Raw genomic sequence first — 102,020 nt, 5'->3', positions numbered from 1 at the left:
TTAATATGTACATATATATTCGTATGCGATTATTTGATACGGTACAATTATTTTCGTTTTTATTTAAGCCTCTAAGGAGCTTGAAACTATGACTAACAACTTTATCATTAGTAGGGATTAACATAATTATTATACAAGCTCATCGTTTTATCTGAGTGACGCTACAAACGTAAAGTAAAGTTCAAGATGTATTGTGCATTTCCATGTTTTTTGTATTATCGGTCTGAGACAACAACGCATAAGTAGTAATGAAAAACAAGGGAGGTAAAGTTTAATTAACTCTTAATCATTATCGAATTGATAATCAATTATAATGTTTTATATAAATACTAGGCAATTAAAAAATACGGCACAAACCGTTTTCTTAAGAAACATACAAACATGTTTACCAAATTAGCTATTAACTCAAACTCAAACTCAAATTCCTTTATTCAATATAGAAGTATTACACTTTCTTATTGATTGTCAAGTTAAACACTACCACCGGTTCGGAAAAAGAAAACACCCTGACCTGAGAAGAACCGGCGAAAGAAACTCAGCGGGACTTTTTTTTTTTTTTTACGTCAAATTAATTATATACATAATTATATATGAGTAGAAACAGCCAGGAGGCGATCGTTTCATTCCCAAGGTGTGCTATCAAACATAAACTCACTAATTGTATAGTAACCTTTCGCACACAAGCGTTCCTTAACAATTTTTTTAAATTTCGCAACAGAAGCATTTTGAACGCTTTCTGGGATCCTGTTGTAGAAGCGTATACATTGCCCCACAAAAGAGTTACTGACTCTATGCAGTCGAGTAACAGGAGTAACAAGATTGTGTTTGTTCCTTGTACCAACGTTATGAGAATCACATTTTCTCATAAAAACATTAATATTTTTCCGTACATACAAAACATTACAGAATATATATTGAGAAGCAACAGTCAAAATCTTAATTTCTTTAAATTTATACCTTAAAGATTCCTTGGCTCCCAGGTTATAGATTGCGCGAATAGCCCTCTTCTGCAGCACAAATATAGTATGGATAGCGGCTGCGTTACCCCAAAGCATAATACCGTACGACATTATACTGTGAAAGTAACTGAAATAAACTAGGCGAGCCGTATTACTTTTGTGATACTTTTCCAAGCTACGAGTGGTAAATGCTTTACAAAAATATATATTTGTTTAGTATTTATATATGTATAAAAAGAATTATTGTTTTAAATATATGTTAATACAAATTTCAGGACATCCTCTTGAATCAGCGCAGCCTCAGTATAATGTTAAAAAAATTTTGACATCTCGTATAGTGGGCGGGCAAGACGCCCCCGAAGGTTACGGGAAGTACATGGTAGCGCTCGTGACTGGATATTACGTGAAGGCATTAATGTGCGGCGGATCCATCATCAGTACACGATATGTATTGAGCGCTGCTCACTGTATTGAACCCTTTGTTATCTGGGGAGAGTTGTTGCCGTGAGTATTGTCAAATTGTTAGTTATTGGCAAACAACGCTTGTAAAAAATGTATAGCACAGCATCTTAGGTAATATTCATTGCTGCAATTTGTATTTTACAGACAATTCAGGGGAGTAATCGGTTCGCACCACTGGAATTCGTCACAATACATAAAGTTTTCTGATTATGATATCCATCCCCATTGGGACTGGGGTACCCTGAAAAATGACATTGGCGTCCTTAAAACTACTGAGAAGATCGTGTACAGCGAGCGCGTCGGTCCCATAGCTCTGAATTTCGAATGGATAAGTGGTGGCGTTAAGAGCTTTGTTACAGGGTGGGGCCGTGTTGAGGTAAGAGTACAGTTTCCTTCTCGGCAGGGATACATTATCCCAGATTATTTTCGCTTAGTTTAATGTGTAAGGAATTGTTTCTACTTTATTCAATTGGTGAGGATGACCAGTTACCATCAGACAACCCATTTTCTATTATATTATTATTATATTCAATTCGATTAATATATCTATTTTGGTTTAAGGCCTGGGGTGATATCCCGTATCATCTGCAAATGTTACACGTGAACACGATCTCTGGTCCACAATGTATCAAGGATTGGAAGAAGGCCTCCATCATTGTCGGCTCGACACCTCCGGTCCACCCCGAGGTTGAGATTTGTACGCTGCACTCCGTTGGACATGGCATGTGCAATGTGAGATATGCAACTTTTTCGGTTTATTTATTTGTATTATGTATATATTGTCTTTCGGTAACACCTAATGCCTACTTCTGTCTTTAGGGTGACTCTGGCAGCCCCCTGGTGACGTTAGATTTGCGACAAGTGGGTATCGTATCATGGGGTTTGGCCTGCGCGCATGGAGTTCCAGACGTATTCGTTCGGATAAGTGCCTACAAATACTACCTAGCGAAGTACCTTTGAAAACAACTTGAAGAATAGCACGATATTACTGTTGAGTGAACTGTGACCGGATTAGTGTTAACAACTACAAGATTTGAGAAATCGTTCAAAAACCAATGTAACTTGAATTATTGTTGTTTGTTGTTTTTATTGTTTGTATGTTATTATTTAATATCATTTAAAAATAAAATAATATTTTTATTATAAAAATTTATGTTGATTTTTACTCCCGTAATGTTCACTAATAATAATGTGCAGTGGATCGCACTTAGTCGAGACCGACAAAATATTTGATAGGTTTTACAAATTTGCTTTAATGCTTTAAATTTAAGATCTATAGATAGGATTAAAACTACTTGGGACATTATAAGTTCAGAAACTACAGAGACAGAAATATAATTTGATGCAGGATACTTAAGTGCCCGAAAAATATAACTCACTATTAATAATTAAGAACTTTTTATCATTACTTCATTAAAATACCCGCAATATTTGAAAATTAGTCAAGTAATATTATTATGAACCTAATTGGCGATTTGGCTCCTTATTTAGCTGTTGTTATTTTCAATAAATGTGAACAATTTGATACTTTTTTTGACCTATAAGTATTTAAAACGGGATATTTACCATGTTTTTTATTTTTATTTGGTGGAGTTCGATAGTTCGACATTATTTACGAATAATAATAGTAATAAAAATAACCATGTTAATTTAAATTTTTTTTAGACATTTTGAAATTAAGTAATGTGATTACATTATTTTAGTCCGGTGATAAAAATTACTCCGACAACTGTAGAACAACCTCAGTTTCATTTATTTGTATTAAGTAAAATATGTAAAAAAAATCATGTTTAAGCAATTACTAATAGATTTTAACTTGAAGAGACTATAAAGTTCAACAGTTTGATTTAACTTAGGGTCGTTCTACTGCGGATGAGGGTGTATTCTTTATCGAACACGTTTCTCATTCGTTCAGAGTTCACAAAATGCTAGTTTTTGGTGACCTATCAAAAGCTTTCGATTGTGACAAGCATGATATTATTTTAGAAAAACTTAAAGAGTATGGAATCAAAGGGCCTTCATTAAAATTTAATTCCTTCGTTAATTAAATAGTTTTGAATATTGGTTAACGGGACAGAACCAAATGGCTTTCGGCTACAAATGGGTGTATCACAGGGTTCAATTTTAGGACCTCTGCGGTTTTTAATTGAACGATTTACCTTGATATTATATTGTTTGTAGATGATACATCTCTTATTTTTAAACTTGACAAACATATAAACTACGATGACGTTGGGAACAATGCTCAGTCACAGGTTCGTGGTTGGCTTGACATAAATAATTTAGTCCGAAATGAAAAAAAGACTAAATCCATGTTATTATCCCAATGAAATGGCTAAATTATTCAATAAATCTTACTATTACTATATACTACGCTGGTAGAGTTGAAATGTTGACGATTCAAAAATGCTTCATTCTAAAGTTTACTTTAATAAAATCCATTGGATTTGATTTTAAAAAGGTCGCATTAAATCTTTCAGATTGACGCCAAAACATAACAGGGTACACAATTTTAGTGTGGTTATCAGTAGAATATGGTGCGTTAAAAGTAAATTTAAGTACTCACTACTACAGGGTGTGTCTAATATTTAGTAAGCTAATTGTCTAAGACCCATAATTATATACATATATTTATCATAGTATTTGTACATTGATATGATGTTCTGTGATAAGTTTGATCATCTGCATAGAATCAAAGGAAAAATCGAAGGGCTATCGCGAGTCTAACTAACTATTTATATCTGTTCACTCACGAAGTAATTGTCGACATGCTTTTCGCATATAAGATTTTTTTTTGTGCCGTATTGTTTCTTACATTATTCATCTCACACACACTAAGACATCTTTTAAGTACGAATATCACTCAACAATTGCTCGCCGATAATTTGACATGTAATGCCGATAATTTGGAATGAACAGATCAATGTACCTACATGGAAAATGGTTAAAAAAAATAAAAAAAATATATCCCGCTGAGTTTCTTTCGCCGGTTCTTCTCAGGTCCGAGGTGGTAAATTCCGAACCGGTGGTAGATTTTTGACAATCAATAAGCAAGTGCAAACACTTCTATATTGAATAAAGATTTTTGACTTTGACTTTGACTTTGAATAGGATCATTATACGTACAGACACCAATCGATCAGCCTTAAGTTATACTTTCTGTTAATAAAAATTCGCGAATACATGCAACTATTGCAACATCATTGACTCACTCGTCGAAATTAGTAATTGTATTATTTGTTTTGTAATGAAGTTTAAAAAAAATACATGGTTTGGTATAAAATTTGTCAAATCTTGTTTTCCACGAGGCTGCGTATCACCCACTCTGTTTCTTCTATATAACAATTACATGTTGTAAATAAGTAACATCTACAGATTGAAGATTGTATTACCGAAGGCATCTTACACACCGGCTGCTATATTATTTCCCGGGAACACGTCGACGCTGAATGGAACCAACTATTTTTTGAAATATTAAATACAATAATAAAGGCGGCTAAACATAGTAAAATTTGACCCCAAAAAGACACAATTAAGCGCGTTGATCGCTGAAGTGACTATTTGTCCCATCTTTTTAATTTGAGAACATTACCACAATGCCACAGTTAGTATCGAAATATTTGGTGTTATCGATTCGATCATTGATCAGTTCCGCGAACAATTGGAAGGTAAAGGTAAACTGACGCCTTACTGCTCAGTAAGGCGAGACAGTACTATATATCGGCTCATCGACTTTAATGTTACAAGGTGAAAATTGAAAATTCGACCCCACATTGAGTAGAGCTCACATGTCTCGAGGGGAACTTCCAGATCCCAGCGGCTCGAATTTTACCTGCCTTCTTGATCTTTTAGGTCTACATATAGAAGTTGATAATTCTGTATTGTATACCGCATCCTTAGCAAGAGAAAGTTTTGAGAAATTTTTTGGATTCATTTCGGCCGTTGAATTTCAAAATCGGTATAATGGTAACTTCTAAAATTTTAAATTCTACCTACACTACGGTGAATGATTATCCAGAACAGATATAATTCACATGTTATATAAAAAATGAAGCCTATTCATTCTTGAAATACCGGCAATACAGCTAAAAATCCGTATTGCAGATATCCCTGTTTGCCCCTTGATTATTATATGATTAGTTCATCCGGCATATTCATATAGGTAAGTACAGATGCTCATTAGTAATTCAATAAAGACATATGGTAAATATTTTTAAATGAAGGCTTAAGAAACCTGGAACTGTAATATTCAACTATATAATTTGTTTGGATTTAAATAATTATTAAACAAGCTCATTGTTTTATCTGAGTGACGATACAAACGCAAGGTTGTAAAGTTCAAGATGTAATGTGCATTTCCATGTTTTTTGTATTATCGGTCTGAGACAACAACGCATAAGTAGTAATGAAAGACAAGGGAGGTAAAGTTTAATTAACTCTTAATCATTATCGAATTGATAATCAATTATAATGTTTTATATAAATACTAGGCAATTGAAAAATACGGCACAAACCGTTTTCTATTGAAACATACAAACATGTTTACCAAATTAGCTTTTACTTTTGTGATCCTTTTCCAAGCCATAAGTGGTAAATGATTTACAAAAAAAATGTTTTTTTTTTTTTTTGTGTAAAAGAATAATTGTATTAAATATTTGTAAATACAAATTTCAGGACATCCTCTTGAGTCAGCGCAGCCTCAGTATGATGTTAAAAACTTTTTGACATCTCGTATAGTGGGCGGGCAAGACGCTCCCGAAGGATACGGGAAGTACATGGTAGCGCTCGTGACCGGATATTACGTGAAGGCATTAGTGTGCGGCGGATCCATCATCAGTACACGATATGTATTGAGCGCTGCCCACTGTATCGAACCCTTTGTTATTTGGGGAGAATTATTGCCGTGAGTATTGTCAAATTTATAGTTCAAATAACGCCTGTAAGAATAGTTTAGCATAGCATCTTAGGTAATATTCATTGCTGCAATTTTTATTTTACAGACAATTCAGGGGAGTAATCGGTTCGCACCACTGGAATTCGTCACAATATATAAAGTTTTCTGATTATGACATTCATCCCCATTGGGACTGGGGTACCCTGAAAAATGACATTGGCGTCCTTAAAACTACTGAGAAGATCGTGTACAGCGACCGCGTCGGTCTCATAGCTCTGAATTTCGGATGGATAAATGATGGGGTAAAGAGCCGTGTCTTGGGGTGGGGCCGTGTTGAGGTAAGGATAAAATTAATACCACATAGTAGTAACGGCCTTCAAGGCAACAACATCTTAGATGATTTGTCGCTTATTGACGGTGTATGGAATGTCCAATTCAAACAAACGGTGCTACCGGTTGTTTGAATTATAGGTTCTCATTTCTCATTATCAAGAAAACTTTTATGAGCAATAGATGTCACTGATATATATATTTTATTTTAAGGTCTGGGGTGATATCCCTTACCAGCTGCAAATGTTACACGTGAACACAATCTCTGGTAAACAATGTATCGAGGCTTGGAATCAAGTCGCGGGCTCGACACCTCCGATCCAACCCGAGGTCGAGATATGTACGCTTCACTCGGTTGGACATGGCATGTGTAATGTGAGTTATCTTAAAATATCACCCATAAAATCAAAATGTCGTTAAATATTTTCTCTTTACTGTCTTGTCTTATTATTGTCACTTGTCTTGCTTTACGAAGCCAAGGATTCTTCTGAACTTCGCTCTTATTTATAATTTAAGCTATGTTTTATTTCATACATAAAAATATACATCCACTCAAATATTTCATCAGATGTTATACCAACTTTTTATTAACATTGTAATCTACAAAAGATACAAACTTAAGATAAAAACTTATTGGTTTTAAAGTAGTGTCATAAGAGGAGGTGAATTATAATATTTATAAAGACAATTTATTCCGGACTAGGCTCATATAGGTTAGACGAGTAATCTGAATTATCAAGTTTGGAATTGGCACTATTAACCTTTTTGCACAAATGTGTGAGCAAACAGCGCGGGAAAGTGCAACACAGCAAAGTGCAAGACAATACCAAAACTAATTTTATCTCATATAAGTTAGGTCTTAGAATTTCTCAACAGAAACGAAAAACAAAAATCAATTATTGTTTCATATCTTTAGGTAATATCTTGTGCCCATTACTGTTTACAGGGTGACTCTGGCAGCGCCCTGGTGACGATACACGACGTTAAACAAGTGGGCATCGTGTCATGGGGACTCGCTTGCGCACAAGGAATTCCAGACGTGTACACTAGGATAAGTGCCTATATCCACTACCTGGCGAAATATCTTTAAAATCGGATTAGTCTTAATAGAAATAAGATCAACTTAAATATAGTTATATGCATTCAAATAAAAATAATTGTATGTTTTCTGTACAAAGTAATGATGACTTTTGTTTCATTTTGCTTATGATACTTATGGTGATGAAAAATGAAAAATTCGCATACGTCATTGATTTCACGGCAAATTCAAGGTGACCAAAGAGGCAATGGACCAGCTTTATATGATTATCGAGGCACGAGGAGCTTAACTTTAACTTCAGACCGAGTACCTTAGATTGCCTGTAGTAACCATTGTTAGTATAGACTATCATTTTCTTGTCGTTATTACCACCGGCTAGATTGGCGCTGTAAGAAATATTCACCAATCATTACATCATAAATGCGCAGCCAACCTTGGGAAGTATGATATGATGTCCCTTGAGCCTAGAGAGACAAACTTAAGTAAACAAACTTATTAAGATTCAACATTTAGAAAAGGATAGCATAGAAAAAAACAAAAAACTATAACATAAAATAACACTTTATTACAAATTAACATACGACATTACAACGAAGATCGGCAAATGTAGAGAAAACGTGGAACTCTATCACAGTTTCAAATCCAACTAACCGTTGAGTTCTCACGTAATTAGTTGTTGTTTATAATTCATTTCATGCTCGGCAGCGATCGGAAATATTTCGACGACAGCAGTATCAATTACATGAAATTTTGTATCATTTATATTATTTTTTTGGCCAATCAAAATCAGAGCAGCATGGTGGAAGTTCAAAGCTCCTTAACAGTGCTTAAGGTCTTGCTAATTGTACCTACATGAGTGGGAATGTGACATTCGGGAGTTGTATATAAATTTATCGAGATAATACGCAGCCTAGTCTAAAGCACGACAACCACCCGGGTGCAATCAGTCTTCGGGCGATCTAAAAAAGTTTGTTAAGAGGCATTTGGGAGGCCAATGGTTGAAGGTGAACATCATCGATCAGGCACCCGCAACACACGGCGTCCGACTTTTTTGGACCCCCTTTAATATGGTTTAAGACCGTTCTGATAATGCGTTTTCAATCCAGCCTTTGTATGCGCTAAGCCTCACATATACATCGGGAACTCCTCGTGCACACATGTATCCCCAAGACACAATTCCGATTTGCTCGTTGTTGTTTTTTCGAACAAGAGCACTGCCGGAGTCTCCCTGTAAACAATTAATGTAAATTGACATAATTATTGAATTCAATATTGTCATAATGCATTATTGGCTCATTAATTTTAAAGTTAGAAAATGACACAGGAGTCGGTTATTACCTTTCATGAAGGTATTAATTGTCTCCTATGTTTAATCTATTTTATGAATATCATATTATGTACAGTGTAATATATTGTAATAGAGAAATGACTAAATAAAAAGGTTTTTAACAAAATATATATATATATTACAGTATAGTATAAATATTACAGTAGCCTATAGCAATAATATAGCAGCAATCACGATTTGCTTGCATTGCATTTATTGGAGAGCTCCCTTGGCTGACTCCGAAACTCTTCGTCAGATCTTTATGGGAATATCTTCATGTTATGTGGTGTAGTTATTACCGAACATACATACAAATATATATTAAAATTCCTCCTTTTTTAAAGTAACTTAAGAAACATGTAGCAATGACTGCATTCATGGTTCTGTTACCAATGGAGACTAAAATCAGTTACATTTTTCGATGATGTAAACGACTCTGTGCCTGTTTGCTCTCACTCAGTCAGGATCAGGATATTTGGTTACTACTCAAAGGAGTTTAACAATCTTCTATAACCTTATACAGCCATAAAGTTGTTTTCGAAAATGTATATATACAACATTTAATTGCAAGTAATCTCTAACCTAACAAAGCTTTTGGTTTTTTTTTTTAATTTAAATACTCTTACATTACACACTCCTTCTCCGCGAGTACTGAAAGCACACAGCTCTAATTCCGGATCGTATTTGGCAAATTGTTCAGCGACACTTATATTGTAGTTGAGAGCCTTCGAGCACTCGTCTCCGTTGACGGTCGTAACGAACAGCACCAACAAACGATTAGACAAAGGACCACCTACCTGAAAAATTAATTACATTTTATGAGTCTGCTCATATGTTTTTTCTAGAGCATTTCGGAATCCGATTAGAGATTAGTAAATAAATAAAAGATATTAAATAATCTTTGCATAAAAAAAATATTGGATATTCAAATTTTCTGTTGAAAATGATATCATTTTAATTTTAATAAATCTGGACCCACCAAACTCGTTTTAGTGGTGAAAAGGTAAATTATTGCAGAAATATTGTTAAAAAAGTTAAAATTTAAATATTCTCCTACTTACTACCGTTCTACCCCATCCAGCTACCCGTGAAGCGATATCACCAATAATGTAATCGAAGTTCAAGGACACCGGCTGTATCCTGTCAGTTAAAGGCATAATATCGCCTGTGACCAAGATGCCGATATCGTTCTTGACAGTAAACGAGTCCCAATTCTCGTGGGTAATGTTTCTGACCACGCTATAAGACCTACCGCCAATATTCCATCGATTTGTACCAACAGCGACTCGCAAGGAACTGTAAGTTCAAACGAATACAATTTAAAAATTCTGAGTTTTTATAAGCATAGAATTCCACGTATGAGACCACATTTCAACAAATACCAGTAATTACATAGTTCAAAGTATTTTTTTGTTGTCCTGGATTTACTAATGATTATTATTATTCAAAAGATTCATTATATAATTAATAGTTCAATCATCTTAGTAGTTTCGATCATTAATTACATTGCTAAGTATTTGACGTAGGATTAAGGGTAAAGCATATTTATTTTTTACGGTATGCATTCTACTAGTTTCCAAATATTTAGAATTTAATCTATGTACTTTTTGTTTTATGTCTGTAATATATGTACTCAATATTTATCCAAGCATTTTAAAATAACAAAAATATTTTTTTTTTCTTCATGGACGATTCGTTTTTTTTTTTAATTCAATATAAAATTACTTACATGGAAAGACTACCTCTTCTATAAACAGAGTCGATACAGTGAGCAGCTGTCAGCACATGCCTTGTGGTGATAATTGATCCTCCACATATGAGAAATCTGATAAAGATGCCAGTTCTCAAGGCCACCATATAAGGAATGCTTCCCTCAGCCGCTACTGATCCTCCAACGACTCGATTTTTTGCATCCAATTGCGAACTTTGAGATGGAGCAGCTAAACGAAAATTTATAGTACTTTACACTTACTGTTTACTGATACTTAAATTTAGCCTTTCAAAGTGTCATTATTTAAAAATTTAAAATTCCTGTCAATTACGGTGTTTATTTCCAAAAAGCAGTGCCTTATTTTTGTCGACAATGACTAAGGAACAAACTTAAAAAATGTAAATGGAAATCTTCTAAAACAAATGGTACCATCCAATAACTTGGCGATTTTTTTTCCAAAAAATATTCCATTTCAAATAAATTATTCAGCCGAACTGATAAAATTAGACGACTTATTTGAATTTTAGTCAATTAATATGAAAATGTAAATTTTCTTACCATTGCTACTAACGAGACAAACTAAAAAGATCAAATATTTCAAGTACATTTTCGTTAACTTTTAACGTAACTATTTAAACGGTAATCAACTGTTGAAAGCGGTATTTGCTTATTTATATTCTTAAAAATATCAAGTGCGAGTCGGACTCGGACAGCGAATGTTCTTTATAATAGTTATTTGTCTATTAAAACGTGTCTAATCAGTTTATCCCGGTTCTCTGCCTTCCGCATACAATCAGATCACGTCGCCTTCTTTAGATATCGGTACACCTGGCTGGAGGGCGGCCGCCGCTGTGTTTGCCGATCCATGGTCTCCACGCTAGAACTCGTACGTTCCAACGGCCATTTGATTAGTAAATACGCCAATTATATACAAAAAACGTAAATTATCAATTAGATGCCCATAAATATTCTTATTTTTTGCGTGTTCCATGTTCTTCGTTGCGTACCAATTGTGACCGGAATTATTGATATTTTAACATATGATAAACTGATTTTCATTATTTTTTTCTTAAATAGATTGTAGACCCAGTGGTCCTATATAAGTTAAAAGGTAAAATTCCCTCCGTAGGAATTGTAATTAATAAGGGATAAGGGTGAAAATATCTACATCTATATATTTTGAATTTACGTATCTCTAAAAAGAAAAATAACGCAATTTCGTAACATTTTATCAGTTGCATTATTTAAAGTTGATTAATCCGTGCAATAGATTAAATAGACAGTGATTTGAGTAATTCGATAAATTTTGGCTGGTTTATTTAGCTGTAAGATAAGACGTTTTCTATGTGTACATAATTTAAATACATTTTTATTATTCTAGTTAGAGCCTGAACGTTATTAACTTCAAAGAGTTTAAAGTTTATCAATTATTTTAAGTAATTACTATATTATTTTTTATAAATAATATTATACCGGTTTCAGATTCGGTTACGGACACAAAATTATGTCGGCTTATCCGTTTGTTTCGGATAGTTTAAACGGATATTAGATTATTTAGATACAAAGATAGATTTACAAGGTAAGAATTTGTCTTCATTTGTAGTTTATTACTTGGTAATCGTTACAATCACACAGCTACTCTTTTCAAGATATCACTATACAAACAAAAATTTATAATCAACATCCGATCATCCAATGATTTTCGCTACGTTTACGAGGCTCCGTAATATCTCTGATTTATATTTGGTATTTGCCTTAAATATTTAAAAATAATTAACTATTGTAACTTTATCGAAGTGCGTTTAGACATCTAAAGTCTACACAATTATGAATATTTTTAATGATATTAATGCTTCTGAGATAGTTACTAATTGCTATCTTGACTTTATCTCATTTATTCCCAGTTGACACTTCTTGCAGTATCTGCACATTGCAAGAACAAGAATTTATTTAATACATGACAAGGGAGAGGAGGCCTTTATCCCAGCAGTGGGACATTTACGGGCTGCTAATGCTAAAAAAAATGACACCGAGGCTAATATGTGAGTGATGATTTCCGGCGACTGCCTGCGTTAAGTGCTGACTTCTGAAACATGCGCTTACACAAAATTTACACAAAAAAAAATATGGAACGAGATAGGGTCAATACCCCAATATAGGAATACTACATTAATTATTATTTTGTAGACATAATTAAATATTGCTAGCACTTGCTTGATTATCAGTTAAATGGTATTGAAAAGTTGGGAGCGGATGTTTCGTATCTGTACGTAATTAATTGTGAAATCTTATCGCAAAGATCGTTTTAGTAATTACGCAAATACATTTGTACACATAGATAACTTAGTTTTGTATGGATTAGCTATCGAAATGTTATCAATATGTCAATGAATCTTCAACAAGCCACGAATTGTATTTAAAGTAAAATATTTATATTAGGATATGACAAATAAAATCAACTATTAGTGATTATTTATATTGAAAGTTCTACGATCTGTAACATTCATATATATGTAAATACACACATATATTATTTATTTAAAGGCGAGAGTTCACCTTTGTTAGGATTAGCCATGATTTATGACTTCTAGATGCAATTGGATAACAAGATAAAACGTCAAAATCAATTGTATAATCAATTTACTTCTTCAAATAAAATTAAAATCAGTGTTTAGTTCAAAAATCTAATTAACAGTATTAATGATCAATACCAAAAATGAATCGAAATTAACAAAAACTATCGTAGATTACACGGAACAAAAGCGATTCGTCGTATTTTGTGGTGCATTTACGATGACGGTTTCTCTTCCCAGTGGAATACCGCCATTATGTCTGCGCTAAACATCCACAGGACGACGCTCCTAGATTTTGACAGTGACGAGTAGTTGTCAAATCTAGTTCCGACGTAATTCAACATATGGCGTTACGCATGCGCAGTCATATTAATATTATAAATATGATCACAAATCTGTATGTCTGTTAAAATTTCACGACACCGACCAATGTAACCGACACCACACGATGTCTAGGAATCACTTTTAACTCAAAACTTCAGTGGAATAATAATATGTACCTTGTTTAAACATAAGGTAGGTATTTTATTGCTTATCTTTAAACAAGAATATTTAATACCCATCTTAAATGTATTTATTAATTTCTAATCGAGTTCCGAAATGTTCTAAAAATTTTCTAGTTCTAGTAGCAGGGATTCTTCGATCAACAACATCACTGTTGTCACCACTTATATACCAATGTGGTATTGTTGATCGAAGCAGGAAATACGTAAATAAATAATAGTAAATGAATAATATCTTAATTATATATTTTAAACAAAACGATTTATAAAAACATATGAAAGATATTTGATTCGCTAAAATAAATGATGACTTTTTTTTTAATCTTAGTATTTTGATATAATGTTGAATGTAATTTTGCTTGGTAATTAATTAAATATTGGTGAAACTAGTTTGGTACTTCACAATATATAGTGTAATAAAGGATTGTACGGGAAATCAAATGGCGAAGGTATAGATCACGCCCGGCACCTCAGTATTTACACTTTGCAAAGAGGAGTCAATAGAAAACTTCGAGGGAGATTCTTTCTGGCGTTTCTCTGCTTCTGCAGACTTACAGGGGGACTTTGTGCGGGTAAGGTGTCCCCTTATTAATATTTTTCCGTATTCCGTCCCGCTTTTATTCGGAGAAGGCTAGCGGCTTCTGCGTTACTGATATGCAAGTTTTCTTTTATACAAGTAAAAATGGTTCTCGTCATTGTTTCAAATAATCATCCTCATTATTTTATCATAAATAGATTTTATCTACGACAGGTATGGTTCAAATAAAAAGAGTTGTAAATATTTTTTATTTATTAATATTTAGGGACTAATATTTCAACTGATCCCATTTCCAAATTGTACTAGAACTTAATTACAATACTAATATTATAAATATGGAAGTAACTCTGTCTGTCTGTCTGTCGCTCTTACGCTACCAAATCAATGAACCGAATTTGATGAAATTTTATATATATATGTATATGTATCATGTGTTATTAAAAGTAAATGACGACTTACGATTGTTAAGCAAGTGATTTATAATGATATCATATCTCATTATCAATGTTTTGATTAAATGTATTTTTGTAACCAGTTTGAATGACTTCACTGCGTAATCTGGTCGAATCAATATACCAAATTGATCCTAATAAAACATAAACATAAATCATGGTGTGCTTGAAAGAATTAAACATCGTAGGAGAAGAGCCCTTAGGAGTGCAATGCTCTGATTCAAATTTTCAGAATAAATATATCTTACAACGCAACACCTATAAGAACAATGATACGAAACCAATGAATTTATTTTAACGTTCCTTGTTGTTTGAAGTACTGTTTTATTAATTTCATTTTCTACTCAGTAGGCAAACAATGGTTTTTTGGCACAAGATATTTAGCTAATAAATTCGATTCAATTCATTGAATCTTTACAGGGCCCTCCTCGTTAAGGGTCTTCTGTAAAGCTCCAATTACTTTTTTTGAAATGTTACCGGCGGTGCCGCGCTAAAGGTAGGGACCTAAGGGCAGCAGGTTCACCAGAGCCTCATGAAAAAAACATGATTATAATAATACACAATTAATGTTGAGTCGTATTTAATGTGGGCGTTACATGTTGTCAATATATTTTTATCGGGTGTTCTGCTGAATCCAATTGCGGTAGGCGCTAATCCTCACGAACATGTCTGGAGCGCCGCGCGCGCACGGCAGTCCCCACGACACCACTCCGATTTGCTGTTGGCGATCAGCGCGCATCAGCGGACTGCCAGAGTCACCCTGAGGGAACACATAACACAATTATCATGACGAAAAAGTAGGCAGTGTTGATAAACGGACGCAATATAATGTAACATAAATTGTGTCTATCACATAAATATTTAAAACATTCATTGTTTATTGACAAATGACTATCCAAATATAAATTCTCATTAGTTAAATATATTGCCACTTAATAGATTTCACTATTTCATACCAATAATCATCTAGTTAGTCGTAACAACCATTTTACCAAAATATATATATTAAAAGGGTAGAAATATTTCTCACGTTGCATGTTCCACGTCCGGTGGAGTGGAAGGTACAAATTTCGATGTGTGGTTGAACAGCTGGAGCTCTGATGTTGAGCTGCGATGCGCGATTCCTTACTTCGGTGACGCAACGGTTACCATCGATTACGGTGGCACCGACCTGCAAGAGGACTTGCGAAAGAGATCCTCCCGTCTGAAACAAATGAATTCTTTTAAAATATAAACAAGAATAAATCTGACAATGAATATCAAATTATTTGCGCTAAAGTTGCGTAGCTTTTTTCTATATTAGAGTTTTATAACAATTTAAAATCAAATCAAATCCAAAATATACTTTATTCGAGTAGGCTTTTACGAGCATTTTTAAGAATATAATATAATATTAAACGTGAATGTACCACCAGTTCGGAAGGTTCTAACGAGAAGAACTGGCAATAAACACAGTAATTCCCTTTTAAAAACCTTAAATACAAATTTATGCAAATTAAATGCAATTTAATATTTGTATGATATATCCTGCCTGAAAACCAACAGGTTAGCTTCACGTTTTTTTAATCATCTATAGATATAATTTTTTGCGGAATAATATGCCTTATTTATTAATGAGAATATGGGCTATTTTCTTTTGGATGAAGAAATTTGTGCTACCTATATCACCTCGCCTGCACGGGTGACAGGAGGAGGGCTGGTTTAATTTTTGCCCTGAAGATCGAATTGCGATTCAACGCGGATATGCTGCCACCATTCCACGCGGTCGTAATTTATACAGTAACCATTTTTACTCATTTGTATATACCCAATGCTTTAATGTTAATAATTCTTATCATATAACTACTTACTGAAGTTCTTCCCCATCCGGTAACAGTGGTCGCAACGCCAGCACCAACGAAGTCGTAGTTCACATTTACTGGAGCTACTGTGTTTGACATTGCCACATTGGTTCTGGTGACCAGTATACCGATATCATTCTTGATTATATTATGTACGTAGTTGGGGTGAGTGATGTTGCGGGCAAACTGATATTGAAAACCACCGGTGTTCCAGCGGTTGGTGCCAACGGTTCCACGGAGAGAGCTGCATGTATAAAATATTATAAATGAGATAATTTATGTGTATAATTAATTATTTTATTATAACACTATATTCAATACTGTTTTAAGATTATTTTATATATATATTAAATTCTCATAGCTTAAGAATATTTGTCTAATTCAGTTCACGACAATTTGACTTAAAACTTGAAGACAGATTCCATAAAAACTTTGGTTTTATTGAAATATGTACTTGTGGCAAATAAAATCACGGTCGGAAATACCTAAGCATGATGTAATCATTTAGTTCAAAATGAAATCTACCTTTTTAATTATTTCAATGATAAGAAATCATACCCGAGCAAATTTCCACCGGCGAAAACTGCTTGGATGCAGTGAGCTGCGGTCAAGACGTGTCTGTTCGTGACAAGAGAGCCTCCACAGACGAAGCCTCGGACCGTTAAACCAGAACTCAGAGCCACCATGTATGGTACGCGTCCAGCGGTAGTACCTCCGACAATACGGGCTGAAGGGTCCGTGTGGTCGAAGAAGATGGACATATCCTGCTCTTGAGCTGGGAATGCTAAAAAGTGAGCTGATATTAATGATAATGATGATTAAGAAATAGCGAAGATCTATGTGTTTTCTCCAACTTTATGAGGTATCGGTAATGAGCCATTGTTCATATTTTTCTTACAGCCTTTGATCAGGCAGTGTTAGAAAACAAACCGAACATACTATGTACCGAGCCGAGTAATTTTTATAATTGATATGATTTAAATAAATCAGTTCAGATTTGCGATAACTAAATACCATTTTACTTGTTCAATATTAGATTTGTTATTTGGATTAGAATATTGAGTAGATTTTTTTCGTTGTACATGTGATAAAAAAAGTTACAGTCCGTGAATGTTCCACTGCAGATTCTACTAAAATGATTCTTGTTTTGTACAGAAGCAATTGTTTCAACATTTTTCATTGCGGATTGGTTTCCTTTCACAACTGCCTCCTTGTTCCTACAGTTACATAAGGGTTAAAGCATATGAAGCCATTGTTCTTGTGCCTGACCTCTTTTCCATCGTATTGAATATATGTCTCATCGGATTAACTAGGGATTAGAGATTGCCCCTATTCCCATGATTGTATGCTTTGTCTCTGATGAGATTGGTTTCGTGGACAAAATCGGTCAGAAGGCCATCGTAAGTAACGATTATAGTAAATTTTACAGGCAGGGTCATCTTGGCGTGCGATAATGTCTATAATAAAATTTAATATTATATAAGAAATAAAATAATATATCTTACCATGGCTCCCAATAAAGAGAGTTATTAATAAAAATCCGGCTTTAAGCGACATGTTTCGGTCCGAAGTGAGGAATAAAAAAAGAATGCACTCTTATAAAATCTGAAAATTGATAAAAAGCTAATTAACTGAGATAATATCTATTTATCAAACGGTGCGATAATTTTTTTTTATATAAGCACCGTGCCTGAATGTGTACAGGGTGTCATTATTTAAGTGGTTAATATTAATTTTAGTGCATCGGTTGTCTTAGGCAGCTTGGTAGTGGTAGTGTTAGTGTAGGTAGTGTTTGCAAGTAGTGACCGGATCCTTTAGTTGATAAAGCTCAAGATACGAAACAGCAGACCAGAAATTGTGACGTACATTCTGTTAACACTAGGAACAAGAATAAACTTGTTACTCCAAGTACCCGATTACACAGGGTTAGTAACTCTTTTTTGGGGCAATGTATACGTTTTTACAACAGGATCCCAGAAAACGTTCAAAATTATTCAATTATAAAATTCAAAAGAGTCGTTAAAGAGCGTTTGTGTGCTAAAGGATATTACAACACTAATGACTTTTTAGTTGACTGCACACCTTGGGAATGAAATGATCGCCTCCAGGCTGTTTCAAATAACTAAAATATAATTATCATTGTACATGGAAAATGGTTAAAAAAAATAAAAAAATATATCCCGCTGAGTTTCTTTCGCCGGTTCTTCTCAGGTCTGAGGTGCTAAATTCCGAACCGGTGGTAGATTTTTGACAATCAATAAGCAAGTGCAAACACTTGCTAGATTTTTGTTTTGACTTTGACTTTGAGCTCTGTCACTTGTTGTAAATTTAAACATACACCAATAGTGTAACCAAAGATTTTGTTTGGTAGACTAGTTGGTATGTAATTTTTGTTTGAAACTGTCCAAAACATTATTTTAATCTTATTGAGTTTAGATTTAATGTATAATTTTGAACAATTTGAAAAGGGTTGATTGAACAATTTCATACTCTATTTTTAGTGGATAATTTGCTTGCAAAAACAAGAATTTGAAAAATATATTGATACAGTTTCATCCAACGTTAGTAGTAGTTACAAAATTTCAAGTTAAATCATCTCAATTTCTGAGAAACCGAGAATTAAATTTTTTTAGGATTTGTTTTCAAAATTTTTTTCAAGATTTTTTAATTTTATTTTTTATGATATAGGTAGGCCCATTTGACAATGGGCCACTTAATGGTAAATGTTTACCACCAATTATAGACATTGATACCGTAAGAAATATTAACCATTCCTTACATCACCACTGCGTCACCAACATTGGGCTGTTAAGTCCCTTGTGACTGTAGTTACATTGGCTCACTAATCCTTCAAACTGGCTCCTACTCAGACGGGCTTGCACAAATAATAAAGTCCTACCACCAAGGAAGGTCGCAGATTCTGAGGTTCATGGATCAAATCCCAGATCGAGCTGACAGAAATTAATTGGGGTTTCGGTCGATCAAAAACACTCAACAGCAGCCCGGTGTGAAAGATGGAAGTCTACCTGCGCCTTAACTATTTCCAGTCGTGCTGGATTTGTCGTCCCATCGGATTATGAGAGTAAGAGAATAGAGATTGCACCTGGGCTTGTACACAATATCTTGTAATATAATATAATACGTCCTGCGTAGATGGTTTATTTCAAATATCAAACATGCATGTCAAACATGATTTGGTTTTTTTAGCTCCTGATGAAGAAAGGCTTAGCAGCGGTCAACAGTATAGACACGAAATTTTAATCTACCAGACGTAAAAGCTAGTTTTTATACACAACTATTTAATTTATTTAGATTTAAAATAAGTCTAAATATTAACAGCATTCCTGATCATCAGCTTCAGGATATTGTTGTTATATGCAGGTTATGCACCAGAAATCTTATCTACTAAATATCTTACGTTTTTGCGAAATGTTAATGCATGTAATATAATTAATAGAATTAATAACGTGCATTGAATAAGATTCATCGACTTTAATAATAGACACACATAGCCTAATTAAGAGAGTCCTTTTTTATTGTTATATTTATGTCTCCACGCAAGGTTAATGTAACAATTGTATTCTGACTAGCGTAAATATATCACATATCGTTGATGCAATGTCGAAAGCTTAAATAGGTGTCTGTTCTTGAGTTTTGACTGCGATTAGCATGGCCTCGAGAACGTATTCACAGGACTCTCTAAGGGAAGAGAAATATTACTATAAGCAGGAACAGAATGCGTGGCTTTAACCTTGACTCATTCACTACACAAAAGTAATGCCGATTCACAATACAAATGTCATAAACAAAATAAAAAGCAATATCAACAACAAAATATATTTCAGTGGCATTTCTCATAAACGCTCCTAAGTTTTGAAGACTCAATGGTATTCATAGATAGTATTCATCTGATGCTTTGCTCGATCCAGGAACGGTAAGCACTAATTCGTACAAACATGTCTGGAGCACCGCGTGCACACGACAGACCCCAAGATACCAAACCGATCTGTTGTTGGCGGTCGGATTGGATCAGCGGACTGCCGGAATCACCCTGAGGAAATTATGGTGTTGATTATATTCGAGAAAACAGGACAAGCGAAAAAATATGTCACTTAACTTTAAATAGTTTACTTAAATACAACAAAAGTATATGTTAATATACTAACGTTGCACGTGCCGCGTCCAGAAGCCAGGAAAGTACAGATTTCGATGTGTGGTTGGACAGCCGAAACTCTCATGTTGAGTTGTGAGGCGCGATCGGCTACTTCTTTTACGCATTGATTGCCATCGATAACGGTGGCTGAGAGCTGCAGCAGATTTCGGGATATCGAACCATTGGTCTGTAATAATTACATTCCGAGTAGAATGGATTTGTTTATAATACTGCGGACCTCGACTACGGAGTATCGGTTATAAAGAATTACGAAATTTAAGTTCAATTCGAGGTTTTGAATTAAAAACTATTATACGTATATATTAATTATTAATATATTAAGAATAGTCCATGGTAATCATTGAGATGCTTGCCGATTCTTCTTGGTAGAATCTACATTCTGGATCGGTGTTGCTTCGAAGTTTAATCCAATTCCATAACATGGCGATTCAAAATTGTTTGAATAAATAATAATACTTGAAAGAAGTATATTATGATTTTGATTTAGGGGATGACACTAAGACCCTTTTTGCTGAGGTAATGAAAATCAATATTATTTTAAAATACTCACACTAGTTCTCCCCCATCCAATAACAGTGGTTGCGACGCCAGCGCCAACAAAGTCATAGTTCAGAACAACAGGCTGAACTGCCGTTGACATTACTACTTTTTCAGCGGTGATGAGAAATCCAATGTCGTTTTTAATGATGCTGTGTACGTAGTTAGGGTGAGTGATGTTACTGGCGATACGGTAAATAGTACCACCGCTGTTCCAACGGTTGGTGCCGACGGTCGCACGGAGAGAACTGCGTGTTAAAATATTATGGGTAAAATGATGAGCATGACACTAATACATATATATGTATAATTGAGTCATTTAAATATTGTTATCAAATGTAATATATATTTGAAAATGACTAGCTAACTGTCCCGACTGCGTCTGAGTTTATGAGAATTTTATTTACTTCCTCACCATAGTAGCACAGTAGAGTCCAATCTGAACTTTACAGGGACTCACTCAAATAAACCTCAAAATTTTCATCGAATTCGACCACCTTAGAAGGAGTTGGGTACGTAGACACGTACAATAGATTTTATATATAACAGTAAAGTTTAAAGAACTGAGACAAATATAGACATTATATTTTCATTAACTTGACCAAAACTCAGCCAAGAGCTTGTGAAAAATGCATTATTTTTTTTTTAAGGATTTGACATGATCACTAATCTTGGGACTGCATATTTATTATTTATGAACTAAGTATATACTTAAGGCGTATGTGCTCAAAGCCATATGCCCGTGTGGAAAGAATGTGGACTCTTTCGGTTTACATGGTCTCTCTTGTGCAAGGAGTTCAAGTAGGCTTGTCTGCCATGTTCTTTTTAATGAAACAATGCTCTTGTCCCCATTGACATTCTTGCTCTTACTTAGCCTCGTGGAATTAGCCGTGATGATGGTAAGAGACCTGATAGACTGACATTGGTTCCCTGGGAACGAGGACGGGCCCTTGGAGTACTAGTGCAAAAAGCTTCATTAATAGTATAACACCTCGCCTTATTGCCTCCACTGGTGACAGGAGGGCTGGTTCGTTTTTAGCCCAGAGGATCGGACTTTTGAATTGAAATTTTATATTTGAATATTCAAGGGCTTAATTTTAATAATTCTCATGTTAATAAATAAATTATTTCTTAGTATATAATTATTCATTAATTATTGTTTTTACTTGAGCAAACGTTCTCCATTGAACACTGCTTGGATGCAGTGGGCAGCAGTCATGACGTATCTGTCGGTGATTAGAGAGCCTCCGCAGACAAAGTTTCTGATATATACTCCAGTACTTAGAGCTACAATGAATGGCACGCGTCTAGCGGTGGTACCTCCGACGATACGAACTAATGGCTCCGTATGGTTGAAGAACATCGATTTATTCTGCTCTTGCGCTGGGAATGCTGAAAAATCCAATAATTGATCTACGTTAACTAACAATATACATATACCGACTGTCTTCGATGAAGCAACAGTAATCCCGCTGAGTTTCTTTCGTAGGTTCTAGGACCCAGGTCGAGTAATTTTCTTTTCTAAACGGTAGTAGTTTATAATTTGACAATCAATAAATAAATTCAATGCTTTTATATTGGAAAAAAGGATTTTTATTTGATTTGATAATTTTATCTTCGCCATATTGGCACAGCGAGATCTCTAAGCGGCTTCTTACATCGATATTATAGCCTTGGGATCTACGATGTTAAGTCCCATTGGATTTAAATACCCCAAAAACTTGAACATAGTAATAGCTTATTAGTAAATTAATGTTTGGCGAAACATTCATTGATAAGGGGGTTATGTCACCAGACAGGCCTGCATAAAGTCTACTATCCATACACCTTCAGGTCGTTATACTTAATGGTATGTAATTCTTCCGAACCATTTAGGTTTTCTTAAGTTATTTTCTTTTGCGGATTTTATATTTCAATCGAATTAGGCACATTCAATATTCAATCATTTTCATTTTAACCTGTCTTTTGTTTTAACAAAGTAAGGCTTATTTACAAATGATTGTATAAAAAATAAAACAAATCCATCTTACCATAGCTTCCAACGAGGAGCGTTACGAATAACAATCCAACTTGGAGCGACATGTTTTCGATCCGGAATAACATTTGAAAAGTGCTTGCACTTATGTATAATCAAACTCGATAAATGGAATTATTATCTGAGATAATATGAATAACTATTTGATGTGATTAAATTGTGTATTTATAACCACATATAACATTATACTAGGAAACAAACCCTGTTGCTGCATTGCCGTCGTAATTTTCTAAATATGTTTGCCTCTAATGTGTGTGCGTTTATGGATGTACGAGTATGTAAGTATAGATAAAGAGTTTGCCTCGCCGATCTCAGAAAGACAGTACGATATCGATTCCATAGTAAATTTAACCACAGCCTAATAATATCATAGTGGATTATCAGATTTGAAAATAAAGTAACGAGGATATCGCAAATAACAAGCACTCCTACATGTTACATAACTATCGAAGAGACTATTACCTAGTTCCGACTCCCATCTATATTCCACTCATGGCATTCTAATTAATGTTACCAAATTATTAAGAATGCGGACAGCGCGGCAGAGGGCGGTGGATCACCACACCCGGCGTGACGGACACGCTAACATGTGGAGCGGGTCGCAGGGCCTTCGCGATGGTTGACATTGTGTGGTTTATACAGCACAAAGTCTCCTCCTGCGACAAGGACCTCATATCATATCACTGCTATAGTGCTGGTTAGTACATGCATTATTGAACACAAAGGATCGGCGTTGCTTTTGGTTCTTCCAAGTTTGAGTGATCAGAATCAAAATATATCGATGTTTTACAAACGCCTTTGAATCCTAATTTTATAGTATCGTCCGATGCTGATTCTATGACAATGATTTAAGTATTAAGATGGCTTATTTTGTATTGTACCAAATTGAAAATAAAGAGTTATTTATTGAAATAACTGTTACATTACTATACATTGTTAGTCAGTATTTTATTCATAAGTCACGTAAGAAAATTTTGTCAATATTTGATGATGTTTCATACACAACATATGCCAATCAGTTTTATAACCTTATATATTAGGTTCATCACATCATACAATATATATTATAAAATTCATAGATCCACACTCAGACCAAGAAGATGGATCAAGACCTGGACAAATTGCAACAAGCAACTCGAGTGGGAGAAGACCATCACTCCTCACAGCAAGACGACCGCCAAGTAGCAGGGTTCATACCCCACCTTTGGCAAGCCCTTCAATTGCACCACCTGATCTACTTGAAGATGGCGGTGCATCAAGTACACCAAAACGATTAATAGATTATACGTATTAAACACGACATTCAAAATGTCTGCTTAACAAAATATATTTTTATTGCCAAATATAGGTACCATGCCATATTTGAATTCGCGACCACCTTATTACAAATTTTTGCCAGATTATTATGAATCGCAATTATCATCTTAGTTTTACAAGCTTTTTATTCAAGTTACATTTGTGTGTATAAAAAAGTGTTCATGTTAATTTGAAAAAGGTCTTATCAGTTCGCGAAAATATCAGTACACACTAATAAACTATTAAATATCAACGTAATTAAATTTAATATAATTTAAATGAGGCCAATGTTTATTTTTCGACGTAAATAGAATGTAGTGAATGTAGGCGTACAAAAGTGAATTATTTGCTCTTCATTCATTCAGGGATCTCTGGGATGGTACCCGCTACAAAGACGGAATTTTCCCCAGCGTATAGGACGCGTTCAGCGAAGTTAAAATAATATTAGTACCGCGTAAAAAGTCTAGATGGCTAGAATGTAGAGTTTTGATCTTGATGAAATTATGTAGGTACTAAGCACATTTTTAAAGTCTTGTTTAGGATTTGATCAGGGGAATGCGGACGCATTTGGGGGCTCCTCCAAGACTGAAGGCCCGGGGCGAGCCATCCCTTCTGCCCCTCTGTTAGTCCGCCACTGTCTGGACACCGGACACTGGACCGTCGATGAAATCGACGATGTTGACCATCGATGATGATGAGTCGAATTTACAAAGTCAAAATTATACGTATTATATTTTTCATTTATATTTTTTATTTATGGAAGAAAGTAACACCTCGAGAGCAATAAATAAAATTTAAATTACAAGCTACTTATAATGATTACCTAGTCGTTATTATTAGTATAAATCTTACGAACGCTATATAATAATACTTAAAAACTATACGCATAATATAATTTTTTGTATACGTGGCGTAATATGTGGCAAACGGTCTTTTTCACAAAAAATGTGTGTCATGTGTCATGATAGAAAGTGATTGCCACCGCCTATGGACATATGCAACACCTCGGAACTTGCAGGTACGTTGCCGGCCTTTAAAAAATATCGCTTAGGAAATGCCTTAAAAATCGCGCTTGTTGTGGATTTTCGGACACCTGAGTGGTACGGTTGGTACATTATATTTATGTCTCCACACAATCTTAATGTTACAATTGTATTCTGACTAGCGTAAATATATCGCATGTCGTTGATACAATGTCGAAAGTTTAAATAGGTGTCTGTTCTTGAGTTATGACTGCGATTAGCATGGCCTCGAGAACGTATTCACAGGACTCTCTAAAGGGAATAGAAATATTACTATAAGCAGGAACAGGATGCGTGGCTTCAACCTGAGTCATTCACTACACAAAAGTCAAAAGTCATAAACAAAATAAATAGCAATATCAACAACAAAATTTATTTCAGTGGCATTCTTCATAAACGCTCCTAAGTTTTGAAGATTCAGTGCCATAGTATTCATCTGGTGCTCTGCTCGATCCAGGAACGGTAAGCACTAATTCGTACAAACATGTCTGGAGCACCGCGCGCACACGGCAGACCCCAAGATACCACACCGATCTGTTGTTGGCGGTCTGAACGGATCAGCGGACTGCCAGAATCACCCTGAGAAAATCAAGGCGTTGATTATCTTTAAGTAAACAGATCAAGCGAAAAAAAATGCCACTTTACTAACGTTGCACGTGCCGCGTCCAGTAGCCAGAAAAGTACAGATTTCGATGTGTGGTTGGACAGCCGGAACTCTCATATTGAGTTGTGGGGCGCGATTGGCTACTTCGTTTACGCATCGATTGCCATCGATAACGAAGGTTGAGAGCTGCATTAGATTTCGGGATATCGAACCACCGGTCTGAAATAATTACATTCTGAGTAGAATGGATTTGCAACCCTTTTTTAACACTACAGACTTCGACTATGGAGTATCGGTTATAAATAATTACAAAATTTAAGTCCAATTCGAGGTTTCGAATTAAAAACACATTAAATAACAACCTAATGAAAATCTCAGGAAAACCAGAATAGTCCTTAGTAACCATTGAGATCCTTGCCGGATCTTCTTGGTAGAATCAACATTCTAAATCCGTGGTTGCTTCAAGTTTAATACAATTATTTAAAATCGCTATTTAATAGTGCTTGAGTTAATTTAAACTAAGGGAATGAAACTAAGACACCTTTTTCTGGGGTAATAAAAATAATATTATTACAAATACTCACAATTGTTCTTCCCCATCCTGTAACAGTGGTTGCGACGCCGGCGCCAACAAAGTCATAGTTCAGAACAACAGGCTGAACTGCCATTGACATTACTATGTTTTCAGCGGTGATGAGAATTCCAATGTCGTTTTTAATGATGCTGTGTACGTAGTTAGGGTGAGTGATGTTACTGGCGATGCGGTAATTAGTACCACCGCTGTTCCAACGGTTGGTGCCGACGGTCGCACGGAGAGAACTGCGGTTAAAATATTTTGAGTAAAATTACAAGCATAACAAAAATAGAGATAATTTATTTATTTAAATATAGTTTTGTGAGTTTCCAAATATAATGTATTTGAGAATTACTAGCTGACTGCCCCGACTATGTCCGAGATATTAAGAATTGTATTTACTCCCCGATCGCAGTAGCATCTACCGGGTCCAATCTGAACCTTCTAGAGAGTCACTTAAAACAATAATTTTCATAGAAACCGGTCCCAACGTTTAGGAAGAGTTTAGTGTCATACACATATAGTTTGAAGGACTTAAACCAATATAGACATTATATTTTCATTAACTTCAAGAAAACTCAGCCAAGATATTGCTCAAAAATACTTGGAATACTTCTTAGATATTGGACGCAATCACTTAGGACTGTATATTTACTATTTATGAACTAAGTATATAATTATTAATCATTTTTACTTCAGTAAATGTTCCCCATTGAACACTGCTTGGATGCAGTGGGCAGCAGTCATGACGTGTCTGTTGGTGATCAGAGAGCCTCCGCATACTAAGTTCCTGACATACACTCCAGTACTAAGGGCCACCATGAATGGCACGCGTCCAGCGGTGGTACCTCCGACGATACGAGCTGATGAATCCGTATGATCGAAGAAGATCGACATATCCTGCTCATGCGCTGGGAATGCTGAAAAATTGATTAATATTTCATAATGAGTTTGCCATAATTGACCGACGTTAACTAACAATATACCGACCGTATTCGATGAGTATCAGACATTTCCTGTTGTCGGGGTGATATCATTTTGAATCTAATTTAAACATTGTGTTTATGTAATCCGTATAAAACATTTGAAATACATGTTCTAATTTTTTATGTTAAATCTAATGTATGTTATCTAAGTGTGAGATGGCAATCGCAACTGAGACTGAAGTGAAAAATTGCGAATTATCAGAATTTATATAACAACACATAATAAATCCTAAAATAGTAGTAGTAGGTCAAAGTCCTATTCTGACATCTTTAAATTATTTATATTGCCACATTCACAAATGGCTTTTTTCTTGATGGCAACAAAAGAACTCCCGCTGAGTTTTTTTCGTAGATTCTTCTCAGGTCAAGGCATTTTATTTTCCATACGGTTGTAGTTTATAATTTGACAATCAAAAAATATTTCAAAGCTTTTATATTGGAATAAAGGTATTTTTATTTGATTTGATAATTTTATCTTCGCCATATCGGCACTGCGAGATTTCTTACATCGATATTGTACCGCCAGCCATGGGATCTACGATGTTTTGTCCCACTGGATTTTAAGACCCCAAGAACTTGAACTTAGTAATAGCTTAGTAGTAAAATAATGTTTGGCGAAACATTCATTGATAAGGGGGTTATGTAACCAGACAGGCTTGCATGAAATCTACTATCCAGAAACCTTTAGGTCTAATGGTATCCAAATTTCTTCCGTTTCAGTTTTTCTCAAGTTATTATCTTTTGCGGATTTTATATTTTAATCGACTTTGGCACATGAAATATTCAATGAATTTTTTTTAACCTGTCTTTAGATTTGAAAGTAAATTAAGGCTTATTTATAAAATATTACAAAAAAAAAACAAATTCATCTCACCATAGCTTCCAATGAGGAGCGTTGCGAATAAAAATCCAGCTTTGAGCGACATGTCTTCGACCCGGAATAATGAAAGAACAGTACTTGCACTTATATATAATCAAACTTGATAAATGAAATAATTATCTAAGATAATATTAATAATTAATTGATGTGATCATTTAAGATAATACTAATAATTAATAACTCTCTTCGGGATGTTTTTAACAAAGTAGGAATACTCAATGTTGCGTCACAATATATTTACAACAACATTTTGTATATTCACAGTAACATTGATAAAATCAGTGATAATCATTGTACGTGCACAAGAAGTAAGGATAAGCTTATTACGCCGAGTTTCCGACTCTGCAAAGTCAATAAATCTTTCTTGGGGCAAGGGATTTACATCTAAAATAAAATTCCGCAGACATTTTTAACTTTGCAGTTTTATAGACTCAAGTCATTTTTAAAAAATTCATTGGTAAAGAAGGCATATTATTCGATACAAGATTATATTAATTATAAAAAATCGTGGAGTTAATGCTTCTTGACTTCCAGGCAGTATACATAACATACATATGTATATAATTGTATATAACTAACATGACTGTATTTTTAAATGTTGGAAATGTAATGACAATACCGAGTTTCTTGCCAGTTTTTCTCCTTAGAATATACATTCCGAAGCGGTGGTAGCTTCTCTTAAAATAGTTTGTTAAATGACGATTCAAAAGTGCTCCTAAAAGCCTACTCGAATAAAGTATATTTTGATTTGTGATTAAAATGTGTATATATAATATAACCACAAAAAAATATATTATAGAAGCAAACAAACTTTGCTGCGGCTTTGCCGTCGAAATTTTCTGAATATGTGTGTCTTCATATGTACATATATGTATGTGAGTATGTATGAAGAGTTTGCCTCGTCAATCTCAGAAAAAATTAACAAAAGCGTAATATTATATTTGATCATCATATCATATTTTAAAATACTAATATTAATTTCATTCGTGGCTGGAAATAAGAGGGATTGTCCACCACAATCGCTGATGTTACTCTTCTGAAGCAATGAAACCAAATTCTGCACAATCATCATATTTCAGGGGGAGGGGAGGGTAAGAAAAATCAGGCCTCCGGGACTCACACAGCATGGCACTACAACTAGGAAATTATATTAGTAGTAGTAGTAGTAGTAGTAGTAGTAGTAGTAGTAGTGGTGGTAGTAGTGGTAGTAGTAGTAGTAGTATTAGTAGTAGTAGTAGTATCAAGTACTGTAGGAAATGGAGTTAAGAAAAATGAAAACAAATTTAGCGTGCGTTTGAAAATTAATCTCTAAACAATTAAAAAAAAGGATTCTATAGCATGACCAAATAAAAAAAAAAATCATACAAACAGGGTCTAGTCCTGTACTAAGTATAAACCTTCCTACTGCTAGGGATACGACCACCCCGAGAGTTACGGAAAAATAAATTAAAAAATAGACAGATTAAAATTTCGATCACACATTTATGTAGAGTAGGTACATATATTATAAAAAATAAAGGAATAATCGGAACGAAGGATGAGAATAATGCAAACAAAATCTATATAATGCAGGAATTCGTTTATTATTTATCGTATCCCGCATACATTGTCTGTGTAAGAAATACATTAATCACGAAAAGTTTATCTGATGCTCTGCCGAATCCAATCGGCGAAGGCGCTAACGCGCACGAACATATCTGGAGCGCCGCGTGCGCACGGCAGTCCCCACGACACCACACCGATTTGCTGTTGGCGATCAGAGCGCATCAGCGGACTGCCAGAGTCACCCTGGGGAAACACGCAAAAAATAATCAACATTAATAAGTAGGCTAATATTATATTTTAATTCATTCATAATTCTCGAAAGTAAAATAGGCCCAAAAGTAGGGGTATAATATATATGAGACAATTGTGTAACAATTGTGCACTTGTGAAATTACTTACGTTGCATGTTCCATGTCCGGTGGAGTGGAAAGTACAAATTTCGAGGTGTGGTTCGACAGGTGGAACATTTCTTATGTTGAGCTGCACTGCACGTTCCCTTACCTCGCTGACGCAGCGATTACCATCGATTACGACGGCGGAGAGCTGCAGTAGGTTTTGGGATATGGCACCACCAGCCTGGAATAATAGCATTTTTGGCAATCTATATCTTCAGATGAACACAATATTACGGACACGAAATGTTTTATTGTAAATTGTCAAGTCAAAAAACCATTAAATCAAAATTACCTTTTACCTAGAGTTACCTGATTTTTGACGTATGACTATGTTACATCGAGTGACGAAAATAGGTATTATTCAAATGAGTTACTTACGACAATTCTACCCCATCCAGTAACACTAGTTGGGATACCAGCTCCAACGAAATCATAGTTCAAAACTGCAGGTTTGACTGCGTCTGAAAATGCCATCTTTGTTGAGGTGACGAGAATTCCTATGTCGTTCTTGATGGTGCTTCGCACGTAGTGGGGGTGAGTGATGTTTCTTGCGAAGCTATACAGAGTACCACCGCTGTTCCAACGGTTGGTGCCGACGGTTCCACGGAGAGAACTGCGTTTTAAATTTGTTATGTTGAAAATAGTACGAGTATGCAAGATAAAAGTAAAGATAAATGATTTGCAGGGTTCAGGTTCGTTTCTAAATATCATAAATTATTATTATCAATCGCTTAAAATAATAGAAAATATTTGTTTCATTTTTTTGTTAATAATAAGACATGACATGACCTCAACTTGGACATCTATAATTGTACAGAAATGTGTGCAGAAATGTACCAACCCACCAGCACAAACACAAGTTGTTAAGGTTAAGAAGACAAATCTCTCTGCGGTGTGAATTGTTATATTTCTACACAAAACGGTCCAACTAAGAAAGTTATATTGTTTTTTTTTAAATATTATTTAATTGTTTTTACTTAATCAAACTTCCTCCGGAGAACACTGCTTCAATGCAGTGGGCAGCGGTCATGATGTGTCTGTCGGTGATCACTGAGCCTCCGCACACTAAGCCTCTGACCAACACGCCGGAACTAAGGACGACCATGTAGGGCACTCTGCCAGCAATGGTACCTCCGACGATACGGGCTTGAGCGTCCGTATGGTCGAAGAAAATGGACATATCCTGCTCCTGAGCTGGGAATGCTGAAAAATTGGTTGTAATTAAAAACATAATATAATATAACCATAATTATTAAACTTAAAGTAAATCTCTTACCATAGCTCCCAATGAGGAGCGTTACGAATAAAAATCCAGCTTTGAGCGACATGGTTTGTCCCGGAATAACCCAAAAAAATGATGTGTGCGTTTATATATAAACGAATTTGATAATGAACTTTTTATCTAAGATAGTATTTATTAATCAGTCTGATTAAATTTAATTAAATTGTAATCCAAAATTGTTTTGATAGGCGATAGATACGAAGTATAATAACTAATTACAAACTATTTAATCTATATTAATATTCTAAACACAAAAGTTACTCTGTTTGTCTATTTATTACTCTTCCACGGCTTCGATCCAATTTCAATCGATTTTAAAGAAATTTGGTACGAAGGAAGCTCGAACCACAAGGGTAATATTTTCATCATGAAACTCTGGTCAGGAAAATTTATCACTACCGAATTAGAGAATGTGCGCTCGACCTTCTGACTTCTTATATTTTACAATAGAACTGAGAGGGTGGACATTAAAGAAAATAGGTCTCCTGGCGTCTCAGTTGGTATGAAGGTCGGTAGATTACTTACCGATGTTGATACGGCTCGCTTAGTATATTTCAGTTATTTTCACAGTGTAATGACTTACTCTAAAATGCTTTGCGCTAACGCAGCCGTCCATACTATATTTCCAGCTATCCATACTATATTTCTGATGCAAAAAGGGCTATTTGCGCATTCTATAACCTATGAGCTGAAGAATCATTGAAGTATAAATTTAAAGAAATCAAGATATTGACTGTTGCTTCTCAATATATATTCTGTAATATTATATATGTATGAAAACAATATTAATATTTTTATGAGAAAATGTAAAATGATACTCATAGCATTGGTACAAGGAACAAACACAAACTTGTTATTCCTGTTACTCGACTGTATAGAGTCAATAACTATTTAGTGGGGCAATGTATACGGTTCTAGAACAGGATTCCCGAAATCGTTCAAAATGCTTCTGTTGGCCAAATATAAAAAAAAAATGACAAAGAACGTTTGGTTATCATATAATAAGAGAGCTTATGATTGATGATATCGGCATGATGATCTCGGGAATGAAACGATCGCCTCCTGGCTATTCCTTTTCATATTGAATATTTCTAATTAAAAAATTGATAAAAAAGGATCCGCTGAGTTTCTTCCGCCGATTCTTCACAGGTCAGAGTATTTTCTTTGCCTAACCGGTGGCAGTGTTTATTTGTATTTAAGTGTAATGCTTCTATATTGAATAAAAAAAATTGAGTTTGAGTTTACCCTTTAAGAGGGATAATATTACGGGTGATCGCTTCTATACAAGTTCTTGAACCGCGGGTGCATCAAGACTATAAAATAAATGCCAACTTCAAAAAAACATATTTAGTACCATCTGGGATAGTAAACGCATATAGACATAATAGTTACTTAGCTGTTGTAATATAATTTATATAGTATAAAAATTATATTATCATAAATACCTATATTGTGAAGCAGCCGTTAATACACCTGTTTCTTCAAATTTTTCGCGTAATTATGTCCTAGAATTTATGTTGTAAATAGTAATAGGAGAAAAAATCAGAGAATAATATTGGAGTATTGTGTGATTTGTCTAAGGCATTTGATTGGGTAAAACATGAAACGCTTCTTTATAAGCTCAAATACTGCGGTATTAAAAGTGAAGCTCTTGATCGCATTGCTTCATACTTAAATACGCTGTTTGAGGTCGATTTACCGACATCAGTGGGCTCCACGCTGACCTATTGTTGTCCACCATCGTCTTGAGACAGGACGGCCAGCAAAGATGGTGTGTGCTTGAGCTGCTTGGAGGACCCCCCCCTTCTCCATGATTGTGGTACGTGTGGACTTGGTTCGTCAAAGTCAAGTTTACGTGTACATCTACAGATCCCACAACAATGGTGACATGGAGACAAGCCGACTATTAGTCCGTCATAGACGAGTGGCAGAGGTTGCGCAAAATATACTTTATTCTAGCACACTTTTAAATCGTCATTTTAATAGCTATATTAAGTGAAGCTATCACTGTTTCGGAATGTAGATTCTACCGAGAAGAAATGGCAAGAAATTTAGTAGTTACTAACTACTTTTTTAAAAAACATCCTGAAGGGAGTCTTTAGCTCCAAGAATATAAATAGACTGGACTGCTTTCTTTTGTAAAATAAAAACAGATTCAATTCAGTAATGCAGCGTTACCCCAAAGTAATATCCTATATGACATATTACTATGAAAATTACCAAAATATACTAGACGAGCGGTATCAATTGCTGTCATTTGTTGAACTTTTTTAACCATTTAGGCTGCGGAGCTGATTCTGTCAGCGACGATTAATGAGGACTCCACTGAAGTTGAGAATCCAATGCTATTTCTAAAAACGCCGTAGTATCGGCTACATCAACAAAGCCACCGTTTAATGATATATTATAATTTTGGTTTCTAACATTTGGTAGTGTAAGAACCACACATTTTGTTTTTTGAGCATTCAAAACTAAAATATTTACTGTAAACCAATCGTGTATTAGTGAAAATGCACTGCTTACATCGTTATAGTCAGATTTTTTCCTGTCGACCTTAAAAATCAGTGAAGTATCGTCAGCAAACAAGACTACTTTTCAAAATACTTTTAACATAGAAAGGGCAAAAGATCATTTATAAATACTAGAAAAGAAAAAGGACCCAAAATTGTTCTCGTGGAACACCCATTTTTAACGTAGATCCAGTAGACTTTTCCATTAATTAATTTTTTTTGGACTCTTTGACTTAAGCAAATAAGTACGACGAATGTAAAAACTTATCCAGTCACTCTATTGAAGTATTTAATGCTTATTTACTAATTTACATTTCAGTAGTCGTGTAAGCTATTTTATTAAAATATTATTCTAGTAAAATTATATTATACTAGAATCAATCAGAAATAGAAGAGAAATCGAAACGAAAGATGAGCGTAATGCAATAAAAAGCGATATATTACATCGTTTATTGTTTGTTGTATCCCGCATACATTGTTGATGAAACAAAGGCATTATATTTCGAAAAGTTTATCTGATGCTCTGCTGAATCCAATCGGCGAAGGCGCTAATCCTCACGAACATGTCTGGAGCGCCGCGCGCGCACGGCAGTCCCCACGACACCACTCCGATTTGCTGTTGGCGATCAGCGCGCATCAGCGGACTGCCAGAGTCACCCTGAGGAAGTACGCGTGAAAGTAGTCATCAATACTAAAAAGTAGACAAATATTGTTTTTTCAAACATATAATGTTTGTAAAATAAACGTATTTTATTTAAAAAGTTTAGTTATTGATAAGCTTGGATCCCAGCCTTTGGTATACTGGCAAATGGGCTAGCGAATGGTAAGTAGTCAAAACCGCGCATAGACATTAAAAAGAAGAAGAAAAAAATATTAACCATCCTTGCAACGTCAATGAGCCACCAGATTGCCAGATTGCCATCTAAGATGTTATGTTCATGTTGTGTTTATGCTTGCAGTTACTTACTCAGCCTTCAAACCGGAACACAATAGTACCAAGTATTGCTGCTTAGTGGTAGAAATGACGAATGGGTGGTACATACCCAAAGAGATACTTGCACAGATACCACCAAGTACTACTAGTTGTATAAAATAAAGAATATACAAGGCGAATATCTTGAGCACAAAATGTGCAGTACAAAGAAATATGTATATTCACCATAATATAGATCTTTTTGAAAGAAATGGTGACAATCATTGTATCCCATCAAAAACATAAATGTAAAAATGAGAGCCAAGTTAAATATTATGATATATACCTTGGTTGTTGACTTCAACGACAAAAGAAGTGAGATCTAAATTTTTGCCAAGTTAAATAGCCCTTCTGAAATTTATTTATAACTACATAAAATAGCATTTCTTCTTATAACTTGGGATAATATATTGTTGCCTAAGGTCTGACTTGGCTAGTTCTCATATAAGAATTATATTATAGCCTTCGTAAGTTCTAAGCCTTTACAAATGAATTATAAACACAAATTAAGCACGCAAATATTCAATGGTACTTGTCTGGATATGAACTCGCAATATCTGGTTAAGATTCATATTTTCTAGAGACTGAACCATCGCAGCTCTTAATGTACGTATACTAACTAAGCAATACTGACCTGTCCTCCATTCTTCTTAGATGTTCTGAGTTATAATTTGTTATTCTAAACACAAACTACAATTTGTGTTTATAAACATATAAGAACTAGCCAAGTCAGACCTTAGGCAACAATATATTATCCCAAGTTATAAGAAGAAATGCTATTTTATGTAGTTATAAATAAATTTCAGAAGGGCTATTTAACTTGGCAAAAATTTAGATCTCACTTCTTTTGTCGTTGAAGTCAACAACCAAGGTATATATCATAATATTTAACTTGGCTCTCATTTTTACATTTATGTTTTTGATGGGATATCACTACTTTTTGTATATAAATTATTAATAGGTACTTATTAATAACAAAATTAATACCAAATGGTTTTTGTTAAGCTATTCTATTTTCCTACGTTTACGGGGTGTAATTGTCTTTTTTTTGATACGTTCTTATTTTTCTTGTAGGTACCTCTGAAATGTTCGAGTGAATTGTCCATTCAGTGTCAGGATTTTTTTTACGCGTTTTCTGTTTATACTTAATTTGGCCAAGTAGGGGTGGTATAACGTGCGCAGACGGTTGTACTCTACAATAGAGCTCTCTTGTGTCTTGATTTGAATTGGACCTAAATTGATAAGATGTACTCCATCTAAGGTTTTAACTCTAGAGAGGCCAACGTAAGCCTGCTCTTTACTTAATATAGAGGAGCTTATGTCGAAAAGAGCACCGTCAAGGCGAAGGCCTTGTAATTTGTGTATAATAGTAGAATATGCTAAGCAAATAGAGAATTATTTCCTTTGAACATATATGTACATTACTTAATATCTGTAACTTGGTTTTGACTTCTAGTTCGCAAATTAAATTATGTTTAAATTGAATTGTTATTTTACGTGCGCTATTGCTGTTATCGACGTCCCCAATGTACCTTCTCTATTTTTCCATTGGACCCATTCATCAGTCCTTTGCTGACATCAGCATGCTTGCTCGATACTGTTCTTCCAAGCAATAAGGATCCCCGTTTGTAGCGCTAGAGTACAAACTTAAATCATTCCAGTTACGATATACATACTCTACTACAATCTCACGAAACCTATTTTATTGTTGTATACTAGTATACTCAAACAAAAAATATGCAGTCGAATAGACTAGGCAGTTTCCATCGGAAGGTATTGAAATAATTCTTATGAGCGCGGTTGCCACTCGCTCAGACACGTCCGCGGTAAGGTTTAATCGCAACGCTCCTAACCCGCTGCTCCGGCGTCGCGTCGCGCGCCGTGTACCGAAATGCCTATTATTATTATTTTTTTAAGTATAATTATTTAGCACCATTGATGTGCGCTAAATGCTAGTTAATAACGTAATAAATACGAAAGTCCCCTATACTCATATAAGTACTAAAACGGAAATATTTGGATTTAAAAAACTTAAGGGTGGTATTCAACTTGTTATATATTCACGTGAAGACCTTAAAATTCACATGAAGACCGGCTGTCATAAGTTTTGATTGCTGGTTCTTACATAATTTTTTTATTATTACAGTTATTACAGGAACTAAGTATATAAGTGTTCCTATAGACCCAATAAAATGAAAAATTATAATAAAATGATAAAAAATTACCAGTTTCAGATTTTTTCCTTTATATTGGCCTAATTATCTACCTGCATGCCAAATTTGAACTTTCTAGGTCACCTGGAAGTAGGATATAGTTTTGATCTATAGGTCAGTCAGTGATAAAAATGACGATTTTTAGACGTTAATATCTAAATAACCATTTGAGATGCGTTTATGAAATTTGGAACACATATGTATCTCGCGAGTCTCAATATATGAGCCAAATTTGACACATCTATGTCAAATAGTTTTTGAGTTATGAGGAGGTCAAAAGTGGCTCCAAATGGTTCGTGTAATATTACACACGGTGCTACTAGCCAGTTCTGTTACTAGAACTTGGCTGACACGCTACCGCGTGTCTAGATAGACGTCGAGGCGGAAAGGTAAACTAATAATACCTAGTTTCCGACTTCACAAGGTTTATACATCCTTTCTGGAGCACTGTATTCGTTTCTATAATATGATTCCAGTTATTTTTAGCTTGGCCTATTAAAACGTTTAAAGCTCATGTCAAAAACACTTTGATAAATAAGGTATACTACTCAATACAAGATTATACTGAAGATAAAAAACGTGGTCTTAGTGCTTGTTGATTTCTAGGCAGGATATATATTAGTTTATTTGTAATTTACTGATATACTCTGTAATTTAAGTGCTGGAAAAGTCAGTACTGAGTTTCTTGTACGTTCTCCTCGGTAGAATCCACTTTCTAGACCACAGGTTCCATTTAATTCGACACTGTAGCATGACGATTCAAAAGTGTTTTTATGAACCTTGAATTAAGAAAATTTTGATTTTATGAACTCCTTCAATTTATCATTTAGAGGAAGATGGCAATTACGAGGAGGCTTGAAGAGAGTTGGGAAGATCTACATAACTATGAAGAGCAGAGCGTGGAGCTAATACTTGTTGACTTCCAGGCAGGTTATAAATACATATATAATTGTATTTAATTAACTTGACTTTGTATTTTTAAATGTTGAAAAAGAGTAACTACTGTTTTTCTTGCCGATTCTTCTCGGTAGAATCCGCATTCCGAACCGGTGGTAGCTTCACTTAATATAGTTTGTTAAATGACGATTCAACAGTGCTTGTAAAAGTCTACTTGAATAAAGTATATTATTTATTTTGATTTTGATTAAAATCTAAGAAGATGTAAGCAAGTAAGTAAGTATGCGATGTAAGTAAGTTAAATGCCGAGATGGCCCAGTGGTTAGAACGCGTGCATCTTAACCGATGATTTCGGGTTCAAACCCAGGCAGGCACCACTGAATTTTCAAGTGCTTAATTTGTGTTTATAATTCATCTCGTGCTCGGCGGTGAAGGAAAACATCGTGAGGAAACCTGCATGTGTCTAATTTCAACGAGATTCTGCCACATGTGTATTCCGCCAACCCGCATTAGAGCAGCGTGGTGGAATATGCTCCAAACCTTCTCCTCAAAGGGAGAGGAGGCCTTTAGCCCAGCAGTCGGAAAATTTACAGGCTGCTAATACTAAAAAATGCTAAAGTTAAATGACTTACGTTGCATGTTCCATGCCCGGTAGAGTGGAAGGTGCAGATTTCGATGTGTGGTTCGACATGTAGAAAATTTGTGATGTTGAAATCCAAGGCGCGTTTCCTTACATCGGTGACGCAGCGTTCACCATCGATTACGACGGAGGAGAGCTGCAGCAGGTCTTGGGATATGGGTCCAGCCTGAAATAATAAAATTTTTGGCAATCTTTATCTTTAGACGGTGATAATTTAATTGATTATAATAAAACTTAGCTAGAGACATCCAAACAATTTTTTTTTGTGTAATACATCCGTATATTTGAAGAGAAAAGACTAGTACTATAACTTCACTAACCGTAAAACAAAAAATTAGCCAAAAATAGGCCCATATTGTACGCGTGTGAAACCAGTACGGGTAGCTAGTAATATAATATATTGTATATAGATTTTTTTTTTCTTATTAAGTAATAATGCATCTTTTAATTGTATATACTCCACTTCACTTCATAACTTCTTTAAGAGCGGTGACGAAAATAGGATTTACTTACGGTAGTTCTACCCCATCCAGTAACAATGGTTGAAACACCAGCACCAACGAAATCATAGCTCAAAGCTGCAGGTTGGACTGCGCTTGAAAATTTGATGGCTGTTGTGGTGACGAGAATTCCAAGGTCGTTCTTGAGGGTGTTTCGCACGAAGTGAGGATGAGTGATGTTACTTGAGAACCTATACTGAGTACCTCCGCTGTTCCAACGGTTGGTGCCGACGGTTCCACGGAGAGAACTGCGTGATAAATTTGTTACGTTTGATATAACACCTAATAAGTGTAATGCAATGTTGAATGAATCGGGCTTACCCAGAATATGATTATTTACTTTGTCTCGAAAAATAGCCAATTTGTATTGTTTAGGAAACACAAATACCGGAGGAGCGTTCCAAGCCTTGGGTGTTCTCATAAAAAGGTATAGTAGTAGCAAAGCGCTTCGTGATTATTTTGAGATGGATGTTTAAACTTACTATAGAATATCATAAATTATGTAAAGACTTTTTTTTAAATAATAAGACTCAATGAACACTCAACTAGAATATCTATAATAGTACCAGAAATGTACCAACCCGCACCAGCACACAGCAACACAAGTTGTTAAGATTTAGGAGATAAGGCTTCCTGTGGTGTTGTTTGGTATATTTCTGCACAAAACGGTCCAATTGAGAAAATATATAAAAAAATATTTAATTGTTTGTACTTAATCAAACTTCCTCCGGAGAACACTGCTTCGATGCAGTGGGCAGCGGTCATGACGTGTCTGTTGGTGATCACTGAGCCTCCGCATAACAAGTTTCTGACCAACACGCCGGAACTAAGGACCACCATGTAGGGCACGCTGCCAGCGATGGTACCTCCGATGATACGGGCTTCAGCTTCCGTGTGGTCGAAGAAAATGGACATATCCTGCTCCTGAGCTGGGAATGCTAAAAAATGGGTAGTAATTGAAAAAAATAATTTAATATAGTATAACCATAATTATTAAACTTAAAACTTAAAGTAAATCTCTTACCATAGCTCCCAATGAGGAGCGTGACGAATAAAAATCCAGCTTTGAGCGACATGGTTTGTTCCGAAATAACCCAAAAAAGATGCTTGCGCTTATATTATCTATACGAATTGAGATAATATTTATTAATCAGTTTGATTAAATTTAAATAATTACAACACAACTGAAAATAAATTTTGATCTAATATCGTTGTAATCCAAAATTGTTTTGATAGCCGTTATACGAAATGTAATTTATATTTAATCTGTAACAATATTATAACTCTGTCTGTTTGTCTGTTACGTTTTATTAAGTATCACTATCGAGTTTTAATCTCGTTTAGTAGCTATTTACTTTTTCTTAAGTTAAGTTGTGTTGTGTGGGGATGATATGTGTTTTTCTCGTTTGTTGAATGAATTTTATATTGTTCGGTAATATTTTTTATGTGTCTTTGCAATTGAGAGCCGAGATGGCCCAGTGGTTAGAACGCGTGCATCTTAACCGATGATTTCGGGTTCAAACCCAGGTAGGCACCACTGAAATTTCATGTGCTTAATTTGTGTTTATAATTCATCTCGTGCTCGGCGGTGAAGGAAAACATCGTGAGGAAACCTGCATATGTCTAATTTCAACGAAATTCCGCAACATGTGTATTACGCCAACCCGCATTGGAGCAGCGCGGTGGAATATGCTCTAAAACCTTCTCCTCAAATGGAGAGGAGGCCTTTATCCCAGCAGTGGAACATTTACGGGCTGCTAATGCTAATGTTGCAATTTATGATTTATATTTCCATTTATGTATAGTGTGAGTCTTGATATTTTATCCCTGAGGTCTCCTACTCTCTTTTCAAGTCTTACTTGCCAGTTTGGTTCACTAGGTTATTTCTTATTCGATTTTCACTTGTTTGTGACATACTTAAAATAGAGCCGTTCAGTTTGGAAGCTGTCCAAGCAGCGCAGTAGATGATAAGCATTTGATCGTACACAGTTTCATTGTTTAAGTGTTTCGGTAATATTGATTCGTTAATATAGTATATTAGTTTTATTAACTTCTTTGAAGAATTATCTTTAGGATTAATAATATATTAAACTGTTTGTGAGTTTTGTTTCTTTGTAGAACTCTAACTCTATATCCTTCTTTTCCGTCTTTTCTATCCTTTTAAAATAATAAGCTTCACAATTTACATTATTTTACGTTGGTGGTTTGAAAATCTTTTCGGATTTATAGTTTTTGATATTGCTGCAGTCTTTTCCTGCTATTAACGGAGTTGGATGTAAGGTGGGTTCGTTTTTACCACCAGCATTTTTATTCAAAACCTCTTGACTATTTTTATATTTTGTTTGTAATTCTCATTTTACTTCATCTTTTATAACTTTCAGGATATTAAAGTCAATGTAATTGTTTAATATACATATAGATAACTGCAACACCGGAGGGCTTGCAGGTGCGTTGACGTCCTTTAAGAAATGTATATGCTCTTTTGTTGAAATTCGTATCGGTTCAGAAAAACCGCCGGCAAAAGGTGGTTCCACAGAGTGGTTGTGCGAGGCAAAAAATGCCTTAAAAAACGTACTTGGAATTTTGACGCGATGTTCGAAGGTGAAATTTAGCACCCGGGATTAATCCAAGCAATTCCTTGAAACTTTGTACGTGAAAAAATACGATAGAAGATGCAGAGTGATCCAACATGTCTACGCAAAACCAAAGGATCAAGCGGGTCGGAAAGGTCTTGATCATCGATATTTCGAGCCGCTCTGCTTTGAATATTAAGCCCCATTTGTTAGGATAACAGCTGGCATTAGGCCAGTAGGCTACACCTGGTGTTCATCCTGGCTCCAGGCGTGGTACGCTTACAACCGGATTCGCCTCCCATCCTCGACACGGCAGACCTCGGATTGACGGATGTTTGGGACTGTTGGCTTAGGAAGGGTAAAAAGTTCATAGTTGCTTTTTTTGTATCTCCCATAACAGGGGTGAGCCACGTTTTGTACGGCCTTTCTTATATTTTATATGCCCCTTAACCACGACAAGGTGATTACACCTTTGAAGTCGTTATTATTATTACTATTTTCGTTTCAATTTTGCACATCTCGGCGTACACCAGTAATGATCGCGGACCAAAGTTAAGTGAGCATCATCTGGGTAATAATCTAAAATTTTAATTATTATTATGGTCTACCAATATAATACTATCTTTATCTGACTGTATTGTAGCTTTCTGAAAATTAATAAATTGCACGTGAAGGTAAGGAAAGAGCTATAAGTGAAGTAGTAGAAAGAACTATCAGTACTAAAGGTACTTTTTGTAGATGCAAATTTATTAATTATTTCATCTTGTATCTTTTATTTCTGTGTATTTAGCTAATTTCTCAGATATGATATTTTGTAAATTGTGAATATTTGGTACCTATTGCAATTTCTATAATATATTTATTTTTTATTTAAAATAATAGTTATGTCGGGTCTATTGTAAGGTATTGTTTTGTCGGTTAAATCAGCTCTGTCATAGTTCTGTTTTCTAAAAATATTTATAGTAAGTTGAACGATTCTTGGAATCTATAAGTTTAAATTTTAAAGCTAGATTTTGGTGTATTTTATATGCAACCTGCTCATGATTATGTCTGTAGTCAGTTTGAACTAGTTTTTTACATGAATACAATATGTTGTATAGTTTCAGAGCTGTTGCCAATATATGTTTGGAGTTTTTTTAATATTGATCAAGGATGGATTTTATGACGCATTCGTTAACTTTCTACTTCTATTTCATGAAAGAATAATGGAAACGAAAGATGAGAATAATTTAATAGACAGCGATATATTCGAGTAATGTATTAATGTCGCATCCCGGATCCGTTTTAGGTGTAAGAAAGACATCTCGAAAAGATTAACTGATGATCTGCAGAATCCAATCGGCGCGCTAATGCGCGTGAACACGTCTGGAGCGCCGCGCGCGCACGGCAGTCCCCAGGACACAATTCCGATTTGCTGTTGGCGATCAGAGCGAATCAGCGGGCTGCCTGAGTCACCCTGGGGAAACATAACGATTCAATGTTTGATTGAAGTTGATTCTATGAATTCCTTCAAATTATCATTAAGAGGAAGGTGTCAATCAGGCGGGAAAGTGAAGACGGTTTGGGAACATCCAAATTTCTATTAAGAGCAGAAGTAGCGTTAGTTAAAAAACAATCCAAGTTAGTTAAAAAAATCCAAGAAGTGATGAAATGTACACAAGACAACTGTATAAGCAAATAAGTTAAAAGACGTACGTTGCATGTTCCATGTCCGGTGGAGTGGAAAGTACAGATTTCGATGTGTGGTTCGACAGGTGGAACATTTATGATGTTGAACTCCAAGGCGCGATCCCTCATCTCGGTGACACAGCGCTCACCATCGATTACGACGGCAGAGAGCTGTAGTAGGTTTTGGGATAGGGGTCCACCAGCCTGAAATTATAGCGTAATTGGAAATGTGTATCTTTAGATAGTTATTATATAACTGTCAAGATACAAACTGTCATCTTGCGGATAGGCGAATTGTATTCCAGTCAAAAAAATCATCTTTATCGAAGTTCGATTCACCTGATTGAAATAAAACTTAGCTTGAGACACCCAAAAATTGTTTTTATTCTTACAGTAAGGGGTAAAACTTAACATCGCCAAGAATTACGATTTCTGCAGATGGGATGTGCTGCAGCACGGAATATGCTAGTTGAACGTGCTCTGGTTGAGTCGGTCGGTTACGGCATTACCGCTGTGGGACTTGGAGAGGCATAGATTCGCGGATAGTCATCGCAGTCTATACGCAGCCAGATAATGGATAGGCTTAATCATCTCTGACGTCAACGCTGATCCCAGTCCGTGGTACCGTAATTAATTATTAATTTTATTTTAAGTGGTGGTCTTATGATGTTTGCTTCGCTTGCCCCGAACAGTGATTTGCGCAAAATTGTCTGGTGCAGGTAGAGTAAGCTCTGAGCATGGATGCCCAGAAAAGGATTCTCCACCTCAATCGGTGATGAACGCAATCCTGGGGTAATATATCTATCTAACTAAATTCTGCACAACCATCATGTTTTAAGGAGGGATCAGAATCGGGCCAACGGGACTCTCACATACTGGACGAAACAACTTTGGTTTTTTTTAATGATATGCTTAGATGTGTACTTCTGATTTTCCGTAACACAAGTGCTTTAGCTACTGACATTGGAATCAGAGTAATGTATGTACCTCAAAGTGGCGTACCCATGAAAACCGGTGTACACATAACTCGACCACGGAGGTCGTCAAAGTTGGTGTTTTTATAGCTTTAACTATGTTAAGTGTGGTGACGAAATATATATATTATTTAAATTAGTAACTTACGGCAGTGCTACCCCATCCAGTAACAGTGGTTGAAACACCAGCATCAACGAATTCATCGCTCAAAACTACAGTTTGAACTGCGTTCGAAAATGTGATCTCTGTTGTAGTGATGAGAATTCCAAGGTCGTTCTTGAGGGTTCTTTGTACGTAATGGGGGTGAGTGATGTTACTTGCGAACTTGTATTGAGTACCACCGCTGTTCCAACGGTTGGTGCCGACGGTTCCACGGAGAGAACTGCGTAATAACATTTGTTATGTTTGAAATAACACCTGATAAGTGTAATGCGATCTAGAATGAATTGGAAAATATCGGAATATTTCTCGACAATAAGCCAGTTTTTTTTATTGTTACGAAAACACACACGCTGGAGGAGCGTTCTAATTTTTAGCTGTTTTATTATTGCACAGCACGGTTCAATTAGTAAAGTTATATTGCTTTTTTTTTTAAATTATTTAATTATTTGTACTTAAGCAATCTTCCTCCGGAGAACAATGCTTCGATGCAGTGGGCAGCGGTAATGACGTGTCTGTTAGTGATCACTGAGCCTCCGCATACGAAGCTTCTGACCAACACGCCGGAACTAAGGACCACCATGTAGGGCACACTGTCAGCGATGGTACCCCCGACGATACGGGCTTGAGCGTTCGTATGCTCGAAGAAAATGGACATATCCTGGTCTTGAGCTGGGATTGTTAAAAATAAGTTTGTTATTTAAAAAAAATATAATATAACTATAATTATAACACTAAAAATAAAAAAAATAATCTTTACCAAAGCTCCCAATGAGAAGCGTTACGAATAGTAATCCAGTTTTGAGTGACATGGCTTGTTCCGGAATAACCCAAAAACAGATCCTGGCACTTAAATATTAACGAAATATTTATTAACCAGTCTGATTAAATTTACTTAATGGGATGTGTTCTGAAAATACATTTTGATCAACTTTGATTGTAATGCAAAAATTGTATTTTGAATGTTATTAAAATGTAATTTATATTTTAAATATTATAAACTCTGTCTGTTTTTCTTTTAAGTTTTATTAAGTAAGTGATACTTATTATTTTATTGAGTTATTAAACTTATATAGTTACTATTTAGACTATATGTAAGCAAAGACCGTGAGATTTAGACTACAACCATTTTAATACTTTTTACTAATTTATTATATCATGGGCCATCACAATTTCATTGGTATTGGTCTATTATAAATTCTTAGAAGGAACCATACGACTATACTTAACATTATAAGGGATAGTAATCTAGACACAATAGCTAAGTAACTGTTGTGACGTCTATAAGCCTTTACTTAACAGCTGTACTGTTGCTTGACTGCATAGAGTCAGTAACTCTTTTGTGGGACAATGTATGCGGCCGACAATAGGATCTCAGAAAGAGTTCAAAATGCTGTCAAATAAAAAATAATAATTAAATAATGCTTGTCTGCAAAGGTTAGGTATACAAGTAGTGAGTTCTGCTTGATTGTACACCTTGGGAATGTAACTATCATGTGTGTGAAGTGTTGACGAGTGTCAAATAGAACATAAAAAATCGATCAACAGCGATGGAAATCGGAGGTAGTATTGATTATTGAAGAAAACTGGCAAGTTGGTTAAACTGCAACACAATTTTTGCCTTTTCCGCTACTTAGAAGGACAGAACACTAGAACTCTCGACCGTGATATTTAAGTTCGTGCGAAAACGACGAGAACTACCAATGTTATTGTCTTAAATCGACGACGCACCAATTTTTGCGCCATCAAGGCTGTCATTTAGCAAAAATATGGATCGAATGTATCCACTCACAGGTTAGGAAGAATTAGCATTAAAAAAACACAAACTGAAAATTGTAGAGTGGTTATTTTTAAACCTGAAATTATCAGTGATTTATATTTTTTTATGTTCGGCTGTCTTCTTCTAAATTGGAGAAACCAGCGGGAATCATTGATGACCAGCGCCCTTCTCACGAGGTATTACTTCGAGGAGTTAAAGGACCAAGACAAGATAAGGGCGGCTCTCAAATAGCTTAAAAACACCAAAGCACCGAAAATTGACGGAACCATAACGGGAGTGAGGTGGTACTATGTTTCAAAAGAGAAACACAACAGACTTATCTCTCTTCTGTGTCAAGTTTATACGTTTTTTTCAAAAATTCTACCAACGAGTTCTAGCCATCAGCGCAAGACGGTTTTCAATCAGCTTACAGCACAGTCGACCCAAATACACCAATACTTTATGGCAGATTGTTCAGAAAACCAAACATTACAATCAACCTGACTTTTGTGTACATCAAACAATCCTTGTTTAATTCGTATATATGTAATTTACCCAACGTAAAAACATTAAGATATTATTGGACACTGATTATAAGAAACGAGGTTAAATTTCGAGTTGCAGCTAAACTTAAAATAGGGATTCTGAATCGAATTAGCTTAGACTTAAACCGATATTGTAACTACTTATATTCACTAAACTACATAACGTTTTATAAAACATAAGTCACAAGCTATAATTTATACAATATCAACAGCGTATTGGTATTATCGAGACGTACTTTCACAAAATTTACCATCGAAACTAGCAACCCAATGCCTCAGCATAAATATATATTCATTGTAAATGTATGATAGACAATTATGTATTCAATAATTATATTAAACACTAATTTAAATGCGATAAAATTTATCGCATCGGTATTTATAAAAAATAGTTCGAATTCTACTTAAATTGAAATGATAAGACTTCACTAAGACGGCTGAAATGAGGCCAGTCACGATACCACCACCACCACCTACCTAGCTATCATTTATTTTACCGCTAAATAGTAAATAAAAAAAAATTAACAACAATATGAACCAAGATGTTATCTCGCCACTATGATAAGGCAGGTGGGTACCTGCCTTAAATTCAATAATAATTTATCAATAATTAACTTCAATAATAAAACGTATAGATCCGGCTGGAAGGACCATGTGCTGATTTTCTTAAGTAATAAAAAAACAAAAAATTGGTTGAACAGTTGAATCTTTATTTTAAGCAATAAAAGAATCGAACAGTGGGTGTTATAAATGAAAGTCGTCATAACTTTTGTAAAAATTTATTTCTATATTACATTTACTTATACTTAAAAAGCACTGATCGACTGCGCTGGGAATATACCAGTGCACAAGTGTGTGTGCAAACAGTGTTGTGCACTTACTTTCCTGTTCTCACAGTTCGAAAAATTCGACACGACCAGAGACCAGACGTAGGACGAACGTCTTTACGAGTATTCAAAGAAACTACAACATATTTGACAACATGATTGCTTATTGAGAATTATCTTTGACAAAGACGCAATAACTTTAATTTGACCGATCCGGGAATATAAGTAACAACTCGAGTACAAAATTTTATATCTATGATAGGTGTAATTTCTGTTTTCACTAATTTGCCTCATTAATCTTCATTTCTAGAACTCACACCACTGAAATGCCACGTTAAACTCAATTATGTTGGTGACATTAATTATGGGTGGATCACAAAGGAACATCCAGTCGAACTAGCGATCTACGTATATCTTAAACTGGATAAAAGTTCTATTAGGTTCTATACGGTACTATTAATATTTTATTAAACTTATTTTTTATATATGGTGTAGAGAGATGGACATGCTTTTCTATATGTGCAAGGAACAAGCATGGCATTAAAACTGGTCATTATGTCAAGATTCTAATAGAGGTCAACGAGTAGCCATATATTATAAAGTATTGCGAATATTCATACGATAAAAATGTTCATGTAACATTTGATAATATTTTAGTTTAGTTTGACTATGAAATTTAATACACCAATTTGATTACACATATTCAATTAGCCTACTATCACGTCATTTAAAAAAACACTCAGAAATAAATTTACAAATGTGAATGTACAAATGAACACAAAAGTAGATACTCTCAGCGACCACATTAGCTCTCTCGTCACTGCGGTCCGTCAAAGTTTAGACATCACCGCCAGAGGCGTCAGACGCGGGCGCGGCTAGCACCAGTCGTGCACGCAGTCCCCGCGGCAGGCCGACCGAGTGACGTATCTGCCGGCCAGCCCCGCGGATCACCGCAGCAGCGCGAGCGCCAGCGCGCGGGCGGCGGGCTCGAGGGGCGCGGCGGGCGCGGGGGGCGCGGGGGGCGCGAGCGCGGGCGGCGGCGCGCCGGGCGCGGCGGCGGCGTGCAGGGCGCCGCGCGGCAGGTCGTGGCGCACGAGGAAGGCGGCGAGGATGCGGCGCGTGTCGTCGTCGCCGGCGGCGGCCGAGCGGCCGCTGGGCAGGCCGAGGTGCTTGCGCAGGTAGGGCGTGATGCGCGGCTCCCAGCGGTCGAAGATGGCGGCGACCCGCTGGCGGACGGCGGACGTGAACTCGGTCGAGATGAGCGGGTCGTTCTGCGCGTCGAGGCCGTCGATCGTCATCTCGCTGGCGGTCCGCTCGTTGTGGCCGTCGATCAGCGACAGCAGCAGCTTTATTTGCCAGACGTGGTAGGTGGTCGGTTCGGTCTTCATCGTTTTGATTATCTGTAATAGAGATATTTTTCTCGAGTATGTCTAGGTTGTAGATGTTAAATAAGATACTTCCATTTAAAACTAAAAGTCACAAGATAAATGACTCATTCTGAGAGCCTTATTATCTTATGATAATCTATTATGACATATGAGCCTTATAATTTTATGACCCGCTCTTTCCTGAAATGTATTCAGAGATGCAAAAGAAATAGCACGACGCTGCCTATACCTTCATGAAGGTGGTCCAGATGGGCAGTGCGCACATGATGTCCTTGACGACGCACTCGTAGACCAGCATGGCGAGCCCCTGCAAGTACTCCCGCTCGTCCCGCGTGTACTTCCGGCACAGGCACTGGCGTGGCAGTTGTGCGTCGCTCTTGACTCCCTTGCGCTTCCTGTGCAGCAGCAGGCAGTCGCCGCACAGATCGGAGCCGTTCACGTTCTTGTTCAAATAGTGCTTCACGAAGTTCTTCACTTTTTCGTCATTCGTGAACAGTTCTATATTCTCCGGTGTCACGGACCAGATGTTGGACTTGTCCAAAGTGAGAGTTTGGGCTAGGATCGTCAGAAAACCGTCAGGATCGTCGAGATATGAGAGGCAACCGGCGCGTTGCTTGATATCGACACACCATGTATATTCTAGGAACGTTCTGAAACATTTTTTAAAATAATTATTAATAAAGTAAAAAATAAATAGTATACAACATTACTTAACAAAACTAATAAAAATTTACACAAAAAAAAAACTATTAATTAATTATTCAAGAAATAAGAATTTTAATTGATAATAAAAAGTAGAATAATTATATCAACTGTGTATCTTTAAAGAAATTCAATAATTGAACTTTAAAAATAGGTAAACTATCAAAAATAATGTCAAGGTCAGAAAACTTCGAGTTCGGATCACTCGGTCGGACTGATGGAGAATTATTTTCTAAATTAGACCTGTTTCACACTTCATAGAATAGGGCGCATAGTTTTCTTAGTGGAACATTAAATACAATAAATATTTTTTATATAGAAGATTGTGTAGGAGCGATGGTTCTACGCGACTAAAGTGATTTAAAGCTACATTTCTCCAACTCTTTTAAAGATTTACGCAAGATGACGTAGCAGTCGCTTTTATAAACGATTCTAGTACAATTTCTGTGAAGAGGGTTACCAAATGTTACTGCAGTATTCAAATTTACTCCTCACTAGATAATTGTAAAGTTTGATGGTAGAAAAGGTCCGACGGAATTATTTGGAATTTCATAATACAAAACTCTGTAACTTCGTTGATGATTATACTTTCGATGTGATTGGTCGAATCTTAATTTGTAGTCTAGTGTAACGCTTAAATCACGCATCGCTCGTATGTCGGTTAGTTTTTCAGTCCCTATATAATACTGACGCTGGTATAATATTTTTTCTAGTAAAACTAATTAAATAACATTTCTTGCTATTGGGAAGCATTTGGTTGTTGTTACATCATGATCAGATGTTTGACTACCCCAGCAACACTTCAAAATCAGTGGCAATCAATTAGGCTTTCGAGTGCTGAAAATTTTAAATAATAACATTTATGAAGATATTGAAAAAAGTAGGTCCTAAGATTTTAAGCAATGCTGCTTTATTCTTCCAAATATCAAATCACTGATGAGAGAAAGAGACAAATTAATGTTTCATTAAACAAAAAAACGTATGGGCGGTAAAACTTTTACTCACTTTAGTTGATCCCAGTTATGGTCTCTGTGGAAGGTAATCGGCCAATACCGAGGATCATTTATTTTGACCTCTCTAAGAGTGTTTAGCTCTGGTATTATACAGGGGGCTTTCATTTCTTTAACAACCCCTTCGAGATTTATTACCTGAAAATAAAAAAGCATATTTCAATAATTACTTAAGATAAGCATCCTTTTAGTTTGTTTTAAAGATTTAAGTATTTAAAACAAATTCGACCTATCTCTTTTATAAAACTACTTATTATAATCATTTTGTATTTAAGTTTCAATCCAGCACTGATAGATGGCGTTAACTGAATTACGAAAGCAAGTATCGATTCTGGTTAATTACAGTGTGCTATCGAGACTACCTAAGGTAAGTATTTTTTATATAACCTAAAATTTTATAGATAATCCAAAAATCATAGAAACATTTCCTGTTACCTAAATCAAACATCATCTAAGATTATACATTTTTCAAAGGTGACTTTTGTGGTATCATTAATTGTAGCAATAAAATTATTTGCTTAAGAAACTTTGTTGAAGGAAAAATATAGCTCTTGCTTGAGCCACAAAATTAATATCTATTATTTCTATTGACTTGGCTCTCTACCATTGAAGAGTATTTACAATTGATAAGGCCACAATTTGGCATTGTATGTTTTAAAGTCATGACTTGTCTGCTTTTAAACAAAAAAACAAAAACATCTATTACAACGTCGAGTTTATAGCAAAACACTGCTGGTGTTTAAATGACATTTCAAAATTATAAAAATAAAATATTATCTAAATCATTCTTAGTTGATTTTCATGTTTCTAAGACTTTCATACCAAGTTACCCCTTCCATTTCAGCCTACATAGATGAAATTTCCAAAAAATATTTCTTATTGGACGCTTACTTTGAAAATTAATCTTTGAGCCCAATTTCAGTTTTCTAACTCGGTATTGGGTGTACGTTGAAAGTAAACAAATCAAATAAAATATCAAGTAAACTTTACAATAAAGCGTTTTTGAATTGTCAATATTTAAACACTACCACCGTTTCGGAAAGCAGCCTCTTGCAAGAAGAAACAGCAAAGAAACTCGCATAGTTGCTTTTTTTCAAATAAACAAATTTACAATGTTGTTAATCAAAATGATTGCTCAATCAGTCCTGTGATGGAACCCGAGCATAAATCAGGCGTTTTTTATTTATAAATTAATTTAATCTTAATAAACTTATTAAATTTAAATTGTACCTTATTATTTATACCATTGCTCAAAAACGACCTCTTTACCATATGCAGGCGGAAAGTAGGGATAACAGTTTATTTTTATTTCTTGTATTAATATTATGTAGTGATCAGATTTTATGGAATATTTTTGTATATTCTTCTGTATAAACATTATATTATCATAAACATATTGTGAAGCAGCCGTTAATACACCTATTTCTTTAAATTTTTTGCATAATTATGTCCTATAACTAATATTGTGAATAGTTCAGAGAGCTCTTATCTGCAGAAAAATACAGATTTAATATCTGCGGCATTACCCCATAACAACATTCCATATAACATAAGACTAAAAAAAATACTAAAATAGACTAGTCTAGCAGTACATATGTCTGTGATCCTATGAAACCTTTAGAAGATTTCTTCAATATAATAAATTCAAGTTAAGTTCGCTTTGAATTATCTTTGTATATAGCTGATTTATTTTTGTTATACCCTCTGTTTCAACAGCGCAGCTACAAAACTTAATTGAAATGTACCTACTTAATTTTCCTTAGTCAATTTTATTGTGATAATTTCAATACCGAAGCTCTCAAACCTCAAAAGATGTATGTACATATATAAGTAAAAAAGATATAATTCTTATGACAATCTCATTAATTTGTCCTTTACCTAGTTACCATTGTAACTAGGTAAAGGACAAATTAGAGTTAGCTGATCATATTGTTTTGTTAAATCTGAATCACAGGACAGTCATTTGTTATACATAATATAACAAATGACTAGGTTTTTTATTAATTATCCATTAATCTATAGGAAAATTTACTGGAAACATAATATAATCTTAGTTAGCGGCTTCGCTTACATTGGAATTTTGCTCAATATCTACCGAAAAAAATCTTTATGGATTGGGTATTTTATTTATTGAAAAAGGTAAAAGAATTTATAAGATCTTGCTACGACTCAAGCGAGTTAAGACTTCACTTTTGTTGAGGCTTGTAAATAAATAAAGAATCAGTCGTTGTTGGCAATTACGTGAAGGTTTCTAGCAGTACTCTGTCAGAAACTCTGTCAGAAAACAGAAATGGATGGACTACCATCAATGTACAAACAGGTGGCGCGCGTAACAAATCGTATAACATATTTACCTTTGATAGTAATTATTTTAAATTAAAAAATACTATAAAATTTAATCTTTAGTTGTATCTGTGAATGTATGCGTTCGTGGGAGCGTAAGTTTGCGTGCGTGCATGGCATATACGTGCGACCAAATTCTAAATTACAGAATAAATTTATTTCATAAACTTTCATCTAACCGCTCAAAGTAACTTCATTTAAGAAAACAAACTCAATTATAAATTTTTAAAAAAGTATTGTTTTGATTCACATTTCATTAAAGACTAGTTGACGCCTAGAGGCTCGCTTGTGTTTAAGACTTTGGTAGGTGTAAAGTGTGAAAAATTGCCTATGTATTTCCATGGGATTCAAGTTTGCTTTATAACAAATTTATTTTAGTGGTTCTATCGTAACAAACAGACAGAGGGACAGAGTAACATTCGCATTTATAACATTAGTGTAGTTAGTACAGATTACTTATGTAGATATTATCGATAAGCTCATACAAATATCAGATAAGGAACACATTGAAATCATCGACGAATCGTCCGTAACATCTCGTGATAAATAAATGAAGATATTGTTATACGATTACGATCACTATAACCGTCTTTGTATTCTTGCGGCTTTTACCAATATCAATGAAAAAAGCAATCGATCAAGTGATTAATTTAAAAAGTCTTATGTTTTAGTGCTGGTAAACAGACAGTTTCCTGTTGGGTATTCTCCAAGTCCATTCTGTAAGTCATACCGTGTTTTGTGTACATTTGTTTTTTGTTTTATTTTCAACTTTATCATTTAAACAATAAGGCTGACACCGTTCGAGCAAAAACAAATTTATAGGTTCGAATGTTAAAGCACGTAACACGACGTACGGATCGATTGAGGACGATCGAATATAGCTAACTCCACGAAACGAGGTGTAAAGATAAATGTCCTTGTGTGCACTACAGAAAATAGGGCGCGCGCATCGAACAATGAGGTGCGAGTCATTTGTTCCCCGTGCGAACTGGTGAATAAAATGCGTTCATAGATGGTGTTGCACCTCAAAGAGCCAGCTGTGACGCGTATCATTAATATTACCTAAAATAGGCTATAAAAGATCTTATACAAAAGCTTTTAAGTCTAGCTCCTCTACTCAAACCTGTTCTGAATAAAGATTCTCGTAAAAAATATTTGATGTTAATTTAACGCATTCCGTTTGAGTTTAATCCGATCAATTCTTATGTTGTTAACTGTAACCACGACAGCTCTCTAGCCCTACATAATAAAAACGAATTCATACTTGTATGTGAGCGTAGCAGAGCTTCCCCGTGTCGAGGTCGCGAGGCAGGATGAGGCGAGGCTCCACGGCCAGCACGTACAGGTGCCGGAAGGCTTGCAGGTGATATCTACGAAATAAACGACTTGTATTCAATTCGAATTCGATATATTATGAATATTTGTTATAAACGTTTTGCATTCGCATCACCACACAATACAGACACATTTTAAAGGGACAGAAAAAAAAAAAACATTTGAAAGGAGTCCTTCTATAATTGGCTTAAATCTATAATTTGACAAATGACCAAGCATGAAAAAAGTAAATAAAAAAAGGGGAATTATAATATTGTAGCGAATAGTGCGCACCTGTTGTCTTCGCTGTGCGTGGGGAACTTGGGGAAGAAGGCCGTGATCAGGGCGGCCACCGCCTCCGGGGAACTGGACAGCGTGCAGCGGCCGCCGCCCAGGAACAGCAGACCGATGGTGTTGTGGACCGCCATCTGGTGCAGGAACCGAAACAATAAATTGAATGTTTTAAGTCGATTGTGGGTTGAATGGTAAATAAATATAAATTACACATCGATATTCGGTCACTCGAAGTCAAGCATTTCTATCTGCACCTCAGTTATTGCACATAGACAGCGATATTTTTGTTTTCTCTGTGAAATGGCTCACCGCTAGTGTAATTACTCACACGGGAGATGAAATACTCGGCGAAGGAACGCTCAGGTAGCAAATAACTTACAACTTTTAACAATACCACTCCCAACGTACAACGGTGCAACATACGATCAAGGAACAGTTTGTTGTCTATCGTACTTCGAATGACGGCGTGTGCGTGTGCGTGCGCGTGCGCGTGTGCGTGTGCGTTACCTGCGCGCCGTGCGTGAGCGGCGCGGGCGCGGGCGGCGCGGCGCGCGGCGCCACGGGCACGCGCGCGCGCAGGCGCCGACACACGCGCAGCACGCTCACGTCGCCGCGCCCCGACATTATCTGGGGACGACAGGTCGTACATATCGGTGATCATTCGAGTGAGACTCGGAATGTGACCGAGCACGGTCCGAGAGGTCTCGACGTCGGCGTTACCATCCCGGCGGCCAGCAGGCACACGCAGGTGCAGGCCTCGAGCGTGGAGCCGCCCGCCAGGTCGGCCAGCGGGCGCGCGGCGAGGCGCAGGAACAGCGCCGTGTAGTGCAGCGCCGCGTCGCGCGCCGCCTCGCAGCCCGAGCCCGCGAAGCGCAGCCCCAGCGCGAAGCACGCGCCCGCGATGATGTTGCAGTACGCCTGGCTGCGGGCGCCGGGGTTAGCGTGCGAGGAGGCGGCTGCGCGCCTCGATAGGGGGTGAGCTCACAAACTTCGACTACTTTACGGGACTTTTTTTACATTTATGTCTGATTATATTATATTAATCAACGAAAGAATAAATTCGTTTTTTAATCTGATGTTAATTTGGTTTTACCAATGAAACCGATTACCATACTAATACTACTTTACCATACAATAACAGCTAATAACAATTATCAGACACGTTTATTAACTGATACTATGCTAAGTAAATATGACTATCAAAATGGTAAAAAAATTTGACGACTAACTTCATCGCCTCGTAGTCGATATTATCCTCCGTCGGTTTCACGAAGCAGTAGGGCTTGATAGTGGACGGCACCTGGCTCTCCACCCACTCCTCGCTCGCCTCGATGTCGTCCCACATCACCAACCCTGCACAGAGACACGATCGTTGACTGGCACGTCGGCGGGCGTACGTGCGGATGCGTGTGCCTGCGTGTGAGCGGGCCTCACCGCGGGCGATGACCCTGAGCATGAGCAGGTCGGGGCGCACGAAGTCGAGCAGGTAAGCGGTGCGCGGCGGCGCCAGCCACGCGGCCACGGCGGCGCTGCGCGTGCGCAGGAACAGCAGGCCCAGCGCCAGCGTGGCGCCCGGTGACGTCACGTCCAGGTTCAGCGAGCCGCCCTTGCGCTCCTTGCACGTCCCTGGCGGAGCCGACGCTTGATTACTACATTGTCGATGTGAGGCATTATTATCACGAGATAGATTAGTGTGAGCTACTATTTCGCACGCCGATGATGTAGAATGGAGACCCACGGTGGGGGCGGACTGACCGTTGGGCTTGCTATCCCCCCCCAGCATGTAGGTGCGGAGGCGGGGCGCGATGTGCGCCAGGTGCGGCGCGGAGCCCCCGCTGCGCAGACACACGAGGCCGAGCGCCAGCCCCGCCGCCAGCGCGTACCCCTCGCGCTCCACGCAGTTCTCCAGCTCGGGGCCCGGCGGCTTGCCTGCGCGCGACACATTCATTGTTCGTTTCGATTATTTGTGGTGGGTGCAGTTGAGTGTATGTGCATGTGAGTAAATATAAAAATTGCGTTAGATAACTTGGCAAAAAAGGAATTATTTATTTACATAAGCCTCTCTCGTAAATTAATCAGACTACTATTAAATACTACGGAATAAAAATCATCACTCAAAAAAAAAGTAAAAACAAACGATGCGGAAGTAAATGAAGTCATTGAGTTACGTATACGCACCGATCTCGTTCAGCAGCACCTGCGCGTAGTGCGCGTGCGCGGTGCCGCGGTACAGCAGTCCCACGCCCAGCAGCGCCGCCACGAGGATGCCTTGCTGGATGTCCAGCTCGATGGAGGTGGTCGGCAGCAGCGGCTCCAGGTGGATGCTCATCATTTTCGTGGCTTGTACGTCCATCGTGCCTACGGTTTAAGATAACACGACATCGTTATTTTAATATTTATTTTAATGTCAAAATCAGACTTCAAATGAATTGAATGAAAAATATTAACGCTTAAATTATAGGCCAGTGAGTAAATTATCAACAATTTTACACTATGGCGTTTGAAATATGTATAAGTACATATTATACAATTTATTTCGCCTCACCTCTGTAGGTGGCGGCCAAGCCGAGCAGCAGCCCGATGCTGATCATCTCGTGACATTTCACCAGGTACTCGTACATATTCATGAAGGGCATGTCCCGGAGGTGTCCGTTGAGGCCCAGTGCCAGCAGGAACCCGGCGTGCTCGGCGGACATGTCCTGCGTGCCCTGCGGGGGGGGGGAGCAGACGGCGTTAGTGGAACGGACTGATGTGGGGCGGGGAGGGGAGGTGAGCCAGTCGCGCCTCACCCGCGGCTTGTTGTAGATGATCCAGCTGGCGTGGATGCTGGCGCCGGTGACGGGCACGAGCGCCAGGCCGGCGGCGGCGCCGTTGTGGAAGCTGGGCCACAGCAGGCAGTGCGGGGGGGTGTCGCCGCCGCCCAGCGCCACGGCCGAGCAGCGCGGGGGGGGGCCGCGCCCCGACACGCACAGGCGCGGCGGCGACAGCGGCACCGTGGGCCGCACGGGCAGGCTGCGCAGCGACAGCATGCCTCTGGGGGTGAAACGTGCATGTGGTGAAAAAGTTACGGCTTTTTTTGTTAAATAGTAAAAAAGTGTTTACTTATTTTTTACTTCCTATAAAATCTTTCAAGCTGTGTGTTCGAGGTGTGGGTTCGAATATTATAACAGATAATTAGGAGGTACAAAGTACACTCCAAAGAATGAACACCAGTGTATGAATACAAAACTACTAACTAAGATGATTGTACCTTGCCACGGGTAACGCCATAGTCCTGGTACTGATAGCGTACAGGTGTTTCTCTTGCTCCTCGATGAAGTCGTGATCGGAGACCTCGGGCCTCTGGGTGAGGTTGATTGTCACTGGGATTGAGGACTGGAGTAAGTTGAATACTTCCGTCATTCTGAAAAAGGTTTTCCTATATTAAATATTTTTGCAATAATGTTTACATGTGTTTTTATGTGTTTAATTATAAGAAATGCTGGTTTTTAATTTCCAATCAAATCAAAATACTCTGTTTATTTATTATGACGGCCTTAACGGAACTTTTGGGTAAGAATTTTACAAAAATCTTGAAACATTATGCTACAAATATAAAGTTTTCACCAAATAAATCAGTCAGATACAAATTCAGTAATAAGCCATTCAAGTTTTGGGACATTCTGTATATACAATTGTTATTTGAAAGTATTATTTATTGTTTTTAATTTATTTATGTATATTGGTGAAGTAACATCACAGATTACCTGTGGTCTCTTGGATACAGTAAATTTAAGAGCTTGGTGTTTAAGTGTTCCATGCCGGTGCTCTCTTCTTCGTTCTTGTTCACCGTCTCTGTTGACACTTGTGCCAGTTGAGTGTACGCTGTGTCCTTCTCTAACACTTCCAGAGCCAATGCTGTGGGAAAGAGACAATATAAATATATATATAGGCGATTAGTGTTCGCCCGCAGTCTGTTGGGAGAGTGGGGTCAACAGGAGATCTCAGTTGTCCATTAGTAGTTATAAAAGTATCCTATGTCTTTACTTGGGGTTCATAAAATTTGAATGTAGCAAACATTCAAATTTTATGTAATTCGGTTAAGTGGTTTTGCCATGAAAGTGACACAGACCGACAAGAGTTACTTTCGCATATATAATATAAGTATAGATGTTGTATTTACACTCCATATATTCATCAGTAGACTTGATAGTATCCGCTATCTCTGCTTGCAACGCGAGGTCTTCTCTCATGACCAAGTTGTAAGCCTCTCCGGGCCAGTCTGCAGGAGGGTCGCTCTTACATCGACTGAATATGGTCACCAGCAAAAGTGCTATCGCTGGTGGCAAGTTGTCTATATCTCGAGGAGTTATACCTGAAAATAATATAAATTTAGCTTATTAATACTTGAAATATTTCGTCGTTCTGAACTAGGCAAGTGTTTTTTCAAACTTTTAAGTGTCACAGGATACAGGTTAAAGAAAAAGAGTGAGTATTCGTGGGTCCTATAATGGACTAAAATATATAATTTGTGGTAAGGAACTTAATTATATCTGTTTTTTTTTTATAATAATTTATCTTAAACCCATGTCAGAAACTTTTTTGAACAGTTAAGTTAGATTTTTCTTTTAAATAGCGATTACAAGTAAACCCTGCCAAAATATCTTCTTAACTATCAGTACAGGTCTCAATAGGAAAAAAATAAATACGCGGTGTTTAAAACCATTGACATTATCATATAGCCTTGGGCGTCAGAATTTTCAGACTCGAAAGGGGATTGCCTCATCGAGAAGTTTGAAAAACACTAAACTAGATCAACAACGCCGGAATCTCGATAACAACAGATGACTCGAGCTCGGCCCGCGGCGGCGCTCACCGCGGTCGCGCGCGAGCAGCACGGCGGCGGCGGGCGCGGCGGCGCGCGCGCAGGCCTCGCGCGCGCGCGGCGTGCTGCTCGCGCCCACGGCCTCGCGCGCGCTCAGCGCCTGCACGCCCGCGCTCGCGCCGTACCCCACCGTCGCCAGGATCTGTTCATTAGGTGTCCATCAGATTATTGGTGATGTCCGCTGTGTTGATTATAAAAAATCCTCTCGAGTAGCTTGTATACTGATCTATATATAAATGGCTAATGGTAATTGAGATTAATAAACTTCGATATAGTAGAACCATGCAAGTTCGGGTTTCTTATATTCTAGATCGTTCTGACTCCTCGCTCGTTGTGGCTGCAGCACAAGGATTTCAGTAACTTTAAATTATTCGGTACGTATTTCGGTACGGTACGGTAAGACACATAGAACATAGGTTTTTCTGGGATAATTTATACGTGATCATTTACACCTGGGATGTTATGGACACGTAGTTTCGAATCTGGATATAGAGACGGATATGTGAATAAAATTTTACCAGTATTAGATTTCGGTGATTCTTAAGGAATTGTTAGAGAGGAAACCACAAGGTAATGGTTTGACATTATTAATAGGCTGTTATTTGGTATTAGGTATAGTCACAGAAAAAGCTAATAAATAGCCTTTAAAAAAGAATATAGTGTAGAGAAAAACAAACACAGCTCCAAATAAAAGGGATAAGGGTAATTATCCCGTTTATTTGGGACTATTACAATGATATTGAATATAAATTTGGACACTGACCTCGATTATATCCCTGGACATATTATTCACATCCGGCATAAACGGATAGTATCCGACGTCCATTTCCTTTAACATTGAATTTATATAATGAAATATATTGGGTGGCTCGGTGTTAAAATAGTTCGGCTGGGTCAATTTCTTCAGAACCGCCTCGGACATCTGCGAGTCGTTTTGATCGTATTCGTAGTTATATTCCGTTGGGAAATCTAACCAGTAATGATTAACGTAGTTGTCCAAGCCCAGATCTTTCGATATTTGGTAAAGAAAAGTGGACAGGGGGCTCAGATCGCTCGCCAGGAGCGTGTTCAATTTAATATCTTCGTACGCCAAATGGAAAGCGTAGAAAACTTGTACCGTGTATGGGAAAAGTAGGGAGTTGGTGTTAAATTGTGAAGGTTTTTCATTTTCCTCGTCTCGTTTTTTGTTCGATCGCGAATGTCTCGTTTCCGCTTGTATTTGGTGCAAGTTCAGCATATTGGCGAGGGAGTTTCCCATCGTTTTGTGCATTTTGGAATTGAGCATGTATTCCCAATCGTCTTGAGTTCCATCGCTCGAAGTTCTCTGCTTCTTCGTGACCACTTCGACGTGTTCCTCGTCATTATGTCGACTCTGAGATAGTTTCTCTACGTCATAGCCGATTAATGATAAAAGGAGATTGGAAAACATGACCCATTCTTGCTCGGGTGTTAGATCTTGCGTTCCTGGAGCGTTTCGTACGCCGTACCATTTTATGATGACCTATAAATGCAATTAATTCAGTTCTGGTACCTATTTAGGAGCATTAAATGAATGAAAACGTTTTACATAGCTGAATACTTAGAAGAATGTATAATATTTATGTGATCATCTCACTAATACTAGAGATGGGATAGTTTGAATGCTTACTCAAGCACGCTAGAACGGTCGAATGGATTTGAATGAAATTTGGCACAAAGATACATTCTTTTCGGTTTTCTTTATCGCGGAAAAATGTACCTAAAGTTGGCAATACTATTTAATAAATTCGCTATCAGCGAATGTCGCTATTTTAGGTCAAGTTCGGGCACCTGCATGGTGACGTCGGCGGGCAGCGCGTGCGCGAGCGCGGCGCAGCAGCGCGCCACGAGCGGCGAGCAGGCGCGCTCGGGCAGCGCGATGCGGTACAGCTGCCCCGCCTCCGACCACACGCTCACGCGCGCGCCCGCCGCGTCGCACAGCCGCCGCACGCCTGCAGCAGCCACACTTCACTTACATTTAAAATACTCAAATAGGGATACTTGCGATTTTGTTTACCTTCTAAATATATGTTTTTTTTTTCTTTTTTGTTAATTCAATTTTATTTTTATAAACAAAAATTGTCTTTAGTGAGAATATAAATAATCGGATATATTGACGGCATCAACCTCACCTAAGTTTTCCTTTTGCTCCAATCTCGATGCCGATGAGTGCGGCACGGGCGACAGGAGATGTAACGCGGAATCGTCGAACGTGTTCGTTTCGCACCGAGTCGGCAGCAAGCTGCTCCGCCTCGGAAACGGCGACTGGAATGTGTTTCGCTTGGTGTACGGGGAGTCTATCAATCTCGCCAAAATACCACCCACGTGTACCTGAAACGGACAGAATTATACACACCCAGTACAGACGAGTAGAAAGCTGAAATCGTGTCCAACTCATACCTTGCCGACGAAGCTGTTCCCCGACTGTAAAATGATATTTCCAGACTCGTCGATCAAGGCTATCATTTTCAAATGTTCCAAAACGACCGCGTCTTTCGCCAAAATAGAAGATATCGATCCGACGATGATATTCGTCTTAGACATTTGCCCGTGCGAATGAGATTTCTGCAACCTAACTATTTGCAGTCTCGTCACCCCGGTGACCTTTACCATGAAACATAAATAGTTATGCCCAACAAGATCAGTGTGTAAGAATGCTTTTATATCATTTGGACTTTCGACTGGATCTCGTCTGATTACTTGGCTGTCTGTCCATATGTGGTCTAAACAAATGTCTGGGTACAGAGGCAGAGACGGCGGTGTCTGATTTATGGTGTTGGCCATCATGGACGTAGAGCTAGCTTGGCCAATAGACGCATGTGGCGACAAGCCTTGTTGATGGAAAACGTTAGCCATTGGACTGTTTTGCCTAGAACGAGAAGGTGTGGAAGGACCTTTTTTGGAATGAAATGGACTTCCTGCCGTCCAGCTTGTAGTATTCCGCATGCTGTGCATGGGACTCCCAACGAAATCACAAGATTGACTAAAAGCAGTCGAAGAATTCATATTCGGACACATCGCTAGACATTCGTCTCGAACAGCTTTCCGGATCTTCCATAGAGAGTGCGTTTGTAACTTCCAATCATATAAGAGTATTATACTTGGATGCGTGCTAACGAATATAATTTGTAAATCTCCATCGTTATAGTATTGCAAGCCCTGAGCTGATGATTTCATAAGAATCGGCGTGACTTCGTCCAGCGGATGTGACAAGGAGAAGCAAGTTGGTAAAGGGTAATCTTGGTCGTAGCCAGAGATGGACTCGGCTCTCAATCTGGCGCTCATATTGAAGGGAAATGTCCGGGATTTGGAAAATGAGCTATTGTGAGATTCATTTAATTTTAGAAAAGATGTAGGCAACATTGAATTATGCAAAACTGGTGTCGCATCCTTCTCAAGCAGAACACCATATTTCATCGGCCAGATCTTTTTAACTTGAAACGGAATACTTGTAATGTATTCTCTGCCATCAATGGCATACACCCTCATACATTTACTGTCTATAAGTACTATAGATGGCATGATCTTTTTCTTGATATGTTCCGTTGTATCTTCGATTTTAATGTTCTTTTTGACGTCGCCAATTTGAGAGTTCAGTGCGTCAATTAACATGGTGTTGTTGATGTCTATATGAAAGTCAGCGAAGGCAGCATGTTTAATAGGATTTTCGATGGTGTAACAAGCTATTGTTTCACGGTGCTCGGGTCCAGATAATTTTTTTGCTGGTGTCGAGATCAAACCTGTTAATATATATAAAGTAATGATTAGATATAAGCATTACGAGTTTTTAAAATTAGATATTTTAAACCTTACATAATTAGCATATAATTTTAAATTAACTTGTAATTGGAAATTTATAATATAAAAAAAATATATAGCATACTGATGCTATATTTTTTTTTAATTAACATGAAGGCACACTTCTTGGTTCAATGTTAATACATGCAGATTTCTTAAACTAGAGGAAATATTTTATTTGTCATTATACATTCTCATCAATATAACATTACATATTATATGACATACAGATTATTCAAATATATGACAACATGACATAAATTATTCACATATAATGTACCTACAATACAAAGATTCATAAACAGTTTGAAATCATTTATAAAACATACAAATGTCTTTTAGAGAAAATCATGTAGATTAGTAGTGTTTTTATACATATAATCAATCGCACTATAACTTTGTTTAAAACAACACCATGATATTAATATATAATATAGTTTGATATGTTTATGCTCACTCATTTGGGTAACTTTTAATCATACGAGAATTAAATTAGTATTGAGAGAGGTAAATTAGTATTATGATAAAAGTTAAATATGTCATGGATTTTATTATATAATGGTATTTAATCCTGATAACATATACTATTCATTTTTTTTAGCATTAGCAGCCCGTAAATGTCCCACTGCTGGGATAAAGGCCTCCTCTCCCTTTGAAGAGAAGGTTTGGAGCATATTCCACCACGCTGCTCCAATGCGGGTTGGCGGAATACAAATGTGGCAGAATTTCGTTGAAATTAGACACATGCAGGTTTCCTCACAATGTTTTCCTTCACCGCCAAGCACGAGATGAATTATAAACACAAATTAAGCACATGAAATTTCAGTAGTGCCTGCCTGGGTTTGAACCCGAAATCATCGGTTAAGATGCACGCGTTCTAACCACTAGGCCATCTCGGCTCTATATAATATATACTATTCATAACTTATTAAAATTATATCTAATTTAAAAAGGAACAACTAACCTTTGGACCAAACTGCTGTGCATCCTTTGACATACAATTCTTCTTCATAAAAACAATCAGTTTTAGGATTTAGAGGCCTTTTTCTGGGTCGTTTATTTTGAGCACAGTGTAAATTGAATTTTTTCGATAAATTACTGGAACTATTAGCACTGCCACCTCTAGAAGTTCCGGCAGAGGCTATATCATCTTTTCTTAACCCACTCAGAAGCTCTGACTTTATTGAAATATTAAAGTCATTCTTTATACGACTCGGTGGTCGAAAAGAATCTAAGTAATCAAATCTCTGTTCCTTCTGTGTGTTTTCTGTGTCATCTGTATCATCTGAAATTGATTATATGATAAATTTGATATGAGGATTAATTGTCTGTCTTATGGTCAAGTGAGTGTTCTGTTTGTTTTTATTGGACAGTATAGCCTATTCCAACCACAAGAGGACAAATTAAATTGAATCAATGGTCAAGAGCTTGAATAATCTAAAATATTTAATGAGCTGTTATCGGAAGTTTGCAAGTTAACTTCAAGTGTACATAATTGAGTGGAATTATGCTATATTATAAATTAAAAAGCAAAATAAGATGGCAGGGAATATGTTAATGTAATGTTTGTTTGTCTCAATACATTATTTGAATGGAATAGGCAGTAGTAAATAAATTTAAATGTATATTTGTTTATTTACAGTTTGATTGATTGATATGAGTTTCTTACACTGACTTAGCATGGAAACAGTTTATAATTTTACAAAATTATATGAAAGTTTCAAATGGCTGGCACAACTCAGAACTTTGAATTAGTTTATTAATTATACAAAGATTAAATTGAAGTTTAAAGCTTGAAGGTAATTTAAGTATCTACTTGCCATCGACTCTGTAGAACACTTCTCGGATACACCACCACTCTTGATCCTCCTCCTTAGCCTCCAATAGACTTTCATCTTTAATTCCGAAGTTTGTTAATTTGTAAAGTAGAGAATTTTCTGATAACGACACATTGTGTCCCCTACTGTATATCTGACAAGGATGCTTAGCTATTACTGTCCTACCATGAGGAACAAACTCCTAAAAACACAAATAAATAAGTCTATAACAGTCCAGAATTAATCGTATAAACAAAAATAACGTTTAAGTATAGTTACCAGGGGTTCAGAAGCCGCAATCATTGTTTTGTCATCCAGATTTGAAATAATATAATTTTGGTACTTGCACGTGAGCGTAAAATCTTTTAAAATAAATTATATTTGTGTTTGTCTCGTTTGCAATTTGCTTAGAATCGCATCGAAATGCCGATCATGTAAACGACAATTAATGTCAATGTGACATTGAGTGTTGACAATTGACATTGACTATTATATGTCAAAGGTATAGTTTTGCGCACAATTCGGTTTCATATACAAATTCTTTGTTACTCAAATAACAGTTAGTCGTAGTTTTTAATATTATTGTAGAATCATTAAAAAATTTAGTATTCATACAAATTATGATAGTAAATTTGTAACCAAGTTCTCGGCTCCACAAATCAATTAATTTTTCCATGGGCAAAGAGTTCGCTTCTATAGTAAAATTTCAGAAATACATATATTATTTTTTAAATAAACGATAGTTGTTGTCTATAAACTCTATAAGACTAAAAGTATGTAGATAGTATCCGCTGATTTTCACATAGTTTAAATCATTTATTTCAATTGTAAACTATGACTACTGAGTTTATTGGCTATTCTTTTCGGTAGAATCTACAATATAGATTCTACATTCAAAGCCATTATTAACTTTAAATTTAATTACTTAAATCATAAAATAAAATTAATTTGTATCAAAACTTTAGTATTGATACAAATGATGTCATTACAATAAGAACCGGATCACTGAATAATTACTTTTCAATTTTATGCATTATTTTACTATAAAAAAAAATATCTACTGAATTCTATTTAATTCACATGAATAAAAAAATTAGGTTTAACTAAGTTAAAGCTCATACAAATATTGATGACAAACAAAATATACAATATTTCAAACGGCAATCGATATTTTTTCATTGGAGACTAATAGAAATCCAATCCATTTTAAAATGTGTGTCCAACTAGTGTTTCTTTTGTCGTTTTTATGTAGGTTTTTAATGGGTTAATTGAGATTAGAAAATGGGTCACCTGAAGGTAGGTGGTCACAGTCGCTCATAGATATTAGCAGTGTATGAGATATTAAGTATCCCTTAAATCGCCAATTCGATACTAACCTTGGGAACGAAGATGTAATTCCTTTTGTAACTGTAGTTACACTGGCTTACTCACCTTTCACATCGGAACAAAACAATACAATTTGTTGTTTTTTGATAGAATGTGATATGTAGGAAGGTGATTTTACTATATGGGTATATACCGACAAAGCACAAAGCCCTACCACATGGAGTAGAAATCACGTTAAGCGATATTGTATAATTTAAAATTGTAGGAGTTCTTCCATTATATTTATAGCCATTGTTTTTATTATGTAATGTTTTAAGGTTCTTAAAATATGGAAAAATCTATATTATAATATTATTATAATTGTGTCATTGTATTAACTTAACCATGCATTGCTTGTGTTGTGTAAGATAAAAAAAAAAGACTTAAAATAATTTTAGAATATTTTCTATCATAAGTAAAATTCAAGCCATATTACATATAAAATATATTTCATCAAATTTAAATGGGTTAAAAACCGGGAGTCCAAGCAAAAAATAAAATTTCAAATAGTTTTATAAGTGTTCTGAGCTTACATTGACAACCTCCTGCCTTCAAGTCAATTAAAAAATATTGACTTGCTTCTTAATTATAACAGCCTTAAAAAGCACCCCCACAAATGTGGGTTAAGGCCTCCTCTCGTTTTGAGAAGGTTTGGCTTCTTCTTCCATCATGTTGCTTCGATACCGGTTGGTAGGCACATGTGGCAGATTTCCTACATAGACATATTTTCAGGTTTCCTCACGATGTTGGTTATGATTCATGTGTTCTAACCACTTGGATGCCATTGTTTTTATTACAAACAAATCAATACAGAGCAGTCTTAGTATTTCTTGGTGCGTTAATTATAACAGCCCGAAATATCATTATAAATATAAGGGTTGGAATGAAACAATTGAATTGTTAATATGAATAAACTTTATTACTACATAAAGGGATATATATTTAACCGCATTGGCGTGTAACAAAACATTCAACAAACACTTTGGAACCAACTTAACACTTTGGGTGCCGACTTATTATGCCCTACAACAAATAAAGACCAGTGTTTCTCAAACCAATTAAAACATTAAATATCTACAAAAAATATTCTCAATTCAAATCGAACTAGTTCGTTTTTTTAAATTCATTATATATAATAAACTTAGTTATGATAGTTCGATATAATATTGATAAAAAAAATATTGTTGCAAGTTATTGTGCTGTGTATGAAGTCTTTGTTTTATTTACAACACAATTACATTTGCAACTATTTAGTTTTACATCTTAAAAAGTAATTTGACTATAATCTCTAACCCTCGCCGTAGGACGCTACAAAATGAAGAACATTCCTTAAATTAATGCAGATCTGCCAGCACCAATATTTTATACCACTCCACAGGTTTTATGTTTACGAGAATTAAAATGTAAGCTCTAATATTTTTTGTTTAAAAAATGTATATATATACATATTCAAAATTTATTTATACGTATTTGATTATCCTTCCGCGTATGGCCCCTTCGTAATATATATCTTAACCCTACTATTTTAAAATAAGGCTCTGATTTCAACAAGGCAAAAATTATATTCATAAGATGATTGGTATAAATGTTTATTTTAATATCCGAACCCCATACAGTTCAGCGATAAATCTCATTAAGGAACCATCAGAAGCTCGCCACTTTTACCGAGAACGCAACAATAAATAGAACTATATTATAAAATAATAATAAAAAATCAACAATAGATTTAAGCTTCCCGAAGAAGAAATAACAAAAATTCAAACTTATTTATATACTTAAAAAAAAGAGGATAAAATCTGTAATTTCGGAATGCCAAATCATTTAACTTGTAATACAAGTACTAGATACAATTAAAATACTATATCTTTATATACTAATTATTTTTTACATGTATGGTAATCCTACAGCCTAGCTTGTCTATACTAAATACATTTGGTCTTTGGGTGAGCATGTCACGTTATGGCTTATGTCATCGTTTGTAACTTTAAATAATATAAGTGCACTTTTCGAATTTAGTACTTGATTATTTCTTTAAAATACTATTCTAGACTAGACCATCGACAAACGCTTCGCACCATTAACATTCTGTTTATAAATTTCTATGTAATGTTTAGAATCACAGAAGCCTTAAATAAATTCATCAAAATAAAAATAAAAAACATGAACAAAATTTGAGAAACACTGTTCCACAAAAAAATTAATAACTAAACTACGAACGGTGTAAAATTAAAGATTATTAAAAATAGCTTAAATAAAAAAAGATGCAATGATTTTTCTTATAAGTGAAATTCATGAAAATTTTCGACAAACTTCAGGTACCTAATTGGGGACATTACTTTCTTACGTAGCGTCGAAAATAGATCAGAGTGTAGTTAGAGGATAATTTGACACATTAACGAGTGATCGAGGAACGATAAATTAAAATGAAAAATATGTTTTTTCTGCTAAAACTACTCGAAAGTTATCACAAGGGATATATTGGGGGTTTGACCCTCAATAATATGACGCGTAGCCTTTAGAGCGACCCACGTCTGTAGTTTGATTATTAATTTTATACCACACATAATATCAATATCGATATAAGGTTAAAACTAATGATCATATTTATGCTTTTTTTAGTTGAAATCACATTAGTGAAAATGTCTCTAATATATTAGGTATACAATAATATACAATTGCACATAGCAATCATATAAACATAACAGTTAATCACCTCCAAAATGCAATGCAGTCTATGCACGTGGTGTCTTAGTTATTGATCTATGTTCTAATGTATTAAGGCGATTTCATAACCTAACTTTATACATAATGAGGTTAAAAAATATTCAATTTATATGTATGACTTATTTTTTGGCATTTTTAAAAATTATATTGTGATGAATGGCTAGAATACAGTATATTCTTTTTATTAACAAATTTTCATTAATTGACAATTTGGTAAAGAAGAACGCTGTAAACCGCATCGAGTTAATAATCTTATTATTTTTATTTTTGTTTCAAAATTACACGTAAATAGATTATGCTTTTTTATTTCTGTGATAATTTGTAACATTAAATATATATCCTATCTATCACCATGTTTTATTTCTAAAAAGCAGTTTTTAGCAGCCTAAACGTCAAATTCAACCTAAGTATACATATAGTTCTCTATTTTACCATTAATATAAATAAATTCTATCTCTAATTTATAAAAACTACAATTAAAGTGTACAATCATATTAATCTTTATGCGTACAATGTAAAAGTAGATCTATATATAAATATTATCTGATTATAAAGTAAATAATTTTTGGAATATCTCATTAAGGCTAGTTGTGATGGTATTTTATACCTGGGAAGCGTTGTCACCGTTCGCTTTGGCGTTGATATCCGTGTCCTCTATCTTGGAGGTGTTGGACGCGACCTCGGCCAGCGTGGCGAGCGCGAACAGGTCCACGTTGCTGGGCGTCTGGTTGCAAATCTCCATGCTGTGAACGACGGTGCAAGGAGCCTCGGTGGCTATTTTGATCTCTGGACTAATTTTATTGCCACCGTTCATGCCCATGCTCGAGACCAAGCTGTTGATCTCGAGCCTTGTAATACTTATTTTCCTTGGTTTACGCTTCTGGCTTCCTATGACGGTTTCCCGCCAATTCTCGGCCGTGTCGCGTCTTTCTTCCAATACTGGACGCAGAACGGAGTTTATTATCTGTGACGATTCGAGCGCTTTTGGCTTCAGATTTATCGTCTTTTTTTTGCGCTTGTTGTCGCGTTTCTTCTGCTGAAACTTTTCTAAGCTAAGGGAGGGTAGCGCTCTAATTTTAGCGTCTAAGTCGAAGTCAGCAGCCTTGAATGTTTTGTTTGCATTATTGTCGGGATCGGGCGTGTCGTTTTGTTCCTCTTTAAGTTCGATATCGACGGACACATCGTTTAGGGAGCTGTTTTGCATATCTTCAGTTACTTTCGATTCCTCAAGTGACGATCCAGGATCGCAACTACTAGAAGCATTGTAGTCCTCGTCTGGATTACTGTCATTGCCATCTCTCCTCTGCCTCTTGTTCATTAGTCCCCCAACAGCCATAAACTCTTGATACCTCTTCCCCTTACACGATCTGCCGGATTTCGAATTCTTTTCGTCGTCCTCTGACAAGCTTTTCTGACATCCTTCTTCCTCTTTAGAATATCGTTTATCAACTATTTGGTCAATAACGTCTTGGTTGGTTAATGGCTCGTTAGCTGCAGTACAGCGGTACAGCTTTTCTTTCCCTTCAAAGTCTTCTTCAAACATTTTAGTGGTTTCAGTGAGAGCATTCTGTAATTCCCGTATACTGTCTTCCCTGTTGGATTTCGTACGGTCTACAGTGTTTTGAGATCTGTATTCGATTGGAGTTGAGATCGCGTTATATTTATAAGAAGGGGGTGAGTAGTAGGGGTTGGGAGTTTGAACTTCAGTCTTAGTAGCTAGGAGGCTACTGAGTCCTCCCATTTGAGCTTCGTCCGCTAACTTGCCAGGCGTGAACATCGACAGCGGTTTTGTTTCAATCTCAGAGACATTATCACTTGATTTTTTGTTGTAGTCGTATTTAGTAGAATTGTTATTTGTTTTTTCCAATTCATTTTCTTGGTATTCATTGTTGAGGGACTCTATAGGTTTTTCAGTGGATTCTCGAGGACGCGAGGAAAGAGTGCGTAGAGGCGGTGCGGGCAACTTGTACCATTTGAAGTCTGGATTGGCGCTGAAGAATGCGTCTTTGTACTGGAAATAAGATTAGCATAATTAGTTTCTCGTCTCAAAGCTATATTAATTATACAAGATATTCAAATGACATACCTGTTTAGCAAGACCTGTGTAGCAAGCTTTCTCTTCTTTGTCCAAATTGGCCCACCACTCGCCGAGAATTTTTGTGATAGATCTGAAAGTGTGTTTATTGAAAATTAATTACATACCAGAGCAAAAGAAAAAACTATGTACCAAATTATTTCAAACTGAACTTATAATTATCAAATATTTTGAAACACTGGTGTATTTTGTTTTCTACAAATTTTCATAGTATGTTCATACACATTTCATACACTGTTGAGGTGTGAATGCAAAGCCCAAATACGCTTTTCGTGACATATAATTATTGTTTACCTGTTCTCCAAGTTCGGGTATTTGTCGCGCACGACGCTCCGGTGTCGTTTGCAGAATATAAGGAAGGCGTTCATGGGCCGACGCGCGTGGTGCGCCGGCTCACCATCGACGTCCTGTTCTTGCATGTTGTATTATCTGAAAATAAAGACATTTCATATTAAAGTTTTAAAATGTACATAAATCGCTATCAATATTGATCGCCCTTATAACTAAAGAAAAGAAGGGCGAAGTTGGTGACTACATTGTATGGCAAAATATCGTTCGACAGGAGGACGAGGTGAAATGTAGATGAACATGAAACTTAACTTCAACTTATGTGTGAAATGTAAAAGTTGAAATAAAATTCAATTTCACTCCTTAAGAGAGGATAAATCCATCAGTTAATTTTCACGCCGATATTGTCATCTGTAGCAGTCTATACAACCTTTTTTTAATTCTTAAAAATATCTCTGATAGAAATCTACATTATTCCTGACTGCTATAGGGAATTATTATATGTATCTATTTATATTTTCTTTATTATTACATTACACAGGTGCGAAGCCGGAGCCGGTAGTAAAGTATAACTTGTAAAATAAATCCAAATGAATGATATCCTACGCTATGACATATCACACACAAATAGCTCCAACAATCTATGTATAAATTATGACTAATATGATGTATCAGTATTGCACAAGAGTTATTAATATCTAAAGACAATAATAAACTTCTGCTTTTAATAGCTTCCTGATAAAAACTGAAATACATTGCTTGCTTATTTCGACACAACATTCAACTTATCTTAACAGCACACACAGTACCTAACTTATATATAAGTATAAAATTGTGACACTTTTAGAAATATTTTGTTAAAGCAAGAAGTCTATATTGTAGTAAATAATAATTTTCCAATTGCGTAACAGACATTAACAATCAAAGATCATTAGATCATTAACAGCAGACATTATAGAGCAAGTGTTTCAGAACCTCATGTAAGGCATTTCAGATTTCAGAAAACAGGACATTGGTTCACCTATCCTTCATAATTTTAAATTATCTGCAACTCCACAATATACTACTAGCTGGCTAAAAATCAGGCGGGACAAATTTTCTAGGCTGCAACGTCTAAATTCTAAACAGAAAAAACTCAAAAACTTTTTAGTGGCCCGGAGTTTTCACTCAGAACCTCGGATCGATCAAATTTTGAGGAATAGTCAATGATCTACTTGATGATAAGAATGGTGACCAAATTTTCCCTAAAATACCGACTAAAACCCGTTTCTTGTCACATCCCATAAGTATGTTTATAGTTGTTCACTCGCCCTTCAAACCGCACCACATCAATCGATAGGAACAAGTACATATGTACATAACCTTCGTCTTGTTCATATCAGTTTCTTTATTGTATTTATTATTTTCCATGCAATAATACAAAGACACAAAATACTCTAATTATTTTTTATTTCATTATATATATAATTCAGATCAAGAGGGGGCAAAATATTATTAGACAAGATTTCAAGTAAGGCTACGGATGTCGTGTACCTACCGGTGGGATTAATACTATTTAAATTAAAATATACGATATGCATGTAGGTACTATACATAATATGATAAACACGAAAAGAAATACCAGTCGAAGTTCTAGTTTAGTATAACGTTTATGAACAGCCGATACAAATCCCATAGTTGAACAAAAGCTTTGTTCTTAAGAGTTGTATTTGTAAACCAAATATGAACGTATACTATATCCTAATCGAAAAATCCTGAGATAAAGATATTCCATGTATTTGCTAATATCTCTGTTATGTTATGCACTACAAACAGTGATTAATAATAATTAATTAATTAAATATATAATGATAATAATAAATATTGGACAACATCACATACATTACTCTGATCCCAATGTCAGTAGCCAAAGCACTTGTGTTATGGAAAATCAGAAGTAACGACGGTATCACAAACACCCAGACCCAAGGCAACATAGAAAATCAATGAACTTTTCTACATCGACTCGGCCGGGAATCGAACCCGGGACCTCGTACACATGAAAACCGGTGTACACACTACTCGAGCTCGGAGGTAGTCATTAAATATATAAATATTAATTAATCACTGTGGTGTAGTTGTAATTTTATTCATATCGACTTTAATTTCACATTCAAAGTTCCGATAACAAATCCGCCGAAGAATATCATAGATTATTATTCAAGATCTCGACCAATGATATCCCGTCAATTCAACGTCAAAGTTGTTTATATGCCTCTACTCCTCCTGTGGTTGGAATAGTCAAAGTCAAAGTCAAAGTGAAAAATCTTTATTCAATATAGAAGTGTTTACACTTGCTTATTGATAATCAAAAATCTACCACCGGTTCGGAATTTAGCAGCTCGGACCTGAGAAGAACCGGCGAAAGAAACTAAGCTAAAGGCTATAAATATAAATAGGCTATAGGAATTTATATTATTGAACCTGCAATCTATGCCTCGTGTCATTGACCCCACGTTTGATCACGTGATGAAATTTGTTCATGGCAAAGAAAATATAATCACTGTGATAGCGATAACACGCTGATAACATTACAAACAATGACAATAAAAAAACCGCAAATAATGTTTTGTTTTTATGCTTTTTACTTTGTTATTTAAATTACTATTTATATTAAACCCAAATTTGTATATGCGATAAGTTAATTCATTGTCGCCTTTTTTAAATGTAAAATCAATATATGTCTTTGTGGTAGGGGTTGTGGAAGTCCGTCTGAATAGGTATGTACTGCCCATTTATTATATATTCGACTGCCAAACGGTAATACTTATTGTTCCTGTTTGATTGCTATTATGAGCTTTGAACGTGATGGAAAGTGGGGGGGGGGACGCCCCGGAGCCCTCGACGCCGAGTGCACCCAGGTACCCACTAAAAAACCAGCGGTACCCTCTCCGTCTTTCGGCGGGCGCCACGGGATCGCTAACGCTACCGCTACCGTGACTCTCTGACGGTCGGCCCGCCTATGCGGGCCTCCAACACCTAGATGCGGTTCTCGGGGTATGAGTGTGCCTATGCAACAGGCACAAGGGAGATAACACAGCTCCCAAGGTAGGTGGCGCATTGACCATGTAAGGAATGGTTAATATTTATCACGAAGATAATATTTATGGGCAGCATCTAACTGAACTACTGAACCGATGTTATATCAGATAATATTACCAAATTTATTTCTTTATATACAGAACTTCAAAATATCGCAATAAGCATATTAACAAATTATCGAGTAAACTTAGGAAGCAAGGCATTTTACAATACTAAACACTACACTCCTACGTAAGTAATATATAAATATTAAAAAAAAAAAACCAGAAACATAACAACACTATAAAATAATATAAGCTAATACATATTGAATAGAAATAAAAACAAAAAAAAAAAAAACTTATAAATTATTAAGCAAAGAGGTTAACAATTTTGACGAGTTCACTATTGATTGAAATTTTAGCAATGGAGTATATTGATTGTATAATTCGAAATTAACCTTTAATAAAATTGATCAATAATTTTATTCCAAATCCTAACCTTACTAATATTAAAAATGTGTAAATGAGTTTGTTTTCTTGTTTGTTACGCTCTCACGTCACGATTATTCAACCGAACATCATGAGATCCTCTTATGGTACTAACTCCCTCTTATATGTGGCCCAAACCACGGAAACCAGTTATATAAATTGTTTGTTGATTTTGAGTAATTTCCAGGTTTATATTGAACTAGCTCAAGACGATATTTAACGTCAAATTTAAATCATCTTTCTCTGTATAGTACTGTAGTATGTGATACTTGTAGTAAATAAAAACAACGAACGAGTAGTCGCATATGACGTGTCTCATCTGACATCTCACCTTGGTATAAACACAATATAAGCAATATAAACGTATTGTATTGTCTTAGAAAATGGGTTTGGTACCATCTGACAGCTAACTACATATATAACCGCGCGAGATCATTGGTCAAATCAAATATCGCGTGCTTCCCCGGCTTCCTTTTAGACACTATGTTCCTTTACACCAAATCACTCCCACAGATTGCGGAAAAGAGAAGAAATATGGTACACTTCTATAGCGTTTCTTTCTTTCTTTTATTGAAATTACAGGACATAGCTATTTTATATTTTTGGGTTTTTATGTGTAAAAGTTGTAACTTGTACATATGCCATAAGTCCAGACACTAGTCCTATTTAACGTATCAAGCAACGCAAGTATCAACCGGTCCCGTCGTAAGGTGCGTCCCGCTGCGCGTGCGCTGTTTTCACTTTCGAGGGCCGATGGCCCGCGCCTCGACACACTTCGCTTTTTGGTCAAGGTCGCGACGAACTCTTAACGAGGTGAAAAATGAAACGTATGCCTGTTATGACTGAATTTTAGTTTCTTCACAGTCTTCTCATCTGAGTTTGGGTTTTTTTCTGATATACAGTATGTTTTTTGTAACTGATACCTTATGGTGAGATAATAAGTTATAGAAGAACATTATAACTGTCTTATCCCATCTTATTCTTGTTTGGTTTGGTATTTGTTCTACTACGCCAACTTTTCTTCTAAAAGCCTTAGCAGCAGTTTAATATGTGCATTAGAATTTAATTCGACGCAACATACAGGTTTTCTCGCGATGTTTTCCGAAACTGCCGAGCACGAAATAAATTATAAATAAAAATGTAGCCCGAAAAAACTCTCGATATTTCCTCCAACGCCAAGCACGACTTCAATTATAAACACGAATTAAGTACACGTGTTCATTTGGTTCAGATTCACGTGTTATTACGTCATATAAAATTGTCGAACTATTGATGAAAATCGACTCGGTTTTATTTTAATCATTTGTCTATGTCAACGTTATAATTGAATACACAATAGGAAAAATATGCAAGAGTCTTTTCTCATTGAAAAGTTTTGGGTATACAAATTTTTTGGTTGACGGGACATTTGTTTAAAAATACAATCAAACACCAAAAAATAACTGTAATAACAAGTGACCTTTAAAGTTAAAAAAATCATTATTTACTTCCTCATATCATAGCTCAGGAAATTAAAACATATTATCTTTGAAATTGTCGCTGCAATTTGATCGGCATTAGAAAATTATAACGACCTTGCCATTGCGCTGAATTGCATTACAATGTATACTGTGCGCATGGACTTTAGACATGCAGATACAACTTTTTGACACTGTCATCAGTTAAGACATTATTGAAAATGTACATTTTTAAAACTCAAACTTTACTTTGCTTTTAAGTCAGATTAAGTAAGGTGATGTGAACGTATGTCCAGATAGTTGATGATGATGGGCTTTGTGGCACGTCCAGATAGTTGATGCTGTCGTCCAGGCCGATTTTAGACACGGCAACCAATTTCAAGGGAGACCAGCGAAATACGCACAACATATTATAGAGCACAAGTGTGTGTGCAAATATTGGTCTACTCTCTACTCCCCTTAGGGTTAGATATTAAACTAAAGAGGCAATAAAACTGGATAGGTACCACCGACTCATCACATATTCACATAGCCAAACAGCTATATCAAGTACTTATTATTGTCTTCTGGTTTGCTCGGTGAGTGATCCGGTTTAACTACAGGCATAAGGGACATAACATCTTAGTCCCCTATGTTGGCAGCTCAATAGCAGGTGGTGACCAATTTGTCAGACTACCAAATTTTACTAAAAAAGGTTACCGGAAAGAATTATTAAGAAACTCTGTCGACAACTACTCCTTAAGAGGAATCTCCGTACATATAATAAAATATTTTATAGAATAATATACTTCATTCAAGGATCTAGACTAAATACTATAACAAAACAATTTCATTAAAAAAAGGTATTTCAAATAAATTTCATTATTATGCGTATATGATCAAGAGTTTTGGGATAGATTTTTGATAGTGTTGGGATAATAGCTAACGCTGTTGTAAGTTTCGTTCTATCTCCTTCCAGCGCGTGGGTAGCAAAAAGGATAGCAAGTTTCAAATAAGTATCTACTTATAACGGAATCAATGCGATTGTACATCGATGACGATTAGAATTTTATCAGGTATAAATCAATTATATCAAGATTTTAATATTTAGATACCGATGTGCAATTACAAAAGTATTGGCATTTGGCTCCAAATACCCTTAGAAAGATTTTATTGACAATTGAAATTGAAATTGTGCCTACATGGAAAATGGTTAAAAAAAAATAAAAAATATATATCCCGCTGAGTTTCTTTCGCCGGTTCTTCTCAGGTCCGAGGTGCTAAATTCCGAACCGGTGGTAGATTTTTGACAATCAATAAGCAAGTGCAAACACTTCTATATTGAATAAAGATTTTTGACTTTGACTTTTGACTTTGAAGGCAGAAACAAAGTGGTACGTTATGTATTTTTTCATATTTCTATGTAATATTCTAGGTAGCATAAGTCATATGTGACTCACGGGACAGAAAAATGGTAAAACCCTTTTTGCGCGCACGGATGAGCGTGAAATTTGGCAAAGTTAAATTAAATATGGAGAAAATAAAAAAGTATATATTATGTCCATAAAAATATGTAATAAACCGAGATGGCCCAGTGGTTAGACAGCGTGCATCTTGACCGATGATTCAAGCCCAGGCGAACACCACTTAATTTTCATGTGCTTAATTTGTGTTTGTAATTCCTGGTTGGCGGTGAAGGTTGTACTTCGTGATCGTGAGGAAATCTGTATGAGTCGAATTTTAATGAAATTCTGTCACATATATATCCACCAAGCCGCATTGAAGCAGCATGATGGAATAATCTCCAAGCCCTCTCCTCAAAAGGGAGAGCAGTATAGTATAGTATAGTAGTATATTTATAGGCTGCTACCACTTTATGTAATATGTTAAAAAAATACATTATGTTAAATGATATAAAACTTTCATTGTTTTCATTCATACTGCCAACGACAACACACGTTACTTGAAAATCAATAGCACGTTGTTTTAAAGTTCCGTTGTTTTTTTTTTTTATTTGTAATGATGAAAACCTTTCAGTTGAGACTCATTTATTTACCTTTCGAATGAATGTATATTAAATTTTATTCGAATTGAATTACGGTCGATTTTCGAACAGTAGTTATTATTATTGTTTTAGGTTAAATTTAATAAATTGTAAGCTAGAAAGAGAAAATAAATCAAATGTACACTTACACGGGTCAGGTAGCATTCGTAACGTATCAGATTCAAACAGTCAAATTGTTAGAACATTGATGTTAAGAAATAGGTCAAGTATCATACCTTCGCCCATAGATACTATCGAAAAAGATAATTAGTTCCAAAATAATATATCTCATGTAACAGTTACATGGAATACTCACTTAGAATCGTAACACAATACAAAGTACTGAAAATGATTTAACTCCTTAATGTGGGATAATTCGGTTCTCACCCAGCAGCTGCTCAAATTAATACCAGCAAACTCAAATCGATATTTAAAGGCAAGTTTAAGAGGACAAGGTCAAAGCTAAATTATGACGAAGCACTTTTATATTATCCTTGTATATAAAACCATTTATTTTCCCTATGGATATTATTATCTATACGAATATAATAAAGCTGAGTGCGTTTGTTTTTTGTTTAAGCGTTCTCGTCACAAATCCCAAAAATTCCAAATGAGTTTTTGTGATTTGAAAATTTCTTTATGATAGGCCAATTTTTGTGGTAGGTTATAGGACATATAATCACGTCTCGGCATGTCTTCGTACGAGTAAAATTCATGGAAAGACACCGCTTCCATTTCCGCCCTTAAATTTGAATTTTCCAAAAATACTTGATTGACTCTACTCTCTATGTCGCGAAAGAAGTAACTCAATCGGACTTGAAGTTTCAGAGATCTCGCGATGAGTGACTTCGGCCGCCGTGGTCAAGAGCACATAATTATTATTAACTAACGACCCGCCCCGGCTTCGCACGTTTACAACGTTCACAGTTTTTCAGTCATTAGACAATACAAACCGCTATGTCCCTGCATTTTGAATCTGTAATATTTATATAAATTCATTATATTATATGCTGTAGAGAGCTATATTGATCTTTATTAAATGCACAATGAAAATACATTAAATTAGGTACTTTATTAAGGATTATTGCCATTATTTCTTGTAAAAAGTAAAGGATAAAAAATGGTTATTGTGGGTTGTCCCTAAGAGATAGACATATGTCATATACCATCCCGGACTTTTTTAAAGATCTTTTTAAGGTGTACAATACTGTAGTATATTATTTTGATATTTCTCGTAGGATTCAGCCAGCGTTTACAATGTAAGCGCGAAAAAATGTGTTTATTTACGACATCGCATTAGAAATCTCTAAAATGATCAGTGTTTCTCTACTATATTCTGCATGTTTTATACATATAAACCTTCCTTTTGAATCACTCTACCTATTAAAAAAACCGCATCAAAATCCGTTGTGTAATTTTAAAGATCTAAGCATACACAGGGACAGACAGACAGCGGGAAGCGACTTTGTTTTGAAACTATGTAATTATTACTATTGCTTATTACATCGTCTGATGAAATTGCAACATTTTATCCACCAGTCCAAATTGGACTTCCAATACACTGTAACAATCTCCGAATCTCATTCATGAGAATGAGTCATTAAATTCATTTTTTTTTTAATTATAACAGTCTAAAGTTATCGAAAGAAATTTAAAATATGGCAAGTTAAAGTAAATCTTTAATTTAATATCTTAATTGTATATCTTTAAAAATATACAAATATATAACACGTATATATATAGTTTTCTACGAAAGGTAAATAGAACTTGATAATAGAAATAGTTAATGTGAATAACAATAATTTAAATATTTTAAAAACATCTGGTGCTGTTCTACTTTTAAAATGTCATAACACAAATTAAATTGATACGCTATATTGGAACTTATTATCATAATTATATCAAATAGAAGAGGTCACAAAGTTTATTGGTCTTGCAATAAAACACCTAACTGACTGCGTAGCAAATTTGCTAGAGAAATGAGGAAAAAAGAGAGTAGTCTTTCCGTATCGACTATTGTTTTATTCACTTGTACATTTTTTTTTCTTTTTTTCTAAGTGATATTAAAGTGGCCCGTAAATATCCAACAATTTTCCTATCCTCGACTTTTTGAAAGAAGGCTTGAAGCGTATTTAAGTACGCTGCTCGAAAGCAGGATACAATTTTCCTAACGCGTGGAGGTTTCCTCACGATGTTTTGCTGCACCATCGAGCACTGGTAGTTTTCCGGTATGAAGATGGTGGATGGTTTATTGGCGATGTTAGGGATTGTTGATATTATCTATAACGTCTAGGGCTATGCTCGGTTAACAATTACCAGGTGGCCCAGTTGCGAGTCCGTATAACAAATTTAAATTCAAAAATAAAACTCCATTGCTCGCTCGTTAACTTTACGTACTATTTTGATGCGTTTATCTTTTATCTATACTTATATTATAAATGCGAAAGTATGTCTGTTTATTTGTTACGTTTTCACGGCCAAACCTCTGCACTGAATTTGATGAAATTTGATATAAAGCAAGCTTAAGCCCGAAGAAACAACATAGGCTACTTTTTACAGTCGAAACCTGAGGACTAACCCTTAAAATGCGGGCGAGCTAAACTGCGGGCGTCAACTAGTATGTTATAAATTTATATTATGACAGGCAATATCCCATATCATTTTCTGACATTTTGCGATCGTTTACTGCGGTGAGACTCTTTCAAGTTTGGTCTAACAACTCTACAGATCTCCATTAATTTAGGCTTGCTAGTCATACCTTTGTTTCTAGGTAACGTTCGTACGCATAAGGTCACTCAGATCCGATTTCAAGGTCTGTTTTCGTTGTCAATAAGCCTTACGATTGATATTAGTGTGCGAAAATAACATAAGAAGGTCGTACGCTTTTTGTTCTATTAAAATATGGGTGGGGATAAAACATATTGTATGAGCGATGGTGTAACTTACTATCCGGTTACGATAGATGGCGCTGATTGAAAATGTCACATTCCTGAATCGCGCTCTCTAGATATTCTCTATTGGTTATATGTAGTGTGAAATGACACATTTACATATTAAATAAACTGGCAACCAGCAGTCATTGTGTGTCTGCCGAGGACTACTCCAAATTTTCGAAAACTTATTACAATAAATTATCACCAGATACCATTTGAAACCTTGAAACGACACAAATTCAGGTGAAAACCGTTCCAATGATACTCAAATTAATAAAAAAAAAAAACATTTTATCATATAAATATATAACACACACACTGTAGACAAAAAAATCTTTATTTTCTTAATAATTTATTAGTAGTTTCAGTGGAATGCGCTACTTGAGTTCCATTTACCATTTGATGCCCCGAAAATACTTCGGTATAAACTTTACTCGATAGTTAGTCACTCAAAATTACCATAAATATTTTTACATAAATGCATCATAATTAACTACTTACTTCTAGTGTAATAATTATTATTAAATATATATTTTTATTATATATATTTTATATCAATTAATTTTTTTTTATTTGATATATACATAATACTTTTTTTTTAATTTTGTCTGAGAATGGTGTGTTCTCCTGTAATCGGTTGTACATAGTTTGTTTTAATTTAATGTAAAGTGAGTTTTAGATGCATATTTAGCCGAGATGGCCCAGTGGTAAGAACGCGTGCATCTTAACCGATGATTTCGGGTTCAAACCCAGGCAGGCACCGTTGAATTTTCATGTGCTTAATTTGTGTTGATAGTTCATCTCGTGCTCGGCGGTGAAGGTAAATATCGTGAGGAAACCTGCATGTGTCTAATTTCAACGAAATTCTGCCACATGTATATTCCACCAATCCGCATTGGAGCAGCGCGGTAGAATATGCTCCAAAACTTCTCCTCAAAGGGAGAGGAGGCCTTAGCTCAGCAGTGGGAAATTTACAGGCTGCTAATGTAATGTACTACAGATGGGGATCCAAATAAATAAATAAATTACTGTCACTAATAATAAATCAAAATTTAAACAATCTTTATGTTAACGCTTTCTTTAATTATAGAATAACAATATTATCTTAATTTTTTGTCTCTTTTCTGTTTGTTTCAAAAATATGAATGCCAGACAGATACGTGTCTCGTAATTCGTTCATATTTCCTGTTGACGTTGCTTTAAGTGATTAAGTTGACGGCCAGCGGAATAAAAGTCGATTCGTTGTGAATACGATTGATTGAACAAAGATATAATCTCACGAACCTTACAAAGGCAAAGTTTGAATGTTTCATCGATAAATTGTATACCCGAATGGAATAGATGAAACGATAAGTCTGCATTGATTTTATTAATGAACGCAGGTTATTTATAACTTATATAACAGGAAGGCGGACTGGCTTATTGATGACAAGTCAAAACGCCCTTAGATTGAATTGTAAGGATTACAAAGAAAAATATCACAGCTAGTAAGTCACTCACGATAAGCCTTGCGTTTGGGATCACACTGGCTCCGTTTAAACCGAAACACACAGATACAAATAATTGTTGCTTTGCAACAGAATTAAAAAGTGGACGGTACCCATCTAGAGGTCATTGCAAAAACTCCTAGTAAAGTAAATTATATATAATTAATTTATTTTGCAAAATCATAAAAAAATTAGATAAATGTCTCAATAAATTGAGGAAAATAATTATATAATAATAATTAAACATACGAGAGTTAAATTTTAAACTACGAGCTAAATATAAACAAGTAAATAACTACAAAAACTTTTGGTGCTGTTATCGAAAAGGAAACCGGTTAACAGTTATCACTCACTGTGGTATTCAGGCTAGGGTAATATGTAACAGTTATAACTATCCGTCCGTTCATTTATAATTTGTATGTATATATCGGCCATAATTCTCTATTTTAATAGCTTAACTGTATGCGGAAAGGCCAAGATTCAATCCACCCTTGTCCTGTGGTCTATTGTCACAGCGTATAATTTAAATTGGAAGGAAGTAGATTTCTTAATGAAAAAGGTTTTGCTAGTTTTACCACTGAAGAATTCAAAACGTTGACATTAATTAAGGCTTACATAACAATGACATCTTTATGTTGACGATCCTTGGTCCTCTACGGCGGACCAGGTCTGTCTTATGGAGTCAGACTGTCGATTGATGGTCATCATTCACTGAAGACTAAAATCTCGGGTTCGCAGCCGTGATTAAACATCCCCAAAATCCGGTGACGGCCATTATTAATAACGCGTTTTCCAATATTAAACTTTATGGTCGATATTCATAAGCAGACCCGTGTCGCATTCGTCAGCCGAATGAGGGTGCACAACTTCGTCTGTTTACTCAGCGATTAGTTTGAAGTTGAATCCCTTCCACCGTCGCCAGGTCAACGACGGGGGGCGTATTCAACAAAATGTTTACCGGGTAAGATTGTTGTACTCGTAAGCCATCACAATCAAATCTACATTGATTTACATGCAGTTTATTACCTGATACGCAAATAATTAAATGTGATAAAGGGGAGCAAGTGATATATTACATAATAAAACAGCTTCACGACGACACGATATTTGTTTGTTTTTGTACATTTTCGTCAACACACTTATAATTAGATCACTTTTTTGGCACTCGCCTATAAATAGATAATAATGAATTTTAATGAGCGAATATTTTGTGAAAACAATTGTCGTGAATGACATTGACGTGAGTGTAACATTATGTAAATCTTCGGAAGTACACAAATGCCTCTAAATTTTCCGTGACTTATGAGTTCAAGAAATAAATTTGTGTTTATTTTTTATTTAAAAAGGAAGGCAGGGGTTTTCAAATGGGTCACCTGATAATTTGTGTCTAAGAAATATCAAACATTCATATTTTATATCCGTATATTAAAACGCCTATACGTCACCAACCATGGGAACTACAAGTTACGTCCCTTGTTCTCATCTCGCCCTTTAAACTGGAACACCAATATATAACATTGTATTGCTGTTTAGTGTTATAATATTTGTTGAATGTGTGATACCTCCACCGACGGGCTTGCACAAAAGCCTTTTACAAGGTAAAACATTTTGACGTTTAACTCTGGATGCCGGAATGACTTTGTACAAACGTGCTCAAACATTTCCAAAATACCTTTCTACTAGGTCAATCCATGAAGCTCTTTTATTTTTGTTTCATTGTAACAAAAAAGCAATTGCAAGCAAAGAAATATTTTTGTGACGGTGTTTCAAGGACAACCTTCAGTTGTAATGTAGGTAGGTGGTTGAGTAGCTTTCCGTACTTCAATAATTCTAATGTATTCAAGAATCTCTAAAGAAACGATTTCGATATTTAAAAATAGAACATTGAAGGATCTGACATTGTAATCCAGTTAGGATTAGCTTTTTTGGACTAAATAATTTAAGTGCGTCTTTTAAAATATGGGAGTATGTGTACTCACTTTCTATTCAGTCAAGCGATGGGAAGGTGATTCGATACTACCTGAAGTTAACGCGCAGGATGATCGGCTGTACATGCTGACCAGGCACAGAAATATTAACACTGCCAACTTTAAAATTTCGGACGGCTACAGATATTTTTTTGAGCCAACTTAGTGCTTATATCTTTTGATATACGAAAAGTAAATGGGCCAGTTTAAAGTAACTAAGCACTATTTTACATATACATTTAGACTGTAAATAATAAACTATAGCTCCAACAAATGTGTCTACAAACCATATGACCCAAGTGCCAACGATTTTATTGGCTCACACATTGGGATACACAAGGTCGTACAAGATCGACATGGTCAATGTTCCTTCAAACAAGGACGCTATGCCCCTGATGCTTATGATTACACTTTAGTGTTCTGATGAAATGAGTTATCATTCACGAAAAAACTTAAAGCCTTACGACAATAACGTGGTCAAAGCTCTTTCAACCATAAAGTTCTTCAAGCCTATGATTACACCGAACATCCACAATAGTTGCAACAACAAAGGATACCCCTATAGCGAGAAAAGTTTCTGTTTTCATAGTGAACCTCTCAAATGCACTGAACGACATTGAATCACCCTTCACACTCACAATAATACATCGTTGCTGAACTAAAGAAACTAGGTCGTCAAATGATTACTTTATTTAATCAGACAACTGTTGAAAGGAAAACTGTTGAAGATAAAAAATGCACGAGATGAGAACTATTATTATGAGGTTTTAGTGTCCCATTTTTTATTTGTCCGTTTGATTTAATTAACATACGTACCTTTGTAATTGAAATGGTAAAGTGTAACTACTGAGTTTCTCGCCCGATTTTCTAGTGAGACTACTTTTAGAATCTAGTAAAATGACCTAGACATAAGAGTCTATTCCATCGTCAGCCAATCCTTATCCAATAAACTTCCCGAAGGTGCACGAAAACTCCAAATCTCCCGGTTTTGGAGAGCCAATTTTAATAAATTCTAATTTTGTATAATATATATTTTTATGATATAGGTAGGCGAATGAGCAAATGGGCCACCTGATGATAAGTGGTCACCATCGCTTATAGACAATGGCGCTATAAGAAATATTAACCATTACTATCATCGCCAATGCGCCATCAACATTGGGAACTGAGATGTAATGTTCCTTAAGCCTGTAATTACACTGGTTCACTCACCATTCAAATCGGAACACAACAATACTGAGTGCTGCAGTTTGGAGGGAGAATGTATGATGAGTCGGTGATACCTACATAGACGGGCTTGCACAAAGCCCTACCACCAAGTAAATGTTTAATTTGTTCCTGTGTAATAATTACCTAGGTGGTTTAACACCTCTTCGACAATATCATTCTATACAAGATCAATAACAATGTACCAACAAATATATTATGATTTTATTATATTGCAAGAATTACTAAAAATTGGGATGAAGTAATTCCCAATTACTTGTCTTTCTAAGACTATAAAGAGAGATTGGTTGTCACGCCATTACGTAAACGACGACGGTATTTAATGAAACTTGGCAAATAGAATGGAACGGATAAAGAGATCTCCCCTTTTAAATTAACAACCAAATCTAATGTGCTCATAAGAACACTTGGAAGGTTTAACTTAAATCTAGCGAAGCGCGAGCGTTTGAAATAAAATAATTTGGTGATCTGTACAGCGCTGGGAAAAAATCTCCACTCCTGCATAGGATAGTATTGATGACATATTTTAGATTAAATACTCAGTAACGTTGTGTTCTGGTTTGAATGGTGGACCAGTGTAACTAAGGACACGATGGATATATCATCTAAGTTACCAAGGTTGGTTGGTTTGATGGTTAAAATTTCAATGCCAATGTTCGGTGACTTACCATCAGATGGCCAATTTTCCAATCCACCTTACTTTATTAAATGAAATAAAAAAATGTGGTCCTATGCTGCAAAGATTAATAATAAATTCATCTTAAATAATACTATCCAAAAATATATATGTATATTAATAAAAAAGTGTGGAGTTAATACTTGTTGACAGGCAGGATATATTACATACATATATATTTGTATATAACTAACATGACTGTATTTTTAAATGTTGAAAAAGAGTACCTACTGAGTTTGTTGCCGGGTCTTCTCGGTAGAATCTACATTCCGGACGGGTGGAAGCTTCACTTAATATAGTTTGTTTAATGACGATTCAAAAGTGCTTATAAAAGCCTAGTATATTTTGATTTATTTGTAACGACGTTTTTACGCCCGATTACAAGATGAATAAACAAAAGCATGTGAATATTCAGTTTGGATTTTCATTCACAATGTTTGAGATCGATAACCCGGTATCGTCCAATGGATTTGTCGGTTGCGGTTTAACAAGTTTATCTTTTATATTCTCAGTGTTTTTAATAATAATCTTTGTTTGCACTACTTTTTGATTGAGGCCGGGCGTTGTATGTTATTTTTAACTTTATGTTTTGCTTGCATCATTAAGGATCTGACCAATTTTACTTTTTAAATTAACTGTTTTTCGAATGAAAGCAAACATAAGAAAATAATTTAAAAATGTTGTTTACGGCTATCGCGATAATTGAAATAAAACTGAGACTGTTGAATACATATTCGGAATATGTATATATATTAAGTGAATGGATTACATATAAACCTACTTCCTCTCAGTCCGTGTGAATCAGGTGTCTTTTAGTAAATACTTAGTATCTACCACAAAACATGTAATAAACATGTAAAATATGGGAGATATTTTTAAAAGAGAAATATTGAAATAATCGTATAGGTCATTGAATCATGTCACGTCAAAACAGCAAACATAAATCTTATATAAAAGTATTATAACACCCTGGAAATACTCATTTTAACATCCGTCGATCTAACAGTCCTTTCTCTGTACATCGTTTAAATATAAAATAATGTAATAACGCAATAATAGACCAATTGATTAACTGCTTTACAAGTTTACAATATGGGGAACACCCGTTTTAAGATTGGTCGGTAAAACAGTTCGCCGCTCGATATTTCACTGAATCGGAAATTTTATCGACAACAATGACATCAGCGGTAATAGAGTACTAATTGTTATATAGATGAATAGAACATGCCAAGCTATATGTATCATACTAGGCTTGTATAGGCAAGAAAGAGTATGTATTGAGTATGGATATATTTTTTTATATTCACGCTTCAGATTCGACATGTGTACGATCTTACAAACGGATCTACGGCATAAATATAGTTAAAAAATATTACCAAAGATCACAAGTCAGTAATAAATTTTTGAATCATGTTTCGCGCAATCGTTTTGAATTGAAATATGTAGGTAACTCTTAATTTAAGTTGACCTACAAATTACCTTGAAACTATCTTGGAGCTATTTTTGTATTCAATTAAATGTAATCCTTTACTTTTGTTTGTTTATCAACGTGAGTCTGATATATTAAACAAATAAGTGTTTTACTATCGGTTTTAATTAAACAATACACGATTGTAGGTTTTATATGATAAGAAATGGTAAAATAACAAATCACGTTTAGTTTGACAATGATTGAAATTTTTAAAACTAATTTGATATTTCACGATAGACTCGCGACTTCATACGGTCAGTATGAATTTGAATTACAATCAAGAACTGTTGTATCTAAATCTAAGTAAGATTTATCGACACGAGATCAAGGCTATACTTTTTGGAATAATATTAATAGATTTGAAATTAATTCCTACCATTTAACCTAGATCTTTAAAATTGACGTTTGACTGGACGTTTGTGCTCAGATTTTAAAAGCAGTAAGACATTATTAGAATTTTATCTTATAAGGCAAAGAAAAAGCTGCTTTTGGCTTACAAGTCAAAAAACAATTATTAAATAATCGAATTAAACAGGAGGATAGTTGTCGAATAGTTTTAAGGGTTGGTTGTAAGGTATTAAAAAGTAGTCTTTGTCCTTCCTTCGGGTTCAAACTACATCCCAAATTTCATCACCTTTGGTTCCGTGATTTGCTACAATGAAGTCCTTAAATATATACAATATATAGATTAGTATAAAAGAAGCAATGCAGTCAGGAGACGATTAGTTCGAACACGATAAGCGATATTATAAAAAATGCATGCGGCGGTCGTTTATGTTAATTTTTAATATAAATTAAATTCCGATGAAATAGTCTCAGGGCTGAACGGAATGTAATTAAGAGCGATTGTGGGAAGCCTAATAAGCAAACGTTGACACTCAAATTGAAAGTCAGTATTTAATATATAAAAACGGAATGAGAGCTGTATAAGATATTGATGAATTACCAAATGAAATGGACATCGAAATCATTACCATTAGATGTATACAAGACAAAGGACAATTCTTAAAAAGGTTGCATTGAATTATGACTTAAACACGACTGTATTAGTTAGATTTTAATATTATTGTGAACTAATTCATTGATTAGAAAAAGTATTTAGGTCGTCGTGACCGATTTAGGCCACGGCGGCTGATCTCAAGGGATACTAACTACGCAGAACATATTATAAGGCAAAAATGAGCGCGCAAACACAGGTGCCCACTCTAAATACGATAGGTCGGATCGGACGATCGGACGGAATCCACCACGACCGGAAAGAGTTCAGGACCAAGCAGTTTGCATTTCCTACTTTTAGAGTCCAGGCTTTTTTTTATGATATCGGTAGGCGGACGAAAAAATAGGCCACTTGATGGTAAGTGGTCACCACCGCCCATAGACAATGGTGATGTAAGAAATATTAACCATTACTAACATCATCAATGCGTTACCAACCTTGGGAACTAAGATGTTACGTCCCTTGTGGCTTGTGTGTGGCAGTGTGTTACACTGGCTCACTCACCCTTCAAACCGAAATACAACAATACTGAGTACTGCTGTTTGGCGGTAGAATATCTGATGTGTGTGTGGTACCTACCCAGACGTGCTTGCACAAAGCCCTACCACTAAGTGAAAGGCTGTTAATGAGACATTTAATAGAAAATCCAAATAACTTTTTATCGGACCGACCTGGGGTTTAAAACCAGGATCTCGGGATCCGCGTCCTTATATCAACTAGACTAACGATGCTGTCATAAAGTATTTAGGTAATCTCATTGAGCTTCTATCACCGTTTCCAAATCAGCGGTAGTTTTTTTCTTAATCAATAAGAGTAACGATTTTATTACGATTGTGAAAAATATTTTGACGTCGAGTTTGATTAAATGGGTGCTCCGTAAGCAGTTTCAAATTTAATTTTCAGTCATAGAACGGTATAATTTCTTGATTAAATTTGCTTTTAATATTAGAAACAAAAGCGATCCTAGTAATCAAAGGACTATTTCAATAATTCCGATTTTAAATAATTTAAATTGCTTCTAAATTTGTATCTTTTATTAAAGCGAGCAATACGATTTCGTTAAGGAACTCCTTCCTCAATTCAGCTCTTTGGCTAAAATGGGATTGGCGTTGTTCGTGCATATGTATTATGTATATATACGAAGTATTATAGATAACACAATGCTATTCGTATGAAATATGGGATTTCTAATAAGCATTTGATAGTAACACGGAATGGTTTCATATAAAGAAAGTATCGCTTAATGTATACATAGAACTGCACATGTTTTCGCTAACGGTAACTCTTTTGGTAATTATGGGTGTTCCTCAAGGATCAATTGTAAGTTATTTTTAATTACGACATGCAAAAAAGAATTACTTATGTTGCAGGTAATTTTAGAATAAAATAAATCATTTTAGCTATAATATGTATGTACGTTAATAACATAGGTATGTAAAAGCACTTTTGCAAAAAAAAAAAACATGTAACCAACACTGGCCATAGATATTCTACCCGTAATTACAATAACCGAGTGACCATTAATAACACACAGATATACAATACAGACAGCCGAGTATTGCTTCAAGAAGCAAACTTGACGAATAGTGGGTACTTAAAAATTTACTAAAAAAAAAACAGTGATCGTTTATCAAACCGGTGCATGAAGTATGCACCTTAAATGAACCAATCACATCATTAAGGTTTGTTTTTATTACCATAATGCGGTTGAGTAATTAACTAAACAGACAAATAACAACTTTTGAATAAATTAATCGATTGTCAATATCGATTCGAATGTTTTACATGTTATTGTTAACGAGTTTTGAACATGGGCCACTCGATGCCAATGAATCAGCGTTGTCGAACTATCGATAATTTGACTATCGAGAGAGATACTATTGATACTATCGATAGTATCGATATTTTTGGACTATCGATAGTTTAGGTTAAAAGTAATAGGATCGATAGTATTGCTCATGGGGAGCTATCGATACTATATCTATAGCATTGACACGTGACAATACTATCGATAGATTATCGATACTATCTCTAACACCTAAAGTATCGATAGTCTATCGATAGTGGACTATCGATATGCAACATTACAATGAATGTTGGTACTGGAAATACCGACGTGTATTCTGTTAATTTCTAAATAAAAAGTTGAACCAAAGGTACCAATCGAAAAACATAGGTATATTTGTATCAAATGTCGCTATGAATAGCAATCAATATTATACAAAAGCATATTATATTAAGCCGTCGTAAAATATTCAGGCCCATATGGGCTGGAGTTTTTGTAATTGATCATTGATAAAATTATTGCGCCTAATGGCTTTGACAGAAACAATTCTATTGATTTTATCGCTATTAAAAATACATTGCTCAATTTTATAATGATACATCTAAATATTTGCTTCTATTCAAAGAAGTGTAAACTGTACAAAAGAAACAAGTCGAGGGAATACTTATTTTATAATTTCAGATAATACGCTAACTTTGGGATATAAGATGTTTTGTATATCACGAATATTATTATATAGAAATACACGTGCTCTCTCACCTTTTAATATGGAACGCAGCAATACGGTGTAATTGCAGTGGAAAAACTGGTTAATCAATGGAACTTATACTGGCGATTAAATAAGCTGAAATACCAGAACATAAGCCGAATGCTTTTAAAGACTATCATATCGACAGTATGTTTGTTAACTTATGTGATATACAGTTAATTATCTTCCCTAAGGGCTACATTTTCAGTGTCAAGAGGGCGCAAAACTTTCGTATAACGTCCCAACCTGCAAGCCGCTGCCGGTCACCTGAGTCTAGACACTGACATTGCTAGAGTTCAGCGGGTCTCTGATATTCGTAATTGACCCTGAGATATCAGATGTTGCAATTCAAGTGTCTATTATTACACTGCCTTCGAAGAAATCAATATGAAATCATGTGGTATGATCTCTATAGTGTATTATATACACTGATCGGAGCGTACACTACCATTAATAAGACGAAGGAAGCAATAATTATGCAATTAATCAATTTCAGTACTTTACTTTAACTATGGTTTATAAGCAAAGTTGTATGAAAAATATAACAGTCTTAATAACTATTAAACTCTTTTTATGTTTACACATACAATTACGTATTTTTCACACACAAACATATTTTTCAATAAACACAGTACCTAAATTTGAATTTAGATCACATTCGGATTTTGAAAAATAAACCCACCCAATTAAAAATATGCCGTTTTAATTTAGATACGCTGTTTTAAATTATTGGATATACCACATGGGATTCACACAATACGTAACTAATATTATGATTGCTAAGGTCAAGGTCAACAGACAATATCATTATAATATATTAAATACGGCATACCAGGCCATACGGGCAAAACAAATTGGAAACAAGTCAGATTTAAGCAGAATTGAAACAATAAATTATTTAAGTACCCTCGCCGTTCGAGTCATCTTTGTAAAATATGAGATGATCTTTGCAATATCTCTCGCTATGGAATAGATCTCAATGAATAGATCAATAACGGAAGTCATACTCATTAAATAATTTCTTTTCTTTTAACCAATAATAAGCTGCATGTTATTATTATGTGCTATCATTACTGACGATTCAAATAATAACATCTATTTGTCTAAATTGAAACCGAGCGAAACTGCAAAACGTACCTACTTATTTATTAACATTTTATACTAAAAACTCCTCCGGAACGCGACGCATTTTCTGTTGTGTTTTACATATTTATAATGCAAAGCTAGGCCTCTTTGTTTATAGTTTTTATAGATAGATTATATATTACATCATACATAGTATGTTTCGTTAATAATTATCATACTACTAAATTCAAGAGTACCTTATACAAATAAATAAAATGTTTTAAAAATACTCACAAAAGCACGAGTTTGAACTACCATTTGATAAATCTTATCAACTTACCTATGTTAAAATTAGCTGTAGTGCATATCTGCTATAATATATAAAACATCCAGATAATAAAGAAATCAATATCAATATACCCCTTTTAAATTATGTTTACTTACTTTTTTTTTGCTTTTATGACAGAAAAAGGATAAGAATTAATAAAATTCGGCCAATTAGTTTTATTCTATATATGATGGTATAAGTGAATTTTTTCAATTTATATAACACAAAATTTCTATCAATAGCTAGGTACGTACATGGAATGTTCAAGTAATTTTATGTCGAAGCTGTTGAACATTATACATCACTTAGCTTCATATACATTAATCGTGAAATCCATGAAAATCAAGTAGGTTTATAAGCTTTATTAAATATAGCAATAAGGACGATAATCATATTAATAGCGGATGGCACCTGTAAAATATTCATATCCGCTGTAAGCACCGCCATATTGAGACACGTGACCAATAAAAATGTATATAACTATCGCTAATGCACGGATACAGATTAAAAATAGTCGCGAAATAAAATCGTTAACATAAAAAGTATAAAATAAATTTTAAATTAATTATTAAGAAGGATTTTTTCGTTTACCAATTGTTCGTTAACCCATTAATGTCGAACAAAGAATTGATTATAATTATACCTTGGCTAAGTACCTACTTATCATTGCACGGAAAAAAAATAACCCTCGATTTGTTTATCTGTGATTCTTACATTAAAGAATTTCAAGATTGCTAGGATATAGGTAGCTTCGACAATCGACAGTTGACGCTAATGATTTGTTATTCTAATTGTATTTGGAGGATTACGCCCACAAAGGCAAGATGTAACATATATATACTTGTATGACGCTACAATAACAGAAAAAAACAACGTTCGTAATTACATTCAATAGATGTATGTTAAAACGCTATTGCATGACGATACGAAATTATTTAACGTTCATTAAAATATAAATAGGCAACGTTTTCATCGTAAATCCTCGACCGTTTTCACAAATATCATCGTTAGCAACAATATTGAATGTTTTATACAAAACAATACTTTCTATAAGTCGAGAGCGTTCCATTTTTAGTCAAGTGCGTGCCGTTTTCGTTTTTTAGTTGCCAAGCGGAATGTGGTCCTGAATTCTTGATAAAAGGATGAATTCAATTCCCATGATAGCGATAGAAAGTGATGGTAACGCTAATCAGTCAATTGGCCTAGCGACGATGTGATTTCTGCTGCATAATTTTCAAGGGCATAATGAGATGCCAACTTCTCGTTCAGTATGGAGAGCCCCTGCGCTCGAAAAGCGATTTCCCTACGAATCATGAATGAAACTAGCATTGGCCCAAGACTTATATATTCATAATTAGCCATCGATTTATTAAATTAATAGAGTTATAAAAGAAAATACTTACGAACTCGGCAGCAATACGTGTATCACACACATGACGTCATTTGACGCAACGCAAACCCGAATTTTTGAGCGAAATAAATAGTATCCGTGTCGGAAACAGCACATAAATCAATTATACACTATACTTTATTAGATACAGAACTACCGTTAAGTCATTACAAGCGATTTAGGACATTTTAAAATATATATTTGTTGTCACTGACTCCAGTTTTGACAAGATGGTCGCGCACCGACTGTTTTGCTTTGGTTGTCAGCTGATACGAAATACTGTTGTGTTTCAAGCGCAGCCGAGTATTTGTGTTTCTCTTTCTAATACACGCAGACCGCGCTGTAGAAAGAATGAGACAGCGTCTTGAACATAATTAATTGAAAAAGACTAGAAACACAACAAACGTCATTTTCTTATTGCAATATTATTGCAAAGGAAAAAGTCGCTAATGAAATTCTGCTTCAAATGTCATGACTTGAAAACTGCTATGGATTATTAAAAAATAACATTCTATTTCACAATGTCGCGTAATCATTTAAGATAGCGTTGTTTAGTTATATTTGGGCGTGACAAATACAAGTTATTGTAGATACAGCGCCATCTCTTAGCTATCGCTTAAAACAGACACTACGGGATTATCAAAGTGGTTTATATTTAAGTAAGACACCTAACGTTTTATCGGTGTATTACGAATAAAAATGTATCACAGCTTAAATGAAAATTGGAAAGAAAGTTATATTTGATATAGTTGTTTCTGATTGTAGTACTAATAATATGATGCGATTAAATTTTAAGCAGCGGGGTCTTTTATTCAGTTCATATTGTTTTTTGTAGATGGCGCTACTTGTCTCATTGGGCTTATAAAGTTTTTATGCTGAAGACAGTTGTTTTTTATGACAGAAATATAATTATTTTACTGCGTTTTATGTGTCGTATTACATTACACCCAAAAATAAACTAGCTAATATTTCCGTATTAGGTAAACGATCTAAATATTTGTGTCTTATGTCAAATAACTTTTTTGTCTTGTCCCATTTGCTGTCGAAACACTTGAACCTTGGAGTAGTGGTGCAAAAAGCTTAATTAAAAGTATAACACCTCGCTTTATTGCCTCCACTGGCGACAGGAGGGCTGGTTCGTTTTTTGCCCAAAGAATTGCCATTCAACGGGGAAATGCTGCTAGCATTCTTGCCACCATTCCACGCGGTCAGGATTTGTACAGTAATTATTTTTAATTTATATTTGTATATATTCAAGGACTTAATGTAAATAATTCTTATGTTAATAAAATAGATTCTATATTAGGTATATTTTATAAAAATATTAAAAACCCAAAATAGTTATATGTTTGGGTATTGTTACTTAAATATTCCTTAATTGTAAGAGTAGCGTTTAATATTACGTCATCTAGAGAGTATTCTACACATGTTTTTTTAGTTTTTGCACTCGATATTTAACAGAGCAAAAAAGATACCGAGTTCCTAACTGCTATAATTATTTAAAATCTCTTAGAGAAGAGACTTTTGAAATGTTTTAATAGTTAAATTATATTAAACATGGCGCTTATACTCATTTAAAATAATTAATATACAGTTTTATATAATTAATTCAAATAATGAATTGCATTGAGTTAATTAAATAGATAAAATGTTATGGTATGGCCCAAGAGGCAACGTTAAAAATTACGAAATTATTTAATAGCGCTTGATTAATTATTATATTAAGCAATTCCTCTCGGGTAATAAGTTTAAAAAGTAGGCGTCATGGCTTCGTTAATGGCGCGACGTCAAATGTATTACATTTAAATAAATCATTTCAAACAATAATTACATTCGGTAATCATAATTTACGTAAGATTATATTAATTAGTGTTACAAAAAAAAGTAAATGACCTAATTACAAGTTTAAGTATCTCATGAGATTATTTGCATACAATAAGCGCTGATACGGTACAATAACTTGTTTATCCAGTGTTAATAATGTTAATTCAAAATGATTTTTAAAAAATTTCAATATTTTTTTGAGCGGGTAACACTTCGTACCAAAATAAACGTGTAACATGTAACAGTGTAAACTTTTAACAATTAACTGTATACATTTTTTTTAATCCACCACAATTTTGCTTACTTAATTATATCCACCTTAATTTTTGTAACGGATTCATAATGAATATTATTAGTACATTTACACAGATTTTATTCAAGATCTCAACCAATGATACCATGTCAATTCAATGTCAAAGTTCAGGTGCGTCTTAAATGTGCAAACAAGCAATGTTCTGGCTTTCCCCGTTCCTCCCAAAAAATATATATTTAAACGACTAGCAGTGCCTAATTTATTGTCTAATGACCTATAGTATCGGAGAGGTGTCTCCAATAACGTGGCATCCTGATTTTTTCAGCCCTTTCAAACTGGATTAACATGTGCATCCCAAGTTGATTATTTTTCTTAACTGTCGTTGTAATTGGAATATTTTTTGTAATATATCAGGCCTCGACTGCCATGACATGACTACCTCTTTGATTTAAAATATAGATGGCTGCAGATCCCGAGGTCAAAGCCCAGGTCGATAAAAAGTTATTGGGTTTTGCTCTAGATAAATTTTCAGTATCAGCCCGGAGTCTTAGAGTTGGAATTGTACATTCTCGGCCCTCGGAAAGCAAGTAAAGCTGTTCTGGTCCTGCGCAGATTTGGTTCCGTTCGTTTTGGATATGCCGTCACATCGTATTATGAGAATGAGGGAATAGATGGTGCATCTTTTTTCGCGCACACACATTCTCAATAATTTGCCCAGCGTAGTAAGATGGTCTTCCTTGAAGTTGACATCATCATCATTATCAATTCTATCTGATTCTATCGTACCAAAAAATTTTTATTTTTATCTATCTTTAGTGTCAATTCTTTATTAAAATTCTTTAAACATAATTATTTTTATAAAGACATCCAGCATATATCCTAAACATATAGCCCTCTGGTGTACTGCCAATTATATAATTGCGTAACATACATAAGCATATATAATATGATCTCATAATACATATTAAGATAATCCTATCGGCAATTACTATGTTCATAATATACTTTCATTGTTTAGGTTCTAGGTTTTTGTGAAATAGGTTGGGGGAATAACAAATGGGCCTGAGGGTAAGTGGTCACCACTGCCCATAAACTTTGGCGTTATCAGAATGTACAAAGTGGGTGGTACCACGACCGTCATGTGAACAACGTCCTAGTACTTTGTATTTGGCTTTATTATACGACTCTGGTGATATGTTAAAAGGAAATATGAACACAATTAATTTGACATGGTTTGTACGCGTGATATAGGTTAATCCCCTTTTGGCCGTATTGTCATGTTTCTTCGACTGCTCTAATCCCTGTATTATCACTGTGTTGTTGTATTGCCAGTTGACAAAAAAATAAATCTTTAACATTTTTCAATTTGTCCATAACCTTACACGAATCACTACAGAGTATAAAACAAAGTCGCTTGCCCTGTCTGTCTGTCCTTTTGTATGCTTAGATCTTTAAAATTACGCGACATTTTTTTAATAGTGTGATTGATGAGGATGGTTTTTATGTATAATACGTGCACAATATAGAAGAGAAACGATGATCATTTTAGAGGTTTCTAAAGTGATGTCGTAAATAAACAGATTTTTTGGGCTTACATTGCAAATGCTGGCTGAACCCTACGAGATAGTTCAAAATAATGTACTACAGTATTGTATACCTTAAAAAGATCTACAAAAGTCAGCGATGGTATATATTTATCTCTTAAGCAAGACCTACAATGACTATTTTTGTCCTTTACTTTTTAAGAGAAATATGGCCTATTTACGAAGCGATACAGCATTAATCCATATCTAATTAATTATCTTAAATACATTCTGTATTTAATATAAATCAATACGACCTTTGCAGCATGTAATTTAAATGAATATTTTCGAAGACATTACAGATTTAAAATGCAGGACACAGCGGTTTGTATTGTCTAATGACAAAAAGCTGTGAACGTTGTGTATAAAAACATTCTGTAGTATATTTAGTATCAGCATTGCACCCGTGGGAAGCCGGAGTGGGTCGCTAGTGTATTATATAAAAAAAATAATAATAAAAAAAAATGGATACAGACATTTTCGTCTTTCAGGATTATTTTCTAACGTGACTCCGTGAATCTGTGTTTTTATATAGTTTTTTTCCCTATTTTTGACATGCTTGGTATGTATATTTAAAACCAGATCCTCTCAACTGATTTTATTGAAATAATGCCCTTAATAAGTGCTGGTAAATACTGTCATGAATATGTAGTACATATATATCAGCTGATTAAGATACTAAACCAACGAGAAACATTTGATGAACTATGATTGCAAAGGAATTCGATTTTACTGGAAGACAATGCCTTTTGATTGAGTTAAATTAGAATTAAAGAGCTCGCTGCCAGTGCTTCCGGCACCGATAAAGTTTTTGTTCGCCTTTCATTACTAAAATTCTACGAAGAAATCTCACGATCACGAGCACGTCGATTCGGTCTCATTTGTTCCTATAATTGAATTTCCAAAGGTGATTTGGTCCGCTGGAGAAAGAGGGATGTTAATTATCGTCTTCATTGATGAAATAATAATCGGAAGACAGTCATTAATACAATAAATCCTAATTTAATTCCTGCTAATTAAATGCGAAAACAACTCTGTCTGTTACTTTTTCTCGCTTAAACCGCTGAACATATAAAAGATGAAATTTGGTATGGAAATAGTTCCGGGGAAGGAGGTAGGTTAGTTTTTATCACGAAAATTATACCTTAAGAGTATGAAAAGGGGTTTGTATGGGGAATCGATAAGGAACTAAGGGTTTTTGTGCATTACGGTTGTATAAATTTCGGACGGTTAAAGCTGTGGGTTCGGCAAGTTATATTCTAAATACGAAAGTGAATTTGTTACGCTTTCAGTTCTAAACTATACTGATCGTCATAATATTTGACATATACTCTGTAAGGGGTATCGAAAATGACATAGGTTACGATGACAGCTGATAGCAGCGGTCACATAGCTGCACACATAGGTGTGTAAAGGGATGTAAGGTCAGTCAAATTAAACACTAATAACATTCTTTAATTGTAACATATTATTACATTAATGAGTTCTGTCCTCGTTCAACGCTCTTGCCAGACTTCGTTGTCCAGGACTCACTATGACACTATGACTCAATAGGTCTATGAAAAAAGTGTCGCTGTGATTGGCCAACGCCTCTGATTGGCTATCGTAGATTTAGCCAAATTAACATCTTAAATTGAAACAGTAATTGATCGGGTAAAATACAGCTAAGTATCTAATAATACATTTCTATAATACAAGAATAACTTAAATAATTTGCTAATTTCGGTTTGTTATGCGAATTAAACAGAAATTTAACTGAAATTTAAATTGATGCGAACTGCTTGCTGTTGAGGAAGAAACCGCGAAGCTGGCTGGGGCTAGACGATGATTTCTCGGTGGTAGGAGCTAGGTGGTAGGTGGTAGCCATATGCTAAGGTCAGGAACAGTTCATAAAAATACTACTTATGGCATAAATAAAAATATCCACATCTACATGATATTTATTGAATGACTGATATTGTGAACTAGGCATATATTGCATATATGTTTAAAGACACAGGTCTTACTGTCTCACCAGGTATGTCACACGGTGCTGAAACGTGCATGATTATTTTCGTTATAGATAGACGGGCGTATGTACCACCTGATGTTAAATGGTCACCACTGGCCATAGATATTGGCGCTGTTAGAAATAAGTTCCTAATTCGCCACCAACAATGGGAACAAAGGAGTTATGACCCTTGTTAGTTAGTTACACTGGCTCACTTACCCTTAAAACCGGAACTCAATAATACTAAGTATTACAGACCGGCTTGCGCAAAGCCCTACCACCAAGTTGTAATAAATATTCCTACAATAAAACTAATACAATTTTATAAATATAAGCTCAATCAACTCAACAAAACTAGATTAAAATTCATAATTAATTTACTGGATGTTTATTTGTGGTTAAGTCGAGATGGTAAGAACACCTCATATAGCAAGTTTAAATCAGACCATACGCCACTAAATTTACATGTGCTTAATTGGTGTTTATAATCGTGAGGATACCTAATTTTTTTAGGCTATTCTGTCACATTAATGTTGTGATAGAATTATTAAGAGTTTGTCCAGCAGTGGGATAGTAACTTTTCTTGAAAAATACGGGTGTTGTATCGTTTAATAAAATTATCTGATCATTGTGAACATTTAATTAAGACATTTCATTATATCCTTAGTTGTGTAAAAACGTAAAGTAACATTATGTCTCTGATTTACTAAAACCCGACATCAAAGCTTGCTTTGACGTTGCATGCAATTTAAGTAATAAACGGCGAAATACCTAAAGGCAGAAACATCTCAAATTAGCTGCAGTAAACTCGGATTTTTGGTACAGGCAAAGCCGATTTGTGTAGTCTTTGAGCAATGTCGAAAACGTAAAGAATTTACGTCATCCCAAACAGACGATTGATTGGATCTAAACTCGTAAATTTGAATGAACTGAGGAATCGAAAAGACGTACATTTTGTATTTTAATGAAAATTAAATGTTACTTTAATGAAGAAAATCTAACAATATTTTATATATATATATATATTTAATTATACGTCAATCTTT

The 102,020-nt window shown here is 35.4% G+C and overlaps 9 protein-coding genes and 1 long non-coding RNA gene across 13 annotated transcripts; 3 read left to right on the top strand and 7 right to left on the bottom strand.

The window, feature by feature from the left end:
• Window positions 1-248: 248 nt before the first annotated feature.
• Window positions 249-2,472, top strand: LOC125068960 (chymotrypsin-2-like). The gene is made up of 5 exons (XM_047678365.1): window positions 249-264; window positions 1,235-1,463; window positions 1,566-1,797; window positions 1,983-2,153; window positions 2,241-2,472. The coding sequence occupies exons 1-5, from the start codon at window positions 249-251 to the stop codon at window positions 2,379-2,381; spliced, it is 789 nt and encodes a 262-aa protein (XP_047534321.1). The 3' UTR covers window positions 2,382-2,472.
• A 3,354-nt stretch (window positions 2,473-5,826) lies between these two features.
• Window positions 5,827-7,735, top strand: LOC125068959 (chymotrypsin-2-like). Its single transcript, XM_047678364.1, has 5 exons — window positions 5,827-5,842; window positions 6,096-6,324; window positions 6,422-6,653; window positions 6,859-7,020; window positions 7,592-7,735. The coding sequence occupies exons 1-5, from the start codon at window positions 5,827-5,829 to the stop codon at window positions 7,733-7,735; spliced, it is 783 nt and encodes a 260-aa protein (XP_047534320.1).
• An 811-nt stretch (window positions 7,736-8,546) lies between these two features.
• LOC125068958 (chymotrypsin-1-like) lies at window positions 8,547-13,297 on the bottom strand. Its single transcript, XM_047678363.1, has 5 exons — window positions 13,279-13,297; window positions 10,741-10,951; window positions 10,073-10,307; window positions 9,638-9,808; window positions 8,547-8,912 (listed from the first exon to the last, which is right to left on the bottom strand). Exons 1-5 carry the CDS (start codon window positions 13,295-13,297, stop codon window positions 8,757-8,759), a joined length of 792 nt encoding a protein of 263 aa, XP_047534319.1. The 3' UTR covers window positions 8,547-8,756.
• A 2,059-nt stretch (window positions 13,298-15,356) lies between these two features.
• LOC125068937 (chymotrypsin-2-like) lies at window positions 15,357-28,839 on the bottom strand. 3 transcript variants are annotated; one of them, XM_047678326.1, is made up of 5 exons: window positions 28,732-28,839; window positions 27,566-27,791; window positions 26,882-27,116; window positions 26,343-26,516; window positions 15,357-15,548 (listed from the first exon to the last, which is right to left on the bottom strand). In XM_047678326.1, exons 1-5 carry the CDS (start codon window positions 28,781-28,783, stop codon window positions 15,402-15,404), a joined length of 834 nt encoding a protein of 277 aa, XP_047534282.1. In that variant the 5' UTR covers window positions 28,784-28,839; the 3' UTR covers window positions 15,357-15,401. The 3 variants fall into 3 exon arrangements, with proteins under 3 accessions (XP_047534282.1, XP_047534283.1, XP_047534281.1); XM_047678327.1 differs by lacking the exon at window positions 26,343-26,516 and adding an exon at window positions 20,796-20,969; XM_047678325.1 differs by lacking the exons at window positions 15,357-15,548; window positions 26,343-26,516; window positions 26,882-27,116; window positions 27,566-27,791; window positions 28,732-28,839 and adding exons at window positions 20,453-20,680; window positions 20,796-20,969; window positions 21,354-21,588; window positions 22,507-22,732; window positions 23,371-23,467.
• On the top strand, window positions 23,565-24,641 carry LOC125068940. Its single transcript, XR_007119801.1, has 3 exons — window positions 23,565-23,653; window positions 23,902-24,072; window positions 24,455-24,641. It is a non-coding gene; the product is annotated as an uncharacterized LOC125068940 (long non-coding RNA).
• A 1,409-nt stretch (window positions 28,840-30,248) lies between the features above and the next one.
• Window positions 30,249-32,019, bottom strand: LOC125068938 (chymotrypsin-2-like). The gene is made up of 5 exons (XM_047678328.1): window positions 31,954-32,019; window positions 31,655-31,880; window positions 31,056-31,290; window positions 30,682-30,858; window positions 30,249-30,525 (listed from the first exon to the last, which is right to left on the bottom strand). The coding sequence occupies exons 1-5, from the start codon at window positions 32,003-32,005 to the stop codon at window positions 30,379-30,381; spliced, it is 837 nt and encodes a 278-aa protein (XP_047534284.1). The 5' UTR covers window positions 32,006-32,019; the 3' UTR covers window positions 30,249-30,378.
• A 2,961-nt stretch (window positions 32,020-34,980) lies between these two features.
• On the bottom strand, window positions 34,981-40,773 carry LOC125068939 (chymotrypsin-2-like). Its single transcript, XM_047678330.1, has 5 exons — window positions 40,717-40,773; window positions 40,405-40,630; window positions 39,706-39,940; window positions 39,185-39,358; window positions 34,981-35,127 (listed from the first exon to the last, which is right to left on the bottom strand). Exons 1-5 carry the CDS (start codon window positions 40,766-40,768, stop codon window positions 34,981-34,983), a joined length of 834 nt encoding a protein of 277 aa, XP_047534286.1. The 5' UTR covers window positions 40,769-40,773.
• Window positions 40,774-42,492: 1,719 nt separating this feature from the next.
• On the bottom strand, window positions 42,493-45,879 carry LOC125068956 (chymotrypsin-1-like). The gene is made up of 6 exons (XM_047678362.1): window positions 45,828-45,879; window positions 45,523-45,748; window positions 45,056-45,290; window positions 43,961-44,137; window positions 43,567-43,721; window positions 42,493-42,613 (listed from the first exon to the last, which is right to left on the bottom strand). Exons 1-6 carry the CDS (start codon window positions 45,877-45,879, stop codon window positions 42,493-42,495), a joined length of 966 nt encoding a protein of 321 aa, XP_047534318.1.
• Window positions 45,880-48,134: 2,255 nt separating this feature from the next.
• On the bottom strand, window positions 48,135-66,158 carry LOC125068935 (anaphase-promoting complex subunit 1). The gene is made up of 24 exons (XM_047678324.1): window positions 66,026-66,158; window positions 65,750-65,948; window positions 64,894-65,214; window positions 62,532-63,871; window positions 62,264-62,462; window positions 61,923-62,083; window positions 60,877-61,614; window positions 60,105-60,255; window positions 59,412-59,603; window positions 58,996-59,146; window positions 58,500-58,652; window positions 58,039-58,282; window positions 57,795-57,957; window positions 57,428-57,607; window positions 57,005-57,178; window positions 56,684-56,875; window positions 56,479-56,602; window positions 55,970-56,171; window positions 55,757-55,876; window positions 55,250-55,383; window positions 54,906-55,011; window positions 51,294-51,436; window positions 49,813-50,236; window positions 48,135-48,407 (listed from the first exon to the last, which is right to left on the bottom strand). The coding sequence occupies exons 1-24, from the start codon at window positions 66,047-66,049 to the stop codon at window positions 48,372-48,374; spliced, it is 5,871 nt and encodes a 1,956-aa protein (XP_047534280.1). The 5' UTR covers window positions 66,050-66,158; the 3' UTR covers window positions 48,135-48,371.
• A 1,850-nt stretch (window positions 66,159-68,008) lies between these two features.
• On the bottom strand, window positions 68,009-95,575 carry LOC125068728. Of its 2 annotated transcripts, none has more exons than XM_047678024.1 (4): window positions 95,338-95,575; window positions 72,225-72,359; window positions 71,922-72,003; window positions 68,009-71,846 (listed from the first exon to the last, which is right to left on the bottom strand). In XM_047678024.1, the coding sequence occupies exons 2-4, from the start codon at window positions 72,347-72,349 to the stop codon at window positions 70,437-70,439; spliced, it is 1,617 nt and encodes a 538-aa protein (XP_047533980.1). In that variant the 5' UTR covers window positions 72,350-72,359; window positions 95,338-95,575; the 3' UTR covers window positions 68,009-70,436. The 2 variants fall into 2 exon arrangements, with proteins under 2 accessions (XP_047533980.1, XP_047533981.1); XM_047678025.1 differs by lacking the exon at window positions 95,338-95,575 and adding an exon at window positions 93,947-93,965.
• Between the last annotated feature and the right edge of the window lie 6,445 nt (window positions 95,576-102,020).

This window comes from Vanessa atalanta, chromosome 14 (assembly GCF_905147765.1).
Source record: "Vanessa atalanta chromosome 14, ilVanAtal1.2, whole genome shotgun sequence".
Classification (NCBI taxonomy): domain Eukaryota; kingdom Metazoa; phylum Arthropoda; class Insecta; order Lepidoptera; family Nymphalidae; genus Vanessa; species Vanessa atalanta.
Note: the sequence above shows the minus strand (reverse complement) of the source record. Positions and strands in the feature narration are given on the sequence as shown.

Coding starts and splice junctions, on each gene's coding strand:
- LOC125068938 (XM_047678328.1), bottom strand. CDS start 32,005: ATGTCGCTCAAAGCTGGATTTTTATTCGTAACGCTCCTCATTGGGAGC. Junction 31,881..31,953: donor GCTCCTCATTGGGAGCTATG/GTAAGAGATTTA, acceptor CCAATTTTTCAG/CATTCCCAGCTCAGGAGCAG. Junction 30,859..31,055: donor CTGGATGGGGTAGAATTGTC/GTAAGTAACTCA, acceptor CTATTATTCCAG/GCTGGTGGTGCCATATCCCA.
- LOC125068937 (XM_047678325.1), bottom strand. CDS start 23,443: ATGTTATTCCGGATCGAAAACATGTCGCTCCAAGTTGGATTGTTATTC. Junction 22,733..23,370: donor GCTCCTCGTTGGAAGCTATG/GTAAGATGGATT, acceptor TGGATTTTTCAG/CATTCCCAGCGCAAGAGCAG. Junction 21,589..22,506: donor AATGGAGAACGTTTGCTCAA/GTAAAAACAATA, acceptor TTTAACACGCAG/TTCTCTCCGTGCGACCGTCG.
- LOC125068935 (XM_047678324.1), bottom strand. CDS start 66,049: ATGATTGCGGCTTCTGAACCCCTG. Junction 63,872..64,893: donor CACAGCAGTTTGGTCCAAAG/GTTAGTTGTTCC, acceptor ATATATTAACAG/GTTTGATCTCGACACCAGCA. Junction 61,615..61,922: donor CCGCCGACGTCACCATGCAG/GTGCCCGAACTT, acceptor TTGCATTTATAG/GTCATCATAAAATGGTACGG.
- LOC125068960 (XM_047678365.1), top strand. Junction 1,464..1,565: donor ATCTGGGGAGAGTTGTTGCC/GTGAGTATTGTC, acceptor TGTATTTTACAG/ACAATTCAGGGGAGTAATCG. Junction 2,154..2,240: donor TTGGACATGGCATGTGCAAT/GTGAGATATGCA, acceptor TTCTGTCTTTAG/GGTGACTCTGGCAGCCCCCT.
- LOC125068728 (XM_047678024.1), bottom strand. CDS start 72,349: ATGCAAGAACAGGACGTCGATGGTGAGCCGGCGCACCACGCGCGTCGG. Junction 72,004..72,224: donor TACCCGAACTTGGAGAACAG/GTAAACAATAAT, acceptor ACACACTTTCAG/ATCTATCACAAAAATTCTCG. Junction 71,847..71,921: donor ACACAGGTCTTGCTAAACAG/GTATGTCATTTG, acceptor TCTTATTTCCAG/TACAAAGACGCATTCTTCAG.
- LOC125068939 (XM_047678330.1), bottom strand. CDS start 40,768: ATGTCGCTCAAAGCTGGATTTTTATTCGTCACGCTCCTCATTGGGAGC. Junction 40,631..40,716: donor GCTCCTCATTGGGAGCTATG/GTAAGAGATTTA, acceptor CCCATTTTTTAG/CATTCCCAGCTCAGGAGCAG. Junction 39,359..39,705: donor CTGGATGGGGTAGAACTACC/GTAAGTAAATCC, acceptor TTATTATTTCAG/GCTGGACCCATATCCCAAGA.
- LOC125068956 (XM_047678362.1), bottom strand. CDS start 45,879: ATGTCACTCAAAACTGGATTACTATTCGTAACGCTTCTCATTGGGAGC. Junction 45,749..45,827: donor GCTTCTCATTGGGAGCTTTG/GTAAAGATTATT, acceptor ACTTATTTTTAA/CAATCCCAGCTCAAGACCAG. Junction 45,291..45,522: donor TCCGGAGGAAGATTGCTTAA/GTACAAATAATT, acceptor GTTATTACGCAG/TTCTCTCCGTGGAACCGTCG.
- LOC125068959 (XM_047678364.1), top strand. Junction 6,325..6,421: donor ATTTGGGGAGAATTATTGCC/GTGAGTATTGTC, acceptor TTTATTTTACAG/ACAATTCAGGGGAGTAATCG. Junction 6,654..6,858: donor TGGGGTGGGGCCGTGTTGAG/GTAAGGATAAAA, acceptor TTTTATTTTAAG/GTCTGGGGTGATATCCCTTA.
- LOC125068958 (XM_047678363.1), bottom strand. Junction 10,308..10,740: donor AGAAGAGGTAGTCTTTCCAT/GTAAGTAATTTT, acceptor TTGAACTTACAG/TTCCTTGCGAGTCGCTGTTG. Junction 8,913..9,637: donor GCGGAGAAGGAGTGTGTAAT/GTAAGAGTATTT, acceptor AATTGTTTACAG/GGAGACTCCGGCAGTGCTCT.